The following is a 124,743-nucleotide window of genomic DNA, read 5'->3' as shown; positions in this document are numbered from 1 at the left end:
AAGATGGTGCTAAAATCTGTATTGCAACAAAATTAGTACGACTTGGAAATAGTATTTTACAAAGATAAATACATCTCAAGGTAATGATATGCATTATTAACTGTGTGATAATAAATAAGCTAGCAGAGACCAGCAAAATATTTGCAGTGAAATTAATATCTTTATTGCAACAGTACTTCTTTAAGTCCCCATCCCATGCCGTTCCATCCTTCCCATGCCATCTCTTTTATGCCATACCCATCCCATTCCTCTCATCCCTCTCATATCATCCTCATCCAATCCCCCAAGCCATCCTTTCTTCCTATGCCATCCCCATTCCATCCCTCCATGCCATTCCCCTCCCCGCACACTCAACTAATGGCAGCTGAGCCCTGCTCCTCATACTTTCTGATCTCTTGATCGAAATTCATCAGAAGAAGTTGAAATGCCTTCCATATGCTGGGGGGGGAGGGGGGGGGGGAGTGGGGAGGGGGGTCATGGATGGTGGAGGAAAGGGAACAGGGAGGTGGGAAGTCATACTGTCATGGTCTTGTGTTTTTTTTCTCTCCTCAGGAAAATTGTGTGCGTCTTTAAGACTGTAAAAAGATCAATGCATCTTTAAGAACTCTCTGGAGGCTCAGTGAACTGAAGAGCATTCTGGTTGCCAAGCAATAGCCAGAGAGAGAAAGAGGACAGAGATTTAATGTTGCAGTTTTGACTTTTAAATTAGCTGACAGCAGTCAGTTGAGAGACTGTTCCAGCAATTGAAGGAAGAAGGAAAGCTCTCTGAGACAATTTAAACTGAAGGAAGGAAAGTTGTGTTGTTTCCCTCTCAAAATCCTACAAAGCTTCAAACCAAATTAATTCCATAAAAAATAAGAAAAAGCTTCTTCTTTCACAACAAATTATTGATATCTGCTGTGTTCATCACTGGAAAAAAAGAGTTTAATACTACAACAGCTGAACTGTTGAACCCCATCTTTGGAAGGACCTTCTGTTTCATCGGGCCTTGGAAGACTGCAAGTGAACTTTGACTGTGTTGTACTGGAAGATTCCATCTGTCAGGAATGTAACTTGCAATGACTTTATTTTTATTTTTTTGGGCAGCTAATTAAAAACCAAACTATTGTTAGTTGAGTATGCAAATGCGGGAGTTAGATTTTTTAAAATAAGAAGTTATAAGGTCTTTAGATATTGGTTTATCTTAGTGTTTAAGATTTTAGTTTTTTTTAAAAATAGTTAATTTATTGATATCTAAAGATACCTGGTTTGGTTTGCTTCATTCGGGGGTTACTTGATTGTTCAATTTGGCTGCTTTTTTCCCATTTGGAAAGCTTAAAGAAATGTGCTGCGACCTGTGGAGTGACGGAACTGAATTGACAATGCATTGCTCCCACCGCGATCAGAATCATATATTTTGGTTGGGGGCTTTGTCCTGAACGGTCGTAAAAATACAGAAGAGTTTGTTATTGTCAGTACACACGGTACCTTAGTGTTGCAGTAAAACATTACAATATCTATTTAGCCAACTGTCATCCATCTCACAGGTGCAAAATTTCACTGGATCAACATCCGACCAATCAAGAAAGTCTGGACGGACAAAAACTTCATACTATTATTACAGATTTGAAATTTCACCTAATCTTTCTACGGTTTTGCTGACATTTTCCTACTTTTTCCTCTATTTTTCCATCTTGCTGCACTTGGTGCAAGTGTCAAATTTATCCTATTTTCTAAACAATCTGTTTAGCACTTACCTTTGTGAGTTTCTGTTGTAATTTGTACTCTTGAAGCCTGATTATCTTCACCAAAGTTTCTCTTCACTGTCAACATGCCTGATCCTATTTCACTGAATTGTCTCCATAGTTTAATCAACAAGTTTACAAAATATAAAAGCAAACATGCCCCAGAGTTTGATTGATTTGAAAATGTGTTCTGCATTGGGAACCTAATTAAATATGATGATCCAATCTTCATAACCTTTATTAAGTGATGTCAAGAGGGGCAACTCAATAATGCATATTTTATGGAATTCTACACTGAGAACCCAAAAATGATTTAAAGGAAATGCATGTTTCTGTTTAATTTCACAGGAACAGAATTGGAAAGGTGTCATGTACCACTAGAATCAATATTCACCTCCTCCAGAACTGGCACACCATATATAATATCATCAAAATGCACTTCAGCAACTCAACATGTTTACTTCAACAGCACTTCCTAGCCTCATGACTTCTGGTAAAATTGTCAGCTGTGGTTGAGTTGGTATCACTGTTGCCTCCTGAGTCCAGAAGATTATGTGTTCAAATCCCACTCCAGAGACTTGAACACAAAAATCTAGGCTGATATTCCAGTGCATCACTGATAAAGTGTTGCATTATTGGAGGTGCTGTCTTTTGGATGAGATGTTAAATCAAGACCCCATCTGCCCTTTCAGGTGGACATAAAAGACTCCATGGATGTATTTCAAAGGAGAGCAGGAGAGTTACCCCTGCTGTCCTGGCCAATAATTATCTATCAATCGACAGCACAAAAACAGATTAAATGGTCATTATCACATTACTGTTTATGAGATCTTGCTGTGTGCAAATTGACTGCCAAATTTCCCGCATTACAACAGTGACTATACTTCAAAAGTACTTCATTAGCTGTAAAGACCTTTGGGACATCCTGAGGTCATGAAAGGCGCTATATAAATCCAAGGCTATCTTTACTTTCTTTACCAAGGACAGGAGCAGAATGTCATAGGAATCATGGCTTGGACATATACAAGTGAATGTTTTCATTTAAAGGCAATTATATCTGACTTATTTGAAGGGAAAGAAAGAATGGAAGGCTGTTCCTGACAGATGAAGACCATGCTTTGTATCTGAGACTCATAGCACTCTTGTGCCAATCATAAAAAAAGACTTGCATCTATATAGCACCTGATCACATTTCTGTGAAACAGCTCCAAGTACTTCACTGTTGTTGTGTACATATATGTAGCAGTCAATTTTCACACAACAACTTACCAGAAACAGCAAGGAGATGAATGACCAGTTAATCTGTTGTGGCAGTGCTCATTGTGAGAGGAATGTTGCTGACACCAACTCTCCACTCTTAGTTCAAATGGTAATATCGCCCTCACCAGACAGAGCCTCGATTGAATGTCTCACCCAAAGGACATCAACTCCGGCAATACAGTACCCTCTATGTATGAGCTTGAGGCCTGCAATCTTCTCTGATTCAGAGGCAAGGCTGCTACAACTAAATAAAGCTGACATTTGGACTGAACCATGAGCAGAAACAGACCCAGGTACAGCAAAGCTAATACTGCAAATAATTAGTAACTCTAATTTTACGATTATATCCTCTTGTTCTGGAATCCCCCACTAGGGGAATTAGTTTTTCTGTATCCACCCAATTGAATCCCTTTATCATTTTTGAGACCTCAATTGTATCATACCTTAGCCTTCTAAACTTAAGGGAATACAAGAGAGGTTTGTGCATCATATTGTAATCCCTTTAGCCCCAGTACCATTCTGTTGAATTTGCACAGTACCCCTTCTAAGACCACACATCTTTCCTGAAGTTCGGTACCTAAAACTGAATGCATTATGCCAGGTGAGGCCTGACTGATGGTCTGTATAACTGAAGCATCACTTTCAAATTCCAATCCCATTGAGGTAAAGATCAACATTTTATTAGCCTCTTTTGATTATTTTGTACCTGTGCACCAGCTTTTAGTAATTGGAGAACATGGGCAATTAAATCCCTGTGCTCTCCACACCTTAGAATATCTGACCATTAAAAAAATATTGTTCTGATGAAAGGTCCCTGACCTGAAATGTTAACTCTGCTTCTCTCTCCACAGATGCTGCCAGACCTGCTGAGTATTTCCAGCACTTTTTGTTTTGATTTCCGATTTCCAGCATCTGCAGTATTTTGCTTTTATTTAAGAAAATATTGTGATTTAGCTTTCTCATATCTAAAGTGGCTGACCTCATACTTCTCCAAATTGAACTCCAATTGCCATGGTTTTGTCACTCACTTGGTCTGTTTATGTCCCTTTGCAACTTCTTGCTTCCATTCACACACCTTACTATGACTTGTAACTTAGTATTAACTACAAACTTGCATATGCAATTCTCTATATCTTACCCCAAGTCATTAATATTTGTGGCGAAATGCTGAGGCTCCAGTACAGATCCTTGGGGAACACTACTTCTCACATCCCATCAATCAGTGAATGAACCTTTATCCCTATTCTTGGCTTCTAACTCCCAACTAATTACAACGATTGCCTCCAATTCCATGTGCTCTAATCTTTGCTAATAATCTCATATGCAGAGCCTTATCAAGTGCCTTCTGAAAGTCCATTGAGAAAACGTCCATAGACAATCCCTTATCCACCATGCTAGGGACCTCCTCAAAAATTGGACTAGATTAGTTGGACACTTACCCTTTACAAATCCACACGCTGACTCTCTTTTGTCACTTGATAGCTGTCCAAGAGCTCAGTCACTCTGTCTGTGTCAATAGATTCCACTAACTAACCCGAAATTGACATTAAACTGACAAGTCTGTAGTTTCTTAGTTCCCCCCTCTCTCCCTTCTTAAATAATGGAGTGCCATTTGCAATTTCCCAATCTGAATGCATAATTCTTGAATCTGGAGAGCTTTTGGAAAATGATGCTTAATGCAGCTGCAATTGCATCACCTTTTTCTTTTACAAAGTGATTCCTGACAATGCAGCCGGCCACAGACGTCATCAGGCTGCGCCAAGGTGTGCACTTGCGCAGATGGGCTCCTGCTCTCTGCACGTGCGCTGCATTCCGACTTGCCAGGGCTGGTTAACGCATGCGTCGATGACGTCATTGTGTGCCGTTTGCATCTTCGGGCAGCGCGTCTGGTCAGCCTCTGCGCATGCACTTTACTCATACAGCAATGCAACGCTAACGTATTCACCCATGCGTCGAGCTCTGCTCGCCCCCCTCGCTGCTCATTCCTGCCGCTCCGCTCCCCCCCTCGCTGCTCTCTCCTGCCGCTCCGCTCCCCCCCTCGCTGCTCTCTCCTGCCACACCGCTTCCCCCCTCGCTGCTCTCGCCGGCCGCTCCGCTCCCCCCTTGCTGCTCTCGCTGGCCGCTCCGCTCCCCACTTGCTGCTCTCTCCTGCCACACCGCTTCCCCCCTCGCCGCTCTCTCCTGCCGCTCCGCTTCCCCCCTCGCCGCTCTCTCCTGCCGCTCCGCTTCCCCCTTGCTGCTCTCTCCTGCCACACCGTTTCCCCACTTGCTGCTCTCTCCTGCCGCTCCGCTTCCCCCCTCGCTGCTCTCTCCTGCCGCTCCGCTCCCCCCCTCGCTGCTCTCTCCTGCCGCTCCGCTCCCCCCCTCGCTGCTCTCTCCTGCCACACCGCTTCCCCCCTCGCTGCTCTCGCCGGCCGCTCCGCTCCCCCCTTGCTGCTCTCCCCTGCCACACCGCTTCCGCCCTCGCCGCTCTCTCCTGCCGCTCCGCTTCCCCCTTGCTGCTCTCTCCTGCCGCTCCGCTTCCCCCCTCGCCGCTCTCTCCTGCCGCTCCGCTTCCCCCCTTGCCGCTCTCTCCTGCCACTCCGCTTCCCCCCTCGCCGCTCTCTCCTGCCGCTTCGCTTCCCCCTTGCTGCTCTCTCCTGCCACACCGCTTCCCCCCTCGCCACTCTCTCCTGCCACTCCGCTTCCCCCCTCGCCGCTCTCTCCTGCCGCTCCGCTTCCCCCTTGCTGCTCTCTCCTGCCACACCACTTCCCCCCTCGCTGCTCTCTCCTGCTGCTCCACTCCCCCCCTCGCTGCTCTCTCCTGCCACACCGCTCCCCCCCCTCGCTGCTCTCGCCGGCCGCTCCGCTTCCCCCCTCGCTGCTCTCTCCTGCCCCTCCGCTCCCCCCCTCGCTGCTCTCGCCGGCCGCTCCGCTTCCGCCCTCGCTGCTCTCTCCTGCCGCTCTGCTCCCCCCCTCGTTGCTCTCGCCAGCCGCTCCGCTCCCCCCCCCCCTCGCTGCTCTCGCTGGCCACTCCGCTCTTTTGGCCGCTCCACTCCCCCCATCCCCAGCCCACTCGCTCCCTCCCTCCCCGACCCGCTCCACTGACCCCCCCTTTCACCGGCCCGCTCTGCTGCCCAGCCCCTCCCCCCCCCGTCCCCGGCCCGCTCCGCTCCCCCCACGTCACTGGGCCCGGCCCGCTCCGGTCCCCCGCTCCCCCCCACCGCCCCCGCCCCTGCCCCCGTCCTGCTCTGCTCCCCCCCCCCCGTCCCCAGCCCGCTTCGTTCCGCTCCCCCCCACCACCCCCGCCCCCGTCCTGCTCCGTTCCCCTCCTGTCCCCGGCCCGCTTCGCTCCGCTCCCCAGCCCCTGTCCCCGGGCTCGGCCCGTTCCGCTTTGCTCCCCCCTCCACCCCGTCCCGCTCCGCTCCCCCCATCCCCGTCCCGCTCCGCTCCCCCCCACCCCCCCATCCCACTCGCTCGCTTTTTCCCTCCCGCCATTGTGTGCCGCCATGTGTTTAGGTTAGGTTGCCTTCGTGTGATTATTTGAGCAGCACCATCTTTAGTCCTGGCAACTGCCTGAAGTCGCAGACTGTGACATTTTGGTGGCACATGTTGCATTTGCGCATGTGCCACTACGGCGCCACCTAGTGGTAGCGTTGTCAGCAAACGCATCCTAAATACAAATATTTATTTCCTGTTTTAGATGCCAAAGGATTTGCTGTACATGTCCAGGATTTTATGTTCTTTTTAAAATTTCAATTCCATTTTATGTTTGAGGGTCACAACTGTTTGGCCTCTTAAGTCCTCCCAGTGTAAATAGTCCTCCTCCAATTTGATAAGACTTTTCATTGTTTCTTTTACATGTTACTTCAAATAATCACATCTTTAGTTGAATGTTTGAGAAGATTTACTGTCAAACTTTACCACTTCTTTGGACAAGTTACAGCTAAAAAGCTGTTCTGGTGAATAGTGATCTCAGAAATTTACATTGCCTGTTTTCGAACTATACTTACCCCCTCAATGATGTTAATATTTTGCATAACATACAACATTGTAATTTCGTTTGTTCATTGGAGTCATCTTCTTCCCAGAAGGTTGACTGCCATGGATCTCTACTTCTGTCTGTCATTTTGCAGAGGTCAATTGCATCCAGTCAACATTTTATTTTATTTTATTTATTTTATTTAGAGATACAGCACTGAAACAGGCCCTTTGGCCCACCGAGTCTGTGCCGACCAACAACCACCCATTTATACTAACCCTACAGTAATCCCATATTCCCTATATCTGTCATCCATTTTCTTCGCTGCTTCCCTCTCCTACGTTTTCTGTTGGTCTTTCCTTCCAATAATTGTTTCTGTCTACCTTCTGCGCTAATGATGTGACCGAAGTATTGTATCTTTCTCTCTTTGATGTTATGCACTAATTTCTTCTTTTCTTCAGTCATTTCCAGCACTTCCTCATTAGTCTTTCTGTCTGTGTAATTGGTAATGTTATTAAATGACATGTCAATAGGAACATGCATGAAGAGATTAAAAGATCAGGAAGCTCCTGCACAGTCTGAATGACAAGAAGTACACAGAAACAATGGGCTGAAATTTATGTTGCCGCTGCTGTGATCAGCAGCGGCCGTAAAGAATGGCGGTATGCATGTGCAGGCCAAGCTTCGAGGAGCCACTGCAATATTAAACACAGCAGCTCATTTAAATGTCCAGGGCGGACCACCCCCCCCACCTCCTCCCCACAATGACGTGGAGGGGCGGGCAGCCAGCCCCAGCAATGGCGTCGGGTGCCACTGCACAGGCGCCGACGCTGCTTTCAAAGTGCTTCGAGCCCTACATTATAGTTTACATTTTTAAAGACATATTGCATTAAAATTTATTTTTTTAAATTAAATAAATGTTTCTAGCCCCTCTCCCACTCTCCCAATAAACTGTACAATTTATTCATTGCCCTCACCCCCTCCAAAACACTTACCATGTGTACCTGACCTTCCCCCCCCCCCACCAAAGTTCATAAACTTTTACCTTCAGCCCTTCACACCAATCGGATTAGCTTGACCCCGCTCGCCTCCTCCCACACTGAAATACTTACCTGCTCCCCCTCCCCACCAGTGTCCCACATCGGATCTCTGAACGGGTATCCGAAGGCGCGGGAGTGCTGGCCATCAGCAGCAATATTGCTGCGGAATGGATGGCAGGAGTGGGTAAGTCCTTAATTCTTTTATTTGAATAAATTAAAAGATTTAAATTCTGCTTTCGTTGCTGAGCAGCGTGGGTGGCTGCCACGAGGCCTCGCCGCCGCCGGCAGTATCAGGCTTGGCCTTCCTGGCATCGAGGCCTATGGCGGGCCTCTGCCGGAGGCATTTTACGGCCCCCCCCCCACCCACCCCCCGCCACAACCCCTGGCATCAGGGGGGCTGTGAAATCCAGCCCCATAATTTGAATGTTAATGCCATGCTTTTAAGTGCTTTGTTTTAACAAAATGGTGGAGGTATCGAATCTTACTGAAACAGTTTCATGACCAGTGTTTGCTGAAACAACTGACAATCAACAAATGTTAGGCAATATGAGCGTGATTCAAGAACATATTAAGATCTGAAAATATTTGATCATGTTTTGGATCTAAATCATTACTTCAGGTTTGGTTATAATTTATTTTGACAATATAGGCTAAATTCAGCACTCCAGCAAAAAACTTTAACGATGGAAGAGCAAGTCAGAGACTGGCTTCAATGCTGTCATGCTGATTCTGCGACTCACATTTCCTTTGAGCAAGATTCTTCATTGGGAGCACAGGATCGATGATTTTGCACATTTTATTTTCTCCATTTAAGGGCAAGACTAATGAGAGCAAGTTTTTAATATTGATGCATTTAACCATGTAGAAAACACATGTTGAAAAGTAAAAGCTAATGGAATATGAGAACCATGACAAAAAAAGAGGAAATGTTTACTCATTCGAACTTATTTACTTAATAACATAATATATCTGATATAAATTGGTCATGGAAGTCATGTACCATAAAGTACAATACCATATTGATTGCATATATCACAAAAAATTCTGATTAATATTATCTATTATATATTAAGTCTTTCATCTACAAGTACTTCTAATATAAATGTTTGCATTGTTTTTTACTCATATTTTGGTGTCATGTCACACTATCAGTGATGCTATTTCTTTCACACTTCGGTCTAGATTCTACTCCCATTGATGGGTTTGATCCTAACATCCACCAATGGGAAATTACTGCTAACTTGCTAAAATTTCCTCCTAGACCCTTCCAGCAGGTGGGTTAGAGATCAATAAACCATCTTTCATTGGCTTACCACATCTGGGAGGAAGGGAAAGATAAAGTGATGCAACCTTTAAAAGGCTGCAGCCAATTAAAGGGCAACATCATTTTTCAGCAATAGAAATAGAAAGTGCTGGAAATACTCAGCAGGTCTGGCAGCATCTGTGGAGAGAGAAGCAGAGTTAATGTTTCAGGTCGGTGACTTTTCATCAGAAAGGTGTTCTTCCTTGAGCATTGAGGGTGTAAGTAGTTGCAAGACCCTCCAGATTGTACAATGCATCTGTGGAGGTCCTGCTAGCATAAATCATGGCCAGGAGGGACCATCTGACAGGAAGACCAATAAAACAGTAGTGTAAAAGCAAAATACTGTGAATGCTGAAAATATGAAATAAAAATAGAAAATGCTGGAAATACTCAGGAGTTCAGGCAGCATCTGTGGGGAGAGAAACACAGTTAAGGTTTCAGGTCAATGAGCTTTTGAGTATTTCCAAAGTAGTGGTGCAGGTTGTTTGGAGGGAGGTGACAGTATAGCATTCTCTTCCCATTAGTTGTTTAATTGTCCATCATTATTCAAGACTGGATGTGGCAGGACTGCAGAGCTTTCATCTGATCAATTGCTTGTGGCAATGCTTAGCTCTGTCTATCGCATGCTGATTTCAGTACTCAGCGGGCATATAGTGCTGTGTTGCAACTTCACTAGGTTGGCACCTCATTTTTAGGTATGCCTAGTGCTTCTCCTGGCATGCTCTTCTACATTCCTCATTGAATCAGGTTGATTCCCTGGCTTGATAGTAATGGTAGAATGAGAGATATGCTGGGTCATGACGTTACAGATTATGGTAGAGTACAATTCTGCTGCAGCTGATGGTCAACAGCACCTCATCGATGCCCAGTATTGAACTGCTGGATCTGTACTGAATCTATTCCATTTAGTACAGTGGTAGTGCCACACAACATGAATGGAGGTTGTTCTCAGTGTGAAGATGGGGCTTCATCTCCATATGGACTTTGAGGTGATTACTCCTACCAATGCTGCCATGGACAGAAGCATCTGCAGCAGGTAGATTGTGGAGGTTGAGATCAAGTAGGTTTTCCCCTCATGTTGATTCTCTCACCACCTGCCAGAGGCCCAGCCTGGCAGTTATGTCCTTCAAGGACTCGACCAGCTCAGTCAATAGTGGTGCTACTGAACCACTCTTGGTTATGGATATTGAAGACCCCCCACCTAGAGTACATTCAGTGTCCTTGCTACCCCCAGTGCTTCTCCCAAGTGGTGTTCACCGTGGAAGAGTACTGATTCATCAGCTGAGGGAGGGTGGTAGGTGGTTATCAGCAGGAGGTTTCCTTGCCTATGGTTGACCTGTTGCCATGAGACTTCATGGGGGCTAGAGACAATGTTGAGGACTCCCAGGGCTACTGCCTTCCGACTGTATACCACTGTGCTGCCAACTCTGGTCCCTCTTGGGCAATAGCTACCCGGAGATGAATCATTTCAGGTCACCAAGACTTCTGTGGATTCTTCCTAGCCATCTACTTCTCAGCCTTATGTCACTCAAGGAGAAACTAGTAGGAATAATAAATTAAAGGCAATGAGTCCACCCCAATTACATGAACTACGCATTGGTTAGAAATTTGGGGGCAACATTCCCACCCTGCTGAAGATGCCCCAATTGGATAATCCTGGCTAATTTGATATAAAAGGTGCGATATAAAATCAATATTATTCTCTATCATCATTATGTCTTCAGATTAGTCTTTAGGATTGTACTTTTACAAGTACTCTTATTTGCTTTTTACAGTTACAATTTTATAAGTCACGGATTATGATTTTAAAAAAAGGTATTTCTCCCATTTTTTTGAAAAAAAGCAGAACCTATAGCTCTCCATTCTTTTAATGCTTTTCATGACACATACTTCTTTGAACTGCAGAAACATTATGGATTCTTGAATTACTAAATCTAAATCTGGAATTTGTCCACCTTCACTTCTGCGACTGATATGAAGATTTAATTAAACACATCTGTCATGCTATCGCTAACCATATTTTTAAAAAGCTGTTTACTTCCCTGTAATATTTCTAGATTTTGTGTGGTTAAGTGGTTCAATAAAAGCAAGGAAGATGAATACAAGTCCTCCCCAAGGCTTTAGGGTGCATGTTATTGAGATAGCAGCCTGCTGCTGAAACAGTTGCTCTACCAACTAAGGTTAAGAAAAAAAGAGGCACTAGTGAATTGTTTGCTGACCATAAGCAAGCAACTGTACCCTATGGTTAACTTAGACACATAATTTATCCATTATTCTTAGAACAAGTTGACCCTTTTCTCTATCTATCATGAGATGTGACAGTGTTAAACTCCCAATATGTTGAATAATGCTTTATTCATCATTCCCTACTTCAACTTAATCTTCTCTATATTCACTTGATCAGTTAAAAAATGGTTAAGCCACAAAGCCCTGAAAGTATTGTGTTCTGCAGATAATGACAGAAAGCCAATTTTAAATTATCCTGCATTTTAAAATGTTTTTTTGACCTTCAGGATCTGCTTTTGTTTTTATGCTTGCCAGAGAGGAATTGTTTTTGGATCTGGTTATTTTCAAGTCATATCTACAGATTTTTCACGTAAAATAGGGCATTTTGTTTCTTGTTGTCAATTCTATGTTATTCATTTCATTTCCAGAGTTGTGACCATCCTCTCTGCTTGATTGTAGTCTCACAGTGACAAAGGCACTTTATAGAGCATAATGGAGTCAGATGGATGATTTAAAAAGAAATTATGATGCCACATAGCCATTTAAAATTTGGCGTTATGTTGTAAATCAACAAAGCAGCAGTATTTGATTGCTGACATTTTTCCAATATGACAGATGTAAGGTTGTAAGTATTTCCCTCTATTAACAGGGTAATTATATATATATATATACCACTGACCACCTCCAGGCGCTTACCCATTGTCTCTCGAGATAAGGAGGCCAAAGAAGATATATTAGAAAAATCCCATCTTAGTTCATCCTGCCAGAATCACCTTAAAGCGTTCTCATGCGCCTGCTGCCCTGTCCCTTGTGGTGGAGATCAGAGGTTTGGAAGATGCTGTTGAAGGAGGCTTGGTGAGTTGCTGCTGTGCATCTGGTACACACTGCTGCTACTGTGCATTAGTGGTAGAGGGAGTGAATGTTTAAGATGGTGGAGGGTGTCAACCAAGCTTTGTTGCAGATGGTAGTAGCATGAAGTTCTGCTCAACTGAGTGCTGCGAGACAGAGTGTTTAACTCAGGAATTTGGCAAATGTGGAAATTTCAAGGGTTGATCTCTTTCTAAAATCTAGTCAAGTTTCCATTTAGCATTTAACATAACTTTAGAATTAAAATTGTATTTTCTTTCACTTTTAGTCAGTGGTAAACAGCTGCTAGTTTCAGCTACATAGTTAGTTAATTTGGTAGCTAGTTAGAACTGGTGCCGTAGTCAGCAGGGTCTGACTCAGGTCTCTGGAATTCCAATGAGTATAAATTCAGGAGCTTTTGCTAATGCATGAAGTAAGTAGCAGGACGTTCTGCTCAAATGAGTGACTGCCAGACTGAGTGCTTAAATTGGGAATTTGGTAAGTGTGGGAATTTGGTGCAGTGAAGGAGGAGGTGCTGTTCTCGCCTTTTACAGAACAAGCAGTGATCCAAGAGAGGGAGCCGGAGGCAGTGAGACCTGAGAGCTGAAGCCCTGAGGCATTAATTTGGGAGCAGGTAGGTGATTGGTTGGTGAGTTTTAACGTTTTTTTGCCCTTTCTAAACTGGGGCAGTAGTTTAAACTGGTACTGGGGAGATATAAGTATTGTATTAAATTTGTAGCTTAATGAGTTAAACTACTTAAAATAACTACAAATTATCAGTGATATTTCTAAACTTGAAACCTTATTAGGGTGAAAAGTTTGGGTCTGGAACTAGTGTCTTAAACTTAAATATAGGCAATTACAAGGATATGCGACAGAGTTGGCTAAAATGGACAGGGAAAATAAGTTAAAAGATAAGACAGTAGACAAACAGTGGCAGACATTTAAGGAAATATTTCATAACTCTCAACAAAGATATATTCCATTGAGAAAGACTCTATGAGAAGGATGTACCATCCATGGCTAACTAAGGCAGTTAAGGGTGGTATCAAATTAAAAGAAAAGGTACACAATGCTGCAAAGATTAGTGGTAGGCCAGAAAATTGGGAACACTTTACAAACCAGCAGAGAATGGCTAAAATAATAAAGGGAGAAATTAGAGTATGAGAGTAAACTAGCAAGAAATATAAAAACAGACAGTAAAAGCTTCTAAAAATATATAAAAAGGAAAAGAGTAACTAAAGTAAGTGTTGGTCCCTTAGAGGATGAGACTGGGGAATTATTAATTGGAAACAAGGAAATGGCAGAGACTTTGAACAGGTATTTTGTATCTGTCTTCACAATAGAAAACACAAAAAGCATCCCAAGAATAGTAGAAAAGCAAGAGGCAAAAGGAAGGGAGGAACTTAAAACAATCACTATCACTAGAGGAAAAAGTACTAGGAAAGCTAATGGCATTAAAGGCTGACAAGTCCCTAGACCTGATGACCTGCATCCTAAGGTCTACAGAGATAGTGGATGCATTGGTTGTAATCTTCAAAAATTCCCTATATTCGGGAAAAGTATCAGCAGGTTGGAAAACTGCTAATGTGACACTTCTATTCAACAAAGGGGTGGGGAGGAGGGGGGTGGGGGGGGGAACAGAAAACAGGAAACTATAGACCAGTTAGCCTAACCTCTGTCATTGGGAAATGCTAGAATCCATTATTAAGGAAGCAGTAGCAGGAACATTTAGAAAATCATAATGTAATCAGGCAGAGTCAACATGGTTTTATGAAAGGGAAATCATGTTTGACAAACTTATTTGAGTTGTTTGAGGATGTAACAAGCAGGGTGGATAAAGGGGAACCAGTAGATGTAATGTATTTGGATTTCCAAAAGGCATTCGCTAAGGTGCCACATAAAAAGGTTATTATATAAGATAAGAGCTCATGGTGTTGGGGGCAATATATTAGCATGGAAAAAGGATTGGCTAACTAACAGGAAACAGAGAGTCAGGAAAAATGGAGCATTTTCAGGTTGACAAACTGTAACTAATGGTGTGCCAGATGGATCAGTGCTGGAGCCTCAACTATTTCCGATCTATATTAATAACTTGGATGAGCGGACTGAGTGTATTGTAGCCAAATTTGTGGACGATACAAAGATAGGTAGGAAAGCAAGCTGTGAGGAGGACACAAAGTGTTTGCAAAGAGATACAGATAGGTTAAGTGAGTGGGCAAAAATTTGACAGATGGAGTATAAGGTGGGAAAATGTGAGGTTGTCCACTTTGGTAGGAAGAATAGAAAAGCAGAATATTATTTACATAGAGAGAGACTGCAGAATGAACTGCAGAATGCTGTGGTACAGAGGGATTGGGTGTGCTCGTACATGAATCACAAAAAGTTAGCATGAAGGTACAGCAAGTATTTAGGAAGGCAAATGGAATGTTGGCATTTATTGCAAGGGAGATGAAGTATAAAAGTAGGGAAATCTTGCTACAACTGTACAGGACATTGGTGAGACCACACCTAGAGTACTGCGTACTGTTTTGATCTCCTTACTTAAGGAGGGATATACTTGTATTAGAAGCAGTTCAGAGAAGGCTCATTAGCCTGATTCCTAAAACGAAGGGGTTGCCTTATGAGGAAAGGTTGAGCAGGTTGGGCCTGTACTCATCGGAGTTTAGAAGAATGAGAGGTGATCTTACTCAAACAGATAAGATTCTGAGCGGGCTTGACAGGGTAGATACTGAGAGGATGTGTCACCTCATGGGGGAATCTAGGACTAGGGGGCATAATTTCAAAATAAGAGGTCTCCTTTTAAGACAGAGATGAGGAAGAATTTCTTCTCTCAGAAGGTTGGTAATCCATGGCATTCCTTTCCCCAGAGAGCAGTGGAGGATGGGTCATTGAATATATTCAAGGCTGAGTTAGACAGGTTTTGGACCTACAAGGGAGTCAAAGGTATTGGGGGGGGGTGCGTGGGTAGGCAGGAAGGTGAAATTAAAGTCACAATCAGATCAGTCATGATCTTATTGAATGGTGGAGCAGGCTTGAGGGGCCAAATACCCTGCTCCTGCTCCTATTTCTTATGCTCTTGTATTCTTACGTATCAAGCTTCAAGAGTGTTATAGAAGCTGCATTCATCAGCTGCACAGGCAAGTGGAGAGTATTTCTCAAACTCCTGACTTGTGCTTTGTAGATGGTGGACAGGCTTTGATGAGTCAGGAGGTAAATTACTCACCACAGAACTCCCAGCCTCTGACCTGGTCTTGTAGCCACAGTATTTATATGGCTGCTCCAGTTAAGTTTCTGGTCAATGGTAACCCCCAGGATGTTGATGGTGGGGGATTCAGCAGTGGTTATGCCATTGAACATCAAGGGCTGATGGTTAGATTCTCTCTTGCTGGAGATGTATATTGCCTGGCACTTGTGTGGCGCGAGTGTTACTTGCCACTTATCAGCCCAAGACTGAATGTTGTCCAGGTCTTGCTGCATGCAGGCACAGGCTGATTCAGTATGTAAGGAGTTGCCAATGGTACAGAACACTGCAATCATCAGCGAACATCCCTATTTCTGACCTTATGATGGAGGGAAGGCCATTGATGAAGCAGCTGAAGATGGTTGGGCCTAGGAACTATCCTGAGAAACTCCTGCAGTGATGTCCTGAAGCTGAGATGATTGACCTCCAACAACCACAACCATCTTCCTATTTGCTAGATATGACTCCAACCAGTGAGGATTTTTCACCCGATTTCCATTGACTTCAATTTTGCTAGGGCTCCTTGATACCACACTCAGTCAAATGTTGCCTTGATGTCAAGGGCAGTCACTCTCACCTCACCTCTGGAATTTAGCTCTTTTGTCCATGTTTGAACCAAGGCTGTAATGAGGTCTGGAGATGAATGGCCCTGACGACACCCAAACCAAGCATCACTGAGCAAAAACAAGAAATGCTGGAATTACTCAGCAGGTCTGGCAGCATCTGTGGAAAGAGAAGCAGAGTTAACGTTTCGGGTCAGTGACCCTTCTTCGGAACAGGTTATTCCTGACTAAGCGCCACCTGATAGCACTGTCAACAACACCTTCCACCACTTTGCTGATCATTGAGAATAGACTGTTGGGGCGGTAATTGGCTGGATTGGATTTGTCCTGCTTTTTGTGGACAGGACATAGCTGATCAATTTTCCACATTGTCTGGTTGATGCCAGTGTTGTAGCTGTACTGGAACAGCTTGGCTAGGGGCATGGCTAGTTCTGGAGCACAAATCTTCAGTACTACAGTCAGGATGTTGTCAGGACCCATAGCCTTTGTCGTATCCTGTGTGCTCAGCACTCAACATCTTTTTAATTATCTAATATGTAGCTTTATGTTTCTATTTATTTTGTTTAATTTCCCTTCTGTCTTAATAAGTTTGGTTTTGCCTTCATGTGGTCTTTTCTTTGTAGAAAACACTAATAGGCAATTTTCTTCAAATGTCTATTTATCTTTTGGAACATGGATTATACTGTTCTTTCAGATTTGGTTCATTTCTTATAGCATGTATAAGGAATTCTAAACAGAATTTTGTCTAGTCCTTATATCCATACAGTTTGTTTCTCTGTGTGATTAATGACTGTTTTCACATCATAGTAATCTTATGTCTTGCCTATTTTTATTTTGGCTGCAGGTCTGTTGTTTACTTCCATGGAAAAGTTGTGGGTGTGAAATTCAGTTGCATTGTGCCACTTCAAAGGCCTAGCTGAGGTTTTCTTTCATGTGAAGCACTGCTGACTGCTTCCCTCATGGCATTAGGGAAGTGGAGCGGCACACACAGTTCTATTTCCTGTTTGCACCCGAAGACATTGAAAATGTGTTATCATGACGTCATTGCCGTGAGCAGGCTGATACAACGCCAGGATACTATAATTGGTCAACGCATGTGCAGGCAGCAACTTCCTTATTCACTCGTGAAACAACAAACGATATGAAGCAAGATGAGCCCTGTTCTGGGGGCATTTAAAGGGTCACTCAACAAATTGCAGGCGAGGTGTTTCTGGGCAACGTTTGCAAAGGCAATGTTTGTGGAAGCACTGTTTTGTGTTGCTGGAGCAATTTGGAGATATTTGCTGCACACAGTAAGGGGGGGAAAGACTAGTGCCGTGCACAGATATGGGAGCACTTGTTGCAGTACATCTTGGTCTGCAAAATGATCAGGACATGGGGAGCAGTAGGCAGGGCGGAGACCACATGCACACCATGCAACTGGACTCAGTGCAAGGGACTGTCTGGTGAGAATTTACTTCAGTTAAAAGGAACTTCCCCACCCCAATATGGACCCACCATTACCCAGCCATATATCTATGTCACACTCCCTATCACAAAGTCCATTTGGCCATCATCAATCAATAAAAGACAACACCAAAAACTTCACTCAAAAACCCGAACCAGCAACACCTCAATAATACAAAAGAAGATAGAACTAATCACCGTTGTACATTCCCTCAGTGCCTCTCTTGCAGGTGTCCTTGCCTGTCCCAGTGCTCTTACCCAGTGCTTCCCCAGTGGCTGCAGCATGGCTGGTGGAAGGCTGCTGACTTTCACTGGTGGATACTGCAGATGACCTTGCAGTATTCCCTCAAGCAGCTCTAGGACCTGACAGCCCAGCCTTGAACTGCACCACCTCAGCATGGATGGTAGCAATTCTGGCTGGCTGGCTGATAGGCAACAACAAGGGCGCTGGTTGAGTAGCAGTGATAGGAGCACAAAAGCTGTCATCCTGAGAGAGGACAGTAGGTTTGTCCTCCACAATGTCACTGCCACTCCCTTGGGGCAGCACCTCAGCAATCCTTGTAAGGATTGCTGCATTAAGCACTGAGATCTGTACCCCACTGACAGCAGTCTGAGACTGGATGGCAGCAGCCAGGGATCTCCATTTGAGCTTCCATTGCAGCAGTGAGACATCAGGAGGCCTCCACCTGTAGTGGAAGCTGAGACAGCAGCCAGCAGATGCTTTATCATGGGTCAGTCTGGCAGTGCTGCCATAGAGGGGCACACCACTGTCACCGTGGAAAGGATGGGCCTGCAGCTCTGCACGATACCCATGCCATGGTGCAGCTGAACTCCTCCTTGGTCTTAGCCGGTGACTGGAGGCTACCTGGCAGGCCCTCCAATGCACAAATCATCTCGCTGCAGCTCACTCGTGGCTGGTGACTCATCACGTGCAGATCCTGACTGCATACTAGCCTGTAAGGTAGGCACAGTAGCTTATCTGGTGGCTGCACGTGTAAATCAAAGTGACAGCGCTTCTTTCTCAGAGGTCTGCTGTTGCTCTGGCCCTTCCTTATAAGGCTGCACTGGCTGACCAGGCTGCAATTCTCGACTATCTGAAAGCACAGAAGAACAAGGGGATGGTAGGGATGAGGGAAGGACAGGTAGGGAGGAAAGAAGGATGTCCACAGTCACTACATCTGCAGTTTCCTTTAATGGCACTTTTTAGGATGAGGGTAAGGAGCGAGTGGAGAAAGTGCGTAAGGCAAGAACTTATCACCACCATCGATGGCCTTGGCAGCGCCAAGTGCCACTGGTTCCATGGCATTGGTTCTGAGAGTTCTAAGCACGATTGCCTCCAGGGCGATGATTGGATGAAGCCATGCTACTCTTCTGGGTATCCCTCCTGTTATGGATGACCTTCTCCTACAAGGGAGAGGGCAGAATGTTAGTGACTGTGTGTCAGTGTGCTTGGGTGATGACCCTGCCATAGCTGAATAGCTGCATGTTTGTGGGGGTGTGTGCGCAGCTGACATGATTGGAAGGTAAAAACAAAAGCAAAATAGTGTAGATGCTGGAAATTGGAAACAAAAACAGAAAATTGCTGGAAATACTCAGCAGGTCTGGCAGCATCTGTGGAGAGAGAAACGGAGTTAACGTTTCAGGTTGACCGGCAGAGTATTTCCAGCGTTTTCTGTTTTTATTTCTGATTGGAAGGTGTGTGTGTGGGTGAGGTGTAGTGTAAGGATGTTTGGGGTGAGTCCTGAGTGTCAGAGAGTGCTGCGGACTGAGTGATGAGGGTGTGGTGCATTGAGCATTATGAGTGGTGGGTTGTGTGATGGGTGTGGGATGTGAAATGCAGGTGCATTCACTCACCTTGATTACCTGAGTAAGGTCATTAAATTTTTCGGCACTGCTGCCATGTCCTGGGTGCCACAGTCTGGGCATTAACCGCCCTTGCCACATGCTCACATTCCTTTCTGAGGCTTATTCTAGATAGCTTCCTGCCCTGGGCAGAAACATGGCCTCTGTCCTGGCTTCCACCTCTCTGACTAATGCATCTCAGGTGGCATCGCTAAAGCGGGGAGACCTTTCTCTGACATGGTGTGCTGTTCCCTTTCTCCCTTAGTGCTTTGAAGCAATAATCCAGCATCCTGCAGTGCATTGCTGCAACTTCCCTTTTATAGGCACTGCGCCTTTAAAAAGTAAAGGCTGTCAGGAGAAGTGGTTTCTTCAGAACACTACTTGGCCCCTTGCGGTGCACAGAGGATGCCAGAAGCACAACGAAGTAAAGCTCAGCATGAAGCTTCTCGTGGCAATGCTACAATCAGGAAAATGACAAATTTTACGTGCTGCCCACTTTCGGCTGGGTTCTATGGGCCTCTTGTGAGGCAGGGTCGGAGGTGGGGGACCCATAGAATCGTGACAGGGGAGCAGAGGGCCCATCGCCTCTCCACCACCAAGCGATTTTGCTGGGAGCGGGAGAGGCTGACGACGGCTTTCCTGCCCAGAGGCCAACTGAGGCCCTTAAGTGACTTATTAATGGCCTCTTAAGGGCCCCTTCCCCTGCTGCTAGAATTTAACCAGTGGTGGGGGGCGGGGGGGGGGGGTGCCTTCACCATGCAGGGAAAGCGCCTTGTAAAACGAGGCACCCTCCTGCAGGCTTGGGGGGGGTGGGGTGGTGTTCCCTCCTCCATGAACAGGCACAGCAAAGATTAGGACGGATATGCCCTGGTAGGACACGGAGAATATAGAGGTGACAATAGGAGAGAGTCCAAAGTTAAAGTCAGAGGTCCTGTGGTGGGATGAAGTTGACATAGATAGAGTGGAGTCAGCTTGGAGCATCAACAAACTATGTCCAGATTTGGATACAGGTATGGATACAGGTATGGTGAGTCCAGGAAATATTTGAAGCCTACAGTAAGTGAGGACACACTGCTAAAGATATTTCTGTGGAAAATGGAGAGCCGAGGAAGTGTGGAGGATCGATCATGGGGCATAATAGATTGATCCAGGGATCCACTGGAGGTGAGCAATGTCTCCATGATGAGTAGTGCACACCAGTGGATCCAGTATACCAGTGGAGGGATGAATGGAGTCAGTGACAGTAGGAAGCAGGCAACAAGCAGCAAAGCAAAGATCATTCAGCAGTTGTAAAGTAGAATCCAGAGCTTAGTGGGCACCAGATCAGAGCGAGCTTAGGGTAGAGTTAAAAAATCCCTAAGGCAGGGGTGGAGAGGGGTGATGTTACAGAGTTGGAAGTAGTATATGGGTTGCAGAGGATATGGGATCAAAAGCTCAGCCAGGATTGAATAGGGTGCCAAGGTTACAAATAGTGTGGCTCAGCATAAGACAGTGCCCCTGAGGAGGAGGATCAAATTGGTGGCAAGGATAGAGAGTTTGCAGCAGGGATCAAAGACAATTGCTTTAGTTTTCCCAACGTTTAGCTGGAGGCAACTGTGGCTGATCCAAATCTGAATGATCTCTCCTATTAGTTCCTCTCTTCCAAAGGTAACGATTCAGGAACCATTCCTTTGGATTGAAAAATTTCACATGTCACTCCACCATTTAAGAAAAATGAAAGAGGGAAACCAGGGAATTGTACATGGGTTGTACAAGAGTCTATAATTAAGGATGGAGTGACAGAACACCTTAAATTTTTCAGCTGATCAGAGATAGCCAGCATGGATTTGTAATGGTCTGACAAATCTGATTGAATTTTTTGAAGAGGTGACTGAAGTACTGGAATGGGAAATGATTATGGATGTTATCTATATGGACTTCCAGAAGACATTCAATAAGGTCCCTCATAAGAGATCGTCATCTAAAGTTGAAGCTCATTAATTCAGGGCAAATTATTGACCTGGTTAAGAGATTGTCTGTGCGGCAAGAGACATATAAGTAGGGATAATGGACAGGTACTCTAACTGGCAAGATATGACTAGTGGCATCCCACAGGAGTCTGTGTTTGGGGCCTCAACTATTCATTGTATTTATCATCATCTTAGATGACTGGAGCGAGAGACACATATCCAAGTTTGTCGATGGCACAATATAGGCAGCATTGTAAGCAGTGCAGGTGGAAGCGTATCATTACAAAGATATTAATGATTAATTGAATAGGCAAAACTGTGGCAAATGGATTTCAATATAGGCAAGTGTGAAGTCATCACTTTGGACGAGAAAAGATAGATCAGAGTACTTTCCAAATGATGAAAAGTTAAATACAGTGGAGGTACAAGGAGACATACGGGTCTATGTACATAGGTCATTAAAATATCATGGACAGGTACAAAAAATAATCAAAGAAGCTAATGGAATACTAGCCTTTATATGTAGAAAGACCAGAACACATAGGGTTACAAATGCTGCTGCAGCTTAGCAAAGCCCTGGTTAGACCACACTTGGAGTACCATGTTCAGTTCTGGATACCATACTTTATGAAGGCTATATCCTTGGAGGGAATACAGCATAGATTTACAAGAATGATACTGGACACCAAGGATTACATTATGAGGACAGATTACACAAACTAGGGTTGTATTCCCTGGAATTTAGAAGGTTAAGGGGTGATTTGATTAAAGTTTTCAAGATATTAAGGGGAACTGATAGGGTAGATAGAGAGAAACTATTTCCGCTGGTTAGGGAATCTAGGACTAAAAATAGCCTAAAAATTAAGCCAGGACTTTCAGGAGTGAAACTCTTCGACATACAAATGGCACTTGAAGCTTTGGTGCTGGGTTAATTTTAAATCTGAGGTTGATAGAGTTCTGTTAACCAAGGGTATTAAAAGATAAAAGCAAAGGTGGGTACATAGAGTTAGATCACACTTCAGTCATGATCACATTGAATGACAGAACAGGCTGGAGGGGCTAAATGGCCTGCTCCTGTTCCTATGTTCCTATGTTCCTATGTTTTGAGGATCCTAAAGATCACATACTTGAGAATCTCAAACTGAGGATCCCATCCTTTTGGCCCAGTCGGTACGCAAGTCTCCTTCAATTCCCAAATCCAATTATATCACTGTAACAAGCATAATTTGCATTTTTGCAGTGCTTTTAATGTCAAAAGATGATACAAGGCATTTTACAGAGGTTTCAGGCAAACAAACTGATACCAAGAAGGAGTGCCTATAAGGGGTGACCAAAAGTTTGCAAGTAGGGGAGTTTTAAGGAAGCTCTTATAGAACAAAAGGGAAATGGAAGGGAATTCCAAAGTACAGGACCTGGGCAGCTGAAAGCATAGGTGCCAATGGCAGGGAGGGGGAATGTATTTATATGAGACTGCTGCAAATCACAACCCTCATCACTAGACTGCCAGGAATAATGGATAAATGTACTCAGTATTAGCCTCTCAGTAGCAGCACAACCATTTATAAAGAGTTGTGGGGGGACATCGAGGACAATAGCAGGAATCAAAATGTGAGGAGGTGAGACGAAACACATCTGCTTCACCATCCCCACCCTTAATGATTGCACCTATGCAGGGTCAGAGAAACAGAGTTTGGTAAGGGTGTGGTAGTGGGTGGCATTGGAGGACCGAAAGAAGTTACAGACACACAGAGATGAGGACTGCTTTGGCCATTAATTTTAATAGCAGGAAAATCACAGGCTGGAACTACACATTTTCTCAAAGCAGAAAATATTCCCTATAGCTCCAGCTCAGTGTCAGAGGCACATCATTATGACTGATAGAATTCCCATCATGGCAAAGAAGTGACCCGATTCCAGTAAAGCAGAATAAAGTTGGCTTAGAACTGTACAATCCTTGCTTCCTGCAGTCTTTTCTTTATCCTGCAAGTTTTGGCTTTTTAAATCTAGCCTTAAGACTTATTAAATGACTTATTTTCGGTATCAGGTTATGTCGTGCAAAGTTAGTTCTGATTCCTGCTTTATCCTTTATTTTTATCATTATAGAGACTATATTTATTTACAGCTCTTTTGCCTTAAACCATTTAATATTCCATTTGGCATACATGTTTATACTTGAATAAAATGGTGAATCATCCTAAGGCAAGTCTGCGACATTTGGATTGTACATGAGGTATCCAGTTACCAGATTTCTATCCTGCATTTTTTATTGAGTAGGTGCTCAATTAATTTCTTTTTCCAGCTGTGCTTTGGTTTATCAATTTTTCAATTGTGTCAGTAGTTATTTTAAATGTGTATGTTTTCTCGGAACGTGAGCCAAACTAAATTCAGAACCCAAAGTGGGCAATTTAGCTAAATGTGTGACTATCTGAATTTTGACAAATTTATGTAATTTGAGGATTGATTGCCCTTTCATATGATGGTTCATATTCATGGTTGTCGCAATATTCTATAATTCAGTATATATATTTCCCTACATTCATGGCAGATAGCTTACTTGAAACTGATCTTTCTGATTAGATCAACTGTAACAATAGTGTATGTTAAACTATTATTGTCTAGCAGGCATAGGTGCAACCACAAAGGGAGGGGAGTGGGAAGGGTGAGCTGTTTGTATTTCCTCCACCCTCTCCACATTTTGAATCCTGATATTATCCTTATGTTCCCCAACTCTTTACAAATAGTTGTGCCTCTGCTGGGAGGCTAATACAAGTATATTTATTTATCCATTATGCCTGACAGTCTAGTGAGGCAGGTTGTGATTTGCAGCAGTCTAATATAAATACATTTTATGAGGAAATAACACTAGATCATAAGTCAGATTATTCATTCCCTTGAATCTCATCCCTCTAATGCATTAACTCTCCCAGTATGGCATTTTCCCTGGCCGTTGTTGAATAAAGTACTGTGTGTGTTTGTTTTTGCTTGTAGTCCAGTGCATCTAATCGGTGCTGGTCTTGAGTTGACAGCCTAGGTAGTATGCATTAGATATTCCTGGCCAGTCAGTCAGAGCAGTACGTGACAAATGCCTTACAACATAGAGATGATTGTAAAACAAACATACAAACATGGAGACTACAGCAGAGAAAGGAAAAAAAGAAAGAAAACCTTACATTTATACACGGTCTCACCATGTCTATCAGAAATCTCAAAATGTTTCACATAGAATGAATTATGTTTAAATGCAGTAAGTGTTATATAAATAAATGCAACAGCCCACTTTTCCTACAAGATCGCACAAAGAGTGATGAGATTTGTGGCCAGTTAATCTTTTGTGGTGTTGGTTAAAGAAGGAATGTTGGCCAATGGATTATGCTCAATCTTATATGAGTTTTGTACACTACTGCTGGAGCTATAGGGAAGATTTTCTGCTTTGAGAAAAGGCTTGATGTCAGCCTGTGATTTTCCAGCTATTAAAAGTATGAGCGAAGAAGTGGAAAGTCCTCCCCTTATTTTTCTACTTTGCGTGCTTCAACATTTCTTATTAAATCTTCTGCTTTCTTACCAACTCATCTTGTTTTCTTGATTTGTTCCTCACAATTAATGTATTTTTTTCCCAGTCTGTCCCTCTCATCTTTTCCACTGTTGTCCCTTCTGATTTCATTTTACATCATTCCCTGATGTGAACAAACCTGCAATCACATTGATCTCAGAGTACAGCACTTAACCCACCAACCAACCTGCTTCTGTGCAACATAAAGTGCCACAAGCTTTGAAATGACCTCCAAAATCAACTAGCATTTTTTCTTAAAGCAAAAGATTATGTTATATAAACAAGAACCACAAGTGGTGCCTGCAGCGCTCAAGAGTTAAGCAATTCTCATTGCTTAGACTGTCTTCATTGTACATCTACCTCTTCCCTGACTTCTAACACCTCAGATTTAAAACGATCATCTTTGTACTTAAATCCTTCTTTGTCTTTATTCCTGTGTTTTTATAACCTCCTTCAGCCCTCCATGAAAACCGCCCCCCACCCCCACCCCCACCCCCACCCCAAAGTTGTTTCTCTGACTCTGATCTCATGTGCATTCCCCCTCTCTTTGCATCATCATTGGCGCCTGTGCCTTCAGCTGCCTTGGACCTATACAAGAATCATAGAATGATTACAGCACAGAAGGAGGCCATTCAGCCCATCATGCTTGTGCTGGCTCTCTGCAAGAGCAACTTAGCTAGTCCCACACGCCCACCCTTTCCCCATAACCCTACAAATCTTTTCTCCTCAGGTGGAATTCACTTCCTAAAACATTCTACTTCTGCAATTCCCTCTCCTTTTACAGCCTCCTTAAAAATCCTCTACTTGCCAAATTCTTGTTCACCCCTTACAATCACTCCTCCTTGGCATCTGTTTGTTTGCCTGAAGCCTATAAGGTGACATTTTTCTACATTAAAGACACTATAAAAATGAAAATTATGTTTGTCGTTGGAGTGATACAATTGAATTTGTGAATCCTTTTCTCTTTCTTGTATAAGGAGACTTGGGTACTGACTGTATAAAGGATTGGATCTTCGGCTTGAGATTCTGAAATATCTTTAGGACCCTCAGAACATAGGAACAGGAGGAGGCCATTTAGACCCTCGAGCCTGTTCTGCCGTTCAATGAGATCATGGCTGATCTGTGCCCTAACTCCACGTCCTTTGCCCGTGTTCCATAGCCTTTAATATCTTTGGTTAACAGAAATTCATCAACCTCAGATTTAAAGTTAACACATGACTGAGCATCAACTATGTTTGTGGAAGAGAGTTCCAAACTTCTATCACTCTTTACGTAGAAATGTTTCCTAACTTCACTTCTGAAAGGCTTGGCTCTAATTTTCTAGTATTCTATTCTTATGAATATCTTCAATGTTTTCAGTTCTGCAAATTCTTCAAAGATTACTACTACAACTTATTGTTATGAGAGTGCTTCCTTTTTTAAAAATATGTTTTTAAGGACTCATATTTAAGTTGTGGAAATGGATTCATTTGCAAGTCTGAAGAAATGCTGGACTTTTTTCACTTGGGTCATTGAAAGGACACTTGACTGTGAAAACAATTACTGGAAGAATCAAGGAGTGCTAAAAAAAAATCTTTACTGGAGATCACCTGCCGTAAAATAAATAAACAACAGGAACCCTTGGACTAAGGGGAGATGTTTACAGAGAAGCCACATGTCAAGGTTTATGAAGGTCAGGAGATTGACTTTCTGTTTGGGGTTTGGATATTGTTTTCAGTTCAGTTGAGGTGTGAACTGTTTTGAAGACAGTTGGTGATCAGCCTGCCAAGGAAAAAATACCCAACTCATCTCTTTCCTCCTGTCGCTGAAAAAACCCTGCATATTCAGTGTGATAACCAAAACCCTTGATGCCACATTTCTCTTGAGAAGCTGGAAAACCCTGTCAGATTAATTCTCGATGCTGCCTGAAAAGAACTACTCCAGAAAAGATCCCAGTGATCCATATACGTGCATTTGGATGCCAATCCAAAAGTGCCAACTGACATCTTTCCATATCTTCTTTTTCTCTCTTCAAGAATTAGCAAGTATTTGGCCAAAGTATTCATTTTTTGTCTTTTTTTTGTAACAGAGCTCTGCAGAGAGAATTTACTTATTCTTTTCAGTGTGTATGCAAGCTTGTGTGCGGGGGCTTTAAAAGAGGAACTTTTCTATTTCAATCTGTGTGTTAATGCTTTGGTTTCATTATTGGATAAGTCTTGGTTTTTATAATAAACTGATAATTGTGTTGTTTATTAAAGAAACCTGGTTGATGTATTTTATTCTAGAATAGAGTATATTATTGACCGTATCAGTAACTTGGTAAACATTTTGAAAATATATATTGTGACCTTTGGAGAAGTGGGACTAGAAAGGACAGTGCAGTCCGTCCACCTCAGTCATAACATTATTGAAAACCTCTATCCTTGAAGATATTCTCGTTCTTTTTAAATTAATTCACATGAGCGTCATTCTAGGCCATGTCAGATGGCAGTTAACAGTCAATCACATTGCTGTGTATCTGGAGTCAAATATAGGCCATCCAGATAAATATGCCAGATTTCCTTCCCTAAAGATTCAAAACAAACCTAGCAGCTCTAAACTGGACATCTATGAAGCGCTGTGGGCCATCAGCAGCAACATTCAACAACAATCTGTAACTCGGTGGCCTGGCATATCCCTCACTCTACCATTACCATCAAGCCAGGGAACCAACTCTGGACCAATGAGGAGTGCAGGAGAGCATGCCAGGAGCAGCACCAGGCATATTTATAAATGAAGTGTCAACCTGGTGAAGCTACAACACAGGACTACATGAGTGCTAAAGAGCAGAAGCAGCATTCAATAGACAGAGCTAAGCAATCCCGCAACCAATGGATCCAATCAAAGCCCTGCAGTGCTGCCACATCCAGTCATGAATGGTGGTGGACAATTAAGCAACTAACCAGAGGCACAGACTCCACAAATATCCCTATCCTCAATGATGGGGGAGTCCAGCACATCAGTGCAAAAGACAAGGCTGAAGCATTTGCAACCATTTTCAGCCAGAAGTTTCAAGTAGGTGATCCATCTCGGCCTCCTCCCAAGGCCCCCAGCATCAAAGATGCCAATCTTCAGCCAATTCAATTCACTTCAATGTGATATCATGAAATGGCTGAAGGCACTGGATACAGAAAAGGCTATGGGTCCTGACAACATTCCAGCTGTAGTACCGAAGATTTGTGCCCCTAGCCAAGATGTTCCTGTACAGCAGTAACATTGGCATCTACCTGACAATGAGGAAAATTGCCCAGGTATGTCCTGTCCACAAAAAGCAGGACAACTCCAAATTGGTGAGTTATCTCTCCATCATTCTACTCTCAATCATCAGCAAAGTGATGGAAGGTGTCACTGACAGTGCTACCAAGCAGCACTTAGTCAGCAATAACCAGCTCACTGAATCTCAGTTTGGGTTCTGCCAGGGCCACTCAGCTCCTGACCTCATCACAGCCTTGGTCCTAACATGGAAAAAGAGCTGAATTCAAGAGGTGAGGTGAGTCATTGCCCTTGACATCAAGGCTGTATGTGACTGAGTATGGCATCAAGGAGCCCTACCAAAATTGAAGGCAATGGGAATCAGGGAGAAAATTCACCACTGGATGGAGTCATACCTAGCACAAAGCAAGATTCTTGTGGTTGTTGGAGGCCAAACATCTAAGCCCCAGGAGTCGCTCAGGGTAGTATACTAGTCCCAATCATCTTCAGCTGCTTCATCAATGACTTTCCCTCCATCATAAGGTCAGAAGTGGTGATGTTCGCTGATGATTGCACAGTGTTTAGTACCAGTCACGATTCCTCAGACACTGAAGCAGTCTGTGCTTGCAAGCAGCAAGAGCTGGACAACATTCAGGCTTGGGCTGATAAGTGGCAAGTAACATTCGCGCTACACAAGTGGCAGGCAATGACCATCCTCAACAAGAGACAATCTAACCAACTCCCCATTACATTGCATGGTATTTTCATTGCTGAATCCCCCACTACCAACATCTGGGGTGCATCTAATTGAACAGAAACCTAACTGGACCAGCCATACTGTAGCCACAAGAGCATGTCAGAGGCTGGGAATTCTGTGGTGAGTAACTCACCTCCTGACTTCCCAAAGCCTGTCCACCATCTACAAGGCACAAGTCAGGAATGTGATGGAATATTCTCCAGTTGATTGGATGAGTGCAGCTCCAACACTCAACAAACGCGATACCATCCAGGACAAAGCAGCTTGCTTGATCGGTACTCCATCCACCACCTTAAACATTCACTCCCTCCACCACAGTGCAAAGTGGCAGCAGTGTGTACCCTCTTCTCAAGATACACTGCAGAAACTCACCAAGGCTCCTTCGACAGCACCTTTCAAACCCGCGACCTCTGCCACCTAGAAGGACAAGGGCCGCAGACGCATGGCATCACCATTACTTGCAAGATCCTCTCCAAGCCACACACCATCCTGATTTGGAAATATATTGCTGTTCCTTGACTGTCGGTAGGTCAAAATCCTGGAACTCCCTCCCAAACAGCACTGTGGGTGTACCTACACCACATGGACTGCAGCAGTTCCAGAAGATGGCTCACCACCACCTTCTCAAGGTCAATTTGGGAAGGGCAAAAATGCTGGCCTTGCCAGCAATGCTCACATCCCATGAATAAAAAAGGGACATTAGTAAACCAGTTGGGTTTTACAACAATGCAGTAGTTTTATGGTCATCCTTAGTGAGACCAGATTTTATTCCAGATTTATTTAATTAATTGAATTTAAATTCCCCATTCGTCATGGTGGGATTTGAACCCATATCACTCCATTATTAATTCAAGCCTTTGGCTAACTAGTCCTTTAACATGACCACTATGCCAACATACCCCTCATGTTTCAGGTTTCCAAAACAGTGAAATTATTTTTTTTTATTGAGCTTGACCAGCTTCCTATTTTCCATATGAAAAGAATGAATCATATGGAACAATATGATGGTAACATATAGGAATCATTTGAAGAACTACTCAGTGGCGCAGTGGTTAGCACTGCAGCCTCACAGCTCCAGCAACCCGGGTTCAATACTGGGTACTGCCTGTGTGGAGTTTGCAAGTTCTCCCTGTGTCTGTGTGGGTTTCCTCCGGGTGCTCCGGTTTCCTCCCACATGCCAAAGACTTGCAGGTTGATAGATAAATTGGCCATTATAAATTGCCCCTAGTATAGGTAGGTGGTAGGGAAATATAGGGACAGGTGGGGATGTGGTAGGAATATGGGATTAGTGTAGGATTAGTATAAATGGGTGGTTGATGGTCGGCACAGACTCGGTGGGCCGAAGGGCCTGTTTCAGTGCTGTATCTCTAAACTAAACTACTCAGTCTCCACAGATGCCTGTACCACAGCTTTTGGTTGCGGAAAAAGGCTTGATAATTTATGTTCCTTTTTTTAGTGTCTGGTTTCTCCTCTCCCACAAAATGTATTGCAATATATCATGCTGACCACATTGTGGGATTAAGAACATTCTTAACTGCCCTCAGTAATGCTGGTGTTTCAAACAGTATCGGCAAAAAACTTTCAGCAATTATTATGCAACATTAATTTGCCCTGATATCTAAGTCAACATAAAAAAAAAATTAACAGGTACATAAAGTGGTACAGCACATTGGTGAAATTACATTACACCATTGGGTGTACCTCACTGTGATGTGAGTTCCTTGTCTTGATTATATTGATGAGGAGAGGCATTGGAAAGAAGCAAAACACTTTGGGACAATCTCATGTTCATTCACAGCTGGTAAAGAGCTTTATTGGGAAATTGGGTATCACTTCGAGGAATCTAATGAGAAAAAGCAAAAGTATTACAAAGCAAACTTTATGGAAAGTATGTCTGGAAAAAGATGGGTGTCCAGACATTATAGGTTTGGCTGCAGTTGTCATAAATTCCCGTAAGCCTGCATAATACATATACATATAATAAAAGTCTTGCAGCTGGTGGGTCAATCAGTTTGTGCTTATCACATTTGAAAGTGTAAATCACCTAGGTGATGCAGAATAATGGAATTGATTATCAGGAATAAACTTTACAATAATAATGTTACATTTACAAATATAGTGATCCCAAACTAAGAGGGGCTGTGGGTTTGGAGAAAACAGTCAAAATGAATTCAGAAAGGGAAGATGCTTGCTGACTAACTTCCCCAAATTCTTGAGGAAGGCACAAATAGCTGGACTGTGAGAACCCTATGACATGGTATATCTGGGCTTCCAAAGGCTTTGGACTAAGGTTTGCACGTAAAGCTATTAGTTTCCACAGATGCTGCCAGACCTGCTGAGTATTTCCAGTATCTTCTGTTTTTAGTTAAACAAAAAGGCTGGAATTTTACCAGCCCCTTGATGATGGATTGGGAGATGGGAAAGCTGGCAAAATAGCACAGGAAGGCATCGGGGGGCATGCCCAACGACTTCCTGTCGCCATGCCGTTTTGTCAGTGGCGGGAAAGCTGCCAAACATGCCATCTACCGGGAGCCCAATTGAGCCACTTAAGTGGCCAATTCAGGACCTCTTCCCACCTCTGTGGGAATGTTGTCAGCAGTGAGGGGCCAGCTGCCAAGTGGGGAGACCGTCCAGTAAAACCTGATAGCCTTCCAGCTGGTTCCAGGCGAGGGACCCTCCTTTTTGGCACTCCATGGTCAATGGAGGACCCCCCCCCTGGCTGCAATGGCTGCCCTCGTGGCAATGGCTCTGCCTGCCCTCAGCGACCCACCATGATCACTGGGGCCTGCCAGCATGGCCCTGGCATCCCCAGACCCCACTTGCTTGTCTTTGAGATCACACAACTATCGATGCACCCTCATCCTGCAGGTGCAGCACCAGCAATGGTCACCACTAGCAGTGACGCAGCTGAGGCTGCTGAAATACCAGCCCTCTGATTGGGTCAGCAGTTCTTGGGGGGCGGACTGCTGTCCTTACTAGGGATGGCAGCCCTGATGACAGGCACTTAATTGGCCGCCGCTGGGAAGATGACTCTCTGGGTCCAGCTGCCAGCCTAAGCGGGGTCGCCTCCTAGTTTCATCTCTGGCTGCAGGTCCTCAGCCATCGTGGGAACATTCAGCCCTTACTGTCAAGGAGTTATGAAAACTTGAGCAATTTGTAGTATTAAGCATGGAAAGGAAGTATCTAATAGGTTCTCTTAAAGACATATGCAAGACTGTAAATGATATTGTAAAGGTAAATATGACAAATTAAATTGTGGGAATTCAACAAGGGGACACTAAGTCAAATTAGTGAAAGGGAAATTTAGAAATGTCATTAGGAAGGTTTTTCCATATGAAATAGACTTCTAGATAAACCAATGGAGGGGAAAAACCCACTGTATAAACAATTAAATGCTGTAAAAGAGGTCTGGAGAATTCTTCTGAATGGATGAACTAAGATGGAGTGAATGGTGCTTCTCATCTGTGATTTGTAGGTCAAAGCTATGAAGTTAGTGGCTAACACATGTGGGTCAAGAAGCTTATTAATTATTTGTGACACTGTTGAAACGTGATTTTCATGGTTGAACAATGACCTCTTTGCTGGATTTCATGAATAGCCAGTATCAAAGGACAGCTCAGAGGAAGCCGCCATTGTGTTTGTAGATTCTTTGTGTTGCATGAACAGAACACTCTTGTAGTGTCATAGCACGTTTACCATTACCAATTCTGTACAGATAACCCTATTTAATAAATTTAACTGCTTTATTGCCATTAAGGAAATAAGAGAGGGGACACCTCTATCCTATCATTCTGTGCTGTATTCAAACACAAATTCCAGAGGTACAATTATAGCAAATTGTGAAAGCTGGAGATCTGAGTTAAAACAGCGGAATGAAGATCATTTGCCCTTGAAAGGCCTTTTACATTATCGGCCGGATCTTGGGAGAGCAACCTATTCTTGAATTCTAAAAGGTGCTGTCGATTTCCCTGTGTGTCAGCAGCAAAGCAGAGAGCGCATTCATGGGCCAGAACATGTGTGTGCCATGCCATGTGTGAAATCCCGCTGTTATTTACTGTTATTTATTTGGCTTTATTTTGAAAAGTTTACTGTTAATGCAAGGTTGCTTAATTCAAATTATCTGACATTTTGCATTTTTTTTAAACACAATTTCCTATGGTTATGTGTCATTTACAATGCTTAATTCGAATTACTGGATCTGTAGTTTTATCTTGTTTACATTTTTTAAAGGAATGATTCAGATGAAGGAAAAATAGTCTTTACTATTTACCTATCTATTTAATTAATTTTCATTGGTTATAAATCTAGTAAAACATTCATCGCCTATTATATAACATTTACAATATCTACAAACATAATGCAGTTCCTCTGAGCTGCCCTCTGGCAAAGCAATCTTTATTCAATTACAGCAAGAAGATAATAAATACATCTGTGTAGATGTGTTTGACTAGCAAAGCAGTCATTGTTCAAGGATGAAAATCATGTTTCAACGATTTCACAAACAGTTAATGAGCTTCTTGACCCACGTGTGTTAACCACTAACTTCATGGATTTGATCTACGAGTCCCAGATGAGAAGAGCCATTCAGCCTATCTTAGTTCACTCATCCAGAAGAACTCTACAAACCCCCTTTGCAGTATCTAATCGTTTATTTAAAGAGTTCAGGTTCTTTTCCCTCCATTAGTCTATCTGGAAATCCATTCCATGTGTAAAGAGCTTCCTAATATCAGCTCCTAAATTTTCCTTTCACTAATTTGATATGTGCAGCAGTATGATTACCACCCCCATTATGACTGGCTGACCAGTTGAAAAAGCTGCAACAGATCTACCTTGATGTGGATGCCAGCTGCAGAAGATTCCTATGACAGGAGCCAGTGATGGAAGAACAGTAAAAAATGACTTTATAGTGCTGGTCAGAGCAAAGAGTATGCTGGGGGTTGGAGGTGGGTGGTGATGATGAGGTAGGGAATGCATGAAAGAGGACAGGTAAAAGACCAATTGGTCTGTCAAGCCTTCCCTATACTGGCACTGTTTAACGTCTGTGCACCAGCACCTCTATTTGAGCCTTCACCAACCATGTAGTCTCCCAGGAGAGGATAAAATTAAAAACAGAAAAACCTTACGCCAATTAAGGAAAAAATTGTACAAATTCTACGAAACCACAGTAACTGGATACGGATGATATACTAACTGCGTTTACAAGAAGAAACCTACATGTCATGGGTTTAATAGGCTTTAAGTCAATTAAATAGATCTTAAAAAGCTGAAGAGAGGTGAAAAATGCTGGGTGTAAACAAGGTTTAAAATATTTTAATTCACTGGACTACCTAGCTACATTAAGCACCATTTTTATACAACACTGCTATACTAGATATTTAAATTTACTTGCAGAGAAAAATGGATAAAGCCAGGAAAATGTAACATAATGGGCAATGAATGATTTTCTAAGATTTATAACTAATGAAAATTACTTTAAATTAAATAGATAGGCAAATAATAAATACTATTGTACTTTACATGAATCATCCCTTTTAAAAAAATGAAAATGTTAAAACTACAGTCTACTGTTAAAAATTCAGTCACCTCAAGATGATCCAGTAATTCAAATTAAACAATAAAAATGACAGATGGCCATAGGAATTCAGCTGTAAAACAAATTGAAAGGTCAGATAATTTGAATCAAGCAACTTTACAGTAAGCGTATACTCTTTAAAATAAAGCCAACTTTTGTGAAGTAAATAGCAAACAGCATTTTCACATATTTTACTACTTAACACAAAATAATATTCGGAAATAGTGTCATGCAGGCCCCCCTGCCAAGAATGAGGCACATATATATTTCGCCACATGGACATTAAATTTTAAAATTGTTGCTGGGAAGAAAAGAAAGCCTTTTACAAGGGTGTGCCAAGCCCCTGACTGAACAAAGAACAAAGAACAAAGAAAATTACAGCACAGGAACAGGCCCTTCGACCCTCCAAGCCTGCGCCGATCCAGATCCTCTATCTGAACATGTCGCCTATTTTCTAAGGGTCTGTATCTCTTTGCTTCCTGCCCATTCATGTATCTGTCTAGATACATCTTAAAAGACGCTATCGTGCCCGCCTCTACCACCTCCGCTGGCAATGCGTTCCAGGCACCCACCACCCTCTGCGTGAATAACTTTCCACGCATATCCCCCCTAAACCTTTCCCCTCTCACTTTGAACTCGTGACTGGAAAGACATTTTTTGCATACTAGCAGACAGTGTTGGAGCAAAGGAACCAGTCCCTGCTCTCCAATACACAAAAAGAGACCTGGTCAAACCAGTCAGTCACGTGACCACCTGCAGACCAACTAGGAGAGTTTTAAATTGAACACAGAGAATTTGAACTCAGAAAGCTGTTTGCTCCTGGACTGGAAAAGATCTCTCTCCTGTCTGCTCTCATCTCACTCTCACCAGCTTTGGAAACCATTGAAGACATATGAACCCCAAGAGAGAAAAGTCTCCTACAGTGAACAAGTTTTAAGAAGAATACTGGGCCCCGACGAAAAGCAAGATCTACCTACAATCAAGGACTCTGAAGAAAGCTCAAAGCACTGTGATAAAAAAACCCTCTTCAGAGATTGTCTCAAACCTCTCCACTATTTTTCTTCTGCTTTTGTCTGTCTCTATTTGCATGTGCATATCACATATGCATGCTAGTGTGGGACATGGTGTGTATCCATAGGCATTAACCGAATTAGAGTTTAAGTTTTAATAAATTTCACTTTTCTTCTTTAAACCTTATAACTGGAAAGCGGTGAACAAGGATTCACCAAGGGGGAGCTCAAAACACGGTGTGTTTAAAAATTAAAACTCTGTTAAAATAAGACCAGGTGAAGGCTAAGAAAGACCCCTAGACAGCTTTCTCAGCTGGTCGTAACATTAGGTATGAAATGTTGGGCTGCTTCGATAGTTTACTGTCTGTTTCAAATTGTTTAAAAGATACCCATAAATGGACCTCATTACTAAAATTCTATAGTTCAGCCAAGCTTTAAAAAAAAGAATGTTACTTTTAAAGAACATGCAAGCAAAAGCAGAAACAAATCACAACAGAGTGTCAACTCCTTCAGTTTGCACATCCCCGGTGCATCCAGTCTTCTCGCATTGTGATGAGTGAATCACTGCATCTTGAAGTCCTCTCTGGGACAACCAAGGTTTGTTTCTTCCAATTTTTCAAAACTACTGCTTCATCTGTCCAACCAGAATATATTGCCTCTTAAACTTTGATGATTCTATCCTTAATCCTCTTCATCTATTAACTTTCTAGGTCTCACTCTTTCCTTTCACCTCAAATGAAATCCCCACATTTCTTGGAACTACATGGAATCTGTTATACATTGTTATATGATCCGTAAAGAACTAATTATCCAGGAACTAATTGTTCAGTGTGTGTGTTCCAGTGTGTCAAATTCACTGCTGCGCTAAAGTCATGTGATGTGTAACAGCCCTTACTAAACAGAATGGAAGCTAAAGGAAATAAGAAAAGAGCTCCAGCATCTTTAAGTCTAAAGTGTGATTTTCTAACTCATGGGAACCGGGAGACATAATAGAATCTGCAGGACAGAACAGACCGTTTGGCCCAGCAATTCCATGATTATATTCCACATAAGACTTATTCCACACTAATTACTTCTTCCCAGCATACCCCCATATGCCTCTATTCACTGCTCCTTCATGAATGCATCAAGCTTCCCCTTTAAAACTGTCAGTGATTCAACTACACCACATGATAGTAAATTCCACATTCTCTCTACACTCCTCGGGCTGAAATGAAAACAATGGCGGCCTGCCCATGCCAGTTGTACATCGTGGAGCCGCCGCGATATTCATTGCGGCGGCTCATTTAAATAACCGGGGTGGACTGCACCCCCCCACCCCCGATGACGTGGAGGCAGTGGGCTGTCCATCCTGTCAATGGTGTCAGCTGCCTGTGCGCAGGCGCTGATACCATTTTTAAAGGGCTTCGAGCCCTAAAGTTCTATTTAAATATATTAAGAAAAATTTAATAAAACAAAATGGCATTTATTCTGCCCCTCTTCCACCCCCCCAATAACTATAAAATTAATTACTTGACCCTCTCCCCCACCACCCCCAAATACTTTCCTTGCCCACCTGATCTCCGTCTCCTCCAAAGTACATAAACGTTACACTATAACCCTTCCCGCTATCCTGTGCACCAATGATATGACTTTGACCCCGCTCCCCTTCACTCCCGCACTGAGAAAACTACCTATACCCCCGTCCCCACCAATGTTTCGCCTCAGTTCTCCAGATGGTGATCTGAAGGTGCGGGAGTGCTGGCCACCAGCATGTATATTGCACCAGGGCAGACAGCAGGAACGTAAAGGTAATTAATTCATAAATTTATTTACATTTGTTAATGGCGGTCCCGTCGCCAAATGGCGGGCAGGCCACCACGAGGCCTTGCCGCCTCTGGCAATACCGGGCCGGACCCTCACGACGTCGGGATGCATGGTGGCCCTCTCCGGAGGCATTTTCCGGCCCCTCCCTGCCATGACCCCCGACGTCAGGGGGTCTGTAAAATTCAGCCCCTTGTAATTCCTCCTAAACACTTTATATGGTCTGTTAGTAGATATGTTATGCCATGTCCCCTTTCTATGGGAACCACATATTGTTTTTTTAAATTATCTTTCTCTTTCAGGGTTAAGGCTAAGATTCTAACAGCACAGGGAGTTTTAAAATACATCTTGTAATCTGCTGAAGTCACTATTTGTAAGCACCAAAAGTGCTCTGGAGCGCTCAATACTAACACTGGGTAACAGAGTGGAAAATTGCATCATTCGCCAGCATTACATTATATACTTTGATGAAAAGAGAAAAAAAATGGATAATCAGACTTGAAGTTTGATTAGATTTGCTTAAAAATTCAATGCTATGGAACTTAACTGATTCAATAACTTAATCAAATCCCCAAATATTTCTTTTTAAAAAATTCATTCATGGGATGTGGGCATCGCTGGCCAGGCCAGCATTTACTGCCCATCCCTAATTGCCCTTGAGAAGGTAGTGGTGAGCTGCCTTCTTAAACCACTCCAGTCCATGGGAGGTAGGTACACCCACAGTGCTGTTTGGAAGGGAGTTCCAGGATTTTGACCTAGTGACAGTGAAGGAACGGCGATATAGTTCCAAGTCAGGATGGTGTGTGACTTGGAGGGGAACTTGCAGGTGATGGTGTTCCCATGCCTTCTAGTTGTCCTTCTATTTGGTAGAGGTCGCGGGTTTGGAAAGTGCTGTCTAAGGAGCCTTGGTGCATTGCTGCAGTGCATCTTGTAGATAGTACACATTGCTGTCACTGTGCATCGGTGGTGGAGGGAGTGGATGTTTGTAGATGGGGTGCCAATCAAGCGGGCTGCTTTGTCCTGGATGGTGTCGAGCTTCTTGAGTGTTGTTGGAGCTGCACCCATCCAGGCAAGTGGAGAGTATTCCATCACACTCCTGAGTTGTGCCTTGTAGATGGTGGACAGGCCTTGGGGAGTCAGCAGGTGAGTTACTCGCTGTAGGATTCCTAGCCTCTGACCTGCGCTTGTAGCCACAGTATTTATAAGGCTACTCCAGTTCAGTTTCTGGTCAATGATAGCCCCTAGGATGTTGATAGTGGGGGATTTAGCAATGGCAATGCCATTGAATGTCAAGGGGAGATGGTTAGATTCTCTCTTGATGGTCATTGCCTGGCACTTGAGTGGCACGATTATCAGTTGCCACTTATCAGCCCAAGCCTGGATATTGTCCAAGTCTTGCTGCATTTCTACTCGGACTGCTTCAGTATCTGAGGAGTTACGAATGGTGCTGAACATTGTGCAATCATCAGCGAACATCCCCACTTCTGACCTTATGATTGAAGGAAGTTCATTGATGAAGCAGCTGAAGATGGTTGGGCCTAGGACACTACCCTGAGAAACTCCTGCAGTGATGCCCTGGAGCTCAGATGATTGACCTCCAACAACCACAACCATCTTCCTTTGCGCTAGGTATGACTCCAACCAGCGGAAGGTTTTCCCCCTGATTCCCATTGACTTCAGTTTTGCTCGGGCTCCTTGATGCCATACTCGGTCAAATGCTGCCTTGATGTCAAGGGCAGTCACTCTCACCTCACCTCTTGAGTTCAGCTCTTTTGTCCATGTTTGAACCAAGGCTGTAATGAGGTCAGGAGCTGAGTGGCCCTGGTGGAACCCAAACTGAGCGTCACTGAGCAGGTTATTGCTAAGCAAGTGCCACTTGATGGCACTGTTGATGACACCTTCCATCACTGCTGATGATTGAGAGTTATTCAATCAAATAAGAGTTGTATTACAAAAGCAAAATACTGCAGAAGCAGGACATTTGAAGCAAAAAAAAATCAGAAAATACTGGAAATACTCAGCAGGTCAGGGAGCATCTGTGGAGAGAGAAACAGGGTTAACATTTCAGGTCGATCACCTCTCATCAGAACGGGAAAAAGTTAGGGAAGTAACACGTTTTAAGCAAATACAGAGGAAGGGAAAGGTTGGGGGGCGGGGGAGGAAAGAACACAAGGTCTGTGATAGGGTGAAAGGCAGGAGAGGTTAAAGGGGATGATGGTGCAAGGCAAAATGGGGTGATAATGGAACAAGTAAAGAAACAAAAGATGGGTCTAGAGGAGGGATAAATGAGAATAGTAGAATCATTACTGACAGTTACTGTCCAAAAAAGTGGGAGCAGTGATTATGATTTGAAATTGCTGAACTCAGTGTTGAGTCTGGAAGGCTATAAGGTATCTAATCTAAAGATAACACATTGTTCCTTGAGTTTCCATTGAGATTCAGCAGAACAGTGTATTTGACTGAGGACAGAGAAGTCAGAGCGGGAGAGGAGCGAAGAACTAAAATGACAAGCAGCTGGACGCTTGGGTCACACTTGAGGACTGAAAGGACGTGTCCCACAAAGCGAACACTCATTCTGCATTTTGCCTCCCCAATATAGAGGAGGTTCAGTGATGAATGTATTGGTGCAGTTTTCTGCTCTCGTCCAGATCTGGAAAACTTCATCAACTTTACTTCCAATTTACAACCTTTTCTCAACTTCACATGGTCAATCTCCAACACTTGCCTTCCCTTCTTTGACTTCTCTGTCTCCATTTCTGGGGATAGGCTGTCTACTAATCTTCATTATAAGCCCACCAACTCCCATAGCTACCTCGACTACACTTTCTCACACCCTGCCTCCTGTAAGGACACCATTCCATTCTCCCAGTTTCTCCATCTCATCTGTTCTGATGATGGAACCTTCCACAATTGCGCTTCTGATATGTCTTCCTTTTCCCTCAGCCGAGGATTCCCCCTCCCCCCCAACTATGGTTGACAGGACCCTTGACGATGTCCGACCCGTTTCCTGCACTTCTGCCCGCACCTCTTCCTCTCTCTCCTAGAACCACAACAGGATTCCCCTTGTCCTCACTTTACACTCCACCAGCCTCCACATCGAAAAGATCATCCTCCGCCATTTCCGCCACCTCCTGCCTGATGCCGCCACCAAGCACATCTTCTCCTCCCCTCTCCTGTCAGCATTCCGAAGGGACTGTTCCCTCTGCGGCACCCTGGTCCACTCCTCCATCACCCCTGACACCTCGACGCCTTCCGACGGCACCTTCCCATGCAATTGCAGGAGGTGACCTTTTACCTCCTCTCTCCTCATCATCCAAGGCCCTAAACACTCCCTCCAGGTGAAGCAGGGATTTAGTTCTACTTCTTTCAATTTAGTATACTGTATTCGCTGCTCACAATGCGGTCTCCTCTACATTGGGGAGACCAAACACAGATTGGGTGACTGCTTTGCGGAACACCTCCATTCAGTTCACAAGGATGACAATGAGCTTCCGGTTGCTGGGCATTTTAATTCACCATCTTGCATTCACATTTCTGTCAGCCTGCTGCAGTGTTCCAGTGAAGCTCAATGCAAGCTCAAGGAACAACACCTCATCCTCCTACTAGGCACTTTACAGCCTTCTGGACTCAACATTAAGTTCAACAATTTCAGACCATGACCTGGTCTTAAACTTGTTTTCCATGTTTTTGCTTTCAGACAGAGTTGTTCATTATTCTGCCATTAACACTCTCTCTGGACAAATGTTTTGTCTTTTACTACAACTATTACCACTCCCTTTGCCTTTTTTTCCATGACATCTTTGTCATTTAATCTCTCCCGTCATTCGCCCTATCACAGACCTTCTCTTTTGTTCATCTCCCCCGCCCCCCGCTTTCCCTTGCTCAAAACCAATTACATTTCTAATCTTTGCCAGTTATGATGAAAGGTCATCAGCCTGAAACATTAACTCTGGCCGGGATTTTTCCCTCGCCGGACAGTAGCTGTCCACCGACTGAAAAGTCAATGGCAAACCCGTCTCCGCCTGGCCTCGGGATCCGATCCACATTTTGCAGTTCCCCAGCCTTTAATTGGTCTTAGGCGGGACTTCCACCCACTTGAAGCAGGAAGTCCCGCCTAATGGAGCTGCCGGCCAAACAGCTTCTCTCGGGCCTGGGCCGCCTGACCAGCCATGGGTAAATTCCCCATGGCGGCGGGTGGAGGCCCTTAAGTGACCACTTAAGGGCCTTGATTGGACTGGGGCGGGCAGGCCGTTTTTCACAGCCCCCGCCCTGCGTAATGTGGTGGCAGAGGTGGGAGCAGGTTGGGAACATACGAATTATGAGCAGGAGTAGGCCATGGCCCATCGAGCCTGCTCCACCATTCAATAAGTTCATGGCTGAACTGATTACTCCACATTTCCACCTACCCCTGATAACCTTCTAACCCCTTGCTTATGAAGAATTGAGGCAGGAAGTCCCGCCTAATGAGCTGCCGGCCAAACAGCGGGCCAGCAGCTCTTAGTCCCTGCAGTGAAAACAGGAGCGTAAGGGCCCCCCGAGTCTCCCGCTCCATTTTACGCACCCCCCCCCCCCATCACCTTCCTGTTCTTTTGGGGGGGGTGGGGGGGTAAAATTCCAGCCCCTGTTTCTCTCTCCATAGATACTGCCAGACCTGCTGAGTACTTCCAGCACTTTCTTTTCTATATTAGAGACAACATCGTGAGCAGCAAAATCTGTATTTATTTATTTAAATTGCAATGATCACTCAGAAAATCAAAAGAAAAATGAATGCAATTCAATCAATCTGTTATGACTCTTGATAACCTGAACCTTTCATCGCTCTAAGTTTTGTTTCCCCTTAGTTTGTTGTAAACTTTTCAAAATTATTCCTATTTCATTCCAGTATCAATCATTGGCAGTATGCCAATATGGCAGTAAATATGCTGCATAATTTGATCAATATGAAAGTGTATGAATACTCATTGACCACACATAGCTCAGATTGCCATGAGCTCTCCCTAACTTTTCGATCTCTTGAGGAGAATAAAATGTTTGATCTGAAACATTAAACTGCATTCCTGTGTCCTGACCTGCTAAGCGTTTCCAGTATTTTCTGTTTTTATTTCAGATTAATCAATGTTTTATAAAAAAAAACTAAACATTTTTGAAATTGTATTATTTATCTACATGCAGTACAGGGTGCAATTTGAACAATAGGTACACCCACAGACTTTCCTTTGCAATCAGTTAAAATAAATGTCAAACTGGTTTATTGTAATTCGAATTTCCCAGGTGTCAGGTTGAATCAACATTGAAAAATATAGTTTCTGATTGGGATGAAACGGTCTACAAATACAATTTTTCAGCAGCCAAATAAAGTGAAGATGTGTGAAGGTCTGGTTACGTCATAGACAAAAACAGGTTAAGCCTTGATTTGCTGTTTGATCAGATGGCCATGGGATCAGCTTCTTCATCTGCACTGGATAGCATGCTAAAAGAGATAACTTGGGTCTCCTGTGCACCATGGTCACTATCAGCTCTCAGTTCAGTATTACATACAGCACACCCAATCATTTATCACGAGCATAATACTAAATCTGAAATTTCTCATTTATTGTTAAGGATTGTCTTGAAATGAGTGAAAGCCCAGTCACGAAACAGAAAAATGCAAAATTCTGATGTCCAGTGAAACTGATAATGTACTGAGGAGCAGTCTCGGGCAGTGACATGATAAATATCTCCCCAGGTGGTTATATAGATGCGTGAGTAAAAAACTCAAGAGTATGTTATATTCAACCTTTTGAAGAGAGATATTTATGGATCACACTACTCCTTATAAAGAAAGGCTTGCATTTATATAGTGCCTTTCACTGACCACAGGATGTTCAAAAGCACTTTACAGCCAATTAAGTATTTTTGAAGTGTAGTCATTGTGGTAAGGTACAAATCGCGGCAGCTAATATGCTCAGAGCAAGCTCCCACAAACAGCAATGTGATAATGACCAGATAATGTTTTTGTAATGTTGACTAAGGTATAAATATTGGCCAGGAGGCCAGGAATTACTCCCCTGCTCTTCTTCAAAATAGTGCTGCAGAATCTTTTACATCCACCTGAGAGAGCAGACATAGCTTTGGTTTATCAGAAAAACAGCACCTTTCCCAATAGTACAGCACTGGAGTGTCAGCTTTGATGTTCACACTCAAGTCCTAGAGTGGGGCTTAAATCCACAACCTTCTGACTCAGAGACAAGAGTGCTACTCACTGAGCCATAGCTGACACATGACATTTGAAATACTTATATATTTTTGATTGAAAGATTAATTTGAATGAATACATATTATTATTTTTAGTTATTGCCAATGCTTTGTGCAGTGACTTTGCCATTGTGATAGCAACCTTGTGGAAATATTTTCGACTCAATTGATACTCTCTCGCACACAGAAGTTATTCCATGTGCTTAAAGCACCCTCTATAGGTAGGTTGATAAAATGCAATTACAGAAACTATTTCACCAATAAAGGTCTACAGAATAATACATTTCAGCGATGAGTTTACTACGGTTATTTATGGGAATAATTTATCTTTTAACTAATTACCTTGTGCTAATTTTCATAATTTATTTCAATGCACACGATATTGTAAATATTCAGCTAGTGACACATTCTAACAATTGATTTCAAATTTGAAAAAAATAATTTAATGGAAAAATGACACCTGCGTTAATCTCAAGGCTAACAGCAACAAAAACAATCTCCATTATGAGGTACAGGAATTATTTTATTACAGTGTTGGATAGTCATCATAAAACACAACTGGTTAAAACATGCAACTTAATTTGTCCCACAGGCACTATGAATATAATTAAGGCTAGTACTGTGTAAGTTTTTTTTTTGGGCTTTGCTGAGGTTTGTTTTGTTTCAGTTCTTCCCTCCCCAAAGGAAAAAAAAAGCACCTTTTCCAGAAAATCAGAGCTAGGTTCTGAAATGACACAGTTGGATATTAGTGTTTGAATACTTTGGCCTGGATTTTAAGGTCAGTAGTGAAGCTGACCTTGAAGAAAGCTGCCCACAAAGATCTGGCGATCTCTGTGGCATGGCTTTCACCTTTCCCGACGCCAGTTTAAGTCTGGCGCCAAGTCAAGGGGATGTTTTGGCGACCAGCTACAATGATGTCAACAATCAGGTAACTTGCCAATCACATTGAAGTATTCACACAAAGCAAACCAGGAAATTAAAAGCATTTAATATCCTTCCCTTTTAAATTTTCAGAAAGAACGATGATTGGATTAAGAAAGAAGATAAAATAAAGATAAACAAACTCTTAATTTTTTCTTAAAATGTGGATTTTGTTGATTATGGAGAAATTTGACATTCCACAAATATAAAATTATCTTTTCAGGGCCAGTGAGGGTGTTTAGCAGTAATTATGAAATTAGTATACTGTTAAAACTCCAGTTACACCTCTGCTGGCAATTATTCTGCCCTTTGTTACGACCAGGTGAGAAAGGTGTCTTGGAGTCCCTTTTAACCTTCACCTGTTCTTATTGTAACAGGGTTTTAATTTTTAAACACACTGTGTTTTGAGCTCCCCCTTGGTGAATCATTGTTCATCACTTCCCAATTATAAGGCAAAGAAATTAGCACAAACAGGCTTTCTTAGGTTTAAAGAGGAAAAGTGAAGTTTATTAAAACTTAAACTTATACTCTAATTTGGTTAACGCCTACGGATACACGCTGCCCCCCCCCCCCCCCCCCATGCTAGCATGCATACGCACATGCAAATAGACTCAGAAAAGAGTAGAAGAAAAATAGAGAGGTTTGAGGCAATTTCTGAAGAGGGGTTTTTGATACTGTGCTTTGAGCTTGCTGCAGAGTCCTTGATTGTAGGTAGTCTTGCTTTTCGTTGAGGCCCAGTATTCTTCTTAAACCTTGTTCACTGTAGGAGACTTTTCTCTCTTGGGGTTCATATGTCTTCAATGGGTTTCAGTTCCATGAGAAAGATGACAGCAGGCAGGAGAGAGGTCTTTGCAGTCCAGGAGCAAACAGCTTTCTGTCTTCAAAACACTGTTTCTCCAATTTAAAACTCCCCTAGTTGGCCAGCAGGTGGTCACGTGACTGACTGGTTTGACCAGGTCTCTTTTTGTGTATTGGGGCAGGGACTGGTTCCTTTGTTCCAACACTGTCTGCTAGTATGAAAAAAAGTCTTTCCAGCCAGGGGCTTGGCAACCCCTTGTAATAGGCCTTCTTTTCTTCCCAGTAACAATTTTAAAATTTAATATCTATGTGGCGAAAATATATGTGCCTCATTCTTGGCAGGTGGGGGCCTACATGACACCTTTCTAAACTTCACTACAGGCTCAATTCTAAACTACTCCCTCTCCTCAACCAGACATAATTGTTCCTATATGGATCACCTTCTCAGGTCCAGCATTCCTAATCTTATACTAACTACTTACCCAAGTTCCAGTGTTGGCTTATTGCTAAAGCTGCTCCTAAAGCAGCTTACTTTAACAATAATATGCTACAAAGGCCAGGAAAAACTTTTGGAAAACTGAGGGGAAATTCCATCCCTTCTGTCATTTAAAGAGATTTGAAAGTGATTAAAGAAAATTTAATCTGATGCATGTTTAAATGTCAAACTTGCATGATGGTAAACACAACTGGCTGAATTGAAAACATATTTAATGTCATATAGTAAATGCCATAACCATATATTTTTTGAATTTGTTCAAAGTTAATAAAAATGTCTTCATGAACTGTTTACCATCGAGCTGGACAGAACATTCTACACTATTGAAGGCTGTTGAAAGCATTTTGTAGCTAGTTATTATTTGTATTGTTATGACCGAAGTGGGAGGAATGCACTGGTTATTCTAGTTCCACTTCTCCACAGGTCACAACATATATTTAAATTTTACCACTTACCGATATGGTCAATCATACACTCTAATTTTCCCAAAATAAAAAAACACTAACTAGATTTCTTTAATGAACAACAAATTATCAGTTTATTATAAAACAAGTCTTAACCAGTAATGAAGTAAAGCATAAACACACAGATTGAAATATTAAAGTTCCCCTTTTACCTTAGCCCTTCATACACACACACACACACCAGTTAACCAGAAAATTAAAAGGGATTTTTGTTTAGAGCTCTGTTACAGACAAAAAAACCTCACTTAGGCTGAATATTTGCTCATTCTTGCAGAAAACAGCAGATGAGATATGTTGTGTTCTAAAACTGGCACACCGTCTGGCCTCCGAGTACACATAGACATGTCACAGGGATCTTTTAGAACAGTTCTTTTCAGGCGGCATTGAGAATTAATTTAGCAGGCTTTTCTTCAAAGACAGGAGATGAGATGAGTTGACACAGTCGATTTCTCAGGGCTTTTAGAGAGGTGCTGAAAGCTGAGCTGGGTTGTAGTCTTCTCTCCTTCCTTGGGAATTCACTTCTCTCCTTGGAAGTTCTCTTGCTTTTTCTGCAGGCTTTTTAGAGAGATGGTACAGGCTGGGCTGAGCTGGGGTTCTGTCCTTCAGCTTTTTAAAAAACTCCAACCCCTTTTAAACAGTTCTTTCCCAACTCCAAACAATTCAAAAGTGAAGCCAGAAACAGAAAGTTCTGCACACATCTTCCCCCAGTTACCAGGGTTTCTGTTCTATTTTTAACTTGAGTCATGTGACAACCAGTAAATGTTGTCAAACAAGTCCTTTCAGTATTCTCTTGATGACCCGCTTGAAAAAAAAATTTCTTCAGTTTGACTGAATCCTCAAAAAATATTTTAAACAAAAACAGAAGCACTTTCATAACAGCATGCAAAAAGAAACCACACGGATCTAAAAGGTGCATGTAGATGCAAAGAATTTAAGGGATGGACAATGAACACAGAACTAGTGGGGGACATGGGGCAATTGGCCAAACAGTGATAAAATTTGACATGATCTGAGATTCAGAAATACTTAGACTAGGAGCCAGGTACATAACTTTAAAATGTTTGATGAAGTTTGTTGAAGTGAAGAAGCAACTAAAGGAAATAAATTGGGGGAGGTCATTCATCTTAGTAGAAGACAAATGGGACACCTTTAAAGATATATGCCTGGAATTTCAGTGGGAGACTGTCCCAGCCCCACCATAATTTTTATGGAAGATCAATGAAAACCCTGGAAAAACAGTGTAAAACAGACATTTTTCTGGCGCTTCCCCTGAAATCACGGCAGATCAGTAGAACCGACTTGCAAAAAAAAATTCCAAAAACCAACAAACTCTTACAAAGCTAATGGATTAGCAAACAAATTTAAAGTGAGATAAAGAGGAAATATAGGCTGTAAAAATCCTACAAGGAGAAAAGAGAAGTGGCTCATTGGTACAAACATAAGAAAAAGCAGGACTTGCAATTATTTCATGACCACCAGACATCTCAAAGCACTTTACAGCCAATAAAGTACTTTTCGAAGTGTAGTCACTGTTGTAATGTAGGAAACGCAGCAGCAAATTTGCACAGTGCAAACTCCCACAAACAGCAATGTGATAATGACCAGATAATCTGTTCTTTTATGACGTTGATTGAGGGATAAATATTGGCCAGGACACCAGGGATAACGCCACTGCTCTTTTTGGAAATAGTGCCATGGGGTGGATCTTTTCTATCCATCCGAGCAGGCAGATGGGGCCTTGGTTTAATGTCTCATCCAAAAGACAGCTCCTCTGACACTTCCTTAATACTGTACTGGAGTGTCAACCTTGACTTTTGTGCTCGAGTCCTGGAGTGGGATTTGAACTCAGAACCTTGTGACTCAGAGGTGAGAGTGCGACCAAATCAACCAGGGCTGACACTCCATGGAGAAAATGCAGAAACATGTTAAAAGGCAGACCAGAGGAGGAAAGAGAGACCTGGATAAAGGCACAGCCACTAACACTAACCATAAGTTAAAAAAAATTCTTCCAGTAAAATAGGAGGGCAGTCAGAGAAAAGATGAGAGCAGTAAAAGACACTAATAGAATAATAGCAAAATACTGCGGATGCTGGAAATCTGAAATAAAAACAAGAAATGCTGGAACCACTCAGCAGGTCTGGCAGCATCTGTGGAAAGAGAAGCAGAGTTAACGTTTCGGGTCAGTGACCCTTCTTCGGAACTGACAAATATTAAAAATGTCACAGGTTATAAGCATGTGAGGTAGGGGTGGGGCAAGAGATAACAAAGGAGAAGATGTAGATTGGACAAGGCCACATAGCTGACCAAAAGGTCATGGAGCAAAGGCAAACAATATGTTAATGGTGTGTTGAAAGACAAAGCATTAGTACTGAAAAGGTGATAACGGACTGAATATTGAACAGCAGCAAGTGCAAACATGAAAAAAAACAGTGGGTAAGCAAACTGAACAAACAAAGATAAAATTAAATAAATGCAAAAAAAGGTTGTAAAAAATGTAAAAAAGAAAAAACAACTAAAAATGAAAGTAAAATGGGGGGCTGTCATGCTCTGAAATTATTGAACTCAATGATCAGTCTGGCAGGCTGTAGTGTGCCTAATCGGTAGATGAGATGCTGTTCCTCGAGCTTGCGTTGATGTTCACTGGAACACTGCAGCAATCCCAGCACAGAGATATGAGCATGAGAGCAGGGGGGAATGTTGAAGACACTAATAGGCTTGAAACTACGGATGAGCATAAAATAGTAAATACTCTGAATGAATACTTCCTTCTAGTATTCACAAGGGAAGACATGAGCAACATTCCATCTCCAAACAAAGATATCGTGAGTATAATCAACTTTGTTATTAATGAGCTGGAAGTCCTAAAGAGGTTAAATGGACTCTGAACAAATAAAGCCCCAGGGATAGATGGCATTTATCCCAGAGTGCTGAGTAAGGATGGGTGGAGGGAACTGACTATAAGGGAGTCAATGATGGATTCACAGGGAGGGTTCAGTATATTGGAGAAAGACTAATATCCTGGCCATATTCAAAAAGGCTGGCAAAAGAGACACAGGCAACAATTTAGTGAGAAGCAGGATTCAGGATTTTTCTTTGCATTCACTCATGGAATGTGGGCATTGCCAGCATTTATTGCCCAGCCCTATATGACCGAATGGCTTGCCAGGCCAATTCAGAAGGCAATTAAGAATCAACCACATTTCTGTATGTCTGGAGTCACATATAGACCAGATCAGGTAAGGACGGCAGCTGAACCAGATGGCTTTTAATGACAATTCAGTAATTTCATGGTCACCATTACTGATACTAGATTTTTCTTCCAGATTTGTTTAATTGAGTGAATTTAAATTCAGGATGGTGTGTGGCTTGGAGGGGAACTTGCAGATGGTCATGCTCCTATGCGACTGCTGCCCTAGTCCTTCTAGGTGGTAGATGTCATTGGATTGGAAGTTGCTGTCAAAGGAGGCCTGGCAAGTTGCTTCAGTGCATCTTGTAGATGGCACACACTATGCACTGGTGGCGGAGGAAGTGAGTGTTGAAGGTGGTGGATGGCGTGTCGACCAAACAGGCTGCTTTGTCCTAGATGGTGTTGGGTTTCTTGAGTGTTGTTGGAGCTGCACTCATCCTGGCAAGTGGAGATTATTCCATTACATTCCTGACCTCTGCCTTGTAGATGGTGGACAGGTCTTGGGGAGTCAGAAGGTGAATTACTTTCCGCAGAATTCGCAGCCTCTGACCTGCTCTTATAGCCACACGATGCCCAACCAGTCTCCATTCACCACCCACCCTCCTCCGCCTGGCTGAACCTGTTCTTATATTGAACAACTTCTCCTTTTAACTCCTCCAAATAAAGTGTTGCTATGTGTACCCACATGGGTCCTAGCTATGCCTGCCTTATTTTGGGAAGTGTGGAACATTCCTTGTTCCAGTCCTTCTCTCCTTCACCTCTTTTTCTGGTACATTGATGACTGTATCAGTGCTGTTTCCTGCTCTCGCCCTGAACTGGAAAATTTCATCAACTTTGCTTCTAATTTCCACCCTTCTCTCACCTTCATGTGGTCCATCTCTGACTCTTCCCTTCGCTTCCTCGACTTCTCTGTCTCCATTTCTGGGGTAGGCTATCAATGAATATTCACTAAAAGCCTACGGACTCCTACGGCTACCTTGACTACACTTCCTCACTCTGCTTCCTGTAAGGACTCCATTCCACTTTCCCCATCTCTGTCACATCTGATGATGCAACCTTCCATACCAGTGCTTCCAATATGTCCACCCATCATGGTTGACAGGGCCCTCGACCATATCCATCCCACTTCCCGCACTTCTGCTCTTACCCCTTCCCCTCCCTCCCAGAACCATGATAGGGTTCCCTTCATCCTCACCTTCCATCCACCAGCCTCTGTATTCAACATATCATCCTCTGCCATTTCTGCCACCTCCAGTAATATGCCACCATGCATTTTCCCCTCCCTTTTCAGCATTCCAACGGGATTGTACCCTCTGTGATACCCTGATCCACTCTTCATTGGCCCCACCACTCCCTCCTCTTCCCATGGTACCTTTCCATGCAGGCGCAGCAGATGCAACACCTGCCATTTTACCTTCTTGCTCCTCATCATCCAAGGCCCCAAATACCCCTTACAAGTTAAACAGTGTACTTCTTTCAATTAAGTATACCGTATTCACTACTGACAATGCATTCTGCTTTACATTGCGAGAGCAAACTTAGATTGGGTGACCACTTTGCGGAACACCTCCGTTCAGTCTGCAATCACAACCCTGAGCTTCTAATCACCTGTCATTGTAATTTTCCATCTTGCTTTCACACTGACCTCTCTGTTCTCAGCCTCCTGCAATGTTCCAATGAAGCTTAATGTAAGCTCAAGTAACCGCACCTCATCTTTTGAATTTGGCATTCTACAACCTTCTGGACTCAACATTGAGTTCAACAACTTCATACCATAAACTCTGCTTTGTTTCCTTTTTCTTTGCAAGTTTTGATTTTAGACTCATTTCCCCCTTGTTTTTGCTTTCAAATGGCAGCTCTCCATCATTCTGCCACTCACACTTCCTCTAGACACACCTTTTGTTTCTTTACTTGTCCCATTACCATTCCCTTTGGTCCTGTACCACCAACTCTTTTGTCATTTAATCTCTCCTGTCTTCTACCCATCACAGACCTTCACTTCTGTTCTTCTTCCACCCACTCCCCTTTCACTTGCTTAAAACCTATTACATATCTAACTTTACCCAGTTCTGATTAGAGGTCATCGATCTGAACTATTAACCCTGTTTCTCTCTCCACAGATGCTACCAGACCTGCTGAGTATTTCCTGCATTTTCTGTCTTTATTTATTATTACTTATATGGCTGGTCCATTTGAGTTTCTCATCAATGGTAACACCCAGGATGTTGATGCTGAGGGATTCAGCGATGGTAATGCTGTTGAACATCAAGGGAAGATGGTTAGAATCTCTCTTGTTGAAGATGGTCATGGACCGGCACTTGTGTGGCACAAATGTTACTTGCCACTTATTGGCCCAAGCCTGAATGTTGTCCAGGTCTTGCTGCATGCGGACACAGACTGATTCAGTATCTGAGGAGTTACGAATGGTACTGAACACTGCACAATCATCAGCGAACATCCCCACTCTGAGCTTATGATGGAGGAATGGTCATTGATGAAGCAGCAGAAGAGGGTTGGACCTAGGACACTACCCAGCGATGTCCCGGGGCTAAGATTATTGGCCTCCAATAACCACAACCAACCTCCTATTTGCTTGGTGTGACTCCAACCAGTGCAGAGTTTGTCCCCTGATTCCCATTGACTTCAGTTTTGCTAGGGCTCCTTGATGCCACACTTGGTCAAATGCTGCCTTGATGTCAAGAGCAGCACTCTAACCTCACCTCTGGAATTCAGCTCTTTATCTTTAAGGTCAAAATTAAAACTAGGTTGGAGGTGATCGAAGTGTGAATGAGATTTTCAGCACCTGTAGGGGTGAGATAGGTACAAAGAAGAGCAATATTTCAGAGGTAGAAATATACTGTTTTGGTGTTTGACCTGATCAAACAGAATACTGAAGCTCTCTGTGGCTGAGTTCAGTCTGCACGAGAAACTGGTATGGGAGTTGGTATCGGACACTAAGGTACAAGGTAAAAGCTGGCTCGGGTCTGCAAATGAAACCCAACCTGAACCAGACAGAACCACATCTAACCTTGAGCCCGACCCGGCCTGAGTCCTTTCAATTTTTCCAACGCCCTGCCCTACCCGACCTGACCATCAGTTAACCTACCTTTCGTTTTTCATTTTGTTCCTTAACTGCACAAGCTTAAAATAACTGTAACAAAACCACCTTTCAAGTCCAAAAAGTAAATTAACAGTGGAGCCACTTACCTGAGGTGGTGATAGAGCGTGTCTGATCCAGCCCGACCTGCCCCGAGCCCAAATGCTGGACCCGGAAGTGCGACCCAACATGAACCCAACACATGTCGTCGGGTCCCGTCAGGTTCGGGTTGGGTAGCCGGCCTTTAGTACAAGGTTTCAAGCATGTGTTGCACAGAGTGACTCAGTCTTGTTTTTGTGAGCTAGAAATAACTCTACCTCAGACAGAGGGATGTGACAGAGCTTGAAGACTGTAGAGTGTGAAAAGGGTCACAGGTTTGGAGCAGGTTGCAGAGGAAAGATGAAGTTAAGCAGCAAACGGTTTTGTAGATGGAGATGAAGATATTGAATCCGAAGCACTGGAGGAAAGGGATCCATTAGAGATTAGTGAGGAGAGGCATGGTGACTGAGCGAGACTTACTACAAAAGATGGGATACAGCCAACAGAGTTCTGGATAAATCGGAGGATTGTAGAGAGTGAAGCTAGAGAAAACTTTAATTCATTCGTGGCTTGATGATAGGCAGGTAGTCGGACAGCACAGCAACAGTCGTATAATCGTACAAGGCTGGTGGTGAAGAGGTAAAGCTGAGTGTGTTTTTATCTGAATGCTAACTCTATGCTTAAGGATAATGCAGATTCGAGACAGTAAGTGAACAGGAGACAGACAAGAATTCAACCTTAGGGTGCGGGAGAGATGACTGCAGAAGTTGTTGCAGGAGATGTATTGGCCATCATCAAGCTGCTTAGGAATGAAACAATGAAAAGAGTAGTCTCCTGAAGGTAGACGATGAAAACAGCAGTGGAGAAGGATGGAGTGGTTGACCCTATCTAAGGTCACAGGAAGCTTGAGAAGGATCAGAAAGGATGAAATGCCAAATTCCGAGGCATGCAGGATACAGCTGATGATTTTGACTAGGGTGTTCTTAGTGCCTGTGGATGGATGGAAAGAAGATTGAATAAATCTAAACAATGAGTTGAGAGGGAAGTGGGAGACAATTGGGTGATGATGATGATACATTCAAGTATCTTAGAGAGAAAACAAATGTGACAGATGGGGCAGTTGAAAATGATGGATGGGTTGAGTATTGATATTTTAATAGGGAGTTGATGACACCAATTTTGAAAGTGAGGGAAACATTGTCTGAGAAAGATTGATTTATATATTATACTGGGCCAAGGAGTGGTAGCTGAGTCCAAAGCCTTTGTCTTTAAGCCCCGCCACAAACTCTGTACTCTTGTTGATTCTATCTCCCTCCATTGGTAATCTCTCAACCTGAACCGGACAATATTGGCGTCCCCAAGCTGAACTTAGAGTCATAGCGTTATCACATCCTTTATTATAGATTCTAGCATTTTCCCTATGATTGATGTTAGGCTAACAGGTCTGTAGTTCCCTGTTTTCTCTCTTCCTCCTTTCTTAAATAGTGGGGTTACATTTGCTACCTTACAATCTTCAGGAACTATTCCAAAGTCTATAGAATTTTGAAAGATGACCACCAATGCATCTACTTTCTCTACAGCCACCTCTTTCAACACTCTGGGATGTAGATCATCAGGTCCTGGGGATTTATCTATTTTAGCCCCATTAATTTCTCTAGTACTTTTGTTTTACTAACATTAAATATCTTGCAGTTCCTCATTTACACTAGTCCCTTGATTCTCCATTATTTCTGGGAGGTTATTAGTATTTTCCTCCATGAAGACAGACACAAAGTATTTGGTTAGTTTCTCTGCCATTTCCTTATTCACCACTATAAATTCTCCTGACTTCACTTGTAATGGATCCACATTTGTTTTCACTAATCTTTTCCTTTTTACATGCTAATAGAAGATTTTACAGTCTGTTTTTATGTTTCTCGCTAGTTTACTTTCATATTTGGTTTTCCCTTTCTTAATCTTTTTCTTGGTCCTCCTTTGCAGAATTCTGAAAAGATTCCAATCCTCAGGCTTACCGTTTTTTGGCAACATTATACACCTCTTCCTTTGCTCTAATGCAATCCTTGAGTTCTTTTGTTAGCCATGGTTGGAATACTTTCCTTGCTGGGTTTTTATTCATTAAAGGAATGTATTTTTGTTGTAAACTATGTATTACTTCTTTAAATGTTAACCATGCCTGTGTACTGTCATACCTTTTAATGCTGTTTCCCAATCCACCATAGCCAATGTGCCCTCACACCTTCATAGTTTCCTTTGCTTAGTGTTACCAACCGAGGTGGGAGGAGTGCGTTGTCTTTTCCAGTCCCACTTTTCCACAGGTCACAACACATATTTTTAAAATGTTTACCCAATTACTGATATGGTCAATCATATACTTTACTCTTTATCACAGAATAAAACACATCAACCAGGTTTCTTTAATAAAATTATCAGTTCATTATAAAAACAAGACTTATCCAGTAACAAAGCAAAGCATTAACACACAGATTGAAATATGAAAGTTCCTCTTTTAAATCCCCCACATACAAGCTCACAAACACACTGAAAAGAATAAGTAAATTCTCTCTGCAGAGCTCTGTTACAAAAAAAAACCTTGGCCAAATATTTGCTAATTCTTGAAGAGAAAAAAAGATATGGAAAGATGTCAGTTGTCCCTTTTGGTCTGGCATCTGAGTACACATGGACGGGTCACTGGGATCTTTTCTGGAGTAGTTCTTTTCAGGCGGCATTGAGAATTAATCTAGCAGGTTTTTTCCAGCTTCTCAGGAGAAATGTGGCATCAAGGGTTTTGGTTATCACAGTGAACCTGCAGGGTTTTCTCAGCAACAGGAGGAAAGAGATGAGTTGTGTGTTTTTTCCTTGGCAGACTGATCTTCAACTGTCTTCAAAACAGTTCACACCCCAACTGAACTGAACTGAAAACAAAATCCAAACCCCAAACAGAAAGTCAACCTCCTGACCTCCATAAACCTTGATATGTGGCTTCTCTGTAAACATCTCCCCTTAGTCCAAGGGTTCCTATTGTTTATTTATCTTAAGGCAGATGATCTCCAGTAAAGGTTGTTTTTATCACTCCTTGATTCATCCAGTAATTGTTTACACAGTAAAGTGTCCTTTCAATGACCCCAGTGAAAAAAACAAAGTCCAATATTTCTGCTGACTTCCAAATGAATTCATTTCCACAATTTAAATTAGTCCTTAAAAACATATTTTTTAAAAAAACTCGATGCACTCTCATGAGATTTAATAACCTTGTTTCTGATTGAACTACATCACTTTCAAACTAAATGGAAAATTCTGTCTTATTATGGTCGCTCTTTCCTAAAGGCTCCTTTACAAGATTATTAATTAGCCTTTTTTCATTGCACAATACTAGATCTAATATAGCCCGTTCCCTAGTTGGTTCCTCGATGTATTGCTCTAGAATACATTCCAAGAATTCGTCTTCCACAACATTAGTACACATACAATTAACCCAGTGTATAAGTAGATTGAAATCCCCAATGAGTACTGTATTACCCTTGTTACATGCACCTCTAATTTCCTGATTTATACTGTGATTTACATTACCACTGTTGTCTGGTGGCCCATAAACAACTCAGACCAATGTCTTCTGCCCCTTGTTGTTTTTTAGTTCCACCCAAATTGATTCTATGTCTTGATCTTTAGAACTAAGGTCATCTCTCACTACAGTACAAAAGCCTTCTTTAATAAACAGAGCTACCCCACCACCTTTTTCCAGCTTCCTGTCCTTCCTGAATGTCACACACCCTTGGATATTCAGATCCAGCTTTGGATTCCTTGTAGCCACATCTCTATAATAGCTATCAGGACGTACATATGAATTTCAATTTGAGCTGACAATTCATCTGTTTTGTTGTGAATGCTGAAGGCATTCAGATACAGAGCCCGTAATTCATTTTTTTTTTAAACTGTTTTTGCAAACTCTGGCCCTCTCTGCTGGCACACTTTTAAGTTTGCAATCACTGTCCCCTCCAACTATACTCTGATCATCATTACCTTTATGGCTATCTTGATCTATTGCCTTTTCATTTTCCTTTAATTAATTCAATCTTCCCCTACATGATCCCTTCCCCACTCTATTTAGTTTAAAGACCTCTCTACTTCCCTAGTTATATGACTCACTAGAACACTGGTCCCAGCACGGTTCAGATGAAGTCCACCCAATGGTACAGCCTCTACTTTCCCCAGTAAGGATGCCAGTGCCCCATGAACCGGAACCCACTTCTCCCATACCAATCTTTGAGCGGCACATTTATCTCTCTAATCTTATTTACCCTATGCCAATTTGCACGTGGCTCAGATAATAATCCAGAGATTACCATTCATTACCATTCGCTGCGTAAAAACATTCTTCCTCATATCCCCCTGCATCACTTGCCCCAAACCTTAAATCTGTGTTCCCTAGTTCTTGTACCATCAGCTTCTGACCCCATATCCTCTCCATCACTACTTCCACCTTCACCTCTATCTAATTCAGCCTATCTGCTGCTGAAACCTCATCCATGTCTTTATTATCTTCATTTTTGACTATTCCAATTCCGTGCTAGTCGGCCTCCCACCCTCAGCTCATCCAAAACTCAGCTACATGTATACTATCTTGCACCAAGTTCCATTCAACCATCACTCTAATCATCACTGACTTACAGTGGCTCCACGTCCCCAATATCTCAAATTTAAAAATCTCATCCTCATTTTTAAATCTCTTCATGACCTCACCACTCTCTATCTCTGTAACCTCCTCCAACCCCACTCTCCTTACCCTCACTGAGCATCCTTCCCTCCCTTCGCCATGCCGCTGGCATCAGTGGCTTCAGTTGCTTAGACCCCATGCTCGGGAATTCCCTCCCTAAACCCCTCCGCTTCTCCACCTCATTTTGCTTCTTTAAGATCCTTCTTAAAACCCCCCACTTCAATAAAATGTTTGGTCGTCCTAATATCTCTTTCTTTGGCTCTTTGTCCATTCTTGTTTGAAGGGAACTTGGTGAAGCACCTTGGAACATTCATCTACATTAAAGACACTGTATAAATGAGAGAGGCTTGTTGTAGCTACTGTCATGCAGGCCCCTTCCTGCCAAGAATGAGGCACATTAATTTTGCCACATGGACATTAAATTTCAAGTTGTTGCTGGGAAGAAGAGAAGGTCTGTTACAAGGAATTGCCAGGCCTCTGGCTGGAAATACATATTTTCATATTAGCAGACAGTGTTATAACAAAGGAACTATTCCTTCCTCCCATACAATACACAGAAAATACCTGGTCAAACCAGTCAGTCACGTCACCACCCTGCTGGCCAACTTGGGGAGTTTTAAATTGTAGAGACAGTGTTTGAACTGGCAAGAAGATCTTTGCTCCTGGATAGAAAAGATCTCTCCTGACTGGCTTGCCGCAGCCTCTTCTGTCTGCTCCCATCTCTTTCTCACCAGCTTCAGAATCCATTGAAGACACAAAAGCCCCAAGAGAGAAAAGTCTCCTACAGTGAACAAGGTTTAAGAAGAATACTGGGCCCCAATGAAAAGCAAGAATTACCTATAAGCTCACTTTACAGTGAGCTCGAAGAACCGTAACAACTCTTCAGATATTGTCTCAAACCTTTCCACTTTATTTTTTTCTTCTGCTCTTTTCTGTCCCTATCTGCATGTGTGTATCGCGTATGCTAGCGTGGGCACGTCATATATCCATTAGCGTTAACCGAATTTGAGGTTAAGTTTTAATAAATTTCACTTTTCTTCTTTAAATCTAAGAAAACCTGTTTGTGCTGGTTTCTTTGCCTTATAATTGGAAAGCAGTGAACAAGGATTCACCAAGGGGGTGCTAAAAACACGGTGTGTTTAAAATTAAACCCTGTTACAGTAAGACCAAGTGAAGGCTGAGAGGGACCCCTAGATGCCTTTCTTGCCTGGTCATAACACTACTGAAAAGGTTAAGAGAAAAATAAGCAGCACAATTAAAATTGGGGGGAAAAGGGCTGGAATAACATTGTTTATCCAATGATGAAAAAGAAGCTCATCATTCACATTTAAGTACAGGGAGCTGTGTTGATTTTGTGATACAATTTGCCATTTTACATTTAAAAAGAGTGACACTTGCCAAGTCTGTCATTAAACTTCCCATAATAATAAGAAAAAAATGACTTGCATTTATACAGTGTCTTTCATGACCACCAGACATCTCAAAGCGCTTTACAGCCAATGAAGTACTTTTTGAAGTGCAGTCACTGTTGTAATGCAGGAAATGCAGCAGCCAGTATGCACACAGCAAACTCCCTCAAACAGCAATGTGATACTCAGCAGATAATCTCTTTTTTTGAGATGCTGATTGTGGGATAAATATTGGAATGGACACCAGGGAATAACTGTCCCTGCTCTACGTCGAAATAGTGCCACGGGATCTTTTTCATCTACCCAAGCAAAAAGATCGGGCCTTGCTTTAACGCCTCATCTGAAAGACGGCACCTGCAATAGTGCAGCATTCCCTCAGTACTCACCCTCCAACAGTGCGGCACTCCTTCAGTACAGGGCTCCCTCAGTACTTACCCTCTGACAGTGCGGAGTTCCCTCAGTACTGATCCTCCGACAGTACAGCACTCCCACAGTACTGCCCCCTGACAAGGCTGTGCTCTCTCAGCAGAGCACTCCCTCAGTACTGACCCCCCGACAGTGCAGAGCTCGCTCAGTACTCACCCTCCGACAATGTGGCGCTCCTTCAGCACTGACCCTCCGACAGTGTGGCACTCCCTCAGTATTGCCCCTCCGACAGTGCAGCGCTCCCTCAATACTGCCCCTCCGAATGCGACGCTCCCTCAGTAGTGACCCTCCGACAGTGTGGCACTCCCTCAGCACTCACCCTCCGACAGCGTAGCACTCCCTCAGCACTGACCCTCTGACAGTGCGGCGCTCCCTCAGTACTGCCCCTCCGACAGTGTGGCACTCCCTCAATACTGCCCCTCCGAATGCGACGCTCCCTCAGTAGTGACCCTCCGACAGTGTGGCACTCCCTCAGCACTCACCCTCCGACAGCGTAGCACTCCCTCAGCACTGACCCTCCGACAGTGTGGCACTCCCTCAGCACTCACCCTCCAACAGCGTGGCACTCCCTCAGCACTGACCCTCCGACAGTGCGGCGCTCCCTCAGTACTGCCCCTTCGACAGTGTGGCGCTCCCTCAGTACTGCCCTTCCGACAGTGTGGCGCTCCCTCAGTACTACCCCTCCGATAGTACGGCGCTCCCTCAGCACTCACCCTCCGACAGTGCGGCGCTCCCTCAGCACTCACCCTCCGACAGCGCAGCGTTCTCTCAGTACTCACCCTTCAGACAGTGCGGCGCTCCCTCAGTACTCACCCTCAGACAGTGTTGCGCTACCTCAGTACTGCTCCTCCGACAGTGTGGCACTCCCTCAGCACTCACCCTCCGATAGTTCGATGCTCCCTCAGCACTGCCCCTCCGACAGTACGACGCTCCCTCAATACTACCCTTCCAACAGTTCGGCGCTTCCTCAACACTGACCCTCCGACAGTGCGGAGCTCCCTCAGCATTGACCCTCCGAATGCGGTGCTTCCTCAGCCATGACCCTCCGATAGTGCGGCACTCCATCAGCACTCACCTTCTGACAGCGTGGCACTCCCTCAGCATTGACCCTCCGCCAGTGCGGCGCTCCTTCAGTACTGCCCCTCCGACAGTGCAGCGCTCCCTCAATACTGCCCCTTCAACAGTTCTGCGCTCCCTCAACACTGCCCCTCCGACAGTGCGGCGCTCCCTCAGCACTAACCCTCCAACAGTGCGGCGCTCCCTCAGCACTAACCCTCCAACAGTGCGGCGCTCCCTCAGCACTCACCCTCAGACAGTGCGGTGCTCCCTCAGTACTGCACTGGAGTATCAGCCTAGATTTTTGTGCTGAAGCCCTGGAGTGGGACTTGGGTTAAATTATAATGGTAACAAAGCACACAGAACACAACAGAAGAGACATACACGGAGATCCACTTTGTAACACAATCCTGTGATTGACAGATGCAAGCACGTCACAATTGGCGTATGATGTAATATGTTTGACACGCCAGGGCAGCCGTATTGTACGTCACTGTGGCGGATTTACGTGAATATGGCGGAGGCTTCCTCACTCTCTCGCTTTTTCTGCCACCGCTGTTCGGTCGAGATTCTCCCCAGGCTGCCGGTGAGTAAACCTTTCTCGAAGCTACGTTTGGATGTCGGGCGGCGCTGGCGGGTATGGGAGGCGGATGGTTTAGGGAGAGAGGGCCGAGCCGGTAAACGCGCAGCCTGTGTCCTCTCCTGGGTAACACGAGCCGGGCCCGAACCGCTGCCCAATAGCGTCCGCCTGCCACATAGTGTTCCCACTGCAGTGCGCAGGCGCGGACGGGCTGATTGCTCACTGCAAAACAGAGCAGCCACAAACTTGTCTCTGAAGTTTCTCAAACTTTATATTTTCTTAAGTTTCTCTCTCCCTCCCTCGGCCCCCTGAAGATCCCCCCTCGGCCCCCTGAAGTTTCCCCCCTCCCCCCTCGGCCCCCTGAAGTTTCCCCCCCCCTCCTCCTCCCCCCCCCTCCTCCTCCCCCCCCCTCCCCCCCCCTCCTCCTCCCCCCCCCTCCTCCTCCCCCCCCTCGGCCCCCTGAAGTTTCCCCCCTCGGCCCCCTGAAGTTCCCCCCCCCCCCTCCTCCCCCCTCGGCCCCCTGAAGTTTCCCCCCCCCCCCCGAAGTTTCCCCCCCCCCCCCTCCCCCCTCCCCCCGAAGTTTCCCCCCCCCCCCCCCCCCTCCCCCCTCCCCCCTCCCCCCTCCCCCCTCGGCCCCCTGAAGTTTCTCCCTCTCTCTCTCTCTTTTGGCCCCCTGAAGTTTCTCCCTCTCTCGGCCCCCTGAAGTTTCTCCCTCTCTCTCTCTCTTTTGGCCCCCTGAAGTTTCTCCCTCTCTCTCTCTCTTTTGGCCCCCTGAAGTTTCTCCCTCTCTCTCTCTTTTGGCCCCCTGAAGTTTCTCCCTCCCCCCTCGGCCCCCTGAAGTTTCTCCCTCTCTCTCTCTCTTTTGGCCCCCTGAAGTTTCTCCCTCTCTCGGCCCCCTGAAGTTTCTCCCTCTCTCTCTCTCTCTTTTGGCCCCCTGAAGTTTCTCCCTCTCTCTCTCTCTCTTTTGGCCCCCTGAAGTTTCTCCCTCCCCCCTCGGCCCCCTGAAGTTTCTCCCTCCCCCCCTCGGCCCCCTGAAATTTCTCCCTCCCCCTCCTGAAATTTCTCCCTCCCCCCTCCCCCCACCCCCCCACCCCCCACCCCCCACCCCCCACCCCCCACCCCCCCACCCCCCCCACCCCCCACCCCCCACCCCCCTCCCCCCTCCCCCCTCCCCCCTCCCCCCACCCCCCTCCCCCCTCCCCCCCTCCCCACACCCCACCCCCCTCCCCCTCCCCACCTCCCCACCCCTCCCCCCCTCCCCCCACCCCTCCCCCCCTCCCCCCACCCCTCCCCCCCCCCCCTCCCCCCACCCCTCCCCCCCTCCCCCCACCCCACCCCCCTCCCACCCCCCTCCCACCCCCCTCCCACCCCCCTCCCACCCCCCCCCACCCCCCTCCCACCCCCCCCACCCCCCCCCCACCCCACCCCCCTCCCACCCCCCACCCCACCCCCCTCCCACCCCCCACCCCACCCCCCTCCCACCCCACCCCCCTCCCACCCCCCACCCCACCCCCCTCCCACCCCCCACCCCACCCCCCTCCCACCCCCCACCCCACCCCCCTCCCACCCCCCTCCCACCCCCCTCGGCCCCCTGAAGTTTCCCCCTCCCCCCTCGGCCCCCTGAAGTTTCCCCCTCCCCCCTCGGCCCCCTGAAGTTTCCCCCTCCCCCCTCGGCCCCCTGAAGTTTCCCCCTCCCCCCTCGGCCCCCTGAAGTTTCCCCCTCCCCCCTCGGCCCCCTGAAGTTTCCCCCTCCCCCCTCGGCCCCCTGAAGTTTCCCCCTCCCCCCTCGGCCCCCTGAAGTTTCCCCCTCCCCCCTCGGCCCCCTGAAGTTTCCCCCTCCCCCCTCGGCCCCCTGAAGTTTCCCCCTCCCCCCTCGGCCCCCTGATGTTTCTCCCTCTCTCTCTCTCTTTTGGCCCCCTGAAGTTTCTCCCTCCCTCTCTCTCTCTCTTTTGGCCCCCTGAAGTTTCTCCCTCCCCCCTCGGCCCCCTGAAATTTCTCCCTCCCCCTCCTGAAATTTCTCCCTCCCCCTCCTGAAATTTCTCCCTCCCCCTCCTGAAATTTCTCCCTCCCCCTCCTGAAATTTCTCCCTCCCCCTCCTGAAATTTCTCCCTCCCCCTCCTGAAATTTCTCCCTCCCCCTCCTGAAATTTCTCCCTCCCCCTCCTGAAATTTCTCCCTCCCCCTCCTGAAATTTCTCCCTCCCCCTCCTGAAATTTCTCCCTCCCCCTCCTGAAATTTCTCCCTCCCCCTCCTGAAATTTCTCCCTCCCCCTCCTGAAATTTCTCCCTCCCCCTCCTGAAATTTCTCCCTCCCCCTCCTGAAATTTCTCCCTCCCCCTCCTGAAATTTCTCCCTCCCCCTCCTGAAATTTCTCCCTCCCCCTCCTGAAGTTTCCCCCTCCCCCCCCTGAAGTTTCCCCCTCCCCCCCCTGAAGTTTCCCCCTCCCCCCTCGGCCCCCTGAAGTTTCCCCCTCCCCCCTCGGCCCCCTGAAGTTTCCCCCTCCCCCCTCGGCCCCCTGAAGTTTCCCCCTCCCCCCTCGGCCCCCTGAAGTTTCCCCCTCTCTCTCTCTCTTTTGGCCCCCTGAAGTTTCTCCCTCTCTCTCTCTCTTTTGGCCCCCTGAAGTTTCCCCCTTCCCCCCCCCTCGGCCCCCTGAAGTTTCCCCCTCCCCCCCCCCCCCCCCTCGGCCCCCTGAAGTTTCCCCCTCCCCCCCCCCCCCCCCTCGGCCCCCTGAAGTTTCCCCCTCCCCCCCCCTCGGCCCCCTGAAGTTTCCCCCTCCCCCCCCCCCTCGGCCCCCTGAAGTTTCCCCCTCCCCCCCCCCCCCCCCTCGGCCCCCTGAAGTTTCCCCCTCCCCCCCCCTCGGCCCCCTGAAGTTTCCCCCTCCCCCCCCCCCCCCTCGGCCCCCTGAAGTTTCCCCCTCCCCCCCCCCCCCTCGGCCCCCTGAAGTTTCCCCCTCCCCCCCCCCCCTCGGCCCCCTGAAGTTTCCCCCTCCCCCCCCCTCGGCCCCCTGAAGTTTCCCCCTCCCCCCTGAAGTTTCCCCCTCCCCCCCCCTCGGCCCCCTGAAGTTTCCCCCTCCCCCCCCCCCCCTCGGCCCCCTGAAGTTTCCCCCTCCCCCCCCCCCCCCCTCGGCCCCCTGAAGTTTCCCCCTCCCCCCCCCCCCTCGGCCCCCTGAAGTTTCCCCCTCCCCCCCCCTCGGCCCCCTGAAGTTTCCCCCTCCCCCCCCCTCGGCCCCCTGAAGTTTCCCCCTCCCCCCCCTCGGCCTCCCGAAATTTCTCCCTCCCCCTCCCGAAATTTCTCCCTCCCCCTCCCGAAATTTCTCCCTCCCCCTCCCGAAATTTCTCCCTCCCCCTCCCGAAATTTCTCCCTCCCCCTCCCGAAATTTCTCCCTCCCCCTCCCGAAATTTCTCCCTCCCCCTCCCGAAATTTCTCCCTCCCCCTCCCGAAATTTCTCCCTCCCCCTCCCGAAATTTCTCCCTCCCCCTCCCGAAATTTCTCCCTCCCCCTCCCGAAATTTCTCCCTCCCCCTCCCGAAATTTCTCCCTCCCCCTCCCGAAATTTCTCCCTCCCCCTCCCGAAATTTCTCCCTCCCCCTCCCGAAATTTCTCCCTCCCCCTCGGCCCCCTGAAGTTTCTCTCTCTCTCTCTCTTCTCCTCTCTATTCTCTCTCTCTCTCTTCTCCTCTCTATTCTCTCTCTCTCCTCTTTCTCCTCTCTCTTCTCTCCTCCTCTTCTCTCTCTTCTCTCCTCCTCTTCTCTCTCTTCTCTCCTCCTCTTCTCTCTCTCCTCTCTCTCTTCTCTCCTCCTCTCTCTCCTCTCTCTCTTCTCTCCTCTCTCTCTTCTCTCCTCCTCTCTCTCCTCTCTCTCTTCTCTCCTCCTCTCTCTCCTCTCTCTCTTCTCTCCTCCTCTCTCTCCTCTCTTCTCTCCTCCTCTCTCTCCTCTCTTCTCTCCTCCTCTCTCTCCTCTCTTCTCTCCTCCTCTCTCTCCTCTCTTCTCTCCTCCTCTCTCTCCTCTCTTCTCTCCTCCTCTCTCTCCTCTCTTCTCTCCTCCTCTCTTCTCTCCTCCTCTCTCTCTCTCTTCTCTCCTCCTCTCTCTCTCTCTTCTCTCCTCCTCTCTCTCTCTCTTCTCTCCTCCTCTCTCTCTCTCTTCTCTCCTCCTCTCTCTCTCTCTTCTCTCCTCCTCTCTCTCTCTCTTCTCTCCTCCTCTCTCTCTCTCTTCTCTCCTCCTCTCTCTCTCTCTTCTCTCCTCCTCTCTCTCTCTCTTCTCTCCTCCTCTCTCTCTCTCTTCTCTCCTCCTCTCTCTCTCTCTTCTCTCCTCCTCTCTCTCTCTCTTCTCTCCTCCTCTCTCTCTCTCTTCTCTCCTCCTCTCTCTCTCTCTTCTCTCCTCCTCTCTCTCTCTCTTCTCTCCTCCTCTCTCTCTCTCTTCTCTCCTCCTCTCTCTCTCTCTTCTCTCCTCCTCTCTCTCTCTCTTCTCTCCTCCTCTCTCTCTCTCTTCTCTCCTCCTCTCTCTCTCTCTTCTCTCCTCCTCTCTCTCTCTCTTCTCTCCTCCCCTCTCTCTCTCTTCTCTCCTCCCCTCTCTCTCTCTTCTCTCCTCCCCTCTCTCTCTCTTCTCTCCTCCCCTCTCTCTCTCTTCTCTCCTCCCCTCTCTCTCTCTCCTCTCCTCCCCTCTCTCTCTCTTCTCTCCTCCCCTCTCTCTCTCTTCTCTCCTCCCCTCTCTCTCTCTTCTCTCCTCCCCTCTCTCTCTCTTCTCTCCTCCCCTCTCTCTCTCTCCTCTCCTCCCCTCTCTCTCTCTCCTCTCCTCCCCTCTCTCTCTCTCCTCTCCTCCCCTCTCTCTCTCTCCTCTCCTCCCCTCTCTCTCTCTTCTCTCCTCCCCTCTCTCTCTCTTCTCTCCTCCCCTCTCTCTCTCTTCTCTCCTCCCCTCTCTCTCTCTTCTCTCCCCCCTCTCTCTCTCTTCTCTCCTCCCCCCTCTCTCTCTCTTCTCTCCTCCCCCCTCTCTCTCTCTTCTCTCCTCCCCCCTCTCTCTCTCTTCTCTCCTCCCCCCTCTCTCTCTCTTCTCTCCTCCCCCCTCTCTCTCTCTTCTCTCCTCCCCCCTCTCTCTCTCTTCTCTCCTCCCCCCTCTCTCTCTCTTCTCTCCTCCCCCCTCTCTCTCTCTTCTCTCCTCCCCCCTCTCTCTCTCTTCTCTCCTCCCCCCTCTCTCTCTCTTCTCTCCTCCCCCCTCTCTCTCTCTTCTCTCCTCCCCCCTCTCTCTCTCTTCTCTCCTCCCCCCTCTCTCTCTCTTCTCTCCTCCCCCCTCTCTCTCTCTTCTCTCCTCCCCCCTCTCTCTCTCTTCTCTCCTCCCCCCTCTCTCTCTCTTCTCTCCTCCCCCCTCTCTCTCTCTTCTCTCCTCCCCCCTCTCTCTCTCTTCTCTCCTCCCCCCTCTCTCTCTCTTCTCTCCTCCCCCCTCTCTCTCTCTTCTCTCCTCCCCCCTCTCTCTCTCTTCTCTCCTCCCCCCTCTCTCTCTCTTCTCTCCTCCCCCCTCTCTCTCTCTTCTCTCCTCCCCCCTCTCTCTCTCTTCTCTCCTCCCCCCTCTCTCTCTCTTCTCTCCTCCCCCCTCTCTCTCTCTTCTCTCCTCCCCCCTCTCTCTCTCTTCTCTCCTCCCCCCTCTCTCTCTCTTCTCTCCTCCCCCCTCTCTCTCTCTTCTCTCCTCCCCCCTCTCTCTCTCTTCTCTCCTCCCCCCTCTCTCTCTCTTCTCTCCTCCCCCCTCTCTCTCTCTTCTCTCCTCCCCCCTCTCTCTCTCTTCTCTCCTCCCCCCTCTCTCTCTCTTCTCTCCTCCCCCCTCTCTCTCTCTTCTCTCCTCCCCCCTCTCTCTCTCTTCTCTCCTCCCCCCTCTCCTCTCTCTTCTCTCCTCCCCCCTCTCCTCTCTCTTCTCTCCTCCCCCCTCTCCTCTCTCTTCTCTCCTCCCCTCTCTCCTCTCTCTTCTCTCCTCCCCTCTCTCCTCTCTCTTCTCTCCTCCCCTCTCTCCTCTCTCTTCTCTCCTCCCCTCTCTCCTCTCTCTTCTCTCCTCTCCCTCTCTCCTCTCTCTTCTCTCCTCTCCCTCTCTCCTCTCTCTCTCTCTCTCCTCACTCTGTCTTTCTGTCTTTCTCGTCCCCTCTCTTCTCACCCCCCTGAAGGTTCTCGCTCTCTCGCCCCCTCTCAATCCCCTGAACATGCTCTCACTTTGTCTTTCTGGTGGGTGGCCCCTCCTGAGACCAGATTAATTTCTGTTCATTTTACTTGCATTTCACTTTGATTTTCTTTCCTATATCCAATCGATAAATGTTTCAAGGTTATGAACTTTTAAATGAGCCATTACTGCAGTTCAGCTTGCCCAATTTAAAGGAGCTGTTCAGACACTCCAGACCTGCCAAATTTACGATTAACTTACGTAATCAACTGGTGTAAGACTTTTCTGTGGCTTAATTCTAAATGGTACAAAGGAAAGCAAAATATACGAGGTTGCTGGAAATCTGAAATAAAAACTGAAAATGCTGGAAATGTTCAGGTCAGTCAGCATCTGTGAAGAGAGAAGCTGACACACTTTCTGTTTTAAAAGTTATAATGGTAGTTCCGTTTAAATTGAGTGCAGGTTGCCAGTTCATATTTGGAACTGGACCATATCTGTTTGTTATCAGCAGAATTTATTGGATAATTTTATCCTAGCATTTGGATTTATTTCACTGTAAATGTGTTGTATTTTATTTTCTTATAACTACAATGAAACGGAATATATAAAGGGCAGAAATAATAGTAAAGACTGGTGTCGTTTTCTGTTTCACAATGGGGAATTCCCAGTTGCCAGATCTAGTGTTTTCTCTAGTTGTAATGCCATAGGCTTGATATGGAAAGATCTCCGGCTTTCTCCTTTCTTGGAAATGAGTGATGCTTTGTGCGACTATTAGTAGGGGCAGAATCTGGCAACTGTCTTGATACAGATTTTCTCAGGACGCCACCTATTGATCATTGGAAATAAATCAAGGAAGTAGTGAAAATGCTAGCACTTGCAGAAAAAATGCTTTCCTATTAAGTATTTTTGTTTTTTTCAGAGGTGAAGTCCAATGGTACCTGTCAGGCATTGTGAAATACTCAAGCTTCAGTAATTTTAGGGACTGATGGTGTATCAGCTTGGGGTGGCGGTGGGGGGATCGGGGGTGGTGGTGGTGTGGTGGGTCGTTGGTTAGATTTTCATATTTTCACAATCATTACACAAAAATATTGAAAAGTACCATCTACAAACTATAGCTCAAATCTTAGATTTATTATGGATGGTTTGTCTCCTGTTGCTGAAGTTGACACTTTTTAAAATTGTGACCATTGACCTCGTGACTGAACAGTCATTGCCATAGTTATTTTAGCTTTCTGTTTCAATTTGTAGTTGCAGTTTTGTTTTCCATATTCTAGAACATTCTACCTTGGTGATTAATGAGGGTGATGATTACTCGTGCTTTATATGATTGCATTGGAATAGGTGTGTGTCAGCCTTGCTCCAGTGGTAGCACTGACCTGCTGTTAGAGATTCGGACATCAAATCTCGGCTGACATTCAGTGCAGTACTGCACTGAATATCAGAGGTGCTGTCTCTCGGATGAGATGTGCAACAGACCCTGTCTACCCTCTTCTTCTTTGGCCTCCTTGCCTCAAGAGACAATGGGTAAGTGCCTGGAGGTGATCAATGGTTTGTGAAGCAGCGCCTGGAGTGGCTATAAAGGCCAATTCTAGAGTGACGGACTCTTCCACAGGTGCTGCAGATACAATTGGTTGTCGGGGCTGTTACATAGTTGGCTCTCCCCTTGCGCTTCTGTCTTTTTTTCCTGCCAACTACTAAGTCTCTTTGACTCGCCGCACTTTAGCCCCGCCTTTATGGCTGCCCGCCAGCTCTGGCGATCGCTGGCAACTGACTCCCACGACTTGTGATCAGTGTCACAGGACTTCATGTCGAGTTTGCAGATGTCTTTAAAGCGGAGACATGGACGGCCGGTGGGTCTGATACCAGTGACGAGCTCGCTGTACAATGTGTCCTTGGGGATCCTGCCATCTTCCATGCGGCTCACATGGCCAAGCCATCTCAAACGCCGCTGGCTCAGTAGGGTGTATATGCTGGGGGATGTTGGTCACCTCAAGGACTTCTGTGTTGGAGATACGGTCCTGCCACCTAATGCCAAGGATTCTCCGGAGGCAGCGAAGATGGAATGAATTGAGATGTCGCTCTTGGCTGACGTACGTTGTCCAGGCCTTGCTGCCGTAGAGCAAGGTACTGAGGACACAGGCTTGATACACTCGGACTTTTGTGTTCCGTGTCTGCGCGCCATTTTCCCACACTCTCTTGGCCACTCAGGTTGAAATAAAAATGGTAGTTTTTAAAGAAGTGGCGGTGGGGGGGGGAGCGGGCTTGTGTGGCGGGCAAAGGTACTTCTAGTCTGCTGACCAACATTCAGCCCTCAGCCAATATCGTAAACCTATTCTGGTTATTACCTCATTACTGTGTGGGACCTTGCTGTAAGTGGTTGTGTTATTCCTATATTGTACTGCAAAGGTACTTAATTGGCTATATATTCCTTGGGAATATCCTTTTCTTTTGTTCTATTGTAGATAGTGCTTGTGAAATGTCAGTGGGAAGTCTCAGGAGAGCTCAAATACTAGTGTCTAGAAAGTACCAGCTCATAACATATGACACATTATCCTGTTTTGCTTTTAGGTAATTCTGTGTTTTATTCCTGACAGTATTGCATTGCATGTCCACTAGTTGGGTGCCATCTTGCCCTTGCAAAGGTGGACTACCATTCCTCTTACCCTTTTGAAAATAACTTGCATTAAATTCAGAGACTGTTAGTCCTCCTTTCCACTTATCTTTATTTTCTGCTGTAATAGTTTAATAGTGATAACTTTAAGGGAAATCTAGGTAAGTACATGAGTGAGAATAGAATAGTATGCAGATAGGGTTCAGTGAAGTGGGCTGGAAGGAGGCTCGTGCACCATAAACACTGGTACAGATCAGTTGGGTCAAATGGCCCCTTTCTATGCTGTAAATTCTATTTGGATGGTGAGACGGAAAATTAGGTATGCAAATACATTGTCACTTCACCCCAAACTGAAATTGCATACATTGTCCTTCCCCAGAGAACTAATTACAGGAATGGAATTATGAGCCCATTTAATTCTGTTCTGAGATGTTTTGAGTTTTTTTTAAATTTGTGCCGATGCGTAAACAGAATATGTAGAGAGTATTGCAGTGGTAGCAATATCATAAGTATGAAGATCTTTAATTGGCAAGGGCTGCAGGTGTGACCTTCCCCCAAGTGAATTTAGCCTAATAATACACTGTTGCAAAATCCATATATTATACTTCATGTTTGGTGAAAAAAGGTTAGAAGTTTTTTTTTTAAGTTGTAAAATGTAGTTGATTTTTTCTGTTCATAATCCATATACTAGTTTCCATGGCGATCAAGCTTCAGAATCCATTCTGTTATTGGCATTCCTTTGTTCTAGAGCTATGTTTGTGGAGGTTGAAGCGCTTGTCAAAAGGAAGAAGGCGGCTTATGTTAGGATGAGACGTGAAGGCTCAGTTAGGGCGCTTGAGAGTTACAAGCTAGCCAGGAAGGATCTAAAGGGAGAGCTAAGAAGAGCAAGGAGAGGACACGAGAAGTCATTGGCGGATAGGATCAAGGAAAACCCTAAGGCTTTCTATAGGTATATCAGGAATAAAAGAATGACTAGAGTTAGATTAGGGCCAATCAAGGATAGTAGTGGGAAGTTGTGTGTGGAATCAGAGGAGATAGGGGAAGCGTTAAATGAATATTTTTCGTCAGTATTTACAGTAGAGAAAGAAAATGTTGTCAAGGAGAATACTGAGATTCAGACTACTAGGCTAGATGGGATTGAGGTTCACAAGGAGGAGGTGTTAGCAATTTTGGAAAGTGTGAAAATAGATAAGTCCCCTGGGCCAGATGGGATTTATCCTAGGATTCTCTGGGAAGCCAGGGAGGAGATTGTAGAGCCTTTGTCCTTGATCTTTATGTCGTCATTGTCGACAGGAATAGTGCCGGAAGACTGGAGGATAGCAAATGTTGTCCCCTTGTTCAAGAAGGGGAGTAGAGACAGTTCTGGTAATTATAGACCTGTGAGCCTTACTTCGGTTGTGGGTAAAATGTTGGAAAAGGTTATAAGAGACAGGATTTATAATCATCTTGCAAAGAATAAGTTCATTATCGATAGTCAGCACGGTTTTGTGAAGGGTAGGTCGTGCCTCACAAACCTTATTGAGTTTTTCGAGAAGGTGACCAAACAGGTGGATGAGGGTAAAGCAGTGGATGTGGTGTATATGGATTTCAGTAAGGCGTTTGATAAGGTTCCCCATGGTAGGCTATTGCAGAAAATACGGAAGTATGGGGTTGAAGGTGATTTAGAGCTTTGGATCAGAAATTGGCTAGCTGAAAGAAGACAGAGGGTGGTGGTTGATGGCAAATGTTCATCCTGGAGTTTAGTTACTAGTGGTGTACCGCAAGGATCTGTTTTGGGGCCACTGCTGTTTGTCATTTTTATAAATGACCTGGAAGAGGGTGTAGAAGGGTGGGTTAGTAAATTTGCAGATGACACTAAGGTCGGTGGAGTTGTGGATAGTGCCGAAGGATGTTGTAGGGTACAGAGGGACATAGATAGGCTGCAGAGCTGGGCTGAGAGATGGCAAATGGAGTTTAATGCGGAAAAGTGTGAGGTGATTCACTTTGGAAGGAGTAACAGGAATACAGAGTACTGGGCTAATGGGAAGATTCTTGGTAGTGTAGATGAACAGAGAGATCTTGGTGTCCAGGTGCATAAATCCCTGAAAGTTGCTACCCAGGTTAATAGGGCTGTTAAGAAGGCATATGGTGTGTTAGCTTTTATTAGTAGGGGGATCGAGTTTCGGAGCCACGAGGTCATGCTGCAGCTGTACAAAACTCTGGTGAGACCGCACCTGGAGTATTGCGTGCAGTTCTGGTCACCGCATTATAGGAAGGATGTGGAAGCTTTGGAAAGGGTGCAGAGGAGATTTACTAGGATGTTGCCTGGTATGGAGGGAAGGTCTTACGAGGAAAGGCTGAGGGACTTGAGGTTGTTTTCGTTGGAGAGAAGGAGGGGGAGAGGTGACTTAATAGAGACATATAAGATAATCAGAGGGTTAGATAGGGTGGATAGTGTCTTTTTCCTCGGATGGTGATGGCAAACACGAGGGGACATAGCTTTAAGTTGAGGGGTGATAGATATAGGACAGATGTTAGAGGTAGTTTCTTTACTCAGAGAGTAGTAAGGGCGTGGAACGCCCTGCCTGCAACAGTAGTAGACTCGCCAACTTTAAGGGCATTTAAATGGTCATTGGATAGACATATGGATGAAAATGGAATAGTGTAGGTCAGATGGTTTCACAGGTCGGCGCAACATCGAGGGCCGAAGGGCCTGTACTGCGCTGTAATGTTCTAATTCTAAAAAGGTGTACTTTTGCTATTGTGATTTGAATAATTACACTGTGCTTTCAACATTGCAGCTTGTGACTAGAACAGTAAGCATTTTTTTTCTCTCGCAGAATAACATTCACAGGATGTAGAAATAACATTTCTGTATAATAGCAATGGTATAAGGTGTGACTAAATGTGTGTGCTGTGGTTGTTCTTCTTTGGCCTCCTTATCTCGAGAGACAATGGATAAGCGCCTGGAGGTGGTCAGTGGTGTGTGGAGCATCGCCTGGAGTGGCTATAAAGGCCAATTCTAGAGTGACAGGCTCTTCCACAGGTGCTGCAGAAAAATTTGATTGTCGGGGCTGTTACACAGTTGGCTCTTCCCTTGCGCCTGTCTTTTTTCCTGCCAACTGCTAAGTCTCTTCGACTCGCCACACTTTAGCCCCGCCTTTATGGCTGTCCGCCAGCTCTGGCGAACGCTGGCAACTGACTCCCACGACTTGTGATCAAAGTCACAGGATTTCATGTCGCGTTTGCAGACGTCTTTAAAGCAGAGACATGCTGTGGTTGTAAGTTAAATGAATTTGACTAGGATTACATTGGCACTAGATTTTGATTCAAGTAAACTGTAAATTTGAGCTATGTGAATTTATTTCTACTGCTAAGGACACATTGGGAATAGAACCTTTCCCTTTGGAATCTTGATTTGTATCCAGTCCAGAATGAGGAGTTGTCTCCGCTCCATCTGCTCACTGTCAGCTATCAATATTGTACATGAAAGTTTGGTCTGAACCCAGCTGCCAGTGAGCCTGAGATTTTATTTATATCATGGGATGTGCACATCACTGGCAAAGCCAGCTTTTATTGCCCATCCTAATTGCCCTTGAGAAGGTGGTGGTGCAGGCCATGTGGTGGAAGTACATGCACAGTGCTGTTAGGGAGGGAGTCCCAGAATTTTGACCTAATGACAGTGAAGGAACTTCTGGTGACTTCTGGTCAACTATTCTGTGACCTCGTCCTATCTGCACCATCTCCTTTGTTATCTCTTGCCCCACCCCCACTTTACTTGCTTATAACCTTTTACATTTCTAATATTTGCCAGTTCTGAAGAAGGGTCACTGACCTGAAACGTTAACTCTGCTTCTCTCTCCACAGATGCCAGACCTGCTGAGTATTTCCAGCATTTCTTGTTTTTATTTCAGATTTCCAGCATCTGCAGTATTTTGCTTTTAAGTAAGAAATTACTATAATTTTGAAAAAAAGCTAGAATACTGTAGATTTTTCTTTGCAGCAAAATATTCAAAGCAGTGTTATACTTTCAAGTGCATTTTTGTTTGCTATAATTTAAGTGTTTGCTGAGATGACAATACTGGATGTTAGTTGTTTTAGATATTGGGTAGTGAATTTAACCCAAAGTGCTTGGGTCGAGGGAAAAGCTGAATCTGTTAATGGCGCTTTTATATGCGGACGGGAATTTGCCACCGATGCAAAAGTCAGCGGCAAACCCGCTTTTGCCTCGCCTGGGGATCCATCCCGTATTTTATGGATCCCCGGGCTTTAAATGTCCGGGGGCGGGACTTCCACCCACTTGAGGGAGGAGGTCCTGTCTCAGTGAGCTGTCGGCCAACCAGCGGGCAGCAGCTCTTAGTCCCAGCAGTGCCACCGGGAGCAGTGGCTGCTGCTGGGACTGCAGCCCAGCCGACACCATGGATCCTAGAAATTGGGTAAGTTGGGCATGCCTCACCAGGGGGATCGGTCGTGCCCTGGTGAGACTAGGGTGGTCGTTTGCGGGGAGGAGGCTTCTTGGGTCCCAGGGGTGAGTTGGGAGGCAGGGGCGGCCCTCAATCGGGCACCCTGTGCCCGACTGCCATGGCCCCCCCCTTCCCGGGGCGCGGAAAGGCCGGCAGCTTTCGCTGGGCGGCATTTCACGCTCCCAGTACACCCGTTTGCCATGGGTAAAATATCCGTGGAGTGGCCACTTAAGGGCCTTGATTGGCCTCGGGTGGACGGGCCATTTCCTCCCCCGGCCCGACCACCGTAAAGTTCACTGGAGGCGGGAACGGGGTGGGTAGGCCTCCTGAACACTCCCGCTCAATTTTACGCCGCCCCCACGCCATCATCTGATCCGCTAGGGCGACGTAAAATTCAGCCCATGGTGTCAGCTGTTACTCGGTTGGAAGCGCTCTTGCCTCTGAGTCAGTAGATTGTGGGTTCAACCCCCACTCCAGTACTTGAGCACAACATTCTGGGCTGAAATTCCAGTGCAGTACTGAGGGAAGGCTGCTGCAGTGTTGGTGCTGTCTTTTGGATGAGACTTTAAACCGAGGCCCAGTCTGCCCCCTCAGGTAGTTATAAAAGATTTCATGGCACTATTTCGATCAAGAGCAGGGGAGTTATTACTGGTATTCTGGCCAGTATTTATCCCTCAATCAACATCACTTTATATAAAAAAACAGATTATCTGATCATTGTCACAGTGTTGTTTGTGGGAACTTTGTGTGTAAGTTGGCTGCTGCACCACAGTTCAACGGTACTCCATTGGCGGTAAAGATCCTTGGGACTTCCAGTGGTCGTGATAGGTGTTATATAAATGAGTCTTTTCTTGGTTTTTATCCTTCTCCCTTTTTACTTTTAGTAAGGAGGATAATGCCTTTAGTGACCTCTAATACTACATTAATCCTTTTAGATTGATCTGATTTTAAAATTTACCATTTACTTTATCTGATGTTTAGGGCTGTAATGGAAAATTGTTTAGATTATCAATGAGCTAATTGCAGTATTTTAGTATTTTTAGTTTGTTAGCTGGGCACTTCTATAACTTGGGCAAAGGGTGCCAATGTAGCAAAACAGTTTTCTTTTATATAAGTTACACTTCAGTTTTGACCTATCTGATGCTAGCTGCAATAGCCTGTCGCATCTTCCTCTGTTGCCTTTCATCCTTCCAGTTTGTGCCCTTCTAAGTAAAAACTGATGGAAGGGCCCATCATTTTGGATGACCTAATGATTTAATCGAGGCCTCACAGATGGAATGAAAGTTTCCTCTCTGGCTGTGAGGGGCGGCTGTGAAATAAGTTGGGGTAGTCTGAATCCAATTTTTAGTCCACAGTGCAAAATTGGCAATAGTTTGGCAGTCTCCTCATAGCATCAGATTGGGTGATATGAGAGGTGAAGATGATTTTGCACTGATGCAGTGGTGGGTACAAGCAAGAGCATAAGGCTTTATTGCATCTAGTTATGCTATACCTGACCATGGTAATTGGATAATCACACAAATTCATCCTGGGGGGAAAAGTATACAAAAGCTACTACAAAACAACTTATTTTTGACTGACATCAACACAAAAATAATGAATGTATGCAATTGGTTGATGGTGCTCGAAATAAGAGCGGCTTGATAGGTTAAAAGTAGCACAGATTAACCTAGTGACGACATTTAATGCTGGTCAATGTTTGTTTAGCTGAATTTTTTTTTAAATTTGAAGTGTTTGATTGTTAGCTAATTCATTGGTGGATTTAGTGTAGTTTTTCCCCCAAAAAACGTAGTGGCTTCTTAAGCTGTTTCAAGTGGCATTAAGAGTCAACCATATGGCCTGTACCCTCCCTTGAACAGTTAGTTTCACGTTTAAAAAAAAAATCATTCATGGGATATGAGCATTGCTGGCAAAACTGGCATTTATTGCCATTCCTAGTTGCTCTTGAGAAGGTGGTGGAGTCGTCTTGAACTGCTGCAGTCTATGTAGTGAAGTGACAACCACAATGCCGTTGGGTAGGGAGTTCCAGGATTTTAACCCAGCATCAAGGTAAGCAGAATACCCAAGCTCTGACCTGCAATGATGCCCACAACGTTTATGTGGCTGGTCCAGTTAAGTTTCTGGTCAATGCAATGCTACAGCCTGCTCCTCGTTTGGACTGTATGGACCAATGGCTGGGGTTGAATCGCTGGCTCTTCACTGTGAGGTCATTATGTGATGACACAGCGGTGTGAGCGGAGCATTTGGGAGCACCAGGAGTGGAATGCTGGAGACATTGCCAAGAAACTTGGGGCTAGCTTCCATATATGCTCTCGCAGTTACCAAGCGTGGACAGACCTACAGCCCAGAGCAGGGCCCTGACCCTCAGCAGTAGGTGAGAGCTAGGATTCGCCGCTTGATGAGCTGGGAGCCCAAGGCCAATGGTACCACAGTGACTTGCTTTGAGAGTTGGGCCCTGTGTTAACTCAGACTCTAAGGAAATGTCCCAGGCTTAGATTCAGAACCAATGGTTACAATGTACCTGCAGTTAGATACTGACATTTCCAAAGTTGAAGTAATGGTTTGTATATTGATTTAACAGCTCCCATCCTCTTGGCTTAATTGTGTTTTTTCCCTCCAATATGTTTCCCCTCTTCCTATAATGTGCACACTATTGGCAGGGTGAGGTTCCAGAGGCACTGTCTTCCCTCTTGCATACTGCAAAAGTGACCGTCTTCATTTTATGAGCTGAGAACATGGAGGGCATCACAGCAAAGCCCAGTCTGTTCTGGTGCAATGTCTGTGCTGGCGTGCATTCCATGATTGGCCAGTGGGTTGCGACTGGGAGCCAGACTAGCAATCAATTGGGAAGGTCAAACAGCACAGAATACTGACACCCAACCTGTGCTTTAAGCTATAATAGACCCTTTGCGCGTTATCCAGGTCAAAGTTCACTCTTCCCCAATGGATATTGTCTCAGCAGAATTCTAACTTTCTGTCTGCCCAGCCCGCACTGACAACTCCTTATCAGCTATGTATTGATTTATCTCGGTGCTGCTCCTCACTTTGATGGAGATGCTGAACTTCATTTCCAGGCCCTTGTGCTTTTGCAGCCTACCCTTCTCCTCCAGTTGTTCAAAGGTTGTGGGTACAGTAGTGTAGTGATTGTTACTGGACTAGTAATCCAAAGCAGGAGTTCAAATCCTACCATGCTAGTTGGAGAATTTTAATTTAGTTTATTTAAAAAAAAAGAAAGTGGGGGAAAAAAGCTGGCATCAGTATATTTAAAAAAAAATCTCTCAGCTGTTGTAAAATCCCTGCTGGGTTGCTAGTATTCTTCTCCCTAAAGAATATTAACTGGCCTATATGTCACTCTGGTCCCAAACCACTGTATTGACTCTTAACTACCCTGTGAAGTAGCCTAGTAACTAGACCAACTAGGGTGAAAATGTTAGTGCAGCCTTTATTTCTACTGCTAGTATGCTAAGAGAGGTACAGATCCAAGTGGATTAAGCTAAAAGATAAGGGATCCATCACCCTAATAGGTGTATACTATTGACCACCAAATATTGGAAGGGAATTGGAAGAAATATGTAGGTAAATCTACAAGGTGAGTAGGAGCCATAGGATAATTAATCATGGGAGATGTCAACTACCTGCAAATAACCTGGCAGGAAGAAGTTGTGAAAGGAGTAAAGCGTATACAGGACTCCTTTCTCACTCAATATGCAAAAAGTCTGCAAAAGTAGAATCATTACTGATCTTATAAGGGGTAATGAACCAGAACAGACAAGAGGAGTAGGAGGGTTAGTAGTAGTGATCGCAACATAGTCAGGTTCATGATTAGGATCAAGAGTTATTGCTCTAGCCATAATCCCCAAAGGACCATAGGCATCTCTCCCCATGAGAGAGACAGTTGGTGATGTATAGCTTGAGGATCACCACTCCTCAAGCGTGGGGCAAGGCAAGGAGGCAGACCTCCATCAACTACCACAGCCAGTACGGGGATTGAACCTGCGCTGTTGCCATCTTTCTGCATCTCAATGGTCAAGAGTTATATAAATAGGAAGATAATAGATTGGAAAGAGCAAATTATGAGAAAATGAGGGTGGAGCTAAAGGTAAACTGGGAGAAAATCTTGGAAACAATAAAGACAGTAAAACAGTGGGAAATCTTAAAAATCAAATCAATAGAGTTCGACAAATGTCATTCAGTAAAAGCCAAAAACAAGCAAAGTAATTATGGGGCACCTTAGATGAATAAATAACTAAAAGGAAAATTTTAATCTGAAGAAAAGGACATAGAAGTACTTACATACTAAAGGGAAAGAGGATAAAAGGGAATATGAAGAACTTAGAGGTGAGAGGATGAACTTTGAAAGAATATTAACACAGTCGGGGTAGGAATGGAGGAAATAATTGACAAACTAGGAAAATTGAGGATAAAACCCCAGGTCTGAGGTATGTATGTTTGTATGTCTAACTAATGTTGTTCCTGTATACAAAAAGGGAGAGAGCGCAAAATGTGGGAGTTAAAAAAAAAAAGCATGGATTTTGGCAGGCTAATTCCTAGCTTAACCTGATAAAGTCCTTTGAAAAATTAATGGGAAGAGTAAACCAGAGTAATGTAATAGATGTTGTATACTTGAATTTTCAAAAGGTTTTTGATAAGCGACCATACAGCAGGGTCATGAGAAAGGTGTGTGGAGTCAGGACAAATAGCTGGGTAGTAGATTTTCTAAAGAAATAGAAAGCAGAGAGTAGAGGTAAAGAGTAGTTCAGATTGGAGGAAGGTACAAAATGTTGTTCCAATGGTGCAGGGACCATTGTTCATAAATTACATTCATGATTTGGACTTGGGAACAAGTAACTCTTATCGGAATTTGCATCTATTAAACTGGGGGGTTATCGCTAAAACAGGAAGAATGCAACATAATAAGACATCAGAAAACTTGCATACTGGGCAGTTGTGGCAAATTAACATGGATAAATGTGAGGTGATGCGCTTTGGTAGGAAAAATAGAAACATCGCCTACACCTTTAGAAAATAAGAAACTGGGTTTGAAGAGCAAAGGGATCTAGGGATATAGGTGAACAAATCATTAAAAGCAGCGTTTCAGGTCAGCAAAACACTGGGATTAATTTCTAGGGGCATAGAATTCAAAAGTAGTGGTGTTACGTTAAGCTCACGTAGGACTCTGGTCAGGCTGCGCTTGGAGTACTGTGAACAGTTCTGGTCTCCATACTATAAAAGGACATGAAAGCACTGGAGAAAGTGCAAATATTCTGCCTGTCTGTATACTGAAGGACATGTGTCTTAAGAAATGGGAATCTGTGGTGCAACCCACCACAGCTAAGCTAACTGCTTACATTGGCTCTCCAATCAAGTGCATTGGAACGATAATATTACAGCGCAGCTATGAGAGCTCCGAATGGCTACCACGAATGTTTTACGTTGTAGACACAACAGGACTGTTGCAGGACTTCCAGTATGCTGAGGTTTACGAATTGTCACAATACATGAAGTCAACAACTGACCAAAGATAATACAAAATATCCAGGTGGAGTGTATCGGATTGCTTCTTGTAAAGGACGACAAAAAGGCTGAGAGTCTTGGCACAAAGAGGCAATTACAGTATGTTGCAGCAAGAACCCGGAGGCCAGAGGGATTGCTGGTGATTGGTGATGTTGCCAGTTGCCATTTTTCTAAGCTTTCTAAACAAGGGGAGATGAAGGCATCATATAACAGGCAAGCAGGACCAGAATTGCTCGATTTTGTGAGTAGTTAGAATCTTCAATCGTGCATTGGGAACTTGGTATCCTGCAGAAGTTGTGAGGATATGCGACCGGCCTAGATAGTACAAGATCCAGACACCCAGTGGTGCAATTCTCAGACGGAACCGAAGTCAACTTGGAGAACAACCCTGTGGCATTGGGGACACGTTCAAAGGCAGAGTCTGAAGATGAACGTACAGAGGCCATGAGCACAGAAGAAGAACGTGCTAACCAGAATTCCAAGTCATCAGAGTCTGAGAGGAGTTGTCAAGACGAGCTTTGATCTGGAAAGAGGTTTACGATAAGATGGGGGCGAATAAGCAAACCACCTCTACGCTTGCGTGTTAATCTTTCTTACTTGTAAATAACGTTTGTTTTAATCATGTATAGTTAGTTCGAACTGTATCAAGATTGCACAGCATACATATGTTTTTATCTTTGAAAAAAAGGGGATTTTGTGGGATGACCTTGAGAGGCCCACCTCAAGCTGTAAATGACCAAGGAGTTATGGCTGTAGCCCGACAGTGAGATGTGTTTAGATGTGCGTGTTCTAGTTTAGTTATAATAAAAACCCATGTTTTCTTTGGATATTGTAGTCCTATCAGTCTTATAATAGTTCACATATCAAAGGAACAAGTAATATTATCCTATGTAACTTTTATATTGTAGCTGCGAAGCTTTCAGCAACTTGTAGTAATTATCATTTTAATTTATTATTCTTAGTTTTGCCATTACCAGCTATAAAATAGTTTTTTCTTGGTTACTTTGTAATACAATCAAAAATATCCTCTGCATGCTGTGTTTCTGAAAAAGACCTTTAATGGGTGAATGGGAGGAGACAGGAACTAAGAATACAGGTTGAAAAGATTTACATGCAATGTTAGGTTAGTACACTGCCCCTTTACCCTTTGGACCAGATAAATGGTAGCATTTATTGCTCTCACTTTTTTGGATTGCAATGAAATGTAAACATATTGCACTGTCCACAAGTATAAATATGCAGGACAGGTATCAAGTGCAGGAATAGAACTGCATTGTGTGCCTGCCTCAAAATAATACAAAGATTATTTGGTTGTAAATGAATTCACTTTTTAAATAGATGGAAATGGATGCTGTAAGTAGCGGGCAGGAGTGTAGTGACTAGTTGTGGCGCAGAATCTACAGGGGGCGCAGTGCAGTGACTTTGTCCTGACGTGTACAGAAAAGGAGTGTAGTGACTATTTGGCATGTGAATGGAATAGGTATGGTGGCTTTCTTCTGACATGTCGTGCTCTGCACTCCTTTGAACCCCACTAGGAAGGACGAGAGGGGGGTTTTGACGCTTGGGCATCTCACAACCTCCATACATCCACCCAGGCATGTGCCGTGAAGAGGTCACTCCATAGTCGCCTCACAGCGACCAAAACAACATGGAAGGCAGCAGTTACGGGTTATAAGTCCAGCTCAGTTGGCGTAGAGATTGGGTGCCACAGGTTGCCTTTGTTGATGGGAGAGGTCATCGCATCTCACTGGACAGCTACCACCCACCTCAAACCGGGCAGCCCCCCGTCAGAAAGGTTTTGTCCTGCCACAGCCCACCTGCTTCAATGGGTGCTTGGGGCTCCGGGTCATTGCCCGACAAGCGGATTGTAACATCGCACCAAGCAGCACAACAAGAAAAGGAAAGAAGGTACCAGCCCTTTGTTTTGCAAGCTGGAACGTCAGAACCATATGTCCTGGCCTGTCGGAAGACCTTACACAAATCAACGACTCTCGGAAGACCGCCATCATTAACAACGAGCTCAGTAGACTCAATGTGGACATTGCAGCACTTCAGGAGACACGCCTCCCTGTGAGCAGATCTCTAAGAGAGCAAGACTACACCTTCTACTGGTAGGGTAGGGATCCTGAAGAACCAAGACTGCATGGAGTGGGCTTCACCACCAGAAACTCTTTGCTCAGCATGATGGAGCCACCTTCAAATGGTTCGGAACGCATACTGTCCATCCAACTGCTCACCGCCTCTGGTCCAGTACACCTACTCAGTACCTATGCTCCAACACTCTGCTCCCCACCTGAAGCTAAAGACCAGTTCTCAGAGGAACTCCATAATATCCTTAGTAGCATTCCTAATACCAAACATTTGTTCCTGCTGGGGGACTTTAATGCCAGGGTTGGGGCTGACCATGACTCATGGCCCTCCTGCCTTGGGTGCTATGGCATTGGATAAATGAGAGTGGATAGAGACTGCTGGAGTTGTGTACCTATCACAACCTCTGCATCACCAACTCGTTCTTTCATACTAAACCCTGTCACCCCGGCTTCATGGAGGCACCCAAGATCACGTCGTTGGCACCAGCTGGACCTCATCGTCACAAGGCGAGCCTCTATAAACAGTGTCCAAATCACATGCAGCTTCCACCGTGCGGACTGACACTGATCACTCCCTGGTGTGCAGCAAAGTTAACCTCAAACCCAAGAAGCTACATCACTCCAAGCAGAAGGGCCGCCCGCGCATCAACACGAACAGAATTTCTTATCCACAGCTGTTGCATAAGTTTCTAAATTCACTTGAAAAAGCCCTTCAAAACACTCGTGTAGGGGATGCAGAGATGAAGTGGGCCCACATCAGAGACGCCATCAGTGACTCAGCAATGATCACCTTTGGCAAACGTGAGAAGCAGAATGCAGACTGGTTTCATTCTCACTTTGAAGAGCTGGAACCTGTCATAGCCGTTAAGCTATAAAGTGTGACTTGTACGGCAAGGCATTTGTTCTATACATAGCACTAAATAAAGTTGTCTTTTTCAATGAATTGGTCGTTTATTTCATGGAATTGGGCACAGTTATGTACTTGGTGCCATGACTTATGTATTACATAAATTGCATTTACAATAGCTTGATTGATTTAAGGGAGTGATTTGAAGATTTACTAGCTGTGAAATCAAGAATACGGTGCTGCTGATAAAAGGGTTTGTGGGAATTTTCTAGGTTTTAAGACAGCAGTTATAATTGTGATAACCAATCTCAGCAACAACATTGCAAAACCAAATTATGGCCTTCCATGGTTTCTGAATTTTTTGTTTTGTTTTCTGCACTTTATTTTAAAGTTGACTTTTTAAAATCATTTTGAAGTAAGTAAATTGTAACTTAGTAAAACATCTGATTTTTCACAAATTATTCCTGTTACTGAACCATAATTATGTATCTAGTAATTTTTGTGTTGCTGAGCTGTGGAGTTACTGGAATTCATTCAGTCCAATTAATATCCGCATGCAATTGCTCATCAGCTGATTCAGAATTATCAATCACAGCTTGTAGTGAGTGTGGATGTTTGGACAGTGGCATATACAATATAGGGTTAGTGGGCTAAATGAAGATGTGACCGCTACCAGTTTTTATTGACTATACCAATAACAAAAATTGTTAATGTTTTTAACTAGAAATCATTTCATCATATGGCTATCACTAAGAACTATTAAACTAAAATTACATTGTGCAGCTAATACCACGCTGGCTGCCATACTTGAGACATTGCTGGACTTTCAAAATCATGACTGGAACTGAGCCACAAAAGCTGCTGGTGCTCACACCAGAACTTCATGCTAATGTTAAGAATATTCAAGCTGCAGCTGTAACTCTATATTTTATTCTGAAAGGAATGCCAGCAATAAAGCTTGTTCAGTCTGAGCTCTCTCTCCCAGACGAACCAACACTTGTTGGGGACGGTTGCCTGCCAGCGAGAATAACTTTAAACAAAAATGAGGGGAATGCTTTGAACTATTTTCTGATCAATGAAATGTACACCAATTAGTTGCAAAACAGAAGAAATCTAGACTAGACAGTAATCATGATTATCTGAAAAAATAGCTTTGAAGACAACTTGGAGCCTTTACTGCAATTGGATAGAGGTGTTGAGCCTGCATTTCCTACTCATCATTCTGAACTTTGAAAAGTCATAAAGTAGGGTACTTTAATTTTTAAGTATACTGAGTTGACTGTGTGGACTTTTTTGTGGCAGTTTCTTTGCTTGTATGGTTCCCTTCTTATTAAGACCACCATTAAAATATTTGACTTAAAGGCAAGGCATTTCGCCAGGAAAAGCACAAGGAAAATGAGAACGTTTACCCACCTTCTGGCAGATGGTTATATTGTAGCACCTGTTGAGGGTTGTCTGCCATCATTTTAATGGGAAATGATGCATCTAACAGTGAAACTAAAGAATATAAATGTCAAATGGTTGTCGCAAAAAAGGATACTGCTTCACTGTATTTTTCTACCCTTGTCTGTAGCTGTGGTTGTACTTAGTATGTTATTACCAGGGACTAATATGTGCACTATATTTAAAATACATTTTTTAAAAACAATTTCAAATGTTTAGCTTTATTGTCTTTTGTTTTCTGATTTATTTTATCCCCAGGAATATACATGTCCGAGATGTGACTCTGGTTTTATAGAAGAATTACTTGATCAAGTACCAAGGTAAAACAGCATCATTATACAGCAATGTCATAAATAGCTTTGTAATTTAAAAAAAATCATAAGTCCTGCAGGCAACCTCTGTAACATCGTATTGCTGCCTCCCCCCATAATGTATTTTGGACTAGCAAGATAACAAATACATTGGATGAAGAATTGTAATCCAAGATTAAATCTGTAATCTTATATTGGTATGCTATTATGAGGATCAGAATCGAAATTTGGTAGTGTACTGGTGAATGACTGACTGACTGACTTTTTTTCCCCACTTCCCTGCCAAAAAATGGAGTAAGCTATCTATTGTGTTTGCAAGAATATTATAAATGCTGAACTTTATTGAGGGTACCAGCTTAAGTACTGGCCCAGTACATGCAATGATTTTCCAGTGCCCTTTTGAGTTAGCACACCACAATAATATAAAACAGTTGCAGATGTGATCAATTTTGGTATCTTGTAAATTTGACCAATTTGCTTAGTTTCTGAATCCAACTCATCTCCTGTGCCATTTTGTTTTCTACACTTCTAACAATTTCTCATTCATTTCCTGTTTTTGCCCTGAAACCCCACAACTTGAGCTTAACTAGTATTTTTTTGTATGTAACTTTTAATGTGACTTTTGGAACTATAGCTGCACTACTTTGTGGGGTTTGCCACAATATGCTTGGGATCTTATTCCTCAAAAGATTTAGCTGGCTGATTCCAGAGCCCCCCTCCACAGTGCTTCCGGATCCTAGAACTGCCCCCACTCCTCTTTTTCCCCCCACTCTCTCTTTTCTCCCCCCCCCCCACTCTCTCTTTTCCCCCCCGCCCCCCACCCCCACACCCAAACTTCAGCCAAAGTGCATAAAACCCAAACCTGTTGCTGCCAAACCCCAGGCTTCCTTCCCAATGTCCTCAGCTCTTCATGGCAGCCCACCAAAGTTCATAAATATGTCTCTTCCCTAATACTACTTGGCGTAACATACTTGGTCTGATAAAACATCTGGCGCGCTCTGAGCAACATCATGAGACACTAGTATATATAAACAAAATCGTGTGTGTATAAATATATAGTTCCTGCAAGTACACTTCTTGCACTTTACCTTCACAATTCAGCATATCCTCTGACTCTTTGATCAACATTTTAGGAGATTATTTATATCTTGCTGAATTTATTTGTTTCACAATTTCGTAACAAAGACTTTCTCCAAATGAATGGCCTAGTTTTTTTTTAAGAGCTCCTCCGTATTCTGCACAGAATCCTACTAAGATAGTAGCTGATTACTGCTTTCAATCTTAAAATGTTTTCTGAATATGGTGGAATACTCACACTGTTGCAAAAATTCTCCTGGAAGGTACAGTGTAAGTTAAAGAGTAAGTTGCTCATCATTCTGACTCTTTGCATTATCAATAGTTGAACTTTGCATTTTATAGTGACAGAAATTTCTGTTCTTTTGAAGCGCCAACTTTGCCACCATAAAAATAGGGGTTACAGTCAGTTTGAAAAGTATCTGATGTTTGTTTGAATTGAGTATTTAATAAAACTGTTTAAATTTTGGGGTGCAGTGAAGTCTCTTTTAATAACCTTTGTCATACTATTGCCCTTACAGACTAGATGATGTGTTAAGAGTTGACTGAGAAAGTAAGTTGATAGGAAGGGTCTGCATGTTGAACCAAGCTGTAGCGCCTCAAAGTTTCTAATGTTGTTCACGTCCGACTTGATTTTCCACTTGCATTGCATTTTCACTCCAAAAGTGAAAGTTCTTCAGAGCATGTCAAAAAAAACGCTTCGGGTGAGATGCTGGAAAGCTGCTAGTGCACATCAAACTGTATGCAAACATGAGTTTCTACCTTGGGTAATGGGAAGGAAGAGGAACTGCTTACTCTTGGAATTGATGTAACAGTCATGGATAAAAACTGTCTGAATTTATATATACAAGTTGTCTGGCTTAGGATCTAGTATGGCTCAAAAAGGTTAGTCATTTAATGCATTTTCCATTTTGTCCTCCTGTTGTATGTTCAGCTCGAGTGTTAGTGTCAGTAGGATTTGAACTCATGACTACCTAAAGTGATTCTCCTCATCTTCCAAGCTGACAAGCTTATATTATTGATTTTTTTTTTTAACTATTTTTTTTTCCTCTGCTCTGACTCCTCCAAGTCAGAAAGTGCTAGGTCAGTAGCTTATCTGCAGCATTTCCGATGGAGCTGCTTAAGCTTTGTAATTTCCGTCCACTAATCAGCTTCCTGATCAGAAGAGGAACCCAAAATGGCAGATTTCTAAGTACTTTATATTGCTTGAAGGTCCTGCCTATGCTTTCATTCTCCTTTTAGACAGCTCAGGTACAGTTGTGAATAGGCTAGGTTATTTAGTCAGTTCCATTTTACAAAGCATGCTAATTGTTTAATTTAAAATGAGCCATGAAACTGGCCACAATGAAGAGTCCTGAAAGCAGCAGACTACAATCTTGCAAGGATATATGAAATGCCAATCTAGAGTTGTCCATTCTAGACCTTTACCAATATATTCAGTTATTCTCTGGAACTGTTGGTATTTTGAAACAAAATATAGCAAAATAACCCTTAACTGAAACTGGTGTTACTGTTTGGCTTTCACATGGTCTCTGACTTTGGTACAGATGCAGCAGCCTGCCTTATTGTGCATTATTCTATAATAGCTAGTTGCAGATTCTTATGGAAACTATACATTTTGACATTGTTAATTATGCAATATTTGGAATTCTTCCAGAAATACTGAGAATGGCTCAAGTTCAACAGCTTCTGCAAGCGACCAGACTCGACAGTTATTTGAGGTTGGTAGCATGGTTTTCGCTGGGTTTCAAGTAACTTCAGTTACTAATTTGCTTTATGCTAGAATTACATTTTCAATGAGTACTTTTCTTTTAATTATAACTTTTTAAATCCTTAACAAAATCTTACAATATCAGTTCACCTTGTTTTAATCCTAGTCAATACAAAAGTATTAAAGTATGCGTAAAAATTCACTTTTAGGTTGTAATTATCTTATTTTGAAAACATCGGTGACATTATTCTCATATAGGCAAAGCACATAGCAGATTGCCACTTTTGCATAGATCTTTACTTCATTTTTCATACCACCAGCCGCTTGGTAAAGGATGCAGCTAATAGCTTTAACTAGTTATTTTTATTTATTTTTATTTATTTAGAGATACAGCACTGAAACAGGCCCTTCGGCCCATCGAGTCTGTGCCGACCATCAACCACCCATTTATACTAATCCTACACTAATCCTATATTCCTACCACATCCCCACCTTCCCTCTATTCCCCTACCACCTACCTATACTAGGGGCAATTTATAATGGCCAATTTACGTATCAACCTGCAAGTCTTTGGTTGTGGGAGGAAACCGGAGCACCTGGCGAAAGCCCAAGTGGTCACAGGGAGAACTTGCAAACTCCACACAGGCAGTACCCAGAATTGAACCCAGGTCGCTGGAGCTGTGAGGCTGCGGTGCTAGCCACTGTGCCGCCCATGTTATTAAACATTACTGTAGTTATTTATATCGAGCCATCCAAGACCCACTATTTTAAAGGTTTCCACACCTGCCACAGCACTGAAACTACTTTAAGCAAAGTTGCAAGTGACTGCCTTTGTGACTGTGGTTATGGTGCACTATTACTCCATGTTCTTATCAAACTCCCTGCAGCCTTTGACATGGTCAACCATACCATCTTCCTCCAGCACTTCTCCATTGCCCAGCACAATGGCACTGCCCTTGCTTGGTTCGACTCTTGTCCAGCTGTAGCCAGGTTATCTCCAGCAATGGCTTCTTGACCATCCCAGCACTGTTACATCAGGAGTCCTGTAAGGATCTATCCTTAGCCCTATCTCTTCCTCGTCTGCATGCTGCTTCTCAGTGACCTCATCTGGTGATATGGCGGGTCAAGATCCACATGTATACTAATGCCACTCAACATCTGACTACCACTTTTTTCAACCTCTCTGCTGCCTGTGTTATGAGACTATTTGTTGGGAAGACCAATGCCATTGTCTTCAGCCCTTGCTGCAAACTCCACTGATTTCATTACGTTGACTCCCAGTTTCAACGCCTCAAATTTAAAATGCTAATTTTTATATTCTCGCTTCGTGTTCTTGCCCCTCGTTATCTCTAACAGTGTCCAATCCAAGAACTCTGTTCTCTAACTCTGGCCTTTTGTGCACTTGAAATTCTTTCAGCTTACCATTGACAGCATGCCTTCAGCCACCCAGGCCCTAAATATATTGAAATTGCCTCCTTAAACCTCTTCACCTTCCTCTGTGCCTTTTAAGACCCTCTTTAAAACCCACATCTGACGAAGCCTTTAGTTATTTGTCCCTCCTAATAGCTGCTTTTGGTTAATTGTCCTTTTTTTACATCTGATTACCCTTCTGTGAAGTTCTTTGGACATTTTGTCAACGTTAAACACTATACAAGTTCAAGTTGTTAAGCCAAGCAGACTTGATGGCCAGATATTTATCTTGCGTAAATATTTACTAGTTATCATTATGGGGTGGCAGTGGACAAGATTCTATGTGGTTACGTAGCAGCCGACAATCTTGCGATAAACGTCCTTTCTTGCTGGTTGTTTTATTTACTGCTCAGGAGAAATGACATTCAGTTCCAAATGTGCAATATCTCATCTTACTAATGGCAGTGACTTTAAAATAGTCAAAAATTAGGTCATAATTGAATTTATCATCTCAATGAGCAGAAGTGAGGCATGTTACCCAGCTAATATAGTCTGTTGAATGGCAGATCATGTGTTGATGGCAGTGAAATATGAAACCTGGAGATGAAGGCTAAACAAAAGTTGTCCAGGTTTTACTAAGGAAAGAATAGAACTGTTTTAGTCCAAACAGCTGATTTAAACTGAAATGTACCTTATTTTTGGAATAATATTGACTCAAAGTCACAGAATGATGTTCATACACAGGGCCTAAGAAAATAACCATAGTTTCTAAAATTCTATAATTAGTGCAAAAAATGGAAATTGATTGCTCAAGGCTTTGGTGCTATTATTAAATCCCATCAATCATAATTGTACCACGCAGGCACAGATTTGTGATGTGCTGTCCTATGGTGTGAAGATCGTTTACCTGGTGTTAGGTTATGAAGCAAAGCCACGTGTGATAGATGCTGACCCTTCAGGAATCCCAACACAACTTCAAAGCTCACTGGCGAAGGATATGTATCGATCTGTTTGGGTCATTTGGTTGAGGTCCAGATACCCACTGCAGAGTCAATCTGCTCACCACCTGCAGTTGTCTTCCAAATTGGAGTTTTCAGGGTGTCTCTGGTGACTTTTCCACAGCAGTTCTGAGTTAGCATCCCATATCATGGTTTATGTTGGTTTCTGATCCAATTTACTAAATCTCTAACCCAATGGAGGATGTTTTGAATTTGGGTCCTCCCAAAGCTTGGCAATTGATAATTCATAAATCTTCAAGTAAAATCCTAATTTTACTGCATAAATCATGCCAAAATTCCACATGCATTGAAACAGAAGTGTTTTCCTTTTTAAAAATTTGCCTTTTTCGTCACTTGTGAATCAATGTGACCAACCAGAACTACATTGATTAGATGCATTTCCAATGCATTGTTTTTATCTCGAGTTATAATGAAAGAGATTACACTTGGCTTTACAATAAAAGTTGATATTTTACCTGTAATTTTTACACATTTGTTTCTCCTTGTGGTCCAGTTAGTTGAACCTAGTTCATGGGTAGTTTGGAGCTCTTTGTGTGTTCATGATCCAAGGTACTGCTGTAACAGTTCATGGACTGTTTAGTCACAGCAGCTGTGACTAATGAGAACTTGCTCTCTCTGTCACATAGAGGATGTCTTGACTTGAGCCAGTTATTTCTTTCATGTAACTGTTACATTCCTCCATGTCTTAAAATATGTTTTCAGAATCCCACACTAACTTAATGTAACGCGACTACTCGTGTTACAACCAAGGTTGGAGAAGTGCACTGTCTTTCTCTAGTTCTACTTTTCCACAAGTCACAACATATATTTAAATATTTACCCAGTTACCGATACGGTCAATCATATACTCTACTCTTTATCCTAAAATAAAATATACCAACCAGGTTTCTTTAATAAACAACAAAATTATCAGTTTATTATGAAAACAGACTTGTGCAGTAGAGAAGCAAAGCATTAACACACAGATTGAAATATGAAAGTTCCCTTTTTAAATACCTCACAAACGCAAACACACATAAAACAGAAATTCTCTCTGCAGAGATCTTTTACAAAAAAAGACAAAGAATACTTTGGCCAAATACTTCTTTAATTCTTGAAGAAAAAAAGGATGAGATATGTTGTGTCCCAAAAATGGTATCAGTCTGGCGTCTGAGTACACACAGACGGGTCACTGGGATCTTTTCTAGAACAGTTCTTTTTAGGCGGCATCGAAAAGTAATCTGGCAGGCTTTCCAGGTATTTCTCAGGAGAAATGCGGCATCACTGGTTTTAGTGCGCTCAGGCTGGATTTGCAGGGCTTTTTCAAAGAGGTAGAGAAAGAGGAGCTGGGTGTTTCTTTTCAGCCGGCTACAAACCCAACTGCCTTCAAAACCGTCCACACCCCAACTGAACCAAAACAATACCCCAAAAGCGAAACCTTGTGACTGCCATAAACCTTGACATGTCACTTCTCTGTAAACATCTCCCCAAGTCGCCAAGGTTTCTGTTTATTGAACTTAAGGCATGTAACATCCAGTAAAGATTTGTTTTCAAACAAGACCTCTTTAGTGACCCTTGTTTTTAAAAAAAAAAACCCATGGAATCTTCTCAGTTTTCCCAAATGAACCAATGTCCATAATTCCAAAACACGAGTCCTCAATTTTAATTTAAAGAAAGATGCACTTTCATAACATTCATTATGCACATTATAGTATGAGTGGAGTAGTGGTCATATGGAGGATAAACATCAACATGAACCAGTTAGGCTGAGTTTCCTTTTTCTGTGTTGTAACTTGTATAATTTAATGTTGTTAATGTTTGATGCCTCCAAATGTATCAACATTGGCATGTGCCTATTTTAATTGACATGTTTGGAAAACTATTTCAAAAAGCTTTAATTTCCCTAACGTTAGCCACCAGATTAAGACACAGTTGAGTATGATATGTGACTGCAATAAGCCACATATTATTCATGACTTGCAGTGTAGCTAGTGAGTTTGCTCCACAGTTGTGCAAGAAGTGAATCCGATCTTGTAAACAGTGAATAGCACAGTGTGGGAGGGAGCAGGCTGCAAAATTTTCCGATGCTGCGATGGAGCTCTTGGGGCAGAAGGTGGAAAGTAGGAGAGATGTCTTGTATTTGCAGGGGCAGAGAGGCCCTCCAGACACACAGTCAAAGTAGGGGTAGTTATCCATGGAGGTCAATGCCAAGAGTCTAGCCCTGAAGATCTGGGTGCAGTGCTGCAAGAAATTCTATAACTTCACATGAATGGACAAGGTGGGTGAGTGCATCTTCAGATGCCTTATCCCTACCAACTGCAGCACTACCCTAAGCTACTTCTCAATTCACCACATAACCCATCACCTGCCTAGCAATTTCTATCAATCGAGTCTTCCACCTAACGTTCATGTGCTGCTGTGCACCCTCACACCCATATCCCGCAGCTTACACACGCTGTCAGCTATTCAACCTTGACAGCCACATGATCCGAACAGTTTGCATAACACTCACTTACGCACTTCCCCTCTTGTAGGACAAGGTGGCACGCAACCAGAGGCAGGAGGAATTAACCAGGGGGGAATAGGCAAGTCTGCATGTTCTAACCTGCATGAAGGAGACTGCTGGCCATTAATGGGGCAACCATTGTAGAGACCGTGGCCAGCAACTGGGCTGAAAACATTGAAAATGACTATCGTTATACCTAATTTTCTTCCTCGTGTTCCACTTGCCCCATATTCCACATCTCTTAAAAGCTGCAGATGGTTTAAGCATGCATTTCTTACTTTCCCCCTCTGCCCTCACTACAACTTTACCTTTTCAGATACCCAAGAGTTCCAAAATGGCCAGGTAATGGAGGAACACTAGGAAGAGTGATGATGAAGGCACTTGATTTCAGACTCTCATTCAACAGCTCAAATACTGACGCTGCATGTCTCATACATAGATTAGAGGCAGGATCTGCACATAGTGAGACACAGGACACTGATGCACTGCATCCAGGCTAGAGGACAAGAATAGCGCAGGTGCTAGCTCACCAGAACATGAGAGTGCTCAGATGAAGACTTCAATGTGGCAGCCTGCAGAAGAAGGCTGAATGGAGGTACACATCAAAATGCTTGTGCATTTGGAAGCTTGCACTCAATATCCTAGAGTGTAGAGGCATCCAGATCCAACTTGGCACAGGGCTTTGGGCTTGGAGCCCTTCCTTTCCAGGAAGGAAGTGGTGGCCAATCATGAGCACACTGTTGAGCCCGTACATGATGCAGCGCCCAAAGGCTGATGGGCTCTGCTTCTATTGCAGAGCAGGCAGCTTCCACCAAAAGTCTGAATGCTACAGTGGAAGCTCAAACTATTCTTGTGCAAGCTTAGCTTGCTGGCATGTCAGCTCAGACTGCTGCCATCGTAGCTGTGGGTATCCATTGTTCAAAGGGCTTGCAGCATGTCAGAGCAGTCCAGGATTGCTGAGGCACTGCCTCAGGAGTAGCAGTGGCTCCATTTAGCATGATCCTGCTGTCCACTCTGAGGATGATGACATTCCGGCTCCCATCCCTGCCACTCTGCCAATGGCCCTCTCTGTTGCCTTCCCAAACTACTGCCACCCATGCAGAAATGGTGCAGTCTGAACAGGACTTTCTCGGCCCAGAGCAGCTTGAGGTCATCCTGCAAGGCCAACTGCAATCTCCACTGAAAGCCAGCAGCTTTTCATCAGTTATGCTTCCAGCCACTGGGCTAGCACTTCATAGGAGTAGTAGAACAGGCTGGATGACGGGAATTAAGGGAATGCACAAAGGTGATTCATTTAATTATGTTTGGAATATAGAATGATTTGATAAATTTTGTTTGCAGTGTTTATTTTGGTGGCTTTTATTTTTGTATTGCTTGCCAGTAGTTAGCCAAGCTAAATATATAAATCTCTACATGGCTATATTAATAGAGCTACTGTAGTTAGACTGTCAGTGGAGGGAACTGCACACACAAAGGCATCAATTAAAGGGTATTTGTGCTATACAATACTGTAAAGGATGTGATCATTGGTGGATGCAGTTACACTCCGAATAAAGCAGCGTCCATTTGAATCAGTGACAGAATAAAACCAGCCCGAGGTGGATTGTCATTCATTGCTGTTGATTTTGAGCATCAAGTTAAATATATCTAAACATATTGTCATGCTGGGCCCTCACCTGCCAAGAATGAGGCACATCAATTTTGTCATGAACATTGCTTTCCAACTGTTGTTGGAGCGAGGGAATGACTTGTTAAACAGATCAGCCATGGCTGGAAAAAACATTTACATACGAACAGACATCGTAGGTGAGGATGCGCATCAGGGCCTGTTAAAGAGGATACAATCTACAAGGGCCAGGACTGGTTAGACCAGCTGGTCACATGACTACCTGGCTGTTCCAGGGTATTCTTTTGAACTGGCCACAGAGTTTGAAAGCAGAGTGTCTGTCTCCTCCTGAATTGAGAAGATCTCTCTCCTATCTGCTCCCATCTCTTTCTCACAAGCCTCTGAATCCATTGAAGACACATGAACCCCAATAGAGAAAAGTGTCCTACAGCGAACAAGGTTTAAGAAGAATACTGGGCCCCAACGAAAAGCAAGATCTACCTACAATCAGGCACTCTACTGTGAGCTTGAAGAATTGTAACAGCTCTTCAGATATTGCCTCAAACTTTTCCACTTTATTTTTCGTCTCTTTTCTGTCTCTTGCATGTGTGTATTACGTATGCGTGCTAGCATGAGCACGTCGTGTATCCGTAGGCGTCAACCGAATAAGAGTTGGTTTAATAAATTTTAACTTTTCTTCTTTAAACCTAACAAAGCCTGTTTGTGCTGGTTTCTTTGCCGCATAATTGAAAAGCGGTGAACAAGGATTCACCAAGGGGGAGCTAAAAACAGTGTTTTTAAAAATAAAACCCTGTTACAGTAAGACCAGGTGAAGGCTGAGTGGGACCCCTAGATGCCTTTCTCACCTGGTCATAATATCATTTCAATGTTCAAACATCCGTATTGTGATAAATGTATAGTGCATCAGAAACAGAGAATGTTTCAAGTTTGATGCCTAGTCTCTGTTGACTAAGTTAATTTGAATCAGAGTTGCGTAAGACTACTTGAGTTAGGCTCAGTTGTCTGTTCTTGATTGCTCTTTAGTGACCTCTGCTCAAAGTGCACATGTGAGACCATCTGGTAAGGACAGCATTATATTCACTGACAAAGACTCTTCCTATTGATAGCTTGCTGACACTCGTCGTTTAGGATTCACGCACAAATTTATAGTCATTTACAGCACGGAAGGAGGCCATTCGGCCTATCAAGTCCATGTCAGCTCTCCATGGAGCAATCCAGTCAGTCTCACACCCTGGCAAATTTCTACCACTTGGATGAGATTGAAAAAGGGGACCAGCACAGGAGTAACATCTTTAGAAGGAGTAAACTTTGGCATAGAGCAGGCTTACATTGTACACTCTAGAACGATTGAAAACTGGTGAAAATTTACCTCTGCATAGCATAACTGTTTATCCTTAGGTTTGTTTAGAGCTGAAGATTGCTACCGTACCAAACCATGTCAAGTTTAACCCAGAAGAATGCTTTATGCTGCTGCTAAATACAAGAGATTGTTTGTTTAATTGCAATGCTTTCAGCAGTTTTTAGAAATCTAGATGAAGAAAGCATAGTTCCATGCTACTTCACAGAATATTAGGAGTAAGAACCCAGTCTGATTTTTATAGCTAAGTGGTGCTTGCATTAAATAGTCTTGCAATGAAATTTAGAGCTTCACAGCTAAATCTATTTTGCATGCATCGTATGTTTGTAATACTTACTGTCTGTCGTGGTTTGGCTTTTACCCAGCACTACTTTGTCGTCGTCTTATGGGAAAAACATGGATCCATAATCAGATCAAGTCTCCTTATGAGCTAAAGTTTGCACCCATTTTATGGATTAGTGTGCTCAGAATTGACTATTAAGCCTGAACTCTAGTCCATAATTCACCAAATGACACATGGGGTGCCCAATACACATACGTCCTTTCTGAAAGTTGAAAGATGAAAAACACATCTACGATGTATCAATGTGTGTTGGCTAAAACTACTTGGTCAGATTATTCATGGGTAAATTAATCCAGGAACTAACAATATCACAAGGTACTGAATCAAGACTGTACTTAAAAACAAAATTGGAATTAGTCTATAAGGAGTTAAAATACCCCTTTTAGAATGTATTTTTTGCAGTTTCTGGTAGCTTCTGGTTTTTGGTTAAAAATCAGATTTGCCATATATATTCAATGTGGACAGTATGAACCTCACCTTTATTTTGTGGAGTTCAGATCTCCTGTCAGAACTATGGGCGACAGGAAAGCGCTCTAATTCTTTGATGCCTTTTGGACTGCACATCATCCATGATAATCTGAATGATGGGTGAAGGATGTAATATAATCCAGGTATGTTTTTGTCTGGTTTCTGAGGATCTATTCGTGCCTTGACTATTTAAAATTTAATGAGCACCTAGAACAAATTCCCTTATATTCTGACATATTTCTGCATCAACCGCCCAGGCGTTGTCCCATAGACAGCTAGTCTCCTGATCTTCATTTTGAATTTAGGTAAGGGAAAGCCATCATGACTTGAGCTTTGTCAGAACTCTGTGAAACAAAATGGAAACATTTCTTGGAAGAAATAGATAAGTAGAATACTGGCACTTTTCCTGCAGAAAAAGAAAAGAGAAAATCTAAACCTCGACAGAGGCCTCGCAATACAGTACCTAACAACTTTTGGGAAATGATTAGGGAGGACCAAAGGGAAAATGGCAAACCTGTTTTCTTTAGACAACCAGAAAATGTTTATTCCTAATCTTCCTTTAAAATTTTCTTTACTCCAGGGCTTAGACCAGCACTTGCTTTCCTTACCGCAAGCGAGCTATGGACAGTTTACATTTGGCATTTTGGATGATCCCTTTGATCCCTTTCCCTTTGGGGCCACCCACACCTCAGATGAAAACAGAGACTCTGATAATAGGAGGGAGCGGGAACACCAGTCGCGACCACGATATAGTTCTAGACAAACTAGAGCGCCCCGGTTCCCTTCACGACGTCCTACGACACGAAACGAAGGGGTGCCAACTCTAGAAGGGTAGGTATAACTCCTGGAATTTCAACATTCAACCAGGGAAGAAACAATGAGAAATGTTGACTTTGATACCTCGCTTTAGCCAAACTTATTCATATTAAAGCTGTTACTTAATGTCTATTATACTACCATGTCTAGTTCCAGTAAGATTATTGTATGAAAGTTAGGTAATGTGGATATGAGTTGGAACAAGGGATTCACAACAGCAAGTATATATTGAATGAATTAAAAGAATGTGTGCACTCCAAATACTGCGACACATTTTAGATTATTATACTGGTTTAAATATAGGTGCATTTTGATGCATGTGGTGTAATAGAAGCTATGGTATAGGTTGAATTATGTATGATTGGATCCTACACTTGTGTGCTTGCAACTTGAACTGTAACTTGAAATGATAAATCTCCAGTCAAACTTTTCTTTATTACAGAATTATTCAGCAATTGGTTAATGGAATCATTGCACCTGCAGCAGTGCCAAACTTGGGATTGGGTCCATGGTAAGCTGTATTACAAAGCTGTTAAAAAGGTTTTTGTTGTGACTATCTGTTTTGAGACATACTTCTCTGAAATGAGAGGGAAAAAATCTCTTTTTCTTGAGCGAACCTGACAATAGCCAAGACTTTCCTGAAGATAACAATGGTACAGATATGGTGTATGCCATTATTGGAATGCAGATTGTACAGGAAATTGTGTGTAAGTTCCCAGAAAGAACAAAAATTTGATTAAACTGCACACTAACCTGAACAACGCATGCATAAGGAAACAATAGCAACAAAGCAACATTTTAATAGGCTTTCAGTATTTGAGGACCATAACGTGCATTGTTTTGAAGTGCCAAATGAATTGTAGCACATAAAGCTGCAGGTACCCGAGTCCCATTAACTTAATAAATAGCCATGATTGTAATTCATCTAGTTAACGGTCAGTTATCACCCTTTGAGGTTACAGGATCTGAAAGGTATTCACAGAGCAGACAGCACGGAGTTGAAATTTAGCGAGCACCGTCGTGCAGTATAATTCAACTGATAACTTTTGTCAGTTTCATCACCTTTTGTTTTCTAGTTTATTGTTTTAACGAGTTTGCATTCAGTGATTTCAAATTGTCCCATTAACCTGAATCTACTCTGGAGACCAGGGAAAAGTGGGGAATTTGATTTGGTCACTGTTCTACATATAAACTACTAAAAAAAATGTAAATCCATCATTGAATAAATTATAATAAACATTGACCATTGGCTATGCTACTTCCAATTTGCTTCCAGGCTTGCTGCAGCATATCGTAATAAAAGATACAAGAAAATCTGAAGGAAATTATTCTCTGCGAAGCCAGAATGCTTGAGCATGAAATTTACAGTGTATGTTGTGATCACTTTACGAGAAAATTTGGGTCAATATATTTTCAGTCATACGTTTATCAAGTACGAATTGGGTATGAGATGCAGTACATGCTGGCTGTCATTTTGGTCAACATCTACGGTCACCTGAACTTACTGCTCCCCAGTAGTAGTTTTCTGCTTCTGGCCTCAGCTCTGTGCAGGCCTGTTATACGCTCTAGACTTCTCCAGTCCCTGTCTGATGCATCAGCTAATGTCTGCTGGAATGGAACAGTTATGGGGCTTTCCTGGCTTTGTGGTTCATTGCTACTGTTGCTTTGATTCAAGTCGTTGGCCTTTTGAGATAATTGCTCTTAAATATACCCTTTAAAAAGTTTTTTTTAAAAAACAATGCGTTTTTTTTTAAATAATCCTCAAATGCTTTGTTGGTAAATCTGGAGAGACATGGTGTTGAGCTGTGCAAACCCAGAAGGTCTCAGATTTGATCACTATGTTGAGCTGGTGGATCTGAATAGGCTAGGGTGGGAATTGCTGGTGTTGTGTGTGTATATATGTGAATTTTATGTATGGACAGACTCGTGTTCTAATGTATTCGCCAAACACCAGTGCTGTCTGATCAGACTCCCGTATGGAAAATGGTCACTTGGCTAAAGTAATAGAATATATAACCCAGTATCAGGAGAGATGGACAAGGGAGTAAGAAGGAAGTTACTTTTTATTTTAAATTGAAAGCTAGCAAGAAATGTATTCAGTATAATTAAAATTTCATAATTCATTTTGTACACTGATTTTTAATGGAACATTTTCTGTAATTTTATAGGGGTGTTTTGCATTCAAATCCAATGGACTACGCGTGGGGAGCCAATGGCTTGGACACAATTATTACACAGGTAGTTAATCTGGTTAGTGCAATACTGTTCATCTTGGAATTATAAGAAGATGGATGCAAGAAAATGAAATTTGATCCTAACTTCTGATAGAAGTGAAAGTACTTCCAACTTTGTGAATGGAAGTTTCATGATATTGAATAAGTTGTTTTGTCACAGCAGAGACCAAAGCCTGTTCTACATACCTGTAATTTTTTTTTTTGATGAATTTCTTTTTCTTTCCTCACCACCTCCCCCTGCCACCCTGATTATTTCATGCAATTTTCCTTCGTATTTTCTCCTGGAAGGTGATGGCTGCTTATTAGGGTAGAGCTCCACAAATGTGGCTAATCTTCACGTATGAGGCAAGATGAATTTGCAGGTGGGAGCAGCAAGGGAGGGCGTCATAGCCCCACCTAGTCCTGTTCTTGCATGGCATCCATGCACAGCAATTTCAGTAGAGGTTGTTGGATAACTAGTTAGGAGCATGTACTCTCAGAGCTTTCTCCCTGATCTTCAGCCAGAAACATCGAGGACACTTATAGTGGCCTTTATTACTGCTGCTGCTCTGGCTGATATTAGTTAACTTGGTGCACACCAGAGATTGAATCTGGAAGTTTCCTCACTGCATTAAACATCAGGGGAACAATTCTGTATTTTTTCTACTCGGCCCGTATAATAGTACTGTGGTCCCCAATGATAAGTGAAATGTGACTTCTAAATAGCCACTGTAGGGTTATAATATTGGGAATGGCTATTAACAAATTTTACAGTATGTATTTCTGAGCTGTAGATAGTTTCTACACCTTAGTATTATGACATGACAAAAGATTCCTGTTTCTACTGTTGTGGTTTAGAAATCATGCCTTATAAGAGAATCCGATCTTGATTGAGCCGTTTGCTATGAAAGTATGTTTAAGAAATGTTAATGACTTCATCTATCCAACAATGCCAAGATTGATGTTTTGAATTTGGGGCTGCTGATGTAGCATAACAGACTGTACTGTTAATTAAAAAAAAAAAGTGGACAAAATGAGTCAATAACCATTCTATTTATATCAGTTTTAAAAAATTTTTGCTCATGTTATTGGGTCAGGTATACTGCTAAACTGCATGTGTCTTATTGCTGTTGGGACTGATCTAGAATTGTAAATATTGTGGTTCTACTGCCAATAATCTCACAAGCTTATCACTTATTCTTAAAATTCCCTTTTTTAGGCCAGTCATCTTGAGTGGTCAGCCCGAGCAGTTCATTATAGTTCCAGCATAATCTTGTGGAAACTTTGATTTTTACAAACTTTAAGTGGTTTGTCAATTTTGTTTCTTTTATGTCTGGGATGTGGATGTCGCTGGCAAAGCCAGCGTTTAATGCCAAACCTCAGCTGCCCTGGAGATGATGATGCCGGGTTGCCGCCTTGAATCACTGCAGTCCGTGTGCTGAAGGTGTTTCCACATTGGTTTTAGGTAGGGACTTCCAGGATGTTCAATCTCGGATGGTGTCTGATTGGTTGGGAGCTTGAAGTTGCTCCCTTTGTCCTTCCAGCTGGTGGAAGTCGCAGGTTTGAGAGGTGCTGTTGAAGAACTGTTAGCAAATTGCTGCAGTACACACTGCAGCCATGGTATGCAGATGATCAGTTAGATTCTGTTAAATTTGAAATGCTTTGGTATTCATTGCCTAATTGATTATTTCTTTCCTGCAGCTTCTAAACCAGTTTGAAAATACTGGCCCACCTCCTGCAGATAAAGAGAAAATCAAGACTCTTCCCACAGTACAAATAACAGATGAACATGTAGGTGGGTGTACTTCAGAGCAGTAACCAAACGCCTAGTTATGTTTCCTCCCCAGTCTTAACTTAATGTCATGAATACACCATTAAATCAGCTGCTGCAATTTCATTATTTTAATGGAGCTTTTATCATTCAGTATGATAAAATTGGACAGTTTGGGTCATGTTAAAATTATGGATTGATCTTTCTGGCTTCATGCGCAAATCTTTTATTTCACATTAGGTTCTCTGGCAGTTAAGGATATCACATTTGGATAAAATAGTTTTATTGTGGTTGAAATTGGTTTGAGATGTAAAAGAGTTTTATCCTCAATCGAATTTAAAAAATTTTTGCGCATTATTTCTACACTCTGCTTATGCCAACCTTTAATATAGTGGTGAAGATATGTGCAAAAGCAGCCTGATGTGTGTAAATATGCCCAAAAGCGTGCATTGTTTTCAATCTTCTGGCAATAGGCTTTAGTTTAAGAACCAAGCACTGCATATGAAAAATTATCCATGGCACATGAATGTGATGCTACAGCATAGTTAGAGTGAGATCATTTAGATCTGCACTTTGGATCTCCAGTTTAATAAGCTTCCAATCTTTTAAATATTTGGTGGAGTACTTTCCAGAGAAAAAGGAAGGCAAATCTGAACCCAAGTCACCACACCCTAATCTGCACAGAACTATACATGGCTTGGAGGAGTTGAAGTGTAGAGAAAAAAATTTGAAGTGTCATGGGGACATACTTGAGGTATCACATTATAGTATTTGCTCTGCTGGTTGTTTGCTGCTAGTGTGAAAAAATAGTTACGGTGATATAAGTTGTGCTGTTTAGTGGTGAGTCGAGCAGAGTACAACATTAAAAATACATATTGCGCATGCAGTAATCATTAAGTAAAAAAAGTGCAGAAAATAGATTTCCATCAGCTATTTAGTTTTTATTGCAATAACAATGTAGGAAGGTCTGTCACTAAATGTAATTTTAAAATTATGGGAATAACATCCTCTGATACACAGATTCTGCGTCGCAAGAACACATGCTTATTTGTAAACTTCCTTGGTAGTAATGAAATCCATCTTGAATTCTGCTTTTGGATTTTCAGTTCACGTAGCATTGCCAACAAAACATTGAGCCAATTCTTCAACCTGAAAATCTAAGAAGGAAGGAACAGCTCCAGGTGCATGGTAGAGAATGGACTTCTTATTGCCAAAGAAGTTTGTGACATTGTTGTTTTCTGCCTCACTGGACACATTTATGTAAACAAGTGTTCATTGTTTGGTCTTCCATAATGGATGCTCATTGGAATGCAAGCATTATTGAGTCAGTGTTCAAGAGCATAAAGCTCAGTGTGGTGTCCTACAATGCAAATGATATTATGCAAATAAATCATACAATTTTGTCAATTTTGTTCTCAGAGGAGCAATAGCATTTTAACTCAATATTGGAACGGAGTGATCCAGTGGATTAGCCCATTGTCATTTTACCTCCTCGAGCCTTTGAAATAAATGAAGAAAATCAGGCGAGCTATATAACGGGTGACTGATCTAATATCATCAATTTTACACTCCTGTCAAAGTGGAAAGTGCCAGCCAATGAGTCTCTCTCTCTTTTCCCCCATGGCTCTGAAGGTTCCATGTAAAATAATAACATAACGTAGCCATGGTAATTGCACCTTAAGGTGTAAACTGCTGCTTGAATAGCTGACTGCGTGAAATAGCTGGAGCGCTTAATGTGGTTTAAGCAGTGTTTTGGCATTGAATTCTATGGGAATGGCAAATGGCTGATAATTGCTCACTGTAGATGCTTGCCACAATAACCATGAGTGGTATAAGTGGTGAGGACTGTATTAGCATCAAGCACTCCAAGGTCAGCTATAGCAAAGCCAGATGCAGAAAAAAGCTCTGCCCCAGTAATGTGCATCAACCCAACCATAGCACCCCTTACTGCAACAATGTGACATTTTTTCCTTTTCCCACACCAATCATTGTTTCCCAGTTAGTTCTACGCCAGGGACAGTTTTGTGCTGTAGACTCGGGCTCAAAAGGAGCTGTACTGAGACTGCTCAAACTCATTTTCATGTAAGATCCTTACTTGTAGATTTTCATTCCATCATTCTGAGCTGGATTTATACTCTGGATCCATAGGTGAATGGTGACTGGCTAAACTACTGTACCACTCAGTTTCCTAGATAGTAGTTCAGTATGAAGAAAACTGGTCTTATTTTTGTCATTTGCACACAACAGTTTAGAATATAAATATTAAGCCATATGTTAGAACATAAGAAATAGGAGCAGGAGTTGGCCAAAGGGCCCCTCGAGCTTGCTTTGCTATTCCATAAGATCATGGCTGATCTGATCTTCACCTCAACTCCACTTTCCTGCCTATTCCCCATAAACCCTTGACTCCCCTATAGATAGGGACATTTCAAGTCAGCATATGTCTCATCTTACCACTAGAATCAAAAAGAATGACACAAAGTGAATAAACAGAATTTCTGTTTCAAGGCAAAAATTTCTGAAATGTGAAATCACTGTTGATCCAGCAACAATACATAGGTAGTGAAATGATACTTGTAATTGGATGCAAAATGCAGTATTTAACTAACTATCTCAAATTGCTGTTGTATTTCTAAATATTTGAAGAATTATAAATGTAAAATTGAGATGCCCACGTATAACATCACACTTAATATTTAACAGGTGTTGTGGAATTCTGCAACCACAGAGTTGATAGTATGTCCCTGGAATTGGAGAGTACACCATATGTGATTCCATCCCTGAGAACTTTCAGCACTCTGCGGTTCTACCCATCGATGAGTCCAGAGATGCATTTGATATCACATTGGCAAGCTAGACATCGGATGACTGGTTTGGTAATACCCTGGATGTTATTGCAGAACACTTCACAATGATGCTTTGCCAATATTTGACTCCTTTATCTCTGCAAGCCATGATGATTATTCATCTAAATTGCAATCAGCTGCAGCCTTAGTGGTAACCTAGGTGTCATAGCACATTTTCATGGATCTGGATGCCATGGGTGAAAGCCCTAAGGCTGTCTGGGTCGGACCTCTATGTAGAGTACCTTATTAATTTATTAGTATTCTTGTCACGAGGGCCTAGGTTGGCGGGGTGGTATTAAATCAACAAGAACTCCTCATATTAAAATAAAAAAACATTGTAATTAGCTGACAGAAAAATACTTGAGATCATATTAGTCTGCAGCCTACAGCTGAATTGCTTCCCTCCCACATTGTCATCCCACCACCACTGCCTGTTTTACCAGTTTAACCAAAAAAAATTGAGACATTCAGTGGAAGAGTTTGTTGTAAAGGCTCAAGGTTCTATTTTAGCTAAACGTGTATCATAAGCAGCCTTTGAGATGGGTCTTAAGGTCTGTAACACAGAATTTGTAAAAACAAATTCAGTTGGATAATCACTTTGTTTCAGCTGGATTGTGTTTGTTTCCAGTGCAGTATTTCATGGAACAGATTAAGCAAATTGAATATTTAATTTCTTTCTTGGCAGGTTCTGGTATAGAATGCCCCGTGTGTAAAGAAGATTACAGCGTTGGAGAAACTGTTAGGCAACTTCCGTGCAACCATTTATTCCATAATGATTGTATAATACCTTGGCTAGAAATGGTAAGGAGCAGTACTACATTCAACTCACATTAAACTGTGCCAATGAACACATTTGCATACTTTTACTCCGATCTGCAGAGGATCAGTGCAGTTTTCCTGGTAGAATCAAAAATTATGTACCTGCCAGTTGTTCTTAGAACTTATTTTTCAAGGAAACAACTGCTCTTTCACATGGTGTCAAACCGTAAAATCATCCTACTCAACGTTACTGCTGTTGCCGTGGAAACCTTCGAGCAACTTTTAGATGACACTAAGATGGGAGTCACAGCAAGTTGTGTTGCTGGGAGCAGGAAATTACAAAAGGACAAACAGACTGAGTGGGTGGAACTGGCAGATAGAGTTCAATGTGGGGAAGTATAATGTCACTCACTTTGGATCCGAGAAAGGCAAATCGGAATATTTTCTTAATAGTGAGAATCAAGGAAGGAGTAAAGCAATTTGGATGTCAATGTGCGCAAATCATTAACAGCTAGCAAAAATGGCGATGGTTCAGTTATGGTCTCTTGGTCAGACCCCAAGTAGAGGTACTGCATTCAGTTCTGAGCACTAAACCTCAGGAATGATGTATTTGTCTTGGAGGGGTGCAGTGTAGATTCACCAGAGTTATACTGGAGCTGAAAGGGTTACGTTATGAGAACCGATCATATAAACTTGGTTTGTATTTCCTTTAGTTAAGTAGGTTGAGGAGTGATCTAATTGAGATTTTAAATGATACTGATTGTATAAGGTAGGTAGAGCAAAACTGTTACCTTTGGTGGGGATATTCAGAAGAAAGGAACATCAGAGAAAACTTTATCAACTTTGCTTCCAATTTCCACCCTTCTCTCACCTTTACATGGTCCATCTCTGACACTTCCCTTCCCTTCCTCAACTTCTCTGTCTCCATCTCTGGGGATAGGTTGTCTACTAATATCCATTATATGCCCACTGACTCCCACAGCTACCTCGACTACACTTCTTCACACCCTACCCTCCTGTAAGGACTCCATTCCATTCTCCCAGTTTCTCTGTCTTCGACGCATCTGCTCTGATGATGCTACCTTCCATGACGGTGCTTCTGGTATGACCTCCTTTTTCCTCAACCGAGATTTCCCCCCCACTGTTGTTGACAGGGCCCTCAACCGTGTCTGGCCCATTTCCCGTACCTCTGTCCTCAATCCTTCCCCTCCCTCAGCCGTGACAGGGTTCCCCTTGTCCTCAGTTTCCACCCCATCAGCCTCCATATCCAAAGGATCATCCTCCGCCATTTCCGCCACCTCCAGCGTGATGCCACTACCAAACGCATCTTCCCCTCCCTTCCCGTCAGCATTCCGAAGGGATCGTTCCCTCCGCGACATCCTGGTCCCCGTCCCATGGCACCTTCCCCTGCAATCGCAGGAGGTGTAATACCTGCCCGTTTAGAGATACAGCACTGAAACAGCCCCTTCGGCCCACCGAGTCTGTGCCGACCATCAACCACCCATTTATACTAATCCTACACTAATCCAATATTCCGACCACATCCCCACCTGTCCCTATATTTCCCTACCACCTACCTATACTAGGGGCAATTTATAATGGCCAATTTACCTACCAACCTGCAAGCCTTTTGGCTTGTGGGAGGAAACCGGAGCACCCGGAGGAAACCCATGCAGACACAGGGAGAACTTGCAAACTCCACACAGGCAGTACCCAGAATTGAACCCGGGTCGCTGGAGCTGTGAGGCTGCGGTGCTAACCACTGCGCCACTGTGCCGCCCTTCTCTCTCCTCACTATCCCAGGCCCCAAACACTCCTTTCAGGTGAAGCAGCGATTTACTTGTACTACTTTCAATGTAGTATACTGTATTCGCTATTCACAATGTGGTCTCCTCTACATTGGGGAGACCAAGCACAGACTGGGTGACTGCATTGAGGAACACGTCTGCTCAGTCTGCAAGCAGGACCCTGAGCTTCCGGTTGCTTGCCGTTTCAACACTCCCCCCTGCGCTCATGCTCACATCTCTGTCCTGGGATTGCTGCAGTGTTCCAGTGAACATCAACGCAAGCTCGAGGAACAGCATCTCATCTACCGATTAGGCACACTACAGCCTGCCAGACTGAACATTGAGTTCAATAATTTCAGAGCATGACAGCCCCCCATTTTACTTTAGTTGTTTTTTCTTTTACATTTTTTACAACCTTTTTTTGCATTTATTTCATTTCATTTTAGTTTGTTCAGTTTGCTTACCCACTGTTTTTTTTTCATGTTTGCACTTGCTGCTGTTCAATATTCAGTCCGTTAACACCCTTTCTGTACTAATGCTTTGTCTTTCAACACAACATTAACATATTGTTTGCCTTTGCTCCATGACCTTTTGGTCAGTTATGTGGCCTTGTCCAATCTACACCTTCTCCTTTGATATCTCTTGCCCCACCCCACCTCACTTGCTTATAACCTGTGACATTTTTAATATTTGTCAGTTCCGAAGAAGGGTCACTGACCCGAAATGTTAACTCTGCTTCTCTTTCCACAGATGCTGCCAGACCTGCTGAGTGGTTCCAGCATTTCTTGTTTTTATATCAGAGAATTAGAGCCAGGCCATTTAGGAGTAAAATCAAGAAACACTTTTTTTTTTACACAGGATGGTGGAAATATCCCCACAAAAGGCTGTGGATGCTGGGTCAATTAAAATTTTCAAAATTGAGATTAATTTGATTTTTGTTAAGATATCAAGGTTTTTGGAGCAACGGTAGGAAAATGGAGTTGAGGTACAGATCCACTGTATATCTAGTTGAATGGCAATAGGATTAAGGGGCTGAATGGCTTATTCCTGCTCCTTTGTTTCTTGAATTTGATTCTGAGGACATTGTTGTTGATATTGATTCTGTCCTTACCTAATGTTCAAGCTGCCTTTTACAGCAGGGTTTGAGGAATTGAAGCCCTTACTTTTTTTTTCTTGCTTCCCCGTCCCCAGTCACTACAGAGGATATTCTCCAGGTAAATGGGCAAAGCTAAGCATATGTTCTATTTCAGATAGTGCTACATTAAAACATTCACAGCAGTTAACTTTTCTTTGCTTCCTACTGATGTGCTAGAGCAACCTGTTGTTCCTTTCTTAAGTTAAAGTTAAGTTAAATGCCTTGTTTGGTGCACTTAGTGATTTCACTTAAAGTCTGATCAGGACTTGAAGAAATCCATCATGCACGTGGGTTGTCAGATCCATGTATGAATCACCACTGGGTAACAAACCAGGATGGCAAGTGCAAAATGAGAAGAGCCAACTGCTGTGTCAAAGTACTTGGTTTATTTTGTACCAGGGATGTGGGACTTCATTTACGTGGAAAGACTAGAGAAGCTGAGGTTGCTGTCCTTAGAGCATTGAAGGTTAAAGGGAGAGCTGATTGAAGTGTTCAAAATCATGAACGGTAACCAGAGGACACAAATTTGAAGCAATTGGCAAATGAACCGGAGATGAAATGAGTTTTTTTTTTTTACACAGAGTTGTGATTTGGATGCACTTCCTGAAAGGGTGGTGGAAGCAAATTCATTAACTTTCAGAAGGGAATTGGATAAATACTTGAAAGGGAACAATTTTTAGGGGAATGGGTCCAATTGGATAGCTCTTTCAAAGAGTTGGCACAGGTACAATGGGCTGAATGGCCACCTTCTGTGCTGTATCATTCTGTGATCCTGTGAATGTATATGTGGTGGCTCATTATTTACTTCTCTGGGGCTCGCATGCATGTTGGCTTTTTTTTTGGGTTGGGAGCAGTGCACTTGAGCTCTGTAGTGGGTGGAGCACCCGGTGATTTTTGGGGACATGATAATCATGTTGTAGAGTGAGTACTCTGTGCAAGTGCATGCATGCTCACTTAGTGCGTACAACTGACTGGAAGTTCAGTTGTCTACACTGCTGTGCTGAGTCTTTTGCTAAAAAGTAGTTATATTTGTGCATGAATCGCAAAAGGTTAGTGTGCAGTTACAGCACGTAATTAGGAAAGCTAATAGAATGTTATTGTTTATCGCGAGGGGAATTGAATACAAAAATAGGGAGGTTATGCTTCAGCTTTACAAGGCATTGGTGAGACCACATCTGGAGTACTATGTACAGTATTGGTCTCCTTATTTAAGGAAGAATGTAAATGCGTTGGAGGCAGTACAGAGAAGGTTTACTAGACTGATACCTGGAATGGGCGGGCTGTCTTATGAGGAAAGATTGGACAGGCTAGGCATGTATCCACTGGAATTTAGAAGAGTAAGAGACAGCTTGATTGAAACATATAAGATCCTGAGGGGTCTTGACAGGGTGGATGTGGAAAGGATGTTTCCCCTTGTGGGAAAATCTCAAACTAGGGGTTATTGTTTATAAATAAGGGGTCGCCCATTTAAGACAGATGAGAAATATTTTCTCTCAATGGTTTGTGAGTCTTTGGAATTCTCTCCCTCAAAAGGTGGTGGAAGCAGAGTCTTTGAATATTTTTATGGCAGAGGTAAATAGATTCTTGATAAGCAGGGGGTGAAAGGTTATCGGGTAGGTGGAAATGTGGAGTAATCAGTTCAGCCATGAACTTATTGAATGGCGGAACAGGCTCGAAGGGTCAAGTGGCCTACTCCTGCTCCTAATCCGTATGTTCGTATATTTTGTTTATCAAGCAGGCCAATATGAGTATTATTGGGATATATTGCTCATTGTCCTGCACTTGAGTTTAAAACATTGAAAGTAATGCAGATTTGGCAACCAAAAAATAAACTCTTGTGTATTAAATAAAAATCAGAAGTACTTTTTTTCCTCTTTCTACTACAATATTAAAAAAACTTCTTTGCCAATAATTTCTGCACTGCAGTGGCTGCATAGAAAAGGCTTCTCCCATAAGTTTTACTGTTAAATACTATAAACTGGCTTCTGCATTTTGATTTTCACATATCTATTGACCAGCTCCTACTGTAGCTTTGGTACTGGTTGGTAGTCTTTTATACTTACTGGAAAGAGTTCATTGATTACTAAAGCTGATACAAAGGAGATAAGTGCTCACTTATTTCACAGACACATATTCTGTCCAGAATCAACAGACTGCAACTGTTCACATTTACACTGTTTTTGCTTCAGTTGATCCAATTTCTAGTACTCATATCAACTGAGATTGCCTTGTACCCCTTCTCAGCAGCTTATTGAATCAGCTTTTCTTAGCTGCTGACTTTGATATAACTTATCATCATGATGTGTTTGAGTGTGTCCTTTGGTATTCTAGAGTCCTGATGTCATGACCAGTACAGCTGTGCTTTAATCAGAATAGCTTTAAGTTAGTTGTCTTTGGACCCTTGAGGATTTTGCACTTGGTATTTTGTTCTGTTCATGATGGACCTCAATTATTGGAGATGAAGCCTGTTAAGCTGCTGCTGGTGATCACAACAGCCCTGTCCACTTTTAGCTTTGTCATGAATTTCATCTCATTGGTTACATTCAAGCTGTTTCAGCCTTCTAAATGTAGAACTAGTTTTTTTGATCCGAGAGAGCACTTCAGCGTTTTAGTGCACCATTTGAAAAGTTGCCCAAGTTGACCAGATTCAGTTCGGTACTTTACTGGGGTTGACTGATACATGACCTCTGTTTTCTTCAAGCTTATGATAAAGCAGCACTGGCAAATCAGTTAGTAGCTGAAGGTTCTTCTGGGTCTGTGCCTTTATAACAGTCACCTGAAACAACAATAAAAACGTATATTTATATCATGCCTTCATTGTAATAAAACCTCCCGAAGAGCTTCGCAGGAGCAATATAAAACAAAATGACACCGAGCCATATAAGGAGATATTGGGTCAGATGACCCAAAAGCTTGGTCAAAGAGGTAGGTTTTAAGAGTGTCAAAGGAGGAAACTGAGGTAGGGAGGGTATTCCAGAGCTTGGTGCCTACACATTTGAAGGCACGACCTTCTGGGGAAGATGGGACCTGTACAAGAAGGATGGGTTGCATCTGAACTGGAGGGGCACCAATATCCTGGCGGGAGGTTTGCTAGCGCTCTTCGGGAGGGTTTAAACTAGTTTGGCAGGGGGATGGGAACCGGAGCTACGGATCAGTGGATGGGGTAGCTGTTGAACAGGCAGATACTGAGTGGAGAGTCTGTGAGGAAGGTTAGACAGTTGACAGGGCAAAGTTGCAGCCAGTATGATGGGTTGAAGTGTGTCTATTTTAATGCAAAAAGTGTCAGGAATAAGGGTGATGAACTTAGAGCATGGATCAGTACTTGGAGCTACGATGTTGTGGCCATTACGGAGACTTGGATATCACAGGGGCAGGAATGGATGTTCCGGGGTTTAGATGTTTCAAAAGGAATAGTGAGGGAGGTAAAAGAGGTGGAGGAGTGGCATTGCTAATCAGGGATAGTATCACAGCTGCAGAAATGGAGGTCGTCGAGGAGGGTTTGTCTACGGAGTCATTATGGGTGGAAGTCAGAAACGGGAAAGGAGCAGTCACTATTGGGAGTTTTCTATAGACCCCCCAATAGCAACAGAGACACGGAGGAACAGATTGGGAGGCAGATTTTGGAAAGGTGCAGAAGTAACAGGGTTGTTGTCATGGGTGACTTCAACTTCCCTAATATTGATTGGAACCTCCTTAGTGCAAATAGTTTGGATGGAGCAGTTTTTGTCAGGTGTGTCCAGGAAGGTTTCCTGACTCAATATGTAGATAGGCCGACTAGAGGGGAGGCTATGTTGGATTTGGTGCTTGGCAACGAACCAGGCCAGGTGGCAGATCTCGGTGGGAGAGCATTTCGGTGATAGTGATCACAACTCCCTGACCTTTACCATAGTCATGGAGAGGGACAGGAGCAGACGGGATGGGAAAATATTTAATTGGGGGAGGGGAAATTACAATGCTATTAGGCAGGAACTGGGGAGCATAAATTGGGAACAGATGTTCAGGGAAATGCATGATAGAAATGTGGAGGTTGTTTAGGAAGCACTTGCTGCGACTGCTGGATAGGTTTGCCCCGATGAGGCAAGGAAGGGATGGTAGGGTGAAGGAACCTTGGATGACGAGATGTGGAACAGCTAGTCAAGCGGAAGAAGGAAGCTTACTTAAGGTTGAGGAAGCAAGGATCAGACAGGGCTCTAGAGGGTTACAAGGTAGCCAGGAAGGAACTGAAGAATGGACTTTGGAGAGCTAGAAGGGGACATGAAAAAGTCTTGGCGGGTAGGATTAAGGAAAATCCCAAGGCGTTCTACACTTATGTGAGGAACAAGAGGATGGCCAGAGTGAGGGTAGGGCCGATCAGGGAAAATGGAGGGAACTTGTGCTTGGAGTCGGAGGAGGTAGGGGAGGTCCTAAATGAATACTTTGCTTCAGTATTCACTAGTGAGAGGGACCTGGTCGTTTGTGAGGACAGTGTGGAACAGGCTGATATGCTCAAACAGGTTGAGGTTAAGAGGGAGGATGTGCTGGAAATTTTGAAAGACATGAGGACAGATAAGTCCCCGGGGCCAGACGGGATATACCCAAGGATATGACGGGAAGCGAGTGAAGAGATTGCTGCGCCTTTGGTGATGATCTTTGCGTCCTCACTGTCCACTGGAGTAGTACCAGATGATTGGAGGGTGGCAAATGTTCCCTTGTTCAAGAAAGGGAATAGGGATAACCCTGGGAATTATAGACCAGTCAGTCTTACGTCAGTAGTGGGCAAATTATTGGAGAGGATTCTGAGAGACAGGATTTATGATTATTTGGAAAAGCATAGTTTGATTAGAGACAATCAGCATGGCTTTGTGAGGGGCAGGTCATGCCTCACAAGCCTTATTGAATTCTTTGAAGATGTGACAAAAGACGTTGATGAAGGAAGAGCAGTGGATGTGGTGTATATGGATTTTAGCAAGGCATTTGATAAGGTTCCCCATGGTAGGCTCATTCAGAAAGTAAGGAGGCATGGGATACAGGGAAAGTTGGCTGTCTGGATACAGAATTGGCTGGCCCATAGAAGTCAGAGGGTAGTAGTAGATGGAAAGTATTCAGCATGGAGCTCGGTGACCAGTGGTGTTCCGCAGGGATCTGTTCTGGGACCTCTGCTCTTTGTGATTTTTATAAATGACTTGGATGAGGAAGTGGAAGGCTGGGTTAGCAAGTTTGCCGATGACACAAAGGTTGCTGGAGTTGTGGATAGTGTGGAATGCTGTTGTAGGTTGCAACGGGACATTGACATGATGCAGAGCTGGGCTGAGAAGTGGCAGATGGAGTTCAACCTGAAAAAGTGTGAAGTGATTCATTTTGGAAGGTCGAATTTGAATGCGGAATACAGGCTTAAAGACAGGATTCTTGGTAGTGTGGAGGAACAGAGGGATCTTGGGGTCCATGTCCATAGATTGCTCAAAGTTGCCACCCAAGTTGATAGGGTTGTTATGAAAGCGTATGGTGTGTTGGCTTTCATTAACAGGGGGATTGAGTTTAAGAGCCGCGAGGTTATGCTGCAGCTCTGTAAAGCCCTGGTTAGACCACACTTGGAATATTGTATTCAGTTCTGGTCGCCTCATGTTAGGAAGGATGTGGAAGCTTTAGAGAGAGAGAGTGCAGAGGAGATTTACCAGGATGCTGCCTGGACAGGAGGGCATGTCTTACAAAGAAAGGTTGAGGGAGCTAGGGCTTTTCTCATTGGAGTGAAGAAGGATGAGAGCTGACTTGATAGAGGGGTACAAGATGATGAGAGGCATAGATAGAGTGGATAGCCAGAGACTTTTTTCCCAGGGTGGAAAGGGCTATCACCAGGGGGCATAGTTTTAAGGTGATTGGAGGAAGGTTTAGGGGAGATGTCAGAGGTAGGTTCTTTACACAGAGAGTGGTGGGTGCGTGGAATGCACTGCCAGCGGTGGTAGTAGAAGTAGATACATTAGGGACATTTAAGCGACTCTTGGATAGGTACATGAATGATAGTAGAATGAAGCGTATGTAGGTAGTTTGATCCTAGAGTAGGTTAAAGGTTCGGCACAACATCGTGGGCCGAAGGGCCTGTACTGTGCTGTACTGTTCTATGTTCACCAGTGGTGTAATGATTAAAACTGGGGATGCTCAAGAGGCCAGAGTTAGATGAGCGTAGCTATCTGAGGCTGTGGGGCTAGAGGAGATCATGGAGGGAGGAAGTGGCGAGGCCATGGAGAGATTTTAAAAACAAGGAAGAGAATTTTAAAATTGAGGGGTTGCTTGACTGGAAGCCAATGTAGGTCAGGGTGATAGGTGAATGGGACTTGTTGCAAGTTAGGACCTGAAGCGTTTTGAATGACCTCCCATTTACGGAGGGTAGAATGTCAGGGACCAGCCAGGAATGCATTGGAATAGTCAAGTCTAGAGGTAACAAAGGCATGAATGAAGATTTCAGCAGATGAACTGTGGCAGGGACAAAGTCAGGTGATATTATGGAGGTGGAAAATAGGCGGTCTTGGTGACGGCACGAATTGTGGTTGGAAGCTCATCTTGATGTCACATATGACACCAAGGTTACAAACAATCTGGTTTAGTCTCCGACTGTTGCCAGGGAGAGGGATGGAGTCAATAGCTAGGGAACGGAGTTTGGAGCGGGAACAAAAACAATGACATCAGTCTTCCCACTATTTAATTAAGATCGCTGTGACTTCTCTGATCTGTGTCAAGGCTTGATAGAGTATTTGGGTAGCAGAGCTTTCCAGATATGCTGAAGAGTATGCAAACACCCTTGCCTCTTTTTTTTTTTGCATCATTAAGCATAGCCATGAAGAGGAGCCCAGAAAGGCTAGTTTCATGCATTCCTGTTAACTTTGAGTAATGATCAAGCCTTTTACCATCAATCAGCATGCAGCTTACCTAGCATCCTGTAACAGACTGCCAATTTGGACAAATCTCTTAGGGGCCCAAACTGGAACAGAAACTTTTGTGGACCCAGTCAGCCAGGCACGCAAATTGATTTGGCGCGGTTAATAAAAACTGTATACATGTTCTTGTGCTGCTCTATACATTTTTCCTGAATTTGCATCCCAGTGGTAAAACATGTAAGTAGTGTTTCAGTTTTTCTCTGAAGCAGCATCGCACCTCAGAAAATTGGATTTCAAGCAAACGATTGAGAAATCCTTTTTGAGTATATTCATTTATACTGAGTAAAGTAAAATTCCACAATAGTTGCCCAGCAACTTTCCATGACCCAAGCCTTGCCATGAAAAGGGTGGCACCATCCACGCTCCTCACAAGTGAGCTGTTGATGTGACTGGAAGCAGTACATTACTTTAGAAGATCACAGAAAATCTCTCTCTTTCTGGTCTGCCCAGGTTTGTATTATGCCAACTGTTTACATCACACAGGTGTCGATGTACATAAATGCAGTTGCAATTTCCTTAATTTCAAGAGCAAATGGCGATCTTTCAAATTCCATTTGCCTGGGTTTCTGGCAGATTTTTTTAATAGCTTGTGCTACAGAGCTCGTTTGATCTTGGTATCAAATTTAACAACAGATGTAAGTGCTCTAAATGGCTCAGTTAATAAAAATATTGTGAAACTGTGCCACATAGACCAGAAGGTCCCAAATTTGATAACGATTCTTTTTGGCGGCATTTGCCCGCATTTGCCCTTGGTGTCATTGTTAGGTGGTGGACAGGATTTTTGCTCCTGGGTGCCTCAGTCATATCTGTTTGTGTCTTTGTGATGTGCCAAATTCAAGAAGGAAACAAATATTCTTAAGTCATGACACCTGAAGAACCAATCTTATGATATCTCAATTTTCTAACCAGAACAATGTATATTTCCACCCGCCCCCCCCCCCACCCAACACACAAGAAAAAATAAACTGAGTTTACCCTGTTTTAATGTTTTGTTTTAGATTTAAGATTTCCAGCTAACTGGACAGAATCTCAGATTTTTAAAATTTGATCTCTGCAAATTCTAGGTTTGCACAAACCCACCTTAGATCTTTGTCTGAGACCCAGCGACAACTTGCATTTATATTGTGCTCCTTGGACTTTTCATGAAAGAGAAGATAATGGGTCCCATTTGGGAGAGAGAGAGAGAATAGGTGGATTGGAGTTGGTGACAGTGCTCAGAGTAGTTGGAGAGAAGCCTTTAGTGTAAGCTATTGAAAGCAGGAAGGCAGAGGGAGTTCCAGAGGCATAATTTCTGATGAACCATCAATAGAATGCTGAGGATGGGGAAGATGAGGCTCAATGTTCCTTCTAAGCTGAGTGGGTGTGCGGCTGTGCAGCAGTCTGCAGTGTACCACACAGGCTGTGCACAAGCAAAGTTCCCTTTAACATGCACGAGTGCAACCACACAGCAATTATAAAGAGACCACACAGTGCAATAAACAGGCCACATGCAATGAAGAAAAATTAGAGGGAACATTGAGGAAAACAATTTCAGAGCAGCGAAGGGTGAGTGTGGGTTGAAGCTTACTAAGGTAGGGTGGGAGACTTGGACAATCTTGAAGCTGATTAAGAGCACAGGGAACCAGTTGAGCCTGGCAAGGGCAGCTGTGATAAAATTGAGTGGGTTGGGAAATAGGCATATAAATTCTGAACAAGTTGCAGGTTGTGGAAGTGGGGAGGCTCAGTAGGGAAGGCTTTGTAAGAAGTGGGATGATGGTGGCATTGAGAGATTATTTATTTTTTATTTATTTAGAGATACAGTACTGAAACAGGCCCTTCGGCCCACCAAGTCTGTGCCGACCAACAGCCACCCATTTATACTAACCCGACAGTAATCCCATATTCCCTATACTAGGGGCAATTTACAACAGCCAATTTACCTATCACCTGCAAGTCTTTGGATGTGGGAGGAAACCGGAGCACCCGGCGAAAACCCACGCAGACACAGGGAGAACTTGCAAACTCCACACAGGCGGTACTCAGAATCGAACCTGGGTCCCTGGAGCTGTGAGGCTGCGGTGATAACCACTGTGCCATTGTACCAATAGAATGAAGATGGAGCTAGAGCTTAGAGAAAAGGCTGTTGATCTTGTTTGGGTCAAGCAGAGATAGTCATGTGATGAGTTGGGAGAGGGGTGAGGCCACAGGATTTGGGTCTCAGAGGAGAGCAGCTTAGTGAGCTTCCTAGGGAAATCTTTGGAATGATATTGGGTATGGTCAAGAATGTGGGTACTGGAGGGGAGTACGCATCAAGAAAATGGTGTATATCCCTTATCTTGTGCAACAACTTTTTGTGGTATTTTATCGAATATCTTTTGAAAATCCAAGTATATTACATCCATTGGTTCCCCTTTATCTACCCTATTAGTTAGTTACATCCTCAAAAAAATCCTTTAGATTTGTCAAACACAATTTTGCTTTCATAAACCCATGTTGACTCTGCCTAATCATACTATGATTTTCTAAATGCTCTGTTACCACATCCTTAATGGATTTCAGCATTTCCCAACGACTGATGGCAGGCTAACTGGCCTGTAGTTCCCTGTTTTGTCTCCTTCCATTCTTGAATAGCGGGGTTACATTTTCTACCTTACAATTCATGGGACAATTGTGCACCAAGTATGCTCCAATCCATGGACCTCTGCTAAGGGTGCATGGATGAGCATTGTACCAATAGAATGAAGATTGGACATAATGAGGGACTTGGAGAGGACATTAGAGGCAGAGGCAAGAGATTTATTGAACAAGTTGAATGCAACAGATGTATTGAGGCAAATGGCATACTAGAGCAAAGAAAGTTAGGAGTTTGAGGGTATTGGAAAGGGAGCAGAGTAATTGTTTTTTTTCCAAGCAGTAGAAAGTACCTTCAGAAAGACTTGAATCAGATAGGGCAATACTAATAAGGGAAACCAGAAAATGATCATTTTTGGGACTGGTCGTAGTTATCCGTGGTGAGTGTGATTAAATGAGGGGAAAAGAGAAATGGAAGAAAGGGGCCGAAGGAAGTTTAGATTGAGGTTAATAGCACCGTGGATTAGAAGTTGTCACGGTTTTTTTTTAGGGTGACACCATTTAGTGAGAGCAGTTGGAGGTTAGACTGATCCATCTTATGTCCCTGTTAGCACCATCCACTCCATATTTTTTCTTCTGTTTGTTCCATTCCATAATTGATTTGGTTATTGAGGTGAGAAGCATTGTGGCTAGAATTCACTATCTAATTTTCTCTGCTTGGCCACCCCTCTCCCTGCTTTCAAAAACTCAGTATTCCTTTCTTTAGTACTTTGTGTTCCTTGTCTTAGCCCCTCCATTTATTTCTCTTCTCTTTCCCCATGCTATCCATTATACCCCCTCTGTCACCATTGTAAAGCACTCCTGAGATGTATTTTACATGAGAAGCACAATATAAATACATGTAGTTCACAGAATGGTTATAATAAAATTGATTTTAAATTTTTTTAAACGTTTAAATGAAGCAGAAATTGTCATAAAGGTATCAAAAAATGTTGCAAATGCTGAAAATCCGTAATAAAATCAGAAAATGCTAGAAATGCACAGCAAGATCAGTCAGCATTAAAGCGAAAAGACTTATAATTTGGGTACCCTTCATCAGAGTGCGTATTTTTTTTTCTACTGACAGGGATGTTTCATAAAAACCCTTCTCTCTCTTGATTCCTAGCATGACACCTGTCCAGTGTGTCGAAAAAGCTTAAGTGGACAAAATACAGCAACAAATCCTCCTGATTTATCAAGGATGAACTTTTCTTCTTCATCCTCCTCCTCTGCCTCAAGTTCACCGAGTAATGAGAATACAACAAACAATTCCTGAATTTGGGGGAAAAAAGCATCTAAGGTTTACTGTTTTCATATGCAACAGTGTTTGATGACTACCGTGAAACATTTTATAATTTAAATTATTGTATTATGCATGGCACAAAGAAAGCCAGAGTAAATGGAGTTTTTTTTAAACAAAGAACTCTTTTCTAAAATCTCTACTCGAACATGAATACCCACTTTTCTTTTTCAAGATTTGTTTTATAGATTTAACTTCTGGGACCGATTTAAAACTTTCTTATCGACAAGCTGCTATGTTCAATTCACTTCATCTCACTTGGGGTGGAAAAAGCCCTGTGTGCACATTGCTGTAATCATTACTGCTGTGAATTATCTTAAGCAGTGGAAGATGTCTGTTGCTCTTTCACAAATATATTTAAATCTTTAACCATTGTAATGTGTTTTAAGATTAATGCAGCTATTGAACTCTGCGTATTTTCATGCTATTTTATAGTCCTGAATTTTGTTTTTCTCATACTAAAAGGGATGATTATTTTCAATTTTTTTTTGATTGTTTTATGGTTACTGTGGAAAGCTCAATGTCAGCCAACAGCCTCCCATTTTTGTTTAATAGAAAGTGAGGGCTGTTTGCTCAAATCAAGGGACTGGAGATAGGAGTGAGAGGGAGGGGTTGGGAGAAAATATATGTAAAAATTTATCTTAAAACATTGAAATGATTGATTACATGTCTGCTAAAAGTTCTTTTTTAACAACCATTCCTTGTGTTGAATCTGAAAATATTTGAATCATGGAAGAAGTGCAATGCCTCTACTGACTTAATTGGCGCATTTTACGATGCAGTCCAGCAACATTACTTTATCAGCAGCTGGGCTGCTGGTCATCAGTCACTTCCTATTTAAAAGCCTGATTGGCTCACTGTAAAGCATTTTGTAATCCTGGGTGTCCTGGCAAGACATGAAACCTCAAGATATGCCCAAAGGTATGCTTGTCAGTAGGTAAAGTACAATGTATAGAAATGAGATCCAAACAAATAACTAGTAAATTTGTGGCATTTACTGAATTTGTTAATACTGTATCACCATCAATTGTATACAAGTCAGTGAATAATCATTTTTTTAAAAAAAACTTGTTGTCCTCTTTGATTCTTTTGCATATGAACACAATTCTTCTTGTAAAGGGCAAACTTAAATGATCAGTGATGTGAAACATTTCTAACTTCAATATTTATAGTGGAAGCTTTTCAATCTTTAACTTAGATTGTTTTCACTGACTTTTTTAAAAAGAAACTACAACTACACTTTAGTGATGCATAATTTGTAGGTAAGAGCAATGTCTTTTTGTGTACAGTTAATGAGGCTGATTATGTGAAGTGTCTGTGCTTTTAACAGAGGTGGTTAGGGTATACTGTCTGTAAAGTAAAGAGAGAATAAGGGGAAATTGGCTTTGTCATTTGCAATTCCATGTATGTCTCTTACACTTGTCTTAAGCCTGCTGCTTTAAGATCAATATGAGAGCTTTCCTTTAATTTTGTCATGCTGCCTGGATATCTGAAATCCAGGATTTGAAATTAAAACAGAATCTCTTGGTTCACACCAATGTTTACTTGTTAGGAAATGGGCTTCAAGTCCACAAAAATGGGTATGCTGTTCAGTTGTCTATGGGGAAGCATTTGAATCTGAGCCAGAGGATCAGCTGAGGAAACACATCTCGGAACTGAAGTGATGAGACTCAGTAAAGCTGCATGAAATTTTAAATCGCCTACTGAAGACGAGGCTCTTTTTAAAATTTGATTAGATGGCGTAGAACTTTACATATAACATGAACTTCATAATGTGCTCTCGGACAATCTTAAAAGAAGTGCAATATATGTATATAGGTATACATTAAGAAATGGTGTATGAATATATCTGCATATTAGTGGTGTATGTGGGAACTTATCTCAATTTTAAAACAATCTTGAGACCAAAAAAAATCACTTCTGCGGTTTTGACCCTTGGTGATTTGGAGCCGGAGATAAATCTTTCAGTACATTTAAGATTTGGTTCTTGGTAACCACTGCAAGTATGAAGAGAAGTTACCCTATTAATTCAGCAGTTGTCACTGATTTAACATGTCCCCACCCAAAAAGAAACTACTCAAAAGTAAACTTTGCCAACCTTCACTAAGATGATATTCACACACAAATGGCAAAGTTGCCTTCAAATTTCGACAAATGCTTTAATTAATTTTACTTCTGGATTTTGTGTTGTCTCTCAATTGGTGCATTACCCACTGACAAGTATATCAATGCATGTATTTCTACTCCAGTCTAAAGTATGCTCACAATAGCTTTAGTGCCCTGACTATTGCGAGACATCTGAAAAATCTTCTGACACCAATAAAATTTGGGGTGGGGTGGGGGGGGGGGGGTGTGGAATTTAACATTTATATTCTGCATTCAGAAACATTTTTTGTTTGAACAGTTTGGCTGATTTAAATCTAACTTTTTTTCCCTTCATCTACTGGCCATGGTTTTGAGGGTATTTTGAAGATGCATTGCACAATGATAGTAGATCGGCTGTTTTAGGTACAGTATGATTCAAAAAATAAAGACTGACTTACCATAACTTTTTTAATTAAAAGATTGCCTTCTCTTTTACGAAGTCTACTATTCACTGAAACATCAGGGATAATTGAATCTGCTATGTTACGTTACAAGCCTTCCATTGTTTGTTTTTTTTTCTGTTGTCTTGCACTTTTCTTGCTCCTCACCTCTAAATTGTACAATTGTCCTGAAGCAGCAATATCTTGATAAATGTAGTAGGACAACTTCTGTGCTTAACGCCGAACCTTATGGGTGATTGCTAGTGGGATTCGAAGACTGAAATGGTGCGATTCACATAAGGAAACAGTCATTTTGACATTTTTAAAGCAGAGTACAGACCTCTCATTGGGGTGTAAGTGTGTTTAGATTAAGGTTTAGTTGAGGCGATGGAGAATGGCACTGTTCCAGTATATGATTTCCCAAAAGGGTGGGCATAATTTAAAAAGTAAGACATGGCATGGAAGTGGAGATAAATTCTCTGAAAGCAATGAGTTTTCATCTTTAGAGTAAATCATCAACCATCTGTATTTATACAATGACCTAATTACTCCCACCCCATTACCCCCATTTGAAAAAAGGCCCATCTAATATGTGACGATCTCATGCATATGTTCCTTTGACCACCTGAGTAAATGATTTTTCCACCTTTCATGGTTTGAATAATTGAAATTGCAACCCTAATCTGCAGAGATCTCCAGCAAGATTAATCAGGTTGCAAGATTGAATTGTTCAACTGCATAAACCTGTGTAACTATTTGAAGGGTGTTCTTCAGCAATTGCAATATTTGAAATGAGATGCAAAGAAACGCAGATCACTCAAATGCCTGTTATGTTGACATCAGTATATTTAAAGGTTTCCTTTTTAGGCATCCCCACAATCTTGCTTTTTAATTTTCCTGTTAAATCATGAAGGGTTTCCTACTGAGAAGCACTGTATTGCATTCGGTTTCATGTACACAGATATGCAGTTTAATTGGAAGAAATTTAGTAGGAAACGAAAGGAGGATCAGTAACTGCAGTTCTGTAAGCTGATAAATTGAGCCGACTTGCTCGCATTTTTACTGAATATGTAAATATTGTCAGGACTATATAGTAGTGTAATCTGTACAGTGGTGCACAAAATTGATCACTAAGCTGGTAGCAAGTCCAGACATGATGCTCCTATTGTGGAGAACATAATTGCAATACCTGTAAATGTACTATAAATATATCGGTTTCAATTAATAAAATGGTTAAAAATTTAAATATTGATGGGAAATTATTTCATATAAATCCATGTTTTGTTCCAGCATGTGACAACTGCAGCAGAAATGTTAATGTAACATACAGTGCATAGCATGAAAGTCTTTCCTTCCTGCTTCCCCCCCCCCCCCCCCCCTTTGGGAGCCCTTCCACCAAGGGATGTTGACAAGCTGTTCAACTACTGGGCCATCTTACGCTCTGTTCTTGCCCACTGTTCACATGCAGTTCCAGCAGTCATTTCTAGGTCAGATTAAAAAAGCTGTTTCCACCCCCCAACCCCCTATAGTTTGTGGGATACATAAGCCAAGGCCAGTTCTAGCCTGGGCTGAGATGGGTACATTTAGCAGACCAGGAAACAAGTGGGAGTTCCCTCATCTTTGTGGCTGAATGGCATTTACCCAGTGAACCATTGAGGAGCTAACTACTACCGCAATTGTTTTTTCCAAGTGGTTGTGCTGTTGAATATCCAACAGATCTTAGATCCAGTAATTTATTTTTTTTCTGATTTGCAGCCCTTTGTGTCTATTTCTGCATAAATCAACAAAAAATAGCTCATATAGCATTTGAATTTTTTTTTTAAAAGGCAAACTGCATAACCAGACATCCAGAAACTTTATTAAATCTGTGCAGAGACAATTGAGGGTAATAAATTTGCAGGGCTACAGGGTTAGAGCAGGGGACTAGGACTGACTGGATTGCTCCACAGAGAGCTGGTATGGACTTGATGGGATGAATGGCCTGTGCCATAATGACGGACTTTTCTGAGGGATTGTGAAGATGACTATTTCCAAGCTTTACTGCATGCTGTCACTCCAAAGCAACAGTGCCACCTTGTGTCCAATTACATAGCACCTCATCAAGTTGAAACATATCCGTGCTTTATTGAGTGAATGACTTTTCAAATGCAGTGTCTGTAATGCACTATAGAGTGACAATTGGACCAGTTTGCCAGAACCAATAAGGTGAGGAGGGTAGCATTATGAACTTATCCAAATATAATTAATAATGATTGAGTTCCTCAGGCTTGCTCAATTCCAGAAAGTCCAAGCATGGTGGTTCCTAAAATGTTCTAATTTTCACGTTTCCTCACACTCCCTCACTTAATACTGTTACGATCACCTGGTTCATGGTTGATATTAATTTTCAAGACATAAATTTCAGTTTGCCAATTGAATTTTTTTAATGTAAGGCAAATGAAAACCTGATTTGAGAAGCTAACAAACAAACCGAGGGTGGTTACAAATCAAAGGATTCGCCATGTTTATTTAGTAAGGTCACAATGAGAAGAATGAAGATCCTAAACAATGGGAACCTCTGGACTTTTTAAACGGAGACATTGGCTGGAATTTTACAACCCCCCCCCCCCCCCAACAAAAAAAAGATTGGAAGGTGGGTGGGGCGCGTAAGATGGAGCGGGAGGCTCGGGGGCCCCTTCCCGATCTGCTCCTGCCTCTGCTGTCACTTTATACAGGGTGGCGGCAGCTAAAAACATCTTCCTCATGAAGCTGGGCTGCAGTCCCAGCAGTTGCCACTGCTCCTGGTGGCGCTGCTGGGACAGAGCTGCCGGCCTGCCGAGGCAGGACTTCCTGCCTCAAGTGGGCGAAAGTCCCGCCTCAGAACAATTAAAAGCCGGGGACCCACAAAATGCTGGTCGGATCCCCAGGTCAGACGGAAGTGGGTTCATCACCGACTTTTCAGTCGGTGGATGGCGCCCATCTGCCAAGGGTAAAATCCCGGCCATTGTGTCTGTAGCAGCCTCAATCTGGAGTTTATTCATGTGATTTTGCAGAACAAAGAGAAGATTTGGAGTTGAAAATAATTAGTTTACATTGCTATCTGGGACATCCCATTTGTAGCCACATGCCTATGGAGATAGATGATGCAGGGGGTGCCTGTTGTAAAGCTTTTGGAAAGCTGTTGACTTCAGATGGGCTGTTGGTCACAGAGAAAGCTGTTGGCTCTGAACATATGTACATACAAACATACGAATTAGGAGCAAGAGTAGGCCACTTGGCCCCTCAAGCCTGCTCCATCGTTCAATAAGTTCATGGCTGAACTGATTTCTCCACATTACCACCTACCCCGATAACCTTTCACCCCCTTACTGATCAAGAATCTATTTACCTCTGCCTTAAGCATATTCAGAGACTCTGCTTCCACCGCCTTCTGACAAAGAGAGTTCCAAAGATTCATGACCCTTTGAGAGAAAAATTTTCACCTCATCTCTGTCTTAAATGGGCGACTCCTTATTTTTAAACAGTGACCTCTGGGTCTAGATTCTCCCACAAGGGGAAACATCCTTTCCACATCCACCCTGTCAAGATCCCTCAGGATCTTATATGTTTCAATCAAGTCGCCTCTTACTCTTCTAAATTCCAGCAGATACAAGCCTAGCCTATCCAATCTTTCCTCATAAGATAGCCCGCCCATTCCAGGTATCAGTCTAGTAAACCTTCTTTGAACTGCTTCCAATGCATTTACATTCTTTCTTAAATAAGGAGACCAATACTGCTCACAGTACTTCAGATGTGGTCTCACCAATGCACTGTATAGTTGAAGCATAATCTTCCTACTTTTGTATTCAATTCCCTCACAATAAATAATAAAATTCTAATAGCTTTCCTAATTAGTATGCAGGTACAGCATGTAACCTTTTGCGATTCATGCACGAGGACACCCAGATCCCTCTGCATCTCGGAGCTCTGCAATCTCTCACCATTTAGATAATATGCTTCTTTGTTATTTTTCCTGCCAAAATGGACAACTTCGCATTTTCCAACATTATACTCCATTTGCCAGATTTTTTGCCCACTCACTTAACCTATCTATATCCCTTTGTAGCCTCCTTATGTCCTCTTCACAACCTACTTTCCTACATATCTTTGTGTCATCAGCAAATATAGCAACCTTCGGTCCCTTCATCTAAGTCATTTATATAAATTGTAAAAATTTGAGGCCCCAGCACAGATCCCTGTGGCACACCACTCGTTACATCCTGTCAACCAGAAAATGACCCATTTATGCCTACTCTCTGTTTCCTGTTAGCTAGCCAATCTTCTATCCATGCCAATATGTTACCCCCTACACCATAAGCTTTTATTTTTTGCAATAACCTTTGATGTGGCACCTTATCAAATGCCTTCTGGAAATCTAAGTCCAATACATCCACTGGTTTCCCTTCATCCACAGCACATGTAACTCTCTCAAAGAACTCCAATAAATTGGTTAAACATGATTTCCCTTT

At 43.4% G+C, this 124,743-nt stretch overlaps 1 protein-coding gene across 2 annotated transcripts; it reads left to right on the top strand.

Moving 5' to 3' along the window:
• Nucleotides 1–60,618: 60,618 nt before the first annotated feature.
• rnf126 (ring finger protein 126) lies at nt 60,619–120,068 on the top strand. Of its 2 annotated transcripts, none has more exons than XM_068016231.1 (9): nt 60,619–60,730; nt 84,061–84,122; nt 86,845–86,908; nt 96,188–96,438; nt 96,866–96,934; nt 98,592–98,673; nt 100,338–100,431; nt 103,939–104,054; nt 117,558–120,068. In XM_068016231.1, the coding sequence occupies exons 1-9, from the start codon at nt 60,659–60,661 to the stop codon at nt 117,705–117,707; spliced, it is 960 nt and encodes a 319-aa protein (XP_067872332.1). In that variant the 5' UTR covers nt 60,619–60,658; the 3' UTR covers nt 117,708–120,068. The 2 variants fall into 2 exon arrangements, with proteins under 2 accessions (XP_067872332.1, XP_067872333.1); XM_068016232.1 differs by having other exon boundaries at nt 60,621–60,730; nt 98,592–98,661.
• Nucleotides 120,069–124,743: the final 4,675 nt, after the last annotated feature.

This window comes from Heterodontus francisci, chromosome 36, assembly GCF_036365525.1.
Source record: "Heterodontus francisci isolate sHetFra1 chromosome 36, sHetFra1.hap1, whole genome shotgun sequence".
NCBI lineage: Eukaryota > Metazoa > Chordata > Chondrichthyes > Heterodontiformes > Heterodontidae > Heterodontus > Heterodontus francisci.
Note: the sequence above shows the minus strand (reverse complement) of the source record. Positions and strands in the feature narration are given on the sequence as shown.

Bases quoted from the DNA above. Each gene is read 5' to 3' on its own strand.
- rnf126 (XM_068016231.1), top strand. From the start codon at position 60,659: ATGGCGGAGGCTTCCTCACTCTCTCGCTTTTTCTGCCACCGCTGTTCG. The intron at 86,909-96,187 runs GTTGGTAGCATG...TCTTTACTCCAG, and splicing joins AGACTCGACAGTTATTTGAG to GGCTTAGACCAGCACTTGCT. The intron at 96,439-96,865 runs GTAGGTATAACT...TCTTTATTACAG, and splicing joins GGGGTGCCAACTCTAGAAGG to AATTATTCAGCAATTGGTTA.